The sequence below is a fragment of the Mustela nivalis genome, assembly GCF_964662115.1.
Source record: "Mustela nivalis genome assembly, chromosome: 17".
NCBI lineage: Eukaryota > Metazoa > Chordata > Mammalia > Carnivora > Mustelidae > Mustela > Mustela nivalis.
Window position 1 is genome coordinate 13239720 of NC_139036.1, and position 142127 is coordinate 13381846.

Sequence of the window (142127 nt, forward strand, 5' to 3'; positions counted from 1 at the left end):
GGGCAAGGCAGATACTGCAGCTCTGAAGGGAAGCTTCCATTTTGGGCAGACTCAACATGAAAAACCCTGATGAGATGTGGCTTCTTCTCTGTGTATGGGAGATGCTTCAGTGTCTACTGGCTCTCTGGACTCACATGGGTAAAGACGTCAAGGGGAAAAATCAGGAAGGCTTTCAGAAAAAGCAGAAAATGGGGACTAGCTTTAGGGATGGAGAGACCCTCATAGCAGGACTTCACACACTCAGAACAATGTTTGTCTTTCCTACAAAGAAGAAATGCTGTTGGCTTCAAATTCCTCTCTTTGCAGCATGTCTGCTTTGGAAACCAAGGGACAGGAGAGTGTTGTACCCAGTACAAAAACAGACATCTGCCAGTCGTGGCCACACACCATCAATTCAGCCAAATAACTTCATTCTCCAAATGCATAACACCCCTTGCATTTGGATAGATGTCATCAAACAGACATGGACTCAGGGGCCCTTCCCAGACAAATCCTTCTTCAGCAGGGCCTTCAGAGCCATGCAGGGGGAGGTGGGCCCGTGTAGAGGGCTGAGGCTTTCAGCTAGCGGGGAGTTCACTTAAACTTTCAGAAAGCACAGACTGCATGTGCTCCCCTCTGCCTTTCCTTGTTTATGTGGTTCCCCGGACATAGAAGAGACAGGAAATGATTGTGCTGAAAAAGAGGCAGCTGTGATATTGTAGAAAAAAGTTCTAAGTGCCAGAGATAAAATGATGAGTGTAAACAGACCTGAAACCAACAGCATAGTATAAGTCTCTTCTTGTAGAGCCCCACAGACATTTGAAATGGAATCTCCAAATTGAAATGGATACGCTCCCTTGGTTCTCACTGTCCAAGTTCCCTTATAAAACACCTGAAGTCAAAATCTCTGAGAAGATATAAGATCAAGCCCCTACTCAATGAAATTATAGGTAAGAGCCAAAAAGAGAGTCTAATGCAATGATGCTCATGGTTCCAATTCCCATGGATGTCATGCTGCTGCGAACCAGCCCTGCACTCAGAAATGATGGGATGTGGCACAAATCACAACATCCTTGATGTGCAATTTCCTGAGGTCTTAACTGGGGATGATAAAGCCTAAGAGATACACCACAGATGAACCAATATTTCCAAATGTAAGTCAAAGGGGTTATTAAAAAAACGGTTGTGTTTATTCTACTCAATCCTGAGAGAAACTGAGGAATGATATATTCTAGTCTTTACAGCTTGTTCCATTGCAAGAGTTTAGTACCGCAGAGTTCATGAGGATTCTCCTTTCCCCGGGGCAGGATATGGATAAGATAATTAAAAATAAAAATAAAGAATTGAGTAATAAGAAGCCACTTCCCCCAGAAACTCCATGCAGGCTTGTCAATTGCCTGACCATTTGCCCAAGCCCAAGGCCACTCTAGGGAGAAGAGTGGTGGGTGGCAAGTCAGAGGATGGAGTACAGACTGGTCTGTTGTCTAGGGACCAGTCTCCCCAGCAAGAGGAATCCTCCCTTCCAGCCATGGGAAAGGGAAAAGTGTATCATGAGAAAATACTGGACTCCTCTGTGCCACTGACTTCTGTTCCCCCCTCCTCTGACCTGCATATGGAGCCTGCTATTCCAACTCTGCAAACTTAAATCTATTTCCTGCCTTTTGTGAAGTCAGGTATGTGAAAGTCAGATTTTTCAATGAGTGCTCTTCCAGTCCAGGGACCAAGAATTACCAGTCCCAGTTTGCAGATGAAGAAATGGAGACTCAGAGGAAGCATTACTCATTGATGCCACATAGTCAGTCGGGGGGAAAGCCAGGTGTTTGGGGGGCAGCCTGGTAGAGGCTTTGAGGGGGTTTGTGGGTCCTTCTTTCATCCCCACTTAAATAGTGATTGTGGTTGGTGAGTTTATCTGCCCCCATGCTGCTCCCATGCTGAACCTGAGCATGGGAGTGCAGGTTTAATATAGTTTCTTAAGTTGGCTCCATTGCTCCTAATGAAGAGTAGCAGGAGGGATTCAGAAGCACAATTATGAAGGTCCACTTACAGATGAAAATCAGTGAAGTTTAGAGAACTAGGCTTCCTTGCCTCTTCCATTTTCTGGTGGTTCCAGGTATTGCTTGAACTGTGAATGCATAACAACACCCTTAGCTTTTGTTTTCCCATGGTCTTTGCTTCTGCATGGTCTGCATCTTCTCCTCTTCTGCCTTTATTGATTTATTTTTTAACAATTCAATTTGTTGGTGTACCTGGGTGGTTCAGTCATTAAGTGTCTGCCTTCAGTTGAGGTCATGATCCCAGGGTCCTGGGATTGATCCCCACATCAGGCTCCCTGCTCCACGGGAAGTCTGTTCTCCCTCTCCCACTCCCCCTGCCTGTGTCCCCTCTCTCACTGTGTCTCTGTCAAAAAAAGTAAACAAAATCTTTAAAAAAAAAAAGCAATTCTATTTATTTATTTACTTGAGAGAGAAAGAGATTGGGTGCATGAGTGTAGGCAGGGAGTGAGGGAGAAAATCTCAAGCAGACTCCATACCAAGCATGGAGCCCAATATGGGGCTCAATGTCACAACCCTAAGATCACAACCTGAACTGAGGTCAAGAGTTGGACACTTAACCAACTGAGCCACTTAGGCACCCTCCTCTTTAACAGAGACACTTGTCATTGGATTTAGTTCCCACACGGGTAATGCAGAATGATCTCATTTTGAAGTCTTTAACTTAATGATACCTGCCATTTGGAGTAAGAGAAAACCCTTTTCCTAAATAAAGTAATAGTCACAGGGCCTCGCTATTAGGACTTGGACATATCTTTCGGGGGACATATCTTTCACTATATGTGCCAAACATAGTTTTGCACAGCATGAGGCTTAATACAGCTTTTCAAGTCAGCTCCAGAGCCCAATGCAGAACTTGAACTCAAGACCCTGAGATCAAGGCCTGAGCTGAGATCAAGAGTCAGACACTTCACCAAATGAGCCACCTGGGCATGCCCCTGTGAGGTTAAATTTTTAAGAGACCTATAAATCATGCTATTTCACATGAAATGTTCACAATCTAACGTGGAAATAAAACATTTATATAAATAATCATATAAATTTTTACAAATATAAAAACTTTAGAGGAAAAGCAAGATAGCATAGGAGTAGGAGACTTAGGTCTCAAGTCCCAGGAATTCAGCTAGATAGTTATCAAACCATTCTGAATACCTACAAACTCAACAGGAGATTGAAGAAAAGAATAGCAACAATTCTACGAACAGAAAAGTGACCACTTTCTGGAAGGTAGGACATGAAGTGAGTCTGAGGTATACAGGAAGATAGACTGTGATGGGGAGGGGCCAGCTCCCAGCATGTGGTAGAGCACCAGAGCACAAAATTGTAACTTTTAGAAGTTGGCTCCACTGAAGGACATCGCTCCAGAGGCAAGCGGGGAGGTGGAGCCCTCACTGAGACAGTGTGGTCTCCGGACCCTTGGGGTCACAAAAAGACCCCTGGTGCGTGAGTGTGACAGAGCCCCCAGGTATCAGTGTAGGGAAGCTGGCTGCAAAGACGGAACTGAGGAGGGGTTAACTGTGGATGGAACTGAGGATGGAACTCTCAACTCAGGGTTACCAGAAACCATGATCCTGGGCCACTGCTCTTTGAGCAGGGACTCCATAAGTGGCAGATCCAGAGAGACTCACCTTCCTCCCTGGGGGGAGTGGTGTGGGAGTGTGCTGCAAGAATCAGCTGGGTTTGGAGACTCCAAACATGGCTGTGCGCCAGAGATACAAATGCTCCATCACATGAGTGAGCATGGAGTGTTACCAGAGACCAGAGAGATGGGAGTGACTGCTTTTCTCTCAGGGTGCACTGAGGATTGGGGCTGCATGCTCTCTGCTCCTATGGGGCTGGAGATTGGGAGGCAACCATTTTCATACCTGTCCTCCAAAGCTGTACAGAAAGCATTCGGGGAACAAAAGCTCTCGAGAGCAAACCCAAGCAAATTGCTTAGCCTGGTCCTTGGCAAGGGTGTAATTCTGCCTCAGGCAAAGACATTTGAGAATTGCTGCAACAGGTCCCTCCCCCAGAAGATCAGCAAGAACATCCAGCCAAGACCAATTTTACCAATCAATGAGAACTGCAAAATACCTGTGCTAGGGGAATACACCCTGTAGAATTCATGGCTTCTCCCCTCATGATTCTTTAGTCTTTCAAATTTAAATTTTTCTAATTTTATGTTTTTCTTACTCTATTTTTAAAATTTTTCATCTTTCTTATTTTAACCTTTTAAAAGTATTTTATATTTATCAATACCTTTTTAAAAATCTTTTAAAATTTTCATTGTTGTAGTCATATTCTATCCCTTCATTGTATTTTACCTTATTTTCTGTACACACATAAGTTTTCCTTTCTTTAAAATTCTGGGATATGGTTTCTTCTAACAGACCAAAATATACCCTAAATCTAGCATATGGCTTTGTTCTAGTCTCCAGCCTGATCACATTCTCTCACTTTTATTTTTCTATTTTTTTCAACCAACTTCTTATCAATTCCTTTTTTAGAATCTCTTTACATTTTCATCTTTACACTCATATTCCATCCCTTCATTGTGTTTACCTTTATTTTTGTATATATATATATATAAGTTTTTATTTCTTTAAAATGTGGGGAGGCAGATTTCTTCTAACAGACCAAAATACATCCAAAATCAAGTGTGTGGCTCTGTTCTAATCATATATATACATAATCAAACATATATATATAATTTTTTTCTTTCTTTCTCCTACCTTCTCCACCCCCCCCCACTTTTGGGTCTCTTCTGATTTGGTTAGTGTATATTTTTATAGGGTCATTGTTACCCTTTTAGTATTTTGTTCTCTCATTCACCTATTCTTATCTGGACACAATAACAAGGTGGAAAAACTCACCTAAAAAAAAAAAAAGAACAAGAACCAGTATGGATGGCTAGGGACCTAATCAATAAAGACATTAGTAAGATATCAGAACTAGAGTTCATAATGATGATTATCAAGATGCTAGTGGGGCTTGAAAGAAGCATAGAAGATACTAGAGAATCCCTTTCTGGAGAAATAAAAATCCTTTTTGGAGAAATAAAAGAACTAAAATCTAACCAAGTTGAAATAAAAAAAGTTATTAATGTGCAAAAAAAAAATGGAGGCTCTTACTTCTAGGATAAATGAGGCAGAGAAAAGAATTAGTAATATAGAAAACCAAATGATGGAGAATAAGAATGCTGAAAAAAAAGAGATAAACAACTATTGGACCATGAAGGGAGAATTTGAGAGATAAGTGATACCATAAAATGAAACAATATTAGAATAATTGGGATCCCAGAAGAAGAAAAATGAGAGACAGGGGCAGAAGCTGTATTGGACAAATTATAGCAGAGAATTTCCCTAATTTGGGGAAGGGAACAAGCATCAAAATCCAGGAGGCACAGAGAATCCCCTTCAAAATCAATAAAAATAGCTCAATACCCCATCATCTAATAGTAAAACTTACAGGTCTCAATGACAAAGCGAAAATCCTGAAAGCAGCTCAGGACAAAAGGTCTATAGCATAAAATAGTAGAAATATTGGCAGTAGACCTATCCACAGAGACCTCTCAGACCAGAAAAGGCTAGTATGACATATTCAGGGCACTAAACATGAAATATATGCAACCAAGAAACCTATATCCAGCTAGGCTGTCACTGAAAATAAGAGAGATAAAAAGTTTCCAGGACAAACAAAAACGAAAAAAATTTGCAAACACCAAACCAGCCCTACAGAAAATATATAAAGTGGTCCACTTAGCAAAGAGAGAGCCTAAAAGTAATAGACCAAAAAGGAACAGAAATGATATACAGTAACAGTAACATTACAGACAATACAATGGCACTAAATTAATATCTTTCAATAGCTACTCTGAATATAAATGGGTTAGATGCCCCAAACAAAAGACACAGGGTATCATAATGGATAAGAAAACAAGACTCATTGATATACTATCTGCAAGAAACTCATTTTACATCCAAAGACACCTCCAGATTTATTTATTTTTTAAATTTTTTTTTAAAAAATATTTATTTATTTGACAGAGAGAGAGAGAGCGAGCATGCACAAATAGGCAGAGTAGCAGGCAGATAAGGGGAAGCAGGCTCCCTACTGAGAAGAGAGCCCGATTCAGGGCTCAATCCCAGGATCCTAAGATCATGACCTGAGCCAAAGGCAGAGGTGTAACCCACTGAGCCACCCAGGCACCCCAACACCTCCAGATTTAAAGTCAGTGGGTGGAAAACCATTTAAAGGGTCTATCCAACAAGAACATCTAACAATTTTTAATATCTATGCCCCTAACAAGGGATGAGCTAATTATATAAACCAATTAATAACAAAATCAAAGAAACATATAGATAATAATACAGTAAGAGTAGGGGACTTTAACACCCACCTCACTGAAATGGACAGATCATCTAAGCAAAAGATCAACAAAGAAGTAAAAGTTTTAAATGACACACTGGACCAGATGGACATCACCAATATATTCAGAATATTCCAGCCCAAAGCAACAGAATACAGATTCTTCTCTAGTGCACATGGAACATTCTCCAGAATAGATTACATCATGGGTCACAAATCTGGTCTCAACCAGTACCATAAGACTGGGATCATTCCCTGCATATTTTCAGAAAACAGTGCTTTGAAACTAGAAATCAACCACAGGAGGAAAAAAAATTCATGGAAACAGGTGAAAATGAAAACACAATCTTTGGGACATAGCAAAGGCAGTCCTGAGAGGAAAGTATATAACAATACAAGCCTTTCTTAAGAAACCAGAAAAGTCTCAAATATAAAACCTAACCCTACACCTAAAGAAACTGGAGAAAGAATAACAAATAAAACCTAAACCCAGCAGTAGAAGAGAAATAATAAAGATCAGAGAAGAAATCAATGAAATAAAACCCAAGTAACAGTGGAAACAAGGAGCTGGTTCTTTGAATGAATTAATAAGATTGATAAACGCTTGGCCAGACTTATTAAAAAGAAGAAAGAAATGACCCAAATAAATAAATCATGAATGAAAGAGGAGAGATCACAGCAAACACCAAAGAAATACTAACAATTATAAAAACATATTATGAGAAATTATACAGCAGCAAATTTGACAATATGGAAGAAATGGATGCATTCCTAGAGACATATCAACTACCAAAACTGAACCAGGAAGAAATAGAAAACCTGAACAGATTCATAACCAGTAAGGAGATTGAAGCACTCATCAAAAATCTCCTGCCAAACAAGAGCCCATGGCCAGATACATTCCTAGGGGAATTCTACCAAACATTTAAAGAAGAATTAATTACTCTTCCAAACTCTTCCAAAAAATAGAAATGGAAGGAAAACTTCCAAACTCATTTTATGAGGCCAGCATTACCTTGATCCCCAAATCAGACAAAGACCCCCATCAAAAAAGAGAATCACAGACCAGTATCACTGATGAACATGGATGTAAAAATTCTCACCAAAATACTAGCCAATAGGATCCAGAAGTACATTAAAAGTATTATTCACCATGACCAAGTGGGATAAATTCCTGTTCTGCAAGATTGGTTCAACATCTTCAAATCAATCAATGTGATACAATTCATTAGAACATCTGTTGTTTTAATTACCAAAGGAATTCTAATGAGCCTCCTGGAGGAAACTACTGCTGGAGCAGTAGCTGTTAAGACTTCCGACACCAGAGGCCCTGCCAGGGTCCTTGGCACAGAGACAGCCGCAGAGCCTGACCCATCACAGAGAGCACTTCATCTTCACCGGTAACTAAGTCTCAGGGCTGCAGCAGTCGCCCCGAGATCCCAGCAAGTAGAGCAGCCCGGAACCCGCTGGCAAGAACCACTGCCGAGGCAGCTCTGGGTTCTGTGCGCAGAGACAAGCAGAGCCAGCCCGCCCTGTAGCTGGTGCAGCTGGAGGCCACCGTCCGGCCACCCGCCCACCAATGCAGCCCAGATGCTGCCTCGGAGTCACTGCTACAGGCAGAAGGGGACGACTTCCTCTTCCCAGACATGAGCCTGGACCCCCTCAGTGGGGTGCCTCGTGGTCCCAGAAGCAGGCTCTCCACTGCGTCAAGTGAGTGCGGCTGACCTGGTCAAGCAGGCGTGCTGGGGTGGGGGGGGGGTCGGGGTGTGACCCTAGTCCGACTGCTGTCAGAGAGCCCCATGCTCCTTGAATCAAGTTGAACTCACAAAATGCGTCCTTAGGGTATCAGGTGGAGGCAGAGAGATGGTGGGGATGCCCCATCGTGAGCCCACTCCTGGCCGTGATGGTTCCTTGTATGCAGGGATGCCTTACAGCCTAGCAAGGAGGCATCACCCAGCCATTCTCAGCATCCGGGAGGTGAGGCTGAACCCGGGGCTGTCCCTGGCATGGCAGATGCAGTCACTGGGAGCTTCTCAGGCAGGGCCGACTCCCCCAGCCCCGACCCAGGCAAGAACCACAGAATCAAGGCCCGCAACTCCCTCCCAGTCCTTGCCCCGCTTCCTCTCACACATTGTGGCTCCTGGTGAGGGGTCTGCAAGCCCCAAGCCATGGGACCCGAGCCACGAGCCCCAGGAATGAGCCCTCATGATCCCTGGAACCGTTAGAAAACACCCAAGAGGTGCTGGCTGGAGTAGCTCCCGGCTAGAAGACAGCAACGCACATCAAGAGCTGCCTTCTGCAAGAGAATCTGGCTGCAAGGACCCAGAGTGCTCTCTGGTCATGCGGACACTCACACTTGGGCACACACCCCACACACTCACGTACACACCTCACACTCACACACTTGTCGCGTGCTCACACTCGTGTGTACTTGCACACTCACACCCATGCTCACACCCACACTCGTGCACACTCAGTCCCACTGGGGCACCTCCTGCTCTCATGGACTTGTAGGAACGCAGCTGGGAACTGGCTTCCTCCCAGAACTGAAATGTCACAGAGCCGCCACCACCTTCCCCGTTCAGTAAACTGCCTCATTCCCCAGGTCAGGTAGTGTGGTGCTCAGCCGTGCAGGCTGTGAGGATAGAGACAAAGGGAGCAGTTCCCAAATCTCCAGACCAGGGAACCAGGGAGGATGATGGGCTGTGCTCAGCATGCCGTCCTCCCAGCCTGGGTGGCCCCTCCTCTGGGGCTGTGGCCTCAGTGTGCCATCTGCTGGGAGGCCCTGACAGAGCCCAGGGAGACCCCTTCCGGGACAGTAAATCATCACCGAGGGAACCAGGACAGACAGTGGCTGGAGTGGCCGTGTCGTGACGCCAGCACCCATAGGAGCTGGGAGCTCCTGGCCTGATTTAGCCCTCCCAAAGCCCGGAGCCTCAGGTCTCCCTCAGTTCCACGAGGTACCCCGTGCCCTTCCCACGGAATCCCTAAGTCAGTTCGTGGCTGCTGCCGGTGTGGCTGCTCCCAGACACACGTGGCTGCTATGTGGCCTGTGCCACACCTCTGCACCTGTGTGCTCAGCCAGAGGAAAACCTTAGAGCAGACGGTACCTCCGCCCATCTGAGCACAGCTGCCGTGTCCGACTGCTGGGCAAGGACTCTGCGGGCGGGTCCCGCAAGCGAAGCCAGCCCCCCATCTCTGTGCCTTGGTGTCACAGGGAGCTCACTGCTGCGTAGGCAGTGATGGTGCGGTGGGGGGCAAGCGTGCCTTGGCCGCTGCCTCCTGCCTCGCTGTCTCAATGGCTCAACGAACGAGCCGAAGAACTTTCTGGGCAGGAGAACCCACGGTCAGATCATCATGCTGCCAGTTTTCTCATCGCAGAACAAAGTTTTCCTGGATGTCATCTACTTCTGAGAGCTGGTGGGTGGTGGGGATTCACCCTAACTGCTGTGAGGGGCTCACAGTACCCAAGCATTCTGGGTGGACCGAGGGACCCATAGGGACACGGCCTGGGAGACTTGCACCTGTCTCCCTGGGGTGTTCGGTGTGTCTTTGTCCTTCGCTGACCTAGCCAAGCCTCTGTCCACTGTACATGTGTTGCCCGGGGTGACTACACACTGCCCCACGACTGTCCCTAGCAAATCACCAGACATGGGGGTGATTTACCGGCATCCTTCCTGGACGAGCCTGCACTTCCCTTGACCGGTGCCCGCCTCACCTTCCATGGCTTCCAGGGCCCCTGCCTGCTGGTTCTGCTCCCACATCAAATGTGAGCCCTGTGGGAGCCTTCCCTTCATTTGCATAATGCAGGTCTCCCTTCCAGGAAGCCCTCTGTGTTCTGTCCCATGCGGCTGGTCCTCTGATTCGCCTGCATCCCACACGGTGAATTCCCGGAATTCGGGAACTGGCCCATCTGTGTTTGTACCTTGGGGCACCCACAGATACCCTGCCTCTGAACTCCTAGGAAACCGGCACCCCAGCCCCTGAGATACGTGACTTTGTATGCCTGCGACCTCTTCACACACATGCCCAACCCTGGTTAGGTGTAGACTCGAGTTCTGATCTGACACTTGGACCCGACAGCCTGGAGTGGGGACCAACCTGGGAGGTGCCGTATCCCCGCTTTGCAGACCAGACTCCCAAAGAAGTGACGGGACCAGGGCTGCACAGCTGGCCAGCGGCAGGGTGAACGGACCCCCCTGCATATCCTGGAACACTCCCTCCCTGGGTGCTGGGCGCCATCACCTGAGCTGGGGGGCAGCTGGGTCACTGTCATCTGGGACATCCTCCCAGCCCTCACCCCTTGCACAAGGCAGCAGAGACAGCACCCGGAGCCACATGGGTGATGCCCTGTGACTGCCCAGGCTCGCAGGTCCCCTGGTCACACAACATATCTGAAATCTCTCTCCTCCAGGGGATGCCTGACTCCCTCCCACTTTAGGGAATTGGCTCAGAGACCAGTTTTGGCTTCTTCCCTCATCGCACCCAAGAGCCAGCTTCGGGGGTCTGGCACCCCAGAGATCTCGGGTGTCCTTCTGCTGAATCCTCTGGACATTTTCAACAGCAAAACAGGTTTGATTTGCAGAAGCCATGAAGGAACAGGGACAACACGATTTGTAAAACACAGTGTTAATGGAAACAGTGGAAAACTGAATGTGTCCGTGAAGATACCGGGTAAGTGACGGCACGAAAAAATAAGCCAGTGCCCACACGGTCTGGCGGCAGTGGAGGATGTGGTGGAATAGAGGGGGGAGGAGGGGGTTTCATGCCTAACCTGCACACAGATGCCCAGCATGGTCCCCAGCTCCCCCCAGATGCACACAGACCCACGGATCTAAGCCTCCCCTCCTGGGCACAGGAGCAGGGGCAGAGAGGAGACCACAGGCCTGCAACAGGTGCCACGAGCCCCACACCTGCTCCCGGGCAGGACAACCGACTGACTGCGGCTCCCAGCCCCCAGGAACCCGACCTCAAACACGCCCTGTGGCGGCTCCGGGGTACCCTGGGAGTTTGCAGACGACCCCTTCCGTTCCCCTTAGGACGGCAGCCTTGCCTGAAACTGCATACTTTGCTGATAATTCCCTTTTTCTCCATTCCCTCTGCCCCTAAAACCCTTTCCTCTCCAGTGGTTCCTCGGTATTTGCTGGACGGGACGCTGCCCGAACCGTGAACCACTCCACGAAGTCACTGCGACCTTCAAGTCTGCTCCGACAAATTCTGTGGCTCAGCAGCTGCACAGAGGCTCACAGACATGTCTGACAGGTGTGCACGAGGAGCCAGGCCCACACGCCTGCAGCTGGTGACAACAGGCGTGGTCTCTAACACGCCAACACAGGCAGGGCCTTCGCAGGAGCTCCTGCAAATCTTCCTCCGATCATGGCCCCCGTAGTCTGCAGTACTCCTGGAGGCAACCAGGGTGCTAACACCACCTAACAGACAGAGAAACCCAGGCACAGAGAGCTGAGGCCACTGGGGAGGGGGAAGCCAGAGCTGAAGCCCTGGCTGGCCAGGACTCTCCTCCTTTCCCAAAGGGCCACGTCTGGATTTGCTTGCATCTTCATGGGGCTGTGATGCCTACACTAACCCTCGCGCTCCGTGACTTGTGATGCACAGACGTCCCCACCCAAGCGTCATCACGTGTTGCTGCAGCTGGGACACACATGTATCACCCTCTCCTCTGCGTCCCTTGGCCAGGGTGTGGGCAGGCCCAGGCAGTGTCCGCCATGGGAAGTGGCCCAGGAGAGACGCAGCAGCAGCTGGAGACAGGGTGTCAGGGGCCCCAGATGAGGGAGGTAAGAGCCAGAAACCAACCCAAACGGGGATGGAATCTGGTGAAGCTGGGAGGGCTAGGGAAGTGCCGGTTGGGGGAGGAAACTGCAGGTCTGATTGGGTCCCACCACCGGGTCCCCAGGCGTGGGAAAGGCTGGTCCCAAGTCCGCCTGAATCCACAAGTTCTAAACCACACTGACCTGTAGGATGGGTGGTCCTGACGACACCACCCACTGATACTTCAGTGGCCCCTAAGGAAGCACCTGGCACCCAGATTGGCTGGATGCCCCTCCCAAAGGTGACTGCTAGTCCTACAGAAATAGCATGTTGGAACTGAGGTGTGGGGACCAGAAGGTGACCCAGGGACACTGGGTGTGCAGACAGCCGATGTGGAGAGGCAGGGATGTTCCCTTTTCTACAGGCCTCAGGCCACCTGTCACATGGGACTGACCACAGGTCCACGTCCAGCCCTGGACCCTGAGCTACCTGAGGGCAGGGAATCTCCCTGGTCTCTGAGGAGAGAGCCAGTCATGCATGGGACCGGCACCAGGGCCGAGAGCAGGACAAGCCGGTGGCAGAGGTCCCACAAGGAGGCCCGGCAACTCCAGGATAAGGAGTTGGACAGCACACAGTGGTGCTGGAAGCTGCGGGGGGGGGGGGGGGATCTGGGGCATAGTGGGAGGTGGCAGTAGGCAGTGATCTCTGATCACTGAGTGCATCCTCTCGCAGGGACCTGGCAGGACAGCATGTGCTCGGGGCCATCCCACCCAAGTGTCCCCAGGCCTCCAAGGGTGGAGCCTGTGGGGAGAGCCAGCCAAAATAAATTGGAGCTAACCCGTGCTGATCACCAGTTCCCTAAATCAAGGACCTGCAGATCTTCTCGGCGAGAATCAATCTTCTGTCCCCATAGTAAATACCATAACCCTTTTCCCAGTGTGGTTTAAAGAATATAACTGTCATGCCCATGATTTATTCGAAAATACTCTGCCAGGTTAGTGAATGAATGCGGGCGACAGCCTGCTTTTGAGCAGGAGGTCAGAGTGCTTTTCCAGGTGCTGGCCTCCCCCTCGCAGCCACTCTCCCAAGCCGGCTTCTACGCCTGCCCCAGATGGAGCTCCTGGGCCAGTCTCCCAGGCATGGAGCCAAGAGGACAGGACGAGATGGCCACGGCCTCCCTTCTGGGCAAGAGACTCTGGATTTCTCTTCTTCTGTACGGTAGTTTGTTTTACCCACAGTTAATGAAGAGCGCGTTCTCGTGATTCAGACTACCAAGGGGTTTCTAGAGAGAACACCGGCCCCACATGACACTGGGGCCACCAGCGCCCACACAAACTGGTGCATCCTCTGTCCAGCACGTCTATGAGATGACATTACTCCCACGGCCTTTCTAACCATATTTGCCCAATCACTGCCTAAATATCCTCTGGTTCAGGGCATCGTGACATGGACGTGTGAGCTTTCTTTCACCATAGGTTCCGCGGCTGGTGAATTTCGACGCATTCTGCCAAACTGCCTCCAAACACACGTTGTCCACAGGATCCAAGTGTCCCTTTTTCTCTGTTGTGTTCATAAATCTGGTATTTAATTTTGCTAGACGGACAGGCAGAGAGCCCTCCTCGCCAGCTTCCCAGGAGTGTGACTCACACTGGCTGTGTGTGCTCTGCCCGTGTCTGGTTTCCCATTATGGTGTCTTTTTCCTTACTATGGAATTTGGGGATCTTCACCTTTGTCTTTTGCAACGTGCATGGGCAGGACACCTCCCCCCCCCAAAGGACCACAGTTCCATTTTTCCTGACTTTTCCTCTGACGCGTATGTGTCTCTCTTTTGCGCTCATCCCTGCCCTGCAGCAGCCGTGCTCTGGGGCTATGTCCTCTGACTCCACACTCTCTCCCCAGGCAGTGAGGATCATGTGGGACATTGGGCCCCACCCATTAGGGTTATCAATCCCTCAGGAGCCTCTCTGGTCTTCTGGGTCCTGCCCGTGTGTATCCCCCTGTCTGGGTGATGTCACAAAGTGCCACCAACTCAGCAAACCCAAAATCACACTCAGGATCTGGCTTCCCAAACCTCGCCTTCCTTTCTGTCTTGTCGAACGTGCTGCGCTGAGCGCTGGGGTCCCTCTCCTGCAGCGGGCGTAGGGGGTGGTCTTCATCAGCTGCTCCCCTGACTGTAGCTGCCGCTCTGCCCTCCCCACCCCCTGCCAGCTACACTCTTATCAGCTCCAGTCCTTCCTCACGCCGCAACCAGACCCATCCCGACAATGCACAAATGGGGTCCCGTCACCCACTTCTCAAACCATCAGGATAAACAAGGAAGCCTTCCTGTGGCCAGCAAGACACATACGGTTGGCCTGCCTGTTGTCTGCTCCCAGACTCGCTCCCCGTGCACCATCCGCGGCCAGCTCTGTACCATGGGACCAGTCAGAACGCTGGGTCTCCACACCTGTCTCCATGTCTCTGGCAGGTGTGGCCCTCAGTGGGGCTCCAAGCTAGCCCAGGCCTGGGCACATGCAGCAGAGCCTACGGCGGGAAAGCGGGGAAGACAGGGCAGGAGGACACTGGAATGCCAGAGACATGCACTTTCCGCAGGGTAACCATGTGGCCAGACACAGTCTGAGAGGGAATTCAGTTTCTACAAGCAATAAAGGAGGACAGAGAATGGGGGTGAGGTGGGGAGAAAAGAGGCCTCTCCCCCATTGGAGACACTGCCCTGGCAGACCCAAGATGAGCAAACGGACACCACAAAGCCCTTCAGTGAAGCTGTCATCAGAACCACGGCCCACAGAGGCAACAGTGGTTCCCTGCTAAATAGAGAAATGAAACCAGGCCCCCATGCCCCACTATGAAGGACAGCACATCCAGCACACGATCAGGATTCCCTTCTAATGCCGAAAACCAGCAAAACTGAGATTTCAGGGGCGCCTGGGTGGCTCAGTGGGTTGGGCCGCTGCCTTCGGCTCAGGTCATGATCTCAGGGTCCTGGGGTCGAGTCCCGCATTGGGCTCTCTGCTCAGCAGGGAGCCTGCTTCCTCCTCTCTCTCTCTCTGCCTGCCTCTCTGCCTACTTGTGATCTCTCTCTGTCAAATAAATAAATAAAATCTTAAAAAAAAAAACTGAGATTTCAAAGCAGTGCCGAGAGGGAATGTTACAGCATGAAATGCACCAGACATGAGGACCATCTCCAACCAGTTAGCTAAGTCTGTCCTGCAAGAAACTGGGGAAGAAGAGCAAAATAAACCCAGAGCGGGGAGCAAGAAGGAAATTATAAAAATCAGAGTAGGAGTCAATGAAAGTGAATGTAAGAAAACAGTGAAAAACAATCGTTGAAACAAAAATCTAGTTCTTTGTGCATAAAAGTCAGAAAAACTTACAAACCTCTGGCAAAACTGACGAAAGTTAAAAAAGAAGGAGCCACCATTCTCCAGAAACAGGAATTAAATAGGGATTATCTCTACAGAGCTTAAAGCCATTAAAAGGATTAGGAGAGAAGAGAGGACAAACAATTTCTAATACAACAAAGAAGAAATAAACCAATTTCTAGAAAACTTAACCAAAACTTAACCAAAATAAGAACACAGTCTAAACATCCCCATAACTATGAAAGAAATTGAATTCATAATTAAAAGTACACTTGACAGAAAATCCCAGACCTGGATGGTTGTGTGGGAGAATTCTACCAAACGTTAAAAAAATAATAATAGCAAACTTTTTCAGAAAAAGACGTCCAGATGGCCAACAGACACATGAAAAGATGCTAGCAACACTCAGCTTCAGGGAGATAAAGGTCAAACCCACAATGAGGTGTCCCCTCACCCCCATCAGAATGGTGAGAGTCAGTAGCACTGGAGAGCAGGGGTCGGCGAGGGAGCAGAGAATGTGGACCCTTGTGCACCGCTTGTGGGAGTGCAGGCTGGTGCAGCCGCTCTGGAGAACAGCACGGAGATTCCTCAGAAAGTTAAATATATAGCTGCCCTGCGACCCATCAAACCCACTTCCGGGTATTTGCCCAAAGGAGTGGTATCTCGAGGGCACCTGCACTCCCATGTTTATGGCAACGTGACTCCCAATAGCCAAGATGTGGGATCACCCGCCGATACCCACCAACCCATGAACGGGTAAAGAAAATGCAGGCTGTCCACACAACGGAATCTTAGCCTTAAAAAAGATGGACATCAAAAAAATAAATAAATAAAGTAAAACATAAAAAATAAAAAATAAAAAAAGATGGACATCCTGCCATTTGGGACAACAGGAGAGACCCTGCAGGACACTATGCCCAATGACATCAGCCAGATATAATCTCACTTACGTGTGGAACCTAAGAGTCAACTCCAGAAGCAGAGAGCAGAAGGGTGGCCGCCAGGGACTAGGGGTAAGTGGGCAGGTATTGGGTAAAGGGACAAAGCTTCAGTTATGCAGGACGGAGTTCTGTGAGTCAGACGTGCGGCACGGTGACTGTGGTCAACACCGATACAGTGCACCCTCGGAATGCCCTGGGAGAGAATTCTAGAATGTTCTGGCACACAGAAACAACCTCATCAGGGATGGACGTGTTAACGGCCTGAACTGGTGAGCATTTCACAGTGTATACGTACAGCAGAACGCCACGCTGTTCCCAGCCAGTATAGACATTTTTCATCAATTATACATCAGTACAGCTGGGGACAAGATTAACTCCAACTTTCCACGATCTTTTTTTGGAAAACAGAAAAGGAAGCACTTGCCAGCTCATCTCATGAGACCGGGATTTCCCTGAAAGAAAAGCCAGACGGTGTACAAAGAAAAAAAAACACAGAGGCTATACATCACTCATGAATTGAGAAGCAAAAACTCTCAATGGAACATTATCAAGGAGAATTCAATAGAATTTAATAGGTATTCCATGTCATGACCTAGTGGGAATTATTCCAGATGTGCAAGGCTGGTTGAATATTCAGAACCATAGATGTAATCCACTGCCTCAATAAACGAAAGAAAAACCCTAGCAATTAATGCAGACAAAGCTCTTGACAAAATCCAACAGTCATTCGTGGTTTTTTAAAAACCAGGAAGTTTGCAACAGAAAGAAATCACCTCGTTGATAAAACACAGCTACAAAAACAAGCAACACTTCACATTACATTTAATGGTTAAAAATGGAATCCTTCCTCCCTACGAATAGGAACAAAGCTCATCTGACACAGTCTTGTACGTTCCAGCTACCATGCTAGGCAGGAAATATGTAAACGTATTAAAGGCCTGTTGGTTGGAAAGGAGGAAATAAACTGTCTCTATTTACAGAAGACAAGATTATCTACGTGTAACATCCAAGAAATCAACAAAAACACTCCGACAACTAGTACATGAGCTCGGCGCATTCTAGGATATAGGACCGACTCAAAAAAATCCACTTTGTATGCTAATGACAAATACGCCAGAACCGAAATTAAAAACACAAGGCCACATACAACCAGGATGAAATCCTCAGGTGTGCCCAGGATTGGCAAGCTGTACATTCCAAAATGCTGATGGAAGACAGCAGAAAGACCCAAACTAATGGAGAGACAAGCTGTGTTCACGGGTTGGAAGATCCAACCTGGTGAAATGAGCCCCAGACTGATGTACGGGTTTAATGGAATTTCTGTCAAAACACCAGCAGGTTTTTTTTATGGGCGTAGACAAGCTTATTCTAAAATTTGTTCAGAGAGTCACAGATACCCCACCCCCAGCATAATTAAAGCAATCTTGGTGAAGAGGAACCGAGAGGGTGAGATCACTGTTCGAAACCACTGCCACAGTGATAAAGACCATGACTGTGGTATCTGCAGGGGGAGAGACACAGATCGACAGAGCAGAACCGAGAACCCAGAAACAAGCCCACAGCAGTGTGGGTCAGTGACGTTTGACAGAGGGGCACAGACAGTCTGGTAGAGGAAGAACGCTTATGGGTAGAAACTGAAGCTCGCCCGTCACTTCATGCCTCATCCAAAAATTAAATCAAAATGCATCAGGGAATTCAATTAAAATGCGAAATCATAACATTTTTAGAACAAATAAAGGAAGACAAAAATCTGATACCTGAGACGATGCAAGCAGCTCTCAGAGTGACACCAGAAAGCATGGGAAATGGGTGAGCTGGGGCATATCAGAGTGGGAAGGACCTTGGAAAAGGGATGGACAGACGAGCCTGAGACCCGGAGGAGGTGTTCGCAAACCGTCGTTCCTACAGAGGACGTGGCCACAATATACCGAGAAACTTCAAAACCCAGCAGCCGAAACCGAATGAGCAATCCAATCAGAAAATGAGAAAAACACGTAACCAGACATTTCATTTTTGAGAAAAAAGCACACGAAACATGCTTGGCATCAGCAGTCGTCAGGCCAGCACAAAGGAAAAACCACGGTGAGACACCACAGCACATCTATCAGCTTGGTGGAAATGGACATGCTGTAATTATCTCAACAAAAATTTCAATTAAAAAGAAAGCTAAACACATACCTGCTGTAAGATATGACCGTCCTGTCCCTCGGTGTGCATGCACATAAGGAAAGCATGGAACCGTCTTTACGATGACTTGCAAATCGATATTCGCTGCAGGTTCATTTGTTTTCATCCCGAGTTGGAAACACCTCCTGTGTTCCTCCACAGAGGATGGGGAAACCAGCTGTGAGCATCGTGGCGTAGAGTACGAGTCGGCCATACGACAGGAGGGAAATCCTATCAGGGGAAAACATGGAGAGTGTTCATGACAGAGGAAGACGGAGGCAACAAGGAATAGGATTCTACTTAAAAAACTCTAGGAACTACTAAGTGGTCTACAACGAAAGAAAGCAGGTTAGTGGGCAGCTCGGTGTGAGGAGGGGGCAGCAGGAAGCTTCTGTCCCAAGTGTGCTGATGGCTTTGTGGGCGTGTGCACCTCAGGCTGACCTAACTGTGCCCTTCTGATGTCCAGAGTCTTGTGCCTCAATACAGCTGTGGGTAAGAGGAACATGGGATGTGCACATGAATGACTGGGAAGGTCAGGAACGAGGGTGTGTTTAAATGGACAGGCAGGTCGAAAAGCAGATCTGAGGTGGGGTGAAAGGAGGGAGGAGCCTGTGGAGAGTCTCCAGGCAGAGGCCAGACCCAGACATCCACTCTGGCCCAAGCCTGGAGTTCAGACAGTCGCTGTCCAGGGTCCTGACCAGGAAGCCGGTCTCAAGCCCGGGACCTTCAATTCCACTCCTCTGGCCCCCAGGTTCCCTGGCACTTCTAGGGCAATGCTGCCAGGATGCTGGGACATGTACTCAGAGCACGAGGGGGCAGGAGCCACCCACCGCTCCCACCATAGGACGCAGGTCCAGGGAGTGGTGGTCACTGAACGTGGCTCACATCCTCCCCAGGACGGCGGTCCTGCTTCCCACCACCTGTGCCAGATGAAGGGGACCCCAGCCAGTGGGCTGCTCAGGATCAGGGCTGCGACACGCAGGAGGGTTCCAGAACAAGAGAACTGGGATGGGGAGGACCTGACCGGGAGGTGATGTGGGTGATGCCTGGGGGCAGGAGCTGCTGGGAGGGACCAACTGCAGAGCTTGGGGTGAATTCCCAGATGGGGTGAGGACAGAGGAAGCCCCTTCCTAGAGCCATGCAGGCCACCTAGAAGAACCTGCCAGGCAGGAGAACGTGTGGTGCCTGCCTTGAGGGCAGGGGAGAGGGTCCGGGCCCATCCGAAAGACTCCAAATTCCCTACCAGATACTGCAGACCGTCAGAAGGCCCTGGAATGTGCACACTTAGCTGTGCCTGAACCTGAGTCATCACGTCCCCTTCCCCATCCAGCATTGGGGAAATGCAGCTGCCTGGAGCCAGGACAGGAGAGACAGCTAGCAAATGCCTGTGGCATGAGGGGGAGAAGGAGAAGACAACCCCAAGTACACGCAAAGACAACCCCAAGTACACGCAGGCACACACCCGTACATCCGTGCACACACTTCAACAGCTATTGGAATGGTAGAAGCATGGGGGTCCCAGACCCAGCAGCCCCTGGGGCGGAAGGCCTGGTAATCCTCTCAGTTAGGACCCCACCCCCGGCTCTCCGGGGTGGTCCTAACCTACAGGACAGCTGCAGGGGGTTGGCTCCTGATTCTCTGCCTGGGGTTTGGGAGGGGCGGCAGGGAAGCTGAGTTTGGCCCTGCATTGGTCCTAAAGGCTCCTTGCTGGCTCTGGGGCTGAGGGTTCTGGCCCTGTGGCTGAACTGGTCACTTTGGAAGTGGCAGCAGTAACTCTCCAGGTTGGGGGATGGATAGTCCGGTCCTGTAGCAGTGGCAGACCCACAGGGCTCGTGGCCGCTGGGACCACAGGGGCCTCTGGGGCTCCCAGGAAACTGCTGGCCCGGCTGTGCCCATCCAGGGGGTGCAGACACATAGTCATGTTAGAGAAGGCAAGCAGGGCCAACACATGCAAACTGGGTGCCCAGACTGACCCAGGGAAGGGGCTGTGGGTGGGAAGGAGCCTGGGATGCAGCCCCACCAGCCTAGGGGGGCACCCCCTGGTGCTTAAAATGAAAACAGCAGTAACAATCAGGCAACCAAGCCCCAGCCTCACAGAGCTGCTCCCACTTGTCTCACCCTCCTTCCAGCCCTCCTTCTGTCCTTGTCACTCTGCAAGTATAATATGTACGTCATTTTGCATCCGGAATTGGGAGTGCAGTCCACTTAACAATATGTAATAAACATTCGTCAAGTTTCCACACAGGTTTCATAATCAAATTTAACAGCTGCACTAACAACACCGCATAAATGGCCCTAACTTACTTGATAACCCCATCACCGGGTGCACTGGTTTTTGCTGAACTGTCTGCGTTGCACATCTCCAGGGGAACATTTTTTCTTTCCAGAAGTAAACACTGGGCCAAAGGACGGCTGTTTCTGACTATACCGCACACCATCTGTGTAGAGCAGCAATGTCTCCTTCACCACTGAGAGGAACCCATTCAAGGGCAACGCCCACATCACGCCCCAACCCTGACCGTGCCAGGGCACCTGGTGGGGGGGCACTTTCTGCCAGCTTAGCAGGTAGCATGCAGCACCTCAAGATGGCTTCGACTGCCCTTGCTCTGACTACCAGCGAGGCTCCCGGTTTTCCCAGAGCGGCTGGCACTCTGGAGCACCCCATGTGAGCAGCCGGGCTGGAACACAGAGCCTGCTGGCTACCGGGTCATCATTTGCCTCTCGTGAACCGTGACGAGCCCTTCATGGGCACAGCTATTCCCGCTTTGCACACCCCAGCTGGCGCAACCACATCCCTCCCCCTGGCCTTTCCCCATGTACATGGGTCTTGGTTTTGTTCTTGCTGTCATCTACCCATGTTTCCCTGTGCGGCTTCTTGTCAGGCTTCAAAGCTGAGAGTGGTCTTTCTTCATTAGTATAATAAATATTTCAGTATGCACTAACTGTTCTGTTTTTTTCTTTTGTTTTGTTTTGTTTTTTTTAAAGAGGTTTGGCTCTTTGAGGCATCTGCTGTCTATTCCACCATGACAGGTGGGGGGGCAGATCTAAATTAAAATTCTTCTATGTTATCTGGTTTCTCAACATCACTCATTTTTAATTATTATTTTATAAAGTGTTCTAACGTCAGAAAGGTGAGGCCTTCTGACTTGCTCTTTTTATTTTTCAAGCGTCCTATGAAACCCTTATCTGTTTGCTTCTGCAGAACCCACAGAAATATACGGTTGAGACTGATTCCAGGGAGGCTGTGTCTACAAATGAAGCTGGTGACGTGTTCTCCCCCTACAACGTGTGCTCATCGTGAGATAGATCATGTCTCTCACCTTGTCCCTACCCCACGGGGGCTGCAATTTTCTTTACAAAGGTCAGGCGTTTATTATGTTTATTCCTAAGTCAGTCAGATCACCTGTTTCTGCTACAAATGGATTTTTTCATTATATTTTCCGGCTACTGCTCGTGCTCAGGAAGACAACCAGCTTTCGCGTGTGTGGCTTGCAATCGTCTTCCTTCTTAAACTCTCAACTGTTGCCGATTCCTTTGTAAGCACTGACCAAGGCTCTCATATTGTGTTTCCCTCCAGCTTATCTTGTCCTGCCTTCTGAGTTGACTAGATCGTCCAAACGAGACCAGGGTAAACTACCTTAACGGTGTTTAGGAGGCTGGGAGGGTGTTCCTTAATTATTATTCATTAATCATCAGTGCAATGGTAGCAGGAACTCATTTTTTTCCTAAATTTTAAGCCACTTTACCGGAGCTGGTTGTTTCCTTGTGCTTCACCCTAGCGAGGAGTCCTTTCATTCTTTAGCTTTCATTTGTTTGAAATGGTTGAATCTTATCACTTTATTTTTCAGGTAGCTGTGAGTTCGATTTTAGGCCTTTTATGTTATCCTTTGTGTTGAATGAATCATGAACATTTCTCTCCAGGGACAGAGCTGGGCTCCCCACCCCGGTCTTCCATTTCCCACCCCCACATGGTTTGACGGAGTCCCTCCTCTAAAAAGGTCTGTTCTGGTTCACAAAGGTGGAGTGTGGCTCAGAGTTGTGAGAGGACCAGTGCAGGGGAGCAAACTCTGACAACCAAGAGGAAGCCTCTCTGGCATATTATTTTAAGCCGGTGGTTTTTAAGAAAATGCAGACCCAACAGGATTGTAGAAATCAAGTAAACATTGCCCTTTGTAAGAGACATTTCCACACACAAGGGAATCTCCATTTGGAAGGGTGTCCCCATTGTTTTGCTGATGATTCTAGATCTCTAGAAACTCTTACCTGTGGAGGAGTCATGGACTTAAGTCTGCAAGATGGCCTCACCCTTGTTCACTGTGCTTTCCCAGCAACCTTCCATAGCAGACTCCCCACCCCCAACCCTTTTGTCTTGAGCTGAAGATGGTATTTAAGGTGATGGCTTCAGCCATTTTTTTGGGTCTCTCCCATGAGTAGGGAGAGAGTGAGTAGGAGGTATACTCCTGAGGTATCCTCTCCTGAGTAGGAGGTATACATGTAAACCTGTGTCTGACATTCTCTTGCAAGTCTGTCTCACATTGACCTGAGGCTCAGGCCAACCGGAAGAATCCCGTAGGGCAGAGGAAAATTCTTCCTCCACAATACCAGCGAAGAGGCAGATGAAAGGTGCTTCTGGACAGAATTCTTTCTGCCTCAAAGCAGCACCTGGATTCAACGGCAGTGGTGAAACAGGCAGTACCAGGCATCTGTGTGAGACTGACTTTTAAATTAAAAAAACAAAACAAAACAAAAAATTTGCAAAGACCAGAGGATTGATGGCAAACACTCTCACTCTGAATGGAGAATTAGGCTCTTTTGACGAAACTTTAACCGAGGCCCAGGTGCAAGTGGCAGAGGAAGATCCCGCACTCGGCACCCAGATCCCCTTCTCTGTCTCCCCTCCGAGGCCATCAGACTTCCCGTCAGCTCCCCCAGCCCCCAGTCCTCCTCTGCAATCTGTAGCTCCTGCCCCCACCCTCTCTGGCTGCCTTCTCTTTGCTGCACCGGGGGAGACTTTGCTCTGCTCCCATTAGCCAGAACAGTACTGCTCCCTGGGATCCAGCAGGGCACAGGACAGCCCGGGGAGCGCTGTTTCCTGCTGCTATGTGGGCACCTGGTGGTGAGCTGAGTCCCCTTCCTGCCGACCCTCTCTAGGACACGGGTTTCCAAAACATCCCTGCAGACATCTCATTTCACTTGATCCAAGGCCTAGCCCGTGGGGCAGGCTGACGGGGTTACCACTAAGGCTCTCACTGGATGGATGGACACGAAACACACACAGCTAAGAAATGGCAGGGAGAAATTCCTAAGCGAGCTCCAATATGACTCCAGACCCCCAGTTCTTTTAACCATATCACACTGTCTTCCTGCAAGAAATCTCATCTCCTTTCAAGCTCGAACTAAAGTACTCAAACACCCACGACTGCAGGAGGTAAGTGTATACTTGCTTTAAGTAACTTGAGACTTCCCAGAGTGTGAAACCTAGGGGTTGCCAGGCTGGGGAGGGCACTGCCTTCACCCCCATTTTGTTTGAATTCTCACAAGGAAAATCAAACCTCATCCTCTCGGTCACCCAAATGTTGAGCAGAGTGGAGGGTGGGTGGGCACAGGAGGAAAGGGGATGGCCTGGGTATTCCACTATAAAGGGCTCTGCCCACAGGTGCTCAGGGCTGGCCAGGAGGGCCTGCATGCCCCCAGGGGCTCAAGGACAGAGTGCACTTGGTGGGAGGGGCTCAGTCTGGCCTGCCAGGTGAGGAGCGGCTACAGGTGGGAGACAAGCCCAACAGACTCCATTCTGAGTGGGAGGAGGTCCCAGGGGACTAGGAGGGAGGAACAGATGGAAAACCCCATGGGGAATGAAGGAGAAGAGCAGGAACACCAGCCCCGAAGGTGGGGCTGTGGACGGAGTTGAGAGGCTAGTTCACAAAACTCCACTGAGGGGAAGCAGACAATCCTCCAGAATTAGAGAAGTGAGGAGTCCAGGGTCACACAGCCGCAGGTGCAGAGCAGGTGAACCCAGGGCTCCTATTCCCCAGCCAGGGCTCTGTGGATGGGCCACGGACGCTGGAGCAGCTACACCTGAAGCACCCCAGCAGGCAGGGCAGGTCCAGGGCTCCAAGCTGCCCACCTGGTGAGTCCCACAAGCGACCCCATCCCAGTGTGGGTGCTGATCAGAGCAGTGAGAGGCCCCAGGGCTCTGAGAGCAGAAGATATAAAGCAGGGAGTGGCTGCAATCTGTATAAAGGCCAGCATGTGCACCTGCCGACCAAGATTTCACTTACTGCAGAATCTGCCGACAGCATCAACAGGCTCTGGGACTCCTGTTCCAAAACATCCTGCTGTCGGGGCGCCTGGGAGGGATCAGTGGGTTAAGCCTCTGCCTTCTGCTGGGGTCATGATCTCAGGGTTCTGGGACCAAGCCCCTCATTGGGCTCTCTGCTCAGTGGGGAGCCTGCTTCCCCCTCTCTGCCTGCCTCTCTGCCTACTTGTGATCTCTGTCTCTCAAATAAATAAATAAATAAATAAATAAATAAATCTTAAAAAAAATAAAAACGAAACATCTTGTCATTCCCTGGCGCCACCTCCCTCCAGCCAGCACCCCGTCTCTGCCCCCAGACTCCCCAACAAAGGCTGTGAGTGCTGTCTGCTGCTCCAAGCCCTCACCTCCTGCCCTGGTTAACCCATCCTGGCCTGGCTCCTCTCCCAGCACCCCTGGAGCCGCCTCTGTCCGGTCCCAGGGTCCCCTGCCCTCTGCTCTGTCTGGATCACTGCTGGGATTCAAAATGAACTGCCCCAAGATAGGCCAAAGGCCCAAAAAACTCAGGAAGAAACTGTGACCTCCTCAAACTGCCTGAAAGTTTAGAAAAACTCAGAAGGAGCGCTCTCTTGGTAGATAGCTATGTCATACTGTGAGCGAGGTATGGGGAGCGGGAGGAGCCCAAGAAGGCCTGTCTGATCAGAGCTCCTGCGTCCCATCATTTTGTGATGGCCCAGCAGACACCTGCTACCAAACATTGGTCCTGTTTGTCTTCCTGTAGGCTGTATTTCTTCCCTTCGAAGTTCCCAAGCCCTGCATGGTCTCAGTCCCAATGCCAATGCCCCTCATTTCCTTGCCTTTGGAATCTCATATTTTTGCAAGGGCTGGGGGGGCAGGATATCCCTATTCCTTGCACTGTCCTGCCCTGCCTGGGCTTCCTGAAGGCTCCATCTGCCTGCACCGATTTGCAAATGAGGACACAGAGCAGGGACGCTCCCAGAAAGAGCCTCTTCTGAGGGGTGCGCTCCAGTTCCCTGTCCCCCACCCCCCTGCACCCCCATCCCTGCCTCCTTCTGTGTTTAGCCATTCTAATTAATGAGCAAACATTCTTTACAAAAGAATGTTTAAAAACCTTGGGATTAAGTTGATCAGATATTTAATTGCCTCGTAATTAATCATCTAAGCTTAACGAATTGAACCCAGATCTCTGGGAGTTGGGTGTATCCCACTGACTTCTGAAAATAACTATGTGTCAGAACCTCAGGCTTCCTGCTCCCACTTGGGGCCTGTGGCCCCTGCTACCCTTGCCCCCAGCAAGCAGCCTGGGTTTGGCTCTTTGAGGCTGGAGGGCGCAACCTTTGCTGGGAGAGGCTGCCGGGCTACAGGTCACCATAGGCCGGGGAGGCTGATTCCGCCACGCCGTGTGCTCTGTGCCCACCGCGTACCCTCTGCAAGCTGCCACAGTTTCTTCATTGGTGGCAAGGGGAAGGCCCTGGCCAGCCAATCTCCCTGGGCCCTGGACAGGCTCAGAGGGTCTCTAAGAGGGGCAACAGGGTTTGTAGACTATGAAGTCGAAGCCACTAGTGAGAAAGACCCTGCAACCCCACACTTGGGCCCTCTCTCCACTGTCCCCCAAGTCCCTCTGGTCCCCTGCCCGAAGCAATGAAGGAGGGCAGTGGCCCACCATCTGACAGCATCTGAGGGGCTGACCCCTACTTGGGCTGGGATCTGGAGAACCCCAGCTGAGATGGCCATCCCAAGGGCCCTAAAGCCTGCTCCTAGGAGACTGGTGGAAGGCCAGGGCACAAGGGCAGACGAAGTCCTCACAGATGGGAGCACTCCCAGTGGGCCAGGCCCTGGGCTAAGGCTCATTTGCACTCATTTGTGGTGTCTTCTCAAGCCCTAGGCTGGGCCGGGCATAGTCGTCCTCCTGTAAGTGAGGAAACCAAGAACTAGAGCCAGCAGAGGTTGGGGTCAAGCCCTGGCTGCACAGGTGAGAGATGAAGCAGGGGCCAGTGACTGATGGGCAGGACCCCTGCACCTGCCTATCCTGGTACAGTGCTGGGGCCCCAGAGGGAGGGCTATGGCTGCCCAGCTCAATCTGGCAGCCGGCTGGACTTCTGTCTCTGGGCCACCAGGGACAGAAGGCCAGACTCCAAAGCCCCCAGGGCAGCCTTCCTCTGGCCAAAGGACACCAGGTTCTGTGTAGCAGCCTCTACCCAGAGGGAATTAGCCCCTGACGGGCCAACCCCTGACCAACCCCGGACCGTCTGGCGATGCATAGGCCAAGGATTGATGAACTTGTCTGACTTGGGGGCTGCCAGGACAGGGTCCTCCCCCGGAGTGATTTATGCCACCCCATTAGCTCATGAAAGGCAGGATTCATAGAGCGTCATGGCCTGAGGACCCAGTGCAATTAATATTCCTGTGCCCAGGCCTCCGCCAGTGGATCGGGAAGGAAGCGCAAAACCTCGGGTTTAGAAGCAGATGGAAAGAAGAGTCTGGCCATGTGTTCAGCGAGCGACATGGTCACCTGGAGAGAACGCGGCCCTGTGGCTCTGTGCTGGGCATGGCCCCCAGCCATGGTGTCGTGCACCCCGGGAAAATGCAGCCCTTCTCAGCGTCACGGTCTGGACGGCCTGGTCAGCGGCAGAACCCAGGACCCGCGGTGTATGAGGGGCACATGTCCAGGCGTCCGATTGTTTGTCTTTAAGTTACCGTGGATCTCTGCAGCTATGCTACTGAGCTTGCCCACACCTCCCGGCCCCACAAAGAGAAAACAGGAGCGGAGAGAAGGCGAGACACTCTATGGGTCCAGGCCTGAGCAATGGCCCCACTGAGGCGGGCTCCGTGGCGGGTGTGGGACACCGGCAGCGATCCAGGGACTTGCTGGAGTTCCACATCACAGACTGGGAGGCCAGACAGCACGAGGGCATGGGTTCATGGCTGGAGAGGAAGGGTCTGCTCCTGGCCCTTCCCTAGGCTTGCATGCAGCCGTCTCTGTCCCCACCATGGTCTTCCCTCTGTGCCCGTCTCTTTGTCCTAATTCCTCTTCATTTCCTTACTTCAGGAAACTACCACACTGGACTGGACCCCCCAGCCTGGTGGCCTCATTTTGACTGGATTCGTCTGCCAAGCCCCTCTTTCCAAACTGGGTCGCAAGCTGGGCAGTGGGGGCAGGAGACTCATCAAAACCATATAGACCACAGCTGGAGATATGCAGCCCCCAGCACAATAGGAAACACGGCCTCGGGGTCGGGGCTCAGACACACCAGCCAGACATGCTGACAAGACGTCCATGTCCAGTGACAGTGAAGATGGCCCTGTGGAGGCCCACGCAGCTGGATGCCGGGTACAGGAAACCGCACAGGGCCCCCCAGTGCCCCACAGAGAAGCCACTGACCCCCTGGGGAGAGAACACTTGATCGCACACTGAGCTCTCTCTCTGACCAGCTTATGACCTCAAGAAGTCATTCCTTCTCCTTGAGCCCCCATTTTCTCATGTGGAAGAGTGAAATAAAATTATTTAGGCTGTCTCATACCATGCGACTTTCTCTGCAGATCGGAAGGGCCAGTGGCTGCAAGAGCATCTCGTACCAGTTAGTTCTCGCTGCCTAACAGGCAGCCACAAAAACCTCTGCGATTTCGTCCACATGCCCACAGGGAAGGTGGGGCTGCCTGGGCTGGGGCAGCCACTCAGCATCAGCCTGCAGGTTTGTCCCAACTGTGGTCTGTGCCACCAAGCTGGCTGGTGCATTCCATCTGTGTTTACTTCTGCTGTGGGCTGGAGGAGCAGTGAGGGCACAGGTGCCACATGCACGGCCACGTGCAAGCCCATGCTTGTGTGGGGTCTGTCCACACCCCAAGTAACCGATGGGGAGAGGGAAATGGGGGGTCAGCTGGGGTTTCACATCCCCCACGTGTGGACAGGTGTCCTCAGGAGGCACACGGACTCTATGTGACGCCACGGCATGGCTCTGTGCAAGGTTGGCCGGTGACAGTCACTCTACCACAGGCACAAAGGTTTAATCTCTGCCGTTTATATGAACAGAAAGAACTCACTAAAATTTAATTTGGTAAATTCCAGTCTTTGTAGGCAGTGAATTCAACAGAGACACGATCAGCCAGTCGGCAGCCAGCCAACCAGAGAACAGTGATAGCTCCACATTGCAGACTGCTTTAAATCCCCATTCCGTCGTTACCGTGTCAAGGACAGTCATTACGTGAATCATGGCAACGTTCCCCATCTAGAAAAATAAAACATAACCTTGTGTGGGGGATTAGTATTCTCTGTCGGTTGTCAAATGGGGAGACTTTAGAAGCATGATTTCTGAATTCCATGGTTGGACGAGGTGTTAGCCAAATTGATGGAGACAACAATCGACCAAGCCCAGGGCAGGACTGCCCAGCACAGCCACCCCACGTCTCCCAGGTCCCCTTGGAGGCTTCTGCCAACACCAAGGGAACTGGGTCCCACATGCTCTGGGGACAAGCAGGGGCAGGGCTGACACACCAAGACCTGGGTCATACACACCTCCCCACATGGACCAGAGCACTGGGGACTTCCGACGAGTTAATGATGACAGAGTCCGTGCACACCAGCACGGCCAGGGAAGGTGACCTCAAATGTCCATGAAAGCCTGTGCCTCGTCATCCACATTGGACTGATTTGCTTCTGCTGGGTCCAGGGAAGCAGAGCTGAGTCCCTTGGGTCAAGAAGAGAGGATGAGGTAGACCTTGGAGACCCCAAGAACTGAGGTCACTACAGACAAGGCAGGTGAGAAGGGACCACCTCACACACACAGTACTTGGTACAGCAGTGTGTTCGCACGCACAGGGTGGTTCAGGGAGGCCCCCCTGGAGGTGAGTGGCTGGAGAGGCAGAGCGCTTGGGGCGCACCCAGTAGGTGAGGGCCCAGAGCCATGCGTGTGGCAGGCAGAACCAGAGTTTGGGCTCTGACCAGCGGAGGAGGAGCTGAGGGCACCGGGAGAGCAGGACAGGTGAAGAAGCCAGCTGGTCAGCAAGAGCACGGCATCCACGATAGAGGGGCTGGGGCTGGGGGTAGTGGACATGGCCAGGGGCGAGGCATGCGAGTCTGACGGTTAGAGGTATGCAGTTCCGGAAGCTCGGGCCCCCCTCCAACCCATGCCATTAATCGAGCCTGGGACTGCATTTCCTTGGCTGTAGATCTCTCCAGGCCTCTGAGGGCTCGTGTGAGGACCGGACAGGTCAGGACACCAGTACAACCCCTATCCCCGACATGCCCCACACTTGTCGGGCAGCAGATGTGGTGCTGTGGAGTCCCCGCGTTGGAGGGCGACAGGCGGGTTCTGAGGTCCAGGTCTGAGTTGGGCCTTGAACCTGCCATCCACCTGGTATGAATTTGACTCCTCAACACCAGACCCTTGTGCCCACTCCAGCATCTCTGCTCATGTGACACGTCATGGCTAACACCAGTGACATCGAATGTGCACCCTCCCCCCGACCCCAGCCCTAAGCTGCAAACTGCTGTGCTCACTGATCTGCTGGACATCGCTCCATGGGTGAGGGCCTGCTGCCAAACATACCCACACAGGCGGCTGGAAGCCCCCTTGCCCACTCCTGTTCTCTGCTCATGTCCCACACCAGCAGCCCTGGCCATGCTGCAGGCAGCTCGCGGCCCCTCAGTGCCCAGATGGCAGCCTCCTACCAGAACTGCTGTGGGCCTTACTGGCTAAGACAGGTTCACACGGGAGCGGGACAGGCCCTAAGCTGGTCTGACCAACATCCTTACCAGGAGACATTTAAACAGAGAAATCCACATATGGAGAGCATGAAGGCAGAGACTGAGTGAGTGTCTACAAGCCAAGGAGCTCCGGAAACTGCCAGTGACCACAGTCATGGGGGTGAGGCCTGGGCCACTCTCTCCTCCCAGCCTCAGCCAGAACCAGGCCTGCCACCCTGACCCTCCAAAACCGTGGGATGCAAGCTAGTTCTGCTGCTCCCACCCCTGTGTTAGGATGCACAGAGTCGGTCCTCATAGGGAGGGAGTTACAAAAACCGTCAGGGAGAAAACCTGAATCTGAACCAAGTGTACCGATGTGAACTCAGGGCTTCCCATGTCTGGAAACTGATGCAGAAGTGTAGCGTGTGTGCGTAACAGGGACTGACAGTATATCCGGAGATGCACCATACGGCCGTACATAACGATATGGAAACTACACGCAGATAACAACAACTGGTAATGTGGTGTGACGTGGTATCTCATAGACATCTCTCAGCTCTGTTCTCAGAAAGCCAGAAAGTAGGGCGCCCCGACACCACTGAGCATGCCTAGCATCTGCGTCTGGGCTTCTACATACCACCATACTACATATCACTTTCCACTGAAAGAAGAAAGGGTTCCTCAGAGAAGGGACTAATCCCAGACCTGGAGAGGTCAAGGTCAAGCAAGGAGGCATTCTTAGAATGATGGGGACAGAGGCAAGACGGGTCAAGGGACACAGAGGGCTCCCACTGGTCAAATACTAGGTAATGTGAGTATGAAATCGAATGGCGGTAGTAATGGGTTAGAACATGCTGAGTAAAACAGGAAACCGTGAGTCCACATAGACGTGCATGTACAAATGAACTGAAAATATGACGACGAGTAAAATACTGATGCAACTTGAAGCATGACAGATGCATGACAGATGTTTTCCTGATGAGGGGACTGGAGCCATCGCCTCCAGCAACAGGACACACGGGACCAGGTGCCCCATCCTGTGGAGGATGCATCGACACACCTTCCTCTTGAGGAACCCCACACGGACCCAGGCTCCTGTCCCTCAGCCTTCTGCAACCTAGGGGAAAGTCGAGGGCCTCTCCAGCCCAAGGGAGCCACAGAAAGGGAGAACTCAGGGAGGCACATGGTGCTTGGGTAACACACGTCATCGGCACAGCGGGAGGGCGAGGGCTCTGGAATCAGGCACACCTTGGCTACCCCCTGGGTTGGGGCTGTGTCCTGGTTGTGTGGGAAAACATCCTTGTTTACAGAAACATACGCTGAAGCCCCAGTTTGCAAATAACTTTGGGGCACCAAGGAGCCCCAGAAGCCGACCCGTGGGCCACAGCCCAGAAACCACGTCTCTCCATGCAGTCTTCCCAGTCCAGGCTGACCTTGCCTTCCCAGAGGCCACGGTGCTGGTGACTCATGACACCTAGATGCTGCTGAGGGCTGGCCCACCCTGCACCCAGCCTGTGGGTGCTCAAAGGTGCAAGCTAAGGAGACCGACGCTAACCTGGGAGCCTCTGACACTCGCGGGAACAGAAGGGGTTGGAGCCGGCAGTTTTCAACCTCGTGTGAGAAGGAACGCCTCATGTGAGATGGATGGAAACCTTCACGAGTAAGGGATCTTTGGTCGTATGTGCTAACATCTGGACGGTAATGAGCGGCCACGGTGCTGGCTGTGTCCAGCGTGGCAATTAAAGCATACCGTGGGGGAAGACATCCTCACCCTGCGGGCCGACGGGGGCTCGAGGCTCGGCTCCCTGCGCATCTGAAATTATGAGGCCTCTGCGTCCAGGAGGGAAATGCTCCCAAGTTCCGCCCACTGGCGTCACGGAGCCAGCATCTCAGGACACCTTCTGTGCTGATCCGCAATCTACCGCACGTGCACATCTCCGTCTAACAGGCTTCCGACGCCAGCTGTCAGCCTCCCCCTTCCTGCCCCTCTGTGCCCCAGGATCTCAGGATGGCCCGAAGACAGAAGGGAGCCTCACATGAGGCCTATACTTCAGGGTCCGGGTGGGTCCCACCTGCTTGCTCAGTGAGGAGCACAGGAGGGCGTCAGCTCTCCCAGCCCCAATATTCCTGTAGGTGGAGGTTTCCCTAAATGTTCCCTGACTCCTGCCCGACATGCTCCTCTGGTGCTTCAGCACCCCCTCAGCCCGCCCTCCAGCAAGCATGTCGGGTTCCAGCTGCAGCACAATGTGCGAGTCCTCCACACACCATGCTGCACCACACGGGACGGGGACTTCATGCCAGTGGCCTCTGTCAGTACTGTGCACGACCCACTCTTCCCTTTGCACAACTGCCACTGATGAAGAAGTCCTTGAGACTGTGCTAGGGTCACCTCCACCAGGAAGCCTTCCCTGATTACTCAGGAGTCGCCCTGAAGATTCTCACCCTCTCTATGTCAAATGACAGTCCTCAGCTCCGTTGCCTGTGCCCACAGGGGCCTGCACTCCCCTCTGTCATAACGTGAACCACTCTTGGAGCTCACCTTCTCCACCAGACTCTGATCTTCCCCACACTGTGGACTCTGTCAGCAGGGACTTGACCAACTGAGAAAAGGGTGAGGTAGTCTCAAGGTCAGGTATGGACCAAAGCTGGGGACTCACAAGGCCTTGTGACTCTGCTAAGTCGGGAGCTCCTGACCGGGCCACTGGCAGCAATGTCCAAGGCTCCCCATCCCCCCCACCCCTCTGGCCCCCTTCTGATCCTGAGCTTGGCTGGGAGAGGGCAGCTCCTCACAGACGTGCTCTCAAACCCTCCAGCAGGTGCCCAAACCTAGCCATTCTTCCCAGGGATACCATGAGCGTTCCTGTGCCAGGACGTAGCATGCGAGAATCTGACGAGACACACTCCCCATCCTCAGGGAAGGGTCTGACCAGTGAGGAGTGGGCCGCAAGGCAAACCACTGGAACGCGACATGTTTGCACTTGGGTCGAGCAAAGCGCTGTGCGACGCAGTGCTGAGACGGGCTGGCCCTACCTGGAGGAGAAGGGGTTGGCTCTGGCCAAGAACAGGTAGGCTGTTCCAAGCAGCGCACACGAGGTTGGTTCCAAACTGCACAGCACTAGAGCGCCTGACCAGCCCTTCATGCGGCACCCAGGACGCAGGGATGAGGGCTATCCAGAAGAGCCCAGCCCTGGAAGAAAGGCATCTTCACTGCCAAGAAAAGGGACTTAGAATTTGCCCTGCATGTGACAGGGGTCAGGGCAGTCCTGCGCTTCATAGAGACACCACCTTCTTGGGACCTGAGCGGGTACCCCATCAGCTGATGACTTGCTGGCTCTGAGCTACTCCTGCAGCAGAAAGGGCAGACAACCAGGAAGGCCCAGGAGGCGAGGGACCAGGGGCAGCTGTCCTTCTGACGGGGATGTCCTCAGACAGAGTGACGGGACCATGGACACCTCCTGGATCCTGAGAGCATGCTCAGGTCCGGGCGAGATGGCGCAGAGGTCAGAGAGAACATGGCCTCACTGGGTCGAGGATGCGGCCCTTCCTTCCAAGGAAGCCAAGGTCTCCACACCCAAACCATCTGAACGGTGTCCCAGGCTTGTGGTTGGGATGCAGCCCTCGAGCACGGAGGGAGGGAGGAAGGAATCAGATGCTGCCAGGCCTCTCCCCCAGCACCATGCACGCCATCCCCAGGACCGACCTGGGAGCCCCAGGCCAGGGCAAGCTCCTTCCCTGGACATGAGGACCTGGGCCCAGCTCTGGGGAAGCAGGACGGAGAGGAAGACTACGTTCTTGGTGCTGGTCCTGCCGGCCTGCTGGTCATCCCCTCAGGACCAAGGGGCAAGAAGGAGCAAAAGACAAAGTTCTCGTCCCCAGGGATTCTCAGTCCACACAGCAAGAAAGGCCCAAAGGAGTGCCCCAGCTCATGGCCCCAAAGCCACTGGAATGTCACAGTGTCCAGCCTCTCCCTGGTTCTCCTGCACAAGTGGGAGACACAGCTCCTCTGAGAGACCCCCGCGTCCATGGCGATGCTCCCTTCTCGCATCCATGGTGACGCCCCCTTGCCTGTGATCCTCCACACCCATCTGAGCTGAGCCCGCAGCCCCAACCGTGCAAGGATCAGCTTTTTTCTCAAAACAAGGAGTTCCCTGAGGCCGGTGGCTTTGTCAAGCCCCAGGCATGGCCTGCAGCAGGTGCATGGTCCCGAGTCCTGAACTGCAGAAACACGTGCCATTAGGCCCCAGAAGGAGCTCACACTGTGGGTGCGCCACCCGCCCTAGATCCTTCCATGCTGCTCTCTGAGATGTAGGACCTCAGCACCTGCATGAGCAGAGTAGATCACCAACAGTCTTTGCCCCAATGGAGGACCCTCCTTTCACAGGGAAGTAGGTCCTTGGTGGCCAGTCACACCCCCGGCCAAACCATGGGGCAACCCCTCCCTGAGCACGGCTGATGCACCCCCACCCCCACCAGGCACCCTGGAGATCAGGACATGTACGGGCTGGGGCGAGCCTCCCGGAGCCGGCCTCTAGCGCTGGAGGCCAGTGGGTGACCAGCACAGAAGGGCTTTGGAGGGGTCTAGGAGCGGGCAGCCCCCAAGTACCATTCCCCTGGGCTCATGGAAACTGTCCACGCGGCGGTGGAGAACCCCATCAGGCCAGCCCGTGACAGTCCACCAGCGAAGGAAGGCAGGCATCAGTTTAAGTCTGTTGTCTGCTCTTCATTCCAGGAGACTGAAACAGGGACCTCATGGTGGAAAGATATTTCTGGACACTCAGAGTGGATGGTGGTGTCTGAATGAAAACTTTTGCTTGGAGACTTTACAAGTTCCATCTTGGGCCAAAACATACACTTGAATTTTTTTTTTCTTCAGCTGTTTTTGCTCTTTAACCTATTGATTAATTCGATTATCTAAAACTGTATAATCCTGTCTTCTGGGTGTCAAGAAAGGCACTGTGCACGTGCAGCCTGAAGCTTCCAGGCCACTGCCAACCCCGTCACCCCAAGGTGACGGTCAGCACTGAGACTCACCACTCACAGCCCCTCTCCCTCTTGAACTAGACGCAGGCTGTCAAGCCTCTAATGGGTTTCCCACGGCCACCGGGAAAAGTCACCACACGCTCTCTTGCAGCTCTGGAGTCACGAGGTCTAAATTCGGGGCCGTGCTCCCCAGGCAAGTGTGTTCTCCTGTCTCCCAGGAGTCCAGACGCACCTCTGCCCTGGCCCCCAGGGCTCTCCTCCACCTCCAGCAGCAGCAGCGATCCTCCACCTGCTTCCCTCGCTCCCGCTCTGTCTCTTCCACACACAAGCCCACACACAGCAACATACAACGTGTGCACACACATGCCTCTGCCTCCCTTGTCTCACCTCATCTGATGCAGACCCACCTGCCCCCACCTAGGAGGCTCCTCGCACGGAGCTGGTGTGTGTCCCAACAATCCGGGATCACCCCACCCCCAGTGTGAACTTTAAATCAGTCACATTGGCAAAGCCCCTCCTGCAAGGGGATGTCACACATTCCCAGGTTGGGGGCAGCAGAATGTGGCATCTTCCGGAGCCCGGGACCCCATCTGACCCAAGCCCCAGCCAGGTCTTCAGGTGCAGCTTCAAGAGCCCCTCGGGCCTTGGGGTTGATCCCTGCCCCCCCACCAGACAGAAGCCTATCTGTGTGGCTCCGAGCAGTGTGCCACCCCCGCCGCCCGGCCCTCAGTTTCCCGTGTGTGCAGGGCCATGGGCTTCCAGTTCTGCCATCCTGCCGCAAGACCGCTCGGCACACAGGCTGAGCAGGGAGGGCCCGGCTGTTCGCTCGCAGCCCGGCAGTGAGGACAGCTGTGTCCAGAGAGAAGCCGCTCAACCAGGACCCCGTCATGGAACGATGAAGAAGTCCCTCAGCTTGCGTGTTCTAATTGAATCAGCACAGATTTAACGGGTGTGACGTTCAGAACATGACCCATAAAAACATCCACCAGTGCTGCTCTACGGGGCCTCCCGGAGGAAAGATGCCCTCGGGGGTCCAGGAAAGGGCCACCTGGCTGGGGCTGTAGCCGGAGGCCAGGAAGGGCTGGCGGGAAGCGTGTGAGGAAGGGTCTACGGCAGGCCAGAGGATGTCACCCTCCCACCTGGATGTCCTGAAGCAGAGGACGGGGTGTAGGGAGGGTGACCAAGCCGGCCACGGGTCCGAGGCTCAGTGTTCTTGGCTCCAAGATGCCTGTGCCCCTCAGCATGGCTATGAGATGGGTTAAAGGCAAACCCCTCTGCTGCTCGGCCAGCAACAACCTCCAACGACAAGTGTCCAGTAGATCTCCTGACCTCCGTCTGACCAGCCTTCGCCCAACCCCAGAAACACTCTTACTGGTTCCCACTCTGCTAGTGAGGAAAAAGCCCTCCTAATAAAAGCTCCTCACTAATAACAAGAATCCCCTGTTGTGGAAATTTGGCACACATTTTTCAACAACAAAAATGAAAACAGGATGTCTGCTTTGCAACACTTACCAGCCCTGGGAAGGAGACGTGGTGGACTCTGACTCTGTTTTCCAACCACTCTAGGGAACGGAGATGCTGTCAATGTGAGCGTGAAGGAGCTGTGGGGACAGAAGTTAGAGACGGAGTCCGTGAGAGTCTAACAGATGTTATTTTTGGAACTGGATTTGGGGCAGCAGATAGAACCATCACTGCTGGGGCTGTCAAGGTCACACCTGCGCTAGGACACCAGGGGCCCCAGTGTTGGAAGCAGCAGCTTCCAAGGGCCAGGACCTCCCCATCCCTCACATGGAGGATTTCCTCTGAGAACACCTCCATCCTCACATGAGGGTCCATGTCCACACAGGACGGATGAGAAAGGTTGACACAGAGAGGAGCATGTGGGAGTGGGGACAGAGGTTCAAGCCGCCGGCCAAGCGTGGCAGCAGCCACCAGGTAAGCCGGCGAGTGGTGCCAGGAAGGTGCCGGCAGACGTCCTGGCAGAGAGGATTGGAGAGACCACCTCCCCTGCGGACGCAGGGTATGGGCAGGAGGCCAGGGTCACCTGTTTACTGGACTTCCAACTCCTGAGGGCTGGCTACATTCTGTCTTGTCCATGCCTCTATGCCGCATGCAGAGGAACATGCCCAGCAGACAGCAGGTCCTCACAACATGGTAGCTGGCTGAAGGAACGATGAATGAGTGAGTTCCTAAGCACACGGTGCTGAACCAGCTCAGAGCTGAGCCCTCGGGACTCCAGTGCACTCTGCTGGGGGATCGCCCAAGCCAGGCCGCCTCGAGGACCCCCCCCCCCAACCAGCTGCCCTCTACGCAGACTCCTCTGGCTTCTCTGGGACTCCTTTCCTCAGCCCTGCCTGATGGCCGGCTGGCCATGAGGTGGGACCCAACCCAATGCAGGGGCTCCCGGGGTTCCCCGGATGGCTCCCTCCCAGCCCCGCAGCCTTTTGGCCACCAAGCCCTCCTCATTCCACCTTCCATCCTCCTTCTACCTTACAGCTAGCTCCCTCCGTCTCGGCCGGCCCTGCGTACTGCCCCACGTCCTGGCCCTCTGGCCAGTGGGCCCCACCTGCCACTGCTGCACTAACAAACGAGCCCCATTCCAGAGCCTGTGGTACCATCACTGTCACCCGAGGCAACCACAGCACGGCCACTCTCCCACCACAGGGCCCAGAGTCCAGGGAGGGGAAATCCTGTCTGGGACACAGTGTTTTCAAGGCAGAAACAGAAGCCAAGCTAGTGGTGGAAAACCTCAGTGCCTCCGGGATGGTTCCATAGCTGGTCCCTAAACGTGTGATGCCCTCCCTCCACGAGAGGGGGTTAACGGCCCAGCTGAAAGTGAGCAGGACTGCTGGCCCGCTGCAGCCAGCAAATGTCCGCCTGGGTTTCCTGGAACCCCTAAGATGTGGCTGTAGGGTCTCCAGGCAGCGTGCTGGCCTCCACCTGTGCCCATAGGGCTCTGCCTCCACCGTCTGGGAGACCTGGACTTCCACCATGGGAGAATGGGGTACAGGGCATTGCCTGAACCCTACACCAGCAACGGGCACAGAAATGTGTGCAGAGAGGTGGGACAGCAGGCCTGTGTCGAGGCTGGGAAATACCGCTCACCCCCCCCCCCCAGTAGACTGCAGCCTGGGAGTGGAAGACCGGGATCTAGGTGATGCCTGTGTGCCCAGCAGAGGGGGGTCCCCAACGACCCCTTCAGTCTCCCCTCACAGCACCCCTTCCCCTGCCTCTCACCTCAGGACACACAGTCAACCTGCCAGGTCACGTACAGAGACTTATCACAAACTCATGTCGATGGCAGCACACATTCCCTGTAAAATGTGCTGTGGATCCCAGTTCCAGTCGCCCAATGCGGCTCCAGCAAATGGGGGCTAGGAACCACAGGCTCAGGTCATCTCCCGTGAGTGTGGGTTGATGGGGCGGGGACACATGCACAGCGGCCTTCCTCTGGCCGGCGGGGGTCGGGAGCTCTCCTACACGCTGGGCAGACATCCAGCAGGCACAGTCCGCTGTCTGTCCTCCCCAGGGAACTCTCTTTGGAGGTGGCCCCTCCCCCAGCAGCATGGCAGCAGGATTGCAGGGAAGTGGGAGCATGGGATGGACTCTCAGGGGTCAGCCCTGAACAACACAGTGTCACTTCTGGCACATTCTGCACATCGAAAAAGACCGCAGGGCAGTCAAGTGCTATAGGAGGGGATGGGATCTGTCCTCGGTCGGGCAGGAGGAACAGCGTGTGCCTTTGTGGAGGGGGACTCCCTGGGATCCACGCTAGGATGCTGCATCCCATCACAGGCTGAGAACAGGGCTCTCAGTATCCACACGCTACAGAGATGCCTTGGGTCATCTCAGGAGGCTCTGCACAGGTTTGACCCAAGCCAACACTCCGGAGGTCTGCCCAGGGAGACATGGGATGGTAAGACGAGGTCCCATGGGGCTGTCCGGAGCTCTGTGGTGCCTTCCCTCTCCTCCCCCCAGGGAAAGAGGTTTCCTCCCTGGTCATAAGCCCAAGGCAGCCTTCCAGACCGACATGGACTGAGCGGGCCTTGACCACAGGGGCTGCGGCACGTGCACCCCACTGACAGAACACAAGCCTCCCAGGACCACCAAAGGGTGAGCAGGAACGTCTGCTGAATAGAGGCCAGCTCTGGGGTGGGTGGGGGTGGATCCCATCAGAGTCTGCAGAGTGCACAGCAAGAAGCCAGGGCTGAGGGGCACCTGGGAAGGAAGGACCACCCACCCATGCCAGGGTGCTGCCACCAGAGTCCCCGAGAATCCCCGAAGCGTCCCAGAGAGAAAGGACCAGCTTGGACGCAGCCCACCCCGAGCCCCAGCCTCCGGGGACTGCCCTCCCTCAGCTCCCCCAGTGGTGGAGAGGGGGCGTCCTTGGCCCCTGTTGCCCACGTGGCTGTCGCACCCCACGGGATACCTGGCTGATGGGGGCTGGAGAGGAGGTCGTTTGGAGCAGTGCACGAGATTAAGACTGGATGACCCAGACCACTAACTCTTAAGGACGGGGGATGGGACAGCTCGCTACCAGCGAGAGCAGTGGAAGGTCCGCGGACACCCACCTTGGACGACAGTTCCTCAGGATCAGGGAGCACCGCGCAGAGCCGTCAGCATACCAGGCGCACGCATTTCCCGTCTCTCGCGGCCTCGGGGGCGTGGGCTCTGGAGACTCTGGAGCACGTCCGTCCCGCAGGCCGCAGGATCTAAGCCCAGCTCTGCCGCCTAAGCCACGCCAATGGAGGCGAAGTGTGCAGCCGCCCGTGGCACCCACCAACGCGGGGCTCGAAAAAGAGTCACGGGATGACTCAATGGGCTGAGCTGTAAGGCGCGGGTGTTCATAGCCGAGCTCTCTCAGCGCCTTGGCAGCCGGCCTGGGGGAGCAGGCGGCTGGGCGCAGGCCGGCCAGGCACCTCAGGGACATCCTGCTCCGCAGCTTGCCCGGCTCCCTGTGAACGCCTGCGGACGTTGCCGGGGTAATTCCGGCACTTCCGGCGTACTTCCGGAACTTCCGGCGTACGGCCCGCACTTCCGGCTGCGCCCATCCCATGCTGCCGGCTGGCCTGGGATACTTACGGCACTGCCGGCCGGCCGTGGCCCTCTGACGCTCACAGAGGGTGCAAACGCTCCGCACTTCCAGCCGCGTCTGGAGAACGGGCTGCTGCTGTGGTCCCGCCGTCTTCCTTGGAGGAAGGAAGGACGACAGAAGCCGCGTGGCCCTGGCGGTCAGGCCCTGGAAGGGTGCGGGCAGGGTGGGCATGGCGGCACCTTCGAGCATCCCCAGGCTCCTTGCCCGGCCCCCGCTCCCCCCGTGTCAGCTGCAGGACCCGCCCTTCCGCACACTCAGGGACAAAGGACACGTGGCTGGACAGTCCGGACGTGGGCAGCGGTTCTGAGCTGCATCGCGGCTCCCGGAGGTCCCTGGGCTCAGCGACTTCTCAGGAGAGCGTCCCTCGCTTCCACCCCCCCACCCCAGCTGGCTACTGAACAGATCCGGGGCCGCTGCAGTGGGGTCTGCCTTAATGGGGCAGCCGCATCTCCAGGCGACACCAGCATGGTCAATCGCACGCTGCACAGCGCATTGGGATTCTGGAGTCAGGGGTGCTCACTGGGTGCGGGCAGGCGGGCTCCACTCCAGCGCTTGGCTGCTTCTGACGCGTCTCACCCGAGCGCTGCTCCTCTGCTGCGTCTGTGTCTACTGTGGAGCCTGCCCGCACGCAGACTCTGGAGGCAGGGCTTGTCCGCAGGTGGCGACTGGGGTTACTTTCAGACGACCCCCTGCTGGGTTGAACGGCCCAGGGCAGCAGACCGAGGAGGATGCCCAGGACCCTCAAGCCCTGCGTCCTTCTGTGTGGAGGAGGGGCAGGAGGCAGGTCTCTGTGCAGGGCGCATGTGGGCGCGGCCTCCAGCCAGTGACTAGCAGTGGGCAGCCCACCCTGCAAGCATCTCTGCAAGGGGATCCGGCTGCTTGACTAACCCCTGGCAAAGCAGAGATGGCCAGGCCTCACCACCCAGACTTCACAGCTCTCGCGACATGCAGAATGCTCCTCCCTGGGAACCTCCACTGGAGCCACGTCTGGTTTCTCAGCGTCTAGGAGGGTCTGGCACCTAGGAGCAGCTCCATATTGCATGGTGCCTTCGGGTGCGAGAGCGCGGCCCTGGCCTCCCCAGCTATGCTGCCGGCCTCCCACCTCCTGGAGAGCCCAGAAACCAGGGCCAGAATTGCAGGACGAGTGGCCTCTAAAACCACACATGGCCATGGACACTCTGAGCTGTGTCGGCGGGGCTCTGTAACCAGAAAGGAATCAGGGTAGCACCAGTTGGCTGCCCCAGGGCAGGAGGGGCCCTGGCACAGAGAGACTCGGCCACACTGTCATCCCTGCCAGCAGATGGCTGGGAAGGGGATTCAAAATCAATCCTTCCCATTACGTATACACACTTGCTGGTCTTTTAATAACAGAAACAGCATATGCCGAAATCAAGGCACCACAGAGCACAGAGAGAAGGGCAGCACCTGCCTGCCGGCAGCACCCCACAGCCCAGTCACAGTCCGAAGGTGTCGGCCAGCAGCGTGCCATGTCCCTTCCACCTCCTGTGTGCCTGTAAGCACGCACACTCTTTGCCCCTGTGCGCCTGTCTGATGAAGATGTGTGCTTGAGAAGCTCAACTGTCTTCTGACCAATGTCTTTTTAGGTCAGAAGAAACAGGTGTGACCTGTTCTCTTCAATGACTGCCTGATACACCTTCCTGGTATACCTCACGCTGTTGAACTGTGGTTCTCCTTGTCGGTGTTTTAGTCAGGATCGGCCAGAGAAATAGAACCAATAGGATGTGTACAGAGATGGAAAGTTATTTCCAGTGATGGGCTCATGGACGGTGAAGGCTGGCAAGTGTGCATTGTGGCAAGTGAGGCTGCAGGTGGTAGGCCCAAGGGAGCATCTCAGCTTCAGCCTGAGCGATTCTTGGAGCAGAATTCCTCCTTCCTAGGAGAGCCTTCAACTGATGGGACAAGGCCCACCCACACCATGGAAAATAATCCCTCTTTCATAGACTGCTGATTTAAGTCTTAGTCTCATCACACACACACACACACACACACATCTCCACAGAAACATCAAGAATCACGTCTGGCTGAGTACCTGGGTACCGGGCCCTAGCCAGGTTGACGTAGAAGATTAACCATCACAGCAGATATTGTTAACTGTCAAATTCTAGACTGGAAGATTTCCATCCATGGAATTTTCCTGAATCTTCCCAGTAACCCCTGAGATACACAGAACCGCCTATTGCACCATGGCAAAGCGATGCTCAAATTCAGGTTTGCCTCGGGACGTGTTCTGAGCACTTCCATGAGTTCAACATCAGCTGTGCTCTCAGGATGAATGCGGACAACATGCCTGGCAGAGAATAAACATCCAACAGAGACAAAGACCCCTCCTGTTTCCAGTGGGCGGGGATGCCTGGGCAGCCCCTGCTCTAAGCAAGGGAGCACTCTGACCGCACATGCGTGGGTACAGCCAGTGCACAAACTACTTATAAACCACAACTGGTGCCCACAAGCTGGGAGGCTCCTTAATTAAGCAGCGGCCTGGCCTACCACCTGGCAGCATGTTTCCATTTCCTGGCCTGAAAGATGGTGTTGTTGCCACAGCTGGCACCTTGCAGAGGAGATCTGAAAAACGTAGCGCTCTCCGAAGCCCACGCTTGAGACCCACTGGGGAGCCCACCTGGCCATCTGCCACAGGCCCCGAACTGAGCACACACCGACAGCCCCAGTGTAGGAGGAGCCTTGGACTGCATGTGTGCCATGCTTCCGAGGGCAGAGGCAGAGGCTGAGGAGCCCTGTGCTGGGCGTGTTCTCCTCCCACACCTGAGCCAGGGCCCCAGGCCAGCTCTGGACAGCAGGACAGGGGCCTAATGGCATGTTCCCCTGGTGCCACTCTGACCCTGCACTCCCTGCACTGGACTCCCTTCAGGGGCACAGGGTGTGGAAAACCTGCTGCCATCTGCTCATGCTTATTCCACTCCATATACCTGGGGCTGGAGGGTGACTCCGGAGACTTCCGAAACGGCACACTGCTCTGCTGTCCGCCACCCCCACTGGACAGACACAGACACACACCCGCCCCATTTACGTGTGAGAATTGGGGTCATTGCAGGGACTGCTAAGGTGTAGTTTCTCTCTGGACTTCTAAGGTGGAGACATTAGGTCTGAGCATAGAAAAGCGAGAAATGCAGGCAGGACTGACCCTCAAGCCAGCCATCCTACCCTGATCCATGTGGGAAGGCCCCCATTGCTGGCAGAGGGCATTGGAAGGAGCAGGTGACTCTGACCAGTGCAGCTAAACACCCGCCTGCCCCAGGGCATGGAGAGAGAGTGATGAAGAGGAGGAAGGTCCGGGTCGGGACCGGCAGGTATGGGGAGGCCAGGTTCTCAGGGGTGTAGAGACAGGCATGCACACACCTCAGGGTCCCCAAGTCAGGGACTCGGGCCAAGAGTGGGCCAGCGGTCCCAGTAAGTGGACAGGTGAAAGGATGAAATCACTCACTGGGCACTTGGAGTCAGAAAATAAATCCAGCTGCAGACATCAGGAGCATCACACTCCCACCCCAGTCAGCTCTGTGACCACTGAGATCCCATGCCCTCTACACAAATGCCAAGTGCAGGGCTCTTCGGGACATTGGTCTCTGGAGCACGGCACACAGCCCTTGACTGCTGGCTGGGAAAGACAGCTGCCCACTTTAGCACTGTGGTAAGTGTGGGGCTGTCATGGCTGGGATTTCTGGGCGGGAGGTGTTAGGGCCACCTATAGGGTAACCTTAGCACATATCCTTTCTTGTCATGGGAGGGATTACTTCCCCCCAGGTCCCTTATGGTATCAAAGTCTGGGTTCCCCCAGAAGTAGATTTCAAGATCTTGGTTTGAGCATGGGTGGTTCCCTGGTTGGTTACTACCGGGAGACCTGTAGGGAGGTGGGAAGGGAAGGGGGCCGGTGCCAGGGCCCTTCATAAGCAGGATGCCCCTGTGGGCAGCGGGTCTGGAGCGCTCCCATTGCCACCACCCGAGTGGGGAAGCTGAGCTCCTTATTTGCCTGCTGCTCTCTGTCACAGGCCAAGAGTGGCTACTGGAGGCCCAGACTCCCCCCCCTCCCCAGTGCTGCTGAGCCTGGTTGGAGCATGCGGTGGGTGCCGGCCACACAGGAGAAGATAAGCTTGCAAAGACCACATACTGCAAATGACAGACTCTGTATATTTTCAAAAGAAATATTGACATTAAGATGAAAGATTACCAAAAATATCCAGACATTTGAAAGGAACCCAGGCGAAACTTCTAGAATTGACAAATGAAATAACTAAAATTATAAACTCAGCTAGAGGGCTAAGCAGATACAGAGGAATTAATTAACTAGAAGCCAGATTTGAAGGTACTCTCAAGGATGCCACAAGGATTAGAACATGGAAAATGTGGATAAAACTCTCCATGAAATTTTAAAGCACTTAAAAGGTCTTCAAATGTATTGGCACAGCCTCCTACATGGGAATCTCTCTTTTCTTCCTCCGTGACCTCATTTGGTATCATTTCCCCATGACCCAGAAGCTTCATTCACTCTTGTGGAATATGCTGCGATGGTTCATTTTTTGTGTTGGCTTCGCTGGACCACAAGGTGCCCAATCAGGTGAAACTTTGCTCCGGGCCTATGAGATTGTTTCTGGATGAGACTAACATTGGAATCGGTTACTAAGTAAAACAGATTGCCACCCCCATGCTGCCAGGCCTCATCCAACTGGCTGAGCCAGAACAAAAAGGCTGAGTAAGGGAGAAGCCCCTCTTTCTAACCCTCTGTCTTTGAGCTGGGACATTGGTCTTCTCCTGCCTGGGTCATAACCGTGTGAGCCAGTTTCTAATAAATCCCTCTCTAGAGAGAGAGGACATGGAGATGTAGGTGTAAACAGTCAGTTGTATCTCTGGAGAATGCCGACTAATACGCATTCAATTCCTCCTCCTGACTTAGTTCCATTGATTTAACTCCTTCCTTTCTTTGGGAAATGAGGATCCCGGTTAGTTGCCCTTTCTGACCTAAACACTTTAGACCACACAGATCCGCAGTTCCCGCCACAGTGAATGGAAACACCACTCTGTGGTCCAGATCGTGGATCTGCATTGTCACAGCTCCGTCCTAGGGGGGCTTTGGGTAGTTTGCCATGTTCCCCCAGGGCCACAAGAAGCCCTTATTATTTGCCAAGTGGACTGATAAGAGGCCACATCCTGTGTCAGCTACAGGAGAAACAGAGCAGAACAACAAGTGGATGAACCCAAAGAGCAGACCGCTTGCGAATGAAAAATGAAATGAAATGAAAAATTGAATGAAAAATGAAATGAAAAAATGCTTGTTCAACCAAATCTCATTGAAATCAGGAAATCTGGGTTGCAATTCAGATAAAAATCAGCAACTTAATAAGGCAGATGGGTATTTTAAAATTTTTCTTATGAAGACAAAAAACCTGCACTGGGGAGAGTTAAAATCCCTTTCAACTGATGATTAAACAAAAAATCCAAATGATTTATTTGACCAAGAAACAGTGGATCTCAATCTAAAGACATCTCAAGGGAAAAAAAAATAGGACTGATAGAATGAGTGCACAGATTTAGACATTAACTAAATTGAGAAGAGAATATATGAAAATGATGGATATAGAAATATCATGGAAACCCACAGACTTGCCACATTCCTTATATCTAAATGTCACAGTCAAGTACTTCTACTTATGCTCATGTCCCAGGCCATGCTGTGCTATGTGATATATCCCAGACCCATATTAGTAGTCATGATGGTGGTAATTTAACTGTGGATATTAAACACCTTCAAGATACTATTCAGGGCATTCCCTGTGATCCTTACAATCAGTTCCAAGTGTGAGTTTCATTCAAAGGATTAATGATATTTTATCTGATGTAAACCCCTTTGCTTGGATCAAAACACTGGTGCTGGTATTATAGGTGGAATGATGACACTTTTTATTGCTATAATCATTTTATGCTTAGTCCTCAGATGCTCATGGAAATCTTTCTGACGACTAATGGTTCAAGAACTTGCAAAACGGATTTTGCTGCTTCTGCATTAACAAAAAGGGGGAAATGTAACCGTCCCTCAGAATGACAGGCTGCTTGAAATATCACTAATGAGAAATTGTACTGGTCATGCAAGCATGCTTGACGATGACCTTGAGAAAACCTGAACTAGCAGCAGGCCTCCAGTGGAGAGGGGATACACGTCCTTGAAGCCCAGCAGCTCAGGCTGGAACATCGCCTGTTTCCCTTTTCCATTGTCTCCTCTGCCTCATGAAAGCCTGCTGTTAGAATAATCCCTTTCTGTGCGCTTGCTCCACCAAAAATTCCATGCTTCTGGGCCAGGCACAGCCTACTGTTTACCTGCAAGACTATGGTCGATGTAGGACTCCCATTCCTTCTGGTTGACCTACAAGACCCAAGACTAATGTATAACCTCGTTTGTTGGTTGGTGATCTTGTATCTAATAAATATGGGACTGAGGAGTTTTGGGGGGTGACAGTCCTTTCAGCGTCGTCCTTGCTCCCTCCCTCTCCCAGGTGACTTGTTTCTTCCTCATTCTCCTGAGTGCCATCAGGAAGGGGCCCCCAAATGCCTGGCAGAGGGGAGAGATGCATGGAGGGAGGCCTGGGGCTTGTGTGAAGTGGGAGTCACTCAGCGCTCAGGGAGCTGTCATACCCTCAAGGCAAAGCTGTCCTCCTTTGCCCTGAGCCACAATCTTTGATGCCAGACCCATACTCTAGGCCAGGAGTGTCTTTACATCGCCCTAGGGCTGTGAAGCGAAAAGATTCCGTGGGGTCCCCAGTGGGAGAGGAGCAGCGCTTCCAATAGACAAGGGTGAGTCTCACCACTTTGCCCTCCCCAGGCCAGTGTTCTCCCAGGCCCATGCCCGAAACGGAAAACCTACTCTCACTCTTCAAGGGTCCGTCCTCCTAGCTCTACCCACTCTGCTGGGCCACAGGAGCCTGGAAATGATGGCATCGGGCTTCCCATGCCAGCACCCATTCGGCTCCCAACTTTTGCCCACTTGACCCACAGAAGAGACTCAGGAGAGCTATGCAGAGAAACTAGAACAGGATTTAATTAATGTAATGAACATTACCTAAAGGTTCTGCGAAGAACATGGGGAGAAGGGAGGGGAAATCTGTGGGCAGCGGCAGGAGTCCCAGGAGCTGTGGGACTGGAGGCCAAAGGGACACGGATCTCCATGTACTGTCCCAGGGCCCATGGATGCTGGGATCACAGACGAGGCCTCAAGCCCCCACCTTCCTTCAAAATGGTGGGTCAGGGATTGGGAAGTTTCCGAACATTGGGCGGCCTCCTGTGTTCGGGCCCAGGCTTGCCCTGGAGCCCTGCGGGCCACTTGGGGCCCTGCTCGTTGAGGCTGCGATGCAGAGTGCCCCAAATCTGCAGCACAGATCTGCAAGATCATCTTCTCTCCCCCAATCTGCGGGTGCTGCCGAAAGGCCCATGTTGATGGGGGCCGGCATTGTGCTGCCACTTGGGGGGCTGGGGTGCTGGCTGTTGGGCCCAGCATGGGACACAGCGCCGGGCAGCTGGGGGGCCGCTGTCAAGCCAGGGGCAGCGGCCGTGGGCTCCGATGTGCAGGAGGATGGCTTCTTGCACGGTGTTTTGCACCTAATCAATCTGTGGTCAGGGGATGAGGGGGTCTTGGTGGCAAGGCTGGTGTGGGCCGTGCTCACCACAAAGGCAGTGCTGCTAGCAGGAGAGGCCAGGACGCCCCCATCCCCGCGGGCAGCCTTGCTGGAAGTGCAGCCATCTGCTCTGGACGTCTGCTTGGTCAGGTTCCTGGGGATGTGACGGAAGGGAGGGGCACTCGGGGCTCCCGACACAGGCTGGTTTGTTGTGCTGGCTCCAGCGGTCCCCGACAGGGTGTTCTGGCATGGGCGGCCCCCTGTGTTCGGGCCCAGGCTTGCCCTGGAGCCTTGTGGGCTGCTGGGGGCCCTGCTTGTTCCTGCTGTGATGTTGAGAGTCCCAAATCTGGAGCATAGATCTGCAAGATCATCTCCTCTCCCCCAATCTGCGGGTGCTGCCGAAAGCCCCATGTTGATGGGGGCCAGCATTGTGCTGCCACTTGGGGGGCTGGGGTGCTGGCTGTTGGGCCCAGCATGGGACACAGCGCCGGGCAGCTGGGGGGCCGCTGTCAAGCCAGGGGCAGCGGTCATGGGCTGCGATGTGCAGGAGGATGGCTTCTTGCAGGGTGTTTTGCACCTAATCAATCTGTGGTCAGGGGATGAGGGGGTCTTGGTGGCAAGGCTGGTGTGGGCCGTGCTCACCACAAAGGCAGTGCTGCTAGCAGGAGAGGCCAGGACGCCCCCATCCCCGTGGGCAGCCTTGCTGGAAGTGCAGCCATCTGCTCTGGACGTCTGCTTGGTCAGGTTCCTGGGGATGTGACGGAAGGGAGGGGCACTCGGGGCTCCCGACACAGGCTGGTTCGTTGTGCTGGCTCCAGCGGTCCCCGACAGGGTGTTCTGGCATGGGCGGCCTCCTGTGTTCGGGCCCAGGCTTGCCCTGGAGCCTTGTGGGCTGCTTGGGGCCCTGCTTGTTCCTGCTGTGATGTTGAGAGTCCCAAATCTGGAGCATAGATCTGCAAGATCATCTCCTCTCCCCCAGTCTGCGGGTGCTGCCGAAAGCCCCATGTTGATGGGGGCCGGCATTGTGCTGCCACTTGGGGGGCTGGGGTGCTGGCTGTTGGGCCCAGCATGGGACACAGCGCCAGGCAGCTGGGGGGCCGCTGTCAAGCCAGGGACAGCGGTCGTGGGCTGCGATGTGCAGGAAGATGGCTTCTTACACCGTGTTTTGCACCTAATCAATCTCTGGTCAGGGGATGAGGGGGTCTTGGTGGCAAGGCTGGTGTGGGCCGTGCTCACCACAAAGGCGGTGATGCTAGGAGGAGAGGCCAGGACGCCCCCATCCCCGCGGGCAGCCTTGCTGGAAGTGCAGCCATCTGCTCTGGACGTCTGCTTGGTCAGGTTCCTGGGGATGTGACGGAAGGGAGGGGCACTCGGGGCTCCCGACACAGGCTGGTTCGTTGTGCTGGCTCCAGCGGTCCCCGACAGGGTGTTCTGGCATGGGCAGCTCCCTGTGTTCGGGCCCAGGCTTGCCCTGGAGCCTTGTGGGCTGCTGGGGGCCCTGCTTGTTCCTGCTGTGATGTTGAGAGTCCCAAATCTGGAGCATAGATCTGCAAGATCATCTCCTCTCCCCCAATCTGCGGGTGCTGCCGAAAGCCCCATGTTGATGGGGGCCGGCATTGTGCTGCCACTTGGGGGGCTGGGGTGCTGGCTGTTGGGCCCAGCATGGGACACAGCGCCGGGCAGCTGGGGGGCCGCTGTCAAGCCAGGGGCAGCGGTCATGGGCTGCGATGTGCAGGAGGATGGCTTATTGCACGGTGTTTTGCACCTAATCAATCTGTGGTCAGGGGATGAGGGGGTCTTGGTGGCAAGGCTGGTGTGGGCCATGCTTACCACAAAGGCAGTGCTGCTAGCAGGAGAGGCCAGGACGCCCCCATCCCCGCGGGCAGCCTTGCTGGAAGTGCAGCCATCTGTTCTGGACTTCTGCTTGGTCAGGTTCCTGGGGATGTGATGGAAGGGAGGGGCACTCGGGGCTCCCAACACAAGCTGGCTTGTTGTGCTGGCTCCAGCGGTCCCCGACAGGGTGTTCTGGCATGGGCGGCCTCCTGTGTTCGGGCCCAGGCTTGCCCTGGAGCCTTGTGGGCTGCTTGGGGCCCTGCTTGTTCCTGCTGTGATGTTGAGAGTCCCAAATCTGGAGCATAGATCTGCAAGATCATCTCCTCTCCCCCAATCTGCGGGTGCTGCCGAAAGCCCCATGCTGATGGGTGCCGGCATTGTGCTGCCACTTGGGGGGCTGGGGTGCTGGCTGTTGGGCCCAGCATGGGACACAGCGCCGGGCAACTGGGTGGCCGCTGTCAAGCCAGGGGCAGCGGCCGTGGGCTCCGATGTGCAGGAGGATGGCTTCTTGCAGGGTGTTTTGCACCTAATCAATCTGTGGTCAGGGGATGAGGGGGTCTTGGTGGCAAGGCTGGTGTGGGCCATGCTCAGCACAAAGGCAGTGCTGCTAGCAGGAGAGGCCAGGACGCCCCCATCCCCGCGGGCAGCCTTGCTGGAAGTGCAGCCATCTGCTCTGGACGTCTGCTTGGTCAGGTTCCTGGGGATGTGCCGGAAGGGAGGGGCACTCGGGGCTCCCAACACAGGCTGGTTCGTTGTGCTGGCTCCAGGGGTCCCCGACAGGGTGTTCTGGCATGGGCGGCCTCCTGTGTTCGGGCCCAGGCTTGCCCTGGAGCCTTGTGGGCAGCTGGGGGCCCTGCTTGTTCCTGCTGTGATGTTGAGAGTCCCAAATCTGGAGCATAGATCTGCAAGATCATCTCCTCTCCCCCAGTCTGCGGGTGCTGCCGAAAGCCCCATGTTGATGGTGGCCGGCATTGTGCTGCCACTTGGGGGGCTGGGGTGCTGGCTGTTGGGCCCAGCATGGGACACAGCGCCGGGCAGCTGTGGGGCCGATGTGAAGCCAGTGGCAGCAGCTGCGCCAGGGGCGAGTACAGTAGAGGAGGTAACCGAACCTGGCTGGGCACTGGCACAGGTCCCCCGGGAGGCAGATGTGGGTAAGGGAACCACATTACCCGCCTGGGTGCCACTGCCCAAGGACAGATGGACTACTGCTCTGCTCAGGGCCTGGAGTGGGTCTGGAGCTTGAGCTGCTGGCTGTCCATGTGGGGGAGAGCTTTGAAGGGTGGTGGCCTCGGGCCACTGCCCACCAAAAGCCCCTAGTGGGGCCTGGGCAGTGGATCCTGGGTTGCCACTACCTCTAGGCAGCGCAGGCAGGCCTGGGGGGACTGTGACTGAGGCTGTGATGTCCCCGGATGGCATTGAGAGGGCCTGGGTAGATGCAAAGTTGCTCCCACTGCAGCCAGGGTGAGACCCCAAGAGGAGAGGCTGGGAAGAATGGGAGCAGTCCACAGAGGTGACCTGGGAGTCAGAGGCTGGCAGGGGAGCAGCCACTGCAGCAGGCAGGGCCAAGGCACTGTGTGGGCTAGTTGGGCCACAGCTGCAGGTGGCCTCTGTGTCCCCTCGAAGAGCATCTTGGATGCGCTGGAGAGCAGCTCTTTTTTCCCTTTCCAGGTCCTCAGCAGTCACTCGAAACCCCGGCTCAGGGGGTGATGGCAGCCTCAGAGGCTCCCCTCGGCTGTGTGGCAGCAGAGGAATCTTGCGTTTTTGGGGCCTGGAACAGTCATCTGGGGATGAATAGTTCCTCTGCGCTGCCTTCTGCCCCGTGGTGGTATCGGCAGCCTTTTCCGGCTGGTTCTTTTGGCAAAGTGCAGGCACTCCGGCAGGACACAAGGGGCTCTCTTGGCTGACTTTTTGGGGGGACCTCGGGGGCCGCGAGGCCTGACTTGTGGCCAGATGCCTCTTCCTCTGCACCAGATGGCAGCCCCTGGTGGAACTGTAAGAACTGGTGATGGCATTTCGAGTGGGGCAGGAGCTCCTGTGGGAGCTGGGGGACTTCTTACTGTATGGGTCTTCTGAGCTCTCTTGCCGGGGGACGGCTCTCAGCAGAGGCCCAGGCCTGGGCCCAAAGGAAGAGAGGCCTCCGTGGACCCCCACGGGCCTAAATGCCCCCTGTGGGGCCTCAGTCCCTTTAGGGTTCTTTCTGTGAGTCTCTATCTGGGCTGTCCCTTTGCCGCTCTCTTTTGAGTCTCTGCACACCTGCTCCTCTGTGGAGACACCATGGTCATTTCTAGGTGTTGAGGGCCGTAGCCCAGTGATGACCCGCTTCTGCAGCAGACAGGGGGTGACCGTGTCCACAATGGACTCGGAGCGGTAGCGGCAGGACGTCTGTGATCTGGCATCTGACAGCACTGACTTCAGCCGGCAGCCCCACCTGCAGGAGGAGGTAACAAGCCCCAGAAGAAAGCGCGGGGTCGCCAGGGTCCCGGAGTACCTTCTCCAAGCTGCTAGGACTGAGCCGGGTTGCCAAGTTGCGGGATACTTGGAGGACCGCCTGTGAGTGGACCCTGGGGCGTGGACCGCCATGCGAGCCCTGTGCTCCAGGAGTTGTCTGCGGCCACGGCGAGCCCGGTGGGGGCAGATGAGCCCTCCTGGCAGGTGCGGATCCCGCAGAGCCCGGGGATGGGGGGAGGGGCACGGCCTGCTCAAGGAGGCGCCCATAGAGCAGTAGGGTAAGGCCAGACGCCAAGGATAGCGAACTAGGCTCGCAGCGCTCACCTTCAGCTGCCAAGTCACGGCTGAAGGTCTAGAGCACAATGCGGGGCCCGTTGCCAGGACACAGCTCTAGAACCTGGAACCTGAGGAGTGAGCGCGCGTGCAGGAACCCCTGTGCACTCACACAGCTTCTGTTGCATCATCACCCAGGTCATGAATCAGGCCTGCAGAGGTGCTGTGGAGTGGTCAACTCCCTCGTTCCCACCCTTGGGGGATTCACAGATCTCTCGGGCTTGTAGGCTGAACTGAGGAAGGGGAATGGGGTGCAGTGGGTGCCAGCCATCTCCCCTGGCTACCTCTGGGTGGGAACAAGGGAGACTTTACTTTTCATTGTACATCCTCTAGACCATATTTTGTTTTTAAGATTTAATTTTAAAATTAAATTTTAATTTTAAATTAAAATTTAAATGTTAGTCTCCATTGTCCCATCAAAGCATTTCTCAAGGCATTGAGCCCAACGTGGGACTCAGACTTACAACTCTGAGACCCAGTCACAGGTTCCTCTGCCGAGCCAACCAGGCGCCCCTAGACTATAAACTTTCATGAGGGAAACATTTTTTGAAAAGACTCTTTCTTCCTATCTTGTCCCCCGGCTACCCTGATGGCAGGGGGCCCCATGGAGCCCAGCAGCACAATAAATATTGTATCAGGTGTGGACCTCAAAGCTAACTATGCAGTCATTCCTTCCATCATTTCCCAAAAGTTCCATTCATTTCTGTGCAATTTTGGAATTCTCCTGAAGATAGGCAAGTATTCTCCTAGAGCAGTAGATGTACGGCTCTTGCGTTTCAGAAATCCCCCAGGGCTTCAGGGTTGCCATGAGCCCACCCACCCAAGGCAGGGGGTGTCCTTGCATGGACTCCCCAGCTGAGGCCGGTCACAGCAGGACGGAGCCCACCCAGCTGCTGAGGTCCACCTGTGGCAGCTGTGCGCTTGGCCTGAGGCCCCTCTGAGGGCCACATGCTGTCCACGCCTAGAGCGGTCCTGAGGGAGGACTGGAAACTCGTCCACCATCTGCGGATACTTTGTAGGGTTCTTGCAAAGTGATAGCTCAGATCCCTTGTGCTAGCAGGGGAATCTACAGTTCCCGGTACTGAAATCTAGGATTTTACTTACCAATATTTCAGTACTTCTGAAACCTCACCGAAGTGGAAAAGGCAGGATCTAAAGTTTAAACATACACAGCATGCCTCCTATGATACAGACCAACAGAGATTACTGCTCATGTCCGCTGAGAGTTGTGCAAGTAGTTAAAAGCTAGCAAACGTGGACACAAAGCAATTTTATATTAGTACTAGAGGACATGTGTATCATTTGATATATTAGCACAATGCAGAGTAATGAGGGAATGAGCTATTGCTACATTTCACAAACATGACCTTGAGTGAACAAGCCAGAAATAAAAAAGGACCTAACGTGTTTTTGCATCATTGTTGTAGCTTTGATTCCTCCTGTTTGTTTCCTTAACTTTGCATTCATCTACATTCCGGCACAATAGCAAATAACATTGGTGGGGCGAATTAGCTGTCCCTTAGCTAATTTTAAAGGAAACACTTCTTTGTAATTTCTCCATTTAAAAGAGATACGGGCTCCTGGGTGGCTCAGTCTTTTAAACCCCTGACTTGTATTTTTGTGAATGCAGAATTTAGTAAATAATGCAATATACATGGAGAAAATAAGCTTAAAATTGGTAATTTCAGTAAGATATTCTTTCTGTATTCTTATTTATAGGATTCAATTAATTATATGATTCAATCTTATTTATATGATTCAATTCACTGGATCTTTAGTAAAATTAATGTTGAGTGGGTTTTTGGTTATTTTTTCCACCCTGGTTTGAATAACTTAGCCATGTTCTGATATCTCATTGCTGAGAAATATCGTGGTAAAAACAAAAGGCTTGGTGTGTTCCTTAAAGATGTGTGGACCTGCTGCAGGTCCTGGAGTTACGTTAATCCAGCAAATGCACAAGAACCAAAGAGGCAAGAAAGCCTGCAGCTGCTTTCCAGTCCCACATCAAGGGACACAGTCTAGTGCCTAGTGTTTTGCTGCCCTCTTCTGGTTCACGTTGGAAGCCCTTGTTTAGACATATTCCAAGAACGCAGCTTTAGGATACAACTTTTTTTTTTTTTTAATATTTTATTTATTGACAGAGAGAGAGAGATCACAAGTAGGCAGAGAGGCAAGCAGAGAGAGAGGAGGAAGCAGTCTCTCTGCTGAGAAGAGAGCCTGATGCGGGGCTTGATCCCAGGACCCTGAGATCATGACCTGAGCCGAAGGCAGAGGCTTAACCCACTGAGCCACCCAGGCGCCCCTAGGATACAACTTTTGTCAAAATCTCCCAACCCACAAAATGAGCAAAAATAAAATAAATAAAAATATGAAACGTTTGATGTATATGCACTTCGTCAAATATTCAGAAAGTATTCTGGTCCCATAGAAGATTTCAGATCTACACTGTTCTGCTCTTCATGCCATTTGAACTTGATCAAAACTCTGCAACAGTTCATGCAGGATGTAAGATTCTCAATTAATAGCGGAGTTCAGTAGTGACTCCTCTTGGGGGAGCAGCTTCCCCTGGCCATTTGCTGAACAGATTGCCTCAGTGGCAAGCCCTCCTGGTCGCAAAGGCAGAGAGCATGCAACATGGGGTGCGTCCAAACACAATTCAAGCTGACAAAGCCTTCATACTCCAAATGCTTGTTACATGATCTTGTCTGTGTAGGTGCAGAGATTTTCAGCACCGGAACCAGAGAATGTCCACCTAGTTCAAGCAAAAGCACACACACAGAGGGGACACACACAAGAACACACAAATAGAAACACAGCCAGGATGACACAGAAGCTGCTAGACCAGGCAGGCCACACTGTCCCAGAACACACGCATGGCCCGAATAGTTACTTGTTTCCACCTGAATGATCAAAGTGGCATTGACTCTGTGTTGCCTTCTCTATCTCTCTCTATCTCTCTCTCAATCTCAGCAGGATATTCTCCTGCACTGGGCATTTCCCCATTGGTTGAGGGTGACTCTATGTAGATGTGAGGACCCAGAGCGCGCCCTCATTGTCCAGGCACCACCCAAGCAGAGAGTGGAGAGAACAGAGTGGATACAGAGCTGCTGAGAAACGCCCAGGCCTATGACCCATGATCTGTTATTTAAACGCACATCCTCCCATGCCCTCTCCTCCCCCCACAGAAAAAATAAAAAATAAAAAAATAAACACACATTCTTACTTCCCATCTGTAAGAGTGCGCCCAACTCTTTTCTGGTCCATCTCCCCAAAGCCCACGAGTACAGACATAGAGATGATCACCCTTGAGCCATTTCAGCCAAGAGCCAATCAACAGCTTCTAGAACTTGTTGAGAGGACCAGGAGGGGAGTCATTACTATGACAAGGTCACTTTCTCTAACTCAAGGTTAAAGTTTAAGAAGCAGAAATCAAAATGTCCTTTAAGTCAGAAGTCCTGCCAGTTAACTTTTTCAATAAGTGTGCACTTTAATGGAAATACAGTCAATAGAAACCTTAATTCCTAATCCATGCACATTTTCTTCCTTCTATGAGGCTTGAAGTGTGTGCTTTTCCTGTCATCACCCGCTCTGCTGACTTGCAGCCCCCCCCGCCCCCCGCACTCCAGATGGTGATGCCAGATGGGATTTCCAGAGTCCCTCCCGGTTTGTCTTGTCTGTATCCACAGCCACCTGGAAGGCCCCTTCTGCAGCTCAGGGAAAGGGGCTCAAGGTTCTTTGCCCTTGGGTGGTAGGGCCCGGCCCGGGGCACGAGGCCCACCGGCCTACCCTGCCGCCCGGACCCAGTCCAGGAGAGAGTTCAACAGAAAGGCCATCAGAAGCTGCGGGAGCCAGTCCGGGTGAGTTCGGAGCAGGCCGTGAATGGGAGGGATACTCTGCGGCGTCCCCTGGGCCTCTCTAGAGCAGACAAGCCCATCCCAGGAGGGGCCGGGACAGATCCGGGATCCTGAGGAGGCTGGAGAGCAAGTCCCGAGGTGCTTCTGTGCATCCTGCCTGCCGCCATGTCGGCCTGATGACCTGTCTGTCTTGCTCTCTGTTTGTCTGCCTTTCGATCTTTAGGTCTTTCTGTCCATCTGCCATTGCTCAGTTAGTTTCTGTTTGTCTCTCTGTCTGCCTCTGTCAATAGGTCATTCTCTCTCTCTCAGAATTTCTCTGTCTGCCTGCCTTTCTGTCCTTCTGATCATTTCTTTGCCGATCTTTCTGTATTGCTGGTTGTCTCTTTGCCAATCCTTCTGTCAGCTTGTCGATTTGTCCATCTTTCTGCCTCTCTGTCTGCCTGTACAATATCCACTTGTCTGTCTTTCCATTGATCTATCTCTGTTGTATATCCATTTGTCTCTCTACCAGCCTTTCCGTCTTTCTGTCTGTGGTTTTCTGTATCTATATGTACATCTGCCTATCTGTCCTTCTACCTCTCTGTGTGTCCGTCTGTGGAACTACTTATCTTTATAGATATTTTTATGTCTATTTGCATGTCTGTCTTCCTTCCTATCTCTTCATCAGTACATCCATTTATCTGTATGTCTGTGGATCTGTCTGTTCCTCTGTCTGTATGCCTGCCTACTTATTTCTGTATAGAGGACTGTCCATTTTCTGTCAGTCTATTTCTTTATGTCTGTCTACCCACCCTTCTGTAGATGTGTCTTTCTGTCTGTCTCACTCTATGCCTATCTGCTGATCTTTCTATATGGATTTGTCCGTATGTCCACCATTCAATCTCTCTCTCTCTATTTGTCTACATGTTGTCCATCTGTCCCCCTCTCAGCCCATTTCTCTACCTGTCCATTTGTCTATCTGTCCATCTTTCTATCTGTCTCTGTCCACCCATCCATCCATCCATCTGCCTGCTTCTCTATTTTTCACGCTGTCTGTCTTTCCGTCTGTATTCTGACTTCATCCTCATCTGCCCACCTACCAATCTGTCCTTCTTTGCATCTGTCTCTTCCCATAACTCTATCCACCACTGCCTACCTGCCTCGCTGTCTGACTCCCAGACTGTCTTTCCATCTGTCCATCTGTCTCTTTGTCTGCATGTGTACTTGTCTTTCCATCTGTATATGGATATGTCTGGCTGTCTTCCTCCCTCAGTCCGTAGAGAGATGACAGACAGAGGGTGGATAGACAAACATCTATCTCCTCGAATGGCTGGGCCTCTCTTTTCTTTGTCTGTCTGATGCTACGTACATGTCTGTATTGGCATGTCTACCTACCTATTTTGTGTGTCTGTCTCTACAGTTGTCTGTCTACATACACCTCCCTACTCACGTTCCTGTTTATGTACTGTCCATCTGTCTGTCTGTTAACATGTCTGTCTTTCTGATTCTATCTACCTGTCCACCTACCAGGCTATGTCTTAGGTCCATCTGTCACTTTATCTTATCTCTTTGTCTGTTTTTCTGTCTGTCTGTCTATATTTTTTGCTCCATATATCTCTGTGTATACATACGCATAAAATCTGTGTGTCTTTCTGTCTCTGACTGAGTATCTCTCCATCTGTCTTACGTATATGTATGTATCTATCTCTCTGCTGGTTTCCCTGTGTACCACTTTAATGCCGTGTCCGTGCTGAGCTGTGTTTTGTGATGTGTTTGCCCGAGACATGATGTTTGCTGGAGTCAGTGTGTGTGTGAGGCACAGCGAGGCGGAGCTGAGGTGCTGCTGTGAGTGTGGTGAGCTGTGCTCAGGAACACGCATGGGGCACCGTGTTTGGCGGTGCAGTGGGGAGACGGTTCACAGAGAGAGTTTCTGAGATGCCGTGTGTGAGCACCTCACCCGGATGTGTGGCCTGGGGGGGGCGGCACCGGGAGAAAGCCTTCCTGTACAAACCTCAAGCCTGTGGAGGTCTCTGAGCTCTCTGATCCAGTTATTTGTAATCATAGCTCCTTCCCTTTGTAAAAGGGTCTGGACTTGGGCAATAAATTATGGGTCACCCTTGACTTTCAGTCGCTTTCTAAATGTCCTGGGGGACCTTAGGCTGGAGTGGAGCCCCTGATCCTTGGCCTCTCTTCCCAGAAGCCCAGGCATCCTCGAGGGTGCTGGTGCTGGCAGAGGTGACTGGGACACATTTTGCTCTTGAAACCTTACCTCGGAGACCCCGCTGTGCACTGGAGGCCCCGGTCATGCTCAGCGCCTCCCTCCCTTCCAGCCCATCCTGTGCATCGTCCGTGTCTCTGCCATCTCATGGTCACTCGGTCCCGTCCACACGCCAGCAAGTCCCCAGGCTTGACCTCCTGACCTGATCTCTTATCCAAAATCTGACATGTTGGTGTCTCTGTGCACAAGTGGGGTTGGCAACTGCTTTTCCTTCCCCTTTATTTATTTTTTTTAATAAGGTATAACTGACCTATATTTACTCCTCATTGTGTGGAGTCCCGCGGGTCTTGAGTAATTGCGCACATCTGTGGCCATCGTGACAATCGCGACATACAGCATTTCATCACCCCTCAAAATTGTCTCCCATCCCACTGGAGCCCTGCCTCCTGGACTTGGTCCCCCACCCCCATGGCCCTGGAAGCCACTGATGTTTCTTCCGTGCCTATAGTTGGGGCTTTTCCAGAACGCCAGACACACAGGATCCTTCTGAGTCTGACTTCCGTCTCTCAGCAGCACGCACTTGGGAAGCCTCAGGTCACACCAGGGAACAACAGCTGTTCCTTCTCGCTGTTCGGGATGGTTCCACCACGGGGACAGGCCACGGTGTGGACACTCATGTGCAGGTGAGAGAGGCATCCAGGTGTCTTCCTGGTTTGGGCAATCACGAATAAAGCTCTTATAATCGTCCCCTTAAAGGCTTTTGTGTGAAAACGAGTCTTCATGTCTCTCGGGCTGCGTGTATAAGAGGAATGGCTCAATCTTATACTAAATAGAGGTTTAGCTCTATAAGAAAGTGCCAAACTGCCTTCCAAAGCCCCTGTGCCCTTTGTTGGCATCTCAAAATGTCCAGAGATGCCATCCCTCCCACCAAGCCTGCCCCTCCCCACCCAGCTGGAGGCTCACACCAAACCCACAGGGTCATCCAATGCCTCAGTGTCCCCACGGGTCCCCTCAGCCCAACTGCTGTGCAGCCTCCTAAGCCTGGCCCAAGTCCCCTCCTTGCTCCTCCCAGAGGCCACCACCCTGGCCTCTCTGTGCCACTTCCTCCTCAGCAGGTGGAGTGACCTTCTGGAGAAGAAGCCATTTCACGGGCCTTCTTGCTCCCCCCATACCTGGACCCCGTCAGCGGACCCCACCCTAGCCCATCCCTCCTCCTGGTCAAACTCTGTCCCTGGGGCTAACGGTTGCAGCCACCCTTGCCTCCCTTCTTCTCCTCTAGCCCAGGAGCACCAGCCCCAGGCCGCTCCCACCGTGGCTGCTCGACACCAGATAAAGGCGATGAGAGAGAGAGAGCACCTAGACTTATGTGGCCCCTCTGCGTGCTGCTGGTTCTTACTTATTTCATCCTCATACAACTTTGTGATTATCGGCCCCATTTTACAGAGGAGAAAAACTGAGGCACAGAAAAATGAGCTCCTGGGCTGGGGACACCGAGTGAGAGAGGGGTAAAGCCAGGTTCACACCCCAGGAGTTGGACTCCAGAGCTGGTTCACACTCCCTAGCAGCTTTCAGGGCTGGTGTGAGGGTCACCTCTCCTAGGACCACGGGTGCTGTCAGCTGCACTTCACTTCTGCCACCCACTTGGTTTCTAGCCTCCTTTTGGCATTTATCACCGCGTAGGCCAGGCGCAGAAGGAGCCCCATCCGCTGAATGAACAAAATCCACACTGACAGTCCCCGCCTCTGAACGGGTCCTGGTTCAAGCCACCTGAACTTTCTCATGTTCCATGGGGCCTCCTGGCTGGGCAGACACGGGGACGGGGTAACAGGAGGTTCAAGAAATGACCCCAGCCCAGTTCAACCTCTATGGTTGGCACTGCATGGGCTAGGGCCTCGTGGCCATTTGGGGCACTTGTCTCAGAACTGGGACCCGGGTCCTCTCCCTGGGAGGAATCGGGCTCACTGACCACCCCCCCCACCCCAAACAAGACTCTTTAGTAAAGTTCACTGATGCACCTTTCATCACCTGTCCATTAGGCCCCAGCAGCTGAGCCCAGCTATTCTTCCATGGGGACAGGGCAAGTGGGCCTGGTTTTGAGGGGTTGGGGTGGGGACGGGGGCACCTGTCTGTGTTAAGTCATTCCTGGGAGGGCCAGAGCCCATGGCAAGCAGTCTGTCCGTGTCTCTGAACAGTGAGGGTCTTGAGTGTCACGTGTCCCTTCTCTCACACCTGCCTCAGTGAGGGGCTCACCACACCAGGTCACTCCAGACTCACCCTTCTGACCACCGGCTCCCCGTCCTCCACCAGCAGCCAGCACAGCCCCAGCCCAGCCACCAGCCTCCCGGCCTCTCTCTGCCTGCCCCTTGCAGCCTCGGCCCGCAGGATGACAGCTGCCAGCAGTGGCCAGCAACAAGTGCAGACAATGTGACCTTTGGCAAATCATTCACCCCAAATTTTAACTGTGAAACAACTTATGGGAAGTTGAACAGGACACATGGACACGGAACCTCCCCTAGTCAGACCCTTTCTCCTGATGCAGGAACTGCCTGTCCTCCAAGTCCAGCTCCAGCCACCTGCTTCAACTGGAAAGTCAGTTGGTGGTCCACCTGCTGCCGCAGGTGACCAAGATCCTAATGTCTAGCACCACAGATTAATGCCTAGTCTAGAATTTCATATGGATGGACTTCAACAACATGTGTCCTTTTGCGTCTGGATCCTTTCATTTGACATTGTAACTGAGCTTGCCTGTGCTGTTCCAAGCATCAGGAGGCCATTCTTGTTCGTGGCTGTGTAATATTCCATTCAGAGTTATATGCGTGTGTGTGTGTGTGCCTAGTGTGTGCACACATCTGTGTGCCTGTGTTGGTAGGAGGTTGTACCACCTTTCAAACATGTTCTAGCTCATGAATGAGTTCACAAGTTGTTGGCACCTGCAGAATCAGCCCCCATTGGGTCCCCCATTCCCCCCCATCCTATACTGCTTGGTCTACTTGTACTGCGGATCTCACCCCATAGAGTCCGTGGGCAGCTCCCTCCGGTGCCCCAAGGCAGCGAGGAGAGGCCACAGGCCTCAGAGACTGCACGGGTGTCTCGGTTGTGAGCGGCAGCGCTGGGTTTGTGTTGTGTACCACTTGTGCAACTGCATTGTTGCAGAAGCTGGCCTGGGGGCTGGCCCCAGCCCAGAGCTGCCCTCTGGGAGTTCAAGCTCAACCTCAGTATCAAGCCTCAGCTGGGAGTGAGAATGGCCCCATGCCTTAGCAATGATCTCAGCATTGGTCCAGGAAGGCAAAGAAAGAGCTCTCCAGCCCCTTGGCTGGCCCGAATCTCTGCGGCATAAGAAAGCATCACTGCTTGAAGTCAGATTGCAGACAGGGCCCAAGGAGGGGCTGCAGCTCGCAGCGTCTGGGAGGATGGAACCAGGCGCCAGGTCACCGTCTCTCCTTTTTGTCCAGCCAAACTCTCCGCCTGCCGGAACCTCCTACGGACATGCCTAAGGGGACGCATGGGGGTCAGGGACTCCGGTGCCCCTGACCCAGAGCCGGGGGACTCGAAAACCTTACCCAGGCGAAGAAGAGCAGGAGGGGCCTGGGAGCCAGAGAGGAGACCAGCAGTCATCCAAGAAGCACCGATGGAGGCCTGGAGCAGGCAGCAGCAGTGGGATGGAGAAACAGATTCGGGCTAAACAAGTTGTAGAGATTAAAAATGTCAGTATGTGATGCTAGAGCAGGGAGTGAGGCGAGAGAAAGGGGCATCAAAAATCTGGCTTGCCCACAAGGCAGGCTGCTGGCTCACTCCCCTGCTCCTTGAACTCATTTCCTCATCTGTACCACATTTCCGGGGGGCTGTCTCAGTATCCTTTTGAGCACCTCATCCCTGACTTCCCCATGTGTGTCTGACACACAGGTTAATAAACTCCTGTCTGCTTTGCTCTCTGTACTCGTCTCTTGTCCGTCTCATCTGCAGAGCAGCAGGTAGAGAGCATCGGAGGACAGAAGCAAGAAGACGTCTCCTCTCCTGCATCACCGACGGGCATCTCCATAGGGAACCCCAGGCCTGCAAATCCCCACCTGGAAGGGGGATGACAGCCCAGGGTAGGGGTTTCACTCCCAGATCTCTGGGGCTCCATCTCCCTGGCACTACAGGTATCTCCCTGGATAAGGAAGAACCATTCTCAGAGTGGGGTCCCCACAGCAACAGAGCCCCATCTGGGAACTTGTTGGAGATGTTTCCAGCCTGTTGCAGGCCTGCCACGGCAGAAGGTGAGGCTTCTGACGCACCCGCCGCTCGCAGCCCATTGCCTGCCTTTGGCGGGCCCTCCAGCTGAGACTCGTTGCTGCATTTCTTAACGACAGGGGAAGGAATCGAAAGAGGAGTTGTATTTCATGTCATGGGAAAATACTATGAAATTCAAATGTCAGTGTCCATAAATGAGGTTTTATTGGAACACACTCCCTAATAGCTAATGGATTTTATTGGAAGCCATTAGTGTATATGCTGTCTCCAGCGGCTTTTGTCCCACAGCCACAGGGCCAGCAGCTTCGACAGAGACCTCACAGTCTGCACATTTCTGAAATATTTACTCGCACATCCTTTGCAGGCAGAGTTTGCCTTCCCTGCCTCCCAGCAGCAATCAGGTCCCCAAACGGAAACTGCAGGGCCCTGAGCCGGGGCCTCCATGCCCTCAAGGCCCGTGAATTAAATGAAGGCTGCTTGCACTTGGATGTGAAGACTTGACATTTCCACAGCACTTGACCTCCAGGAGAAAGTTAGCTTTCCCTTCCTTTTATGATGGAGGCAACCAAGGGCGGTCCTTGCGCCACCCGCGGAATGAGGGGCATCGCCCCGCCCCTCAGTGCTGCTGGGAGCTCAGCCCCCAGGGAAGATGGCAGCAGGGAAACCCCCTGGGCATGGATGGGCATGCTCTCGCTCAGGGGCGGTTGGGGAGGAAACAGCTGCTAGCAGACCATGTATGTATTCAACCCTACGGTGATGATTGTGTGTCAACAAAACAGGTTTCCCATGTAACCTTATGTGTTTTATCTTGTGCATTTCAAAATTTTACTTGAATTTGTTTTTATAGCACAGAAGACTATAAAAGCCTGTGTGCGGCAGGTCCCTACACCCCAAGGCTGGAGATCTGCTGGTGCAGGGATATGGTTGAGAGCAGCCCTGCTGACCGCTGACCTTTCACAGCTGCGGGAGACTCGACTGACTGAGCACCTACTGGGTGCCGGGTCTCAACGTTCTGGGCACTAGGCACAGCCGTGAACCAGGGAGAACAACGGTGCTTACTCTCCAGAGGCTGACATTCCAGGAGGCAGATGCAGTGAGGCTGCGACACAGCCTGAGAGCCGCTGAGTGCCAGGAAAGGGGGCTGGGCCCCGCTCTAGTCTTCCCTGCCCCTCCCCACACCCCACCCCCAGCAAGCTGTTTCCTTTTCCTTCTTGTGCTCTCTCCCAGCCCAGGGCCTTGGCTTGTGTCAGCCCCTTTCCCTGGGAACTCCTCACATACTTGGAAAAGTCTGACTCATCCCTTAGATCTCAGAAGAAATGTCACTTCCTTGGGGGACCCACCTTGGTTCCCCTAATCAGGCCTCCCCTGCTTTTCCTCCCGTGGCACCCTGCATGTGTCCCTTTACCACTCAGGGATCACTCCATACTGCCATTGCTTGTCACAGTCAGCTCTTCCCAAGCTGGGTCAGTGGGACGAAGTGAGGGCTGCAGGTTGGTGAGACCCGCAGACCCCTCTGCGGAGGAGGCCCACTGGACCTGTACTCCATCCTCCCAAGCATCCATGAGGCAAATACACATGAAGCACATAACACAGCCTGCCCTGGAGATCCAGCAGCGAGTGAAAGAGATGACAATCCCTGCCTTCACGGATTACCTTATCCTGGGACAGGGAAGGCTTAGGCTGGAACAAGGAGGAGGTAGATCTGAAGGGGATGTGCTCTGGGCAGAGGAATAACATATGCAAAAGCCCTGGGGTGAAGAGGAAAATGTAGTGTTCTCAAAGCACTATAAGGAGGTGAGGTGCCTAGAGCAGAGCGGCAGGGGGAAAGGGAGAAGAGGATTAGCTGGGTGAGGTCAGGCCAAGATGGAAGAGGACTTCAGAGGCTGAAAAAGCAGTTGAGTTTATTTTCAGTGGAGCAGAAAGCCAGGGAGGGCTGCAGGCAGTGGGGTTACAGGGCCTGATTCTGACTTTAAGACCACCCTCATGCTGGGTGGATGGTGGGCTGTAGTATGATGGGGTATACCCTTTGAAGCCCCCCACTATTCCTGGGTTGCAGACAGCTCTGATCTTGGCGCCTCCACACTGAGGGGAAACCCAGATTCTCTTCCGAGTCATCAAAGCCCTCCACTGCAGGAGATGAACTTTTGAAAGGATAAACTGAGTCCGGGGCAGGCCGTCTGGCAGGGTTATCATTCCTCCGCTGGCTGAGAAGCTAAGCCCAACACTGGCCGCTGGGGGGCAGAAGAGGGCCCAGAGCAGTTCAGTGCCTGTGAGAGTAGTGGCATCTGGGTCAAATGAAGGAGCTCTTGGGGACCCCGGCCTGGATCGGATCCCAGCTCCGATAACTCACCTCTCTGGAAAGTCCCTTAGTGTCCCTGGACTGATTTCCTCTAAAACAGGTGCACCCGGTCCTTCGGGGACCTCCCACGTGAACTCAGGGAGTGCTCAACAAACGCTCATCCCTGAATTCTCCACCCCTACCCCCTTTCCACCTTTTTAAATGTAGTTTCCTAGTTGGACTCATCTCATCCTCAGGGAGGCAGGAAGTGCAGGGTAAGCTATGGGCTCACTGCACCCACACTGGTGTTGCAACCAGGAGCCGCCTTCATGGTCACCCACCCCACCTCTAGGGATCCGGCCCCGTATGTGCTAGGTGGCTGCTGAGTCCCTTCTTGCTCCTTCTCGTTCTTTCCACAAGGGTGCGAGCTAGCATATCTTATGAATACCCCACCCTTTTTTTATAGACAGGGAGACTGAGAGCACAGGGGAAAAGGAACCCAGTACAGGTCACCAAGCAAGAGAGTGACCTGGGGTCTAACTGAGGGTCACAGGCAGGACAACAGGTACCTCAAGACTGCTGAACTCCAGTGCCGCCTGATTGGAGTCATAGACATTTATCCTGTGCTGACTGGGGCCCCACACCTGTCTACAGGAACTAGTGCTCTGGGGACTGGGGAGGCCATAGCTCATTGGCCCCAGCTGGCTTAGACTCCAGTATTGGGGTATCTAGGAGGGCTCTGGGACTAGGAGCCAGGATCCCCACCCCCACCCCTAGATCAAGCCAACTACCTTCAGGGCCTTCCTGTCTCCAGGTTCAGCCCAGACAAACAACCTCCAAGAAGCCTTTGTGACCTGCCCCCGGCCCCTCCTGACCTCCTCTCCTTCATCCCTGCATGGCACCTCTGCCTGAGCTTCTTATCCTGAATCATCCCCTGAATCCTACAGAATGAAGCGTCCCTGGGGTCCTTCACTGATGCAGAGAAGTTCTCCAGTGAGGGAATGAGCTGGGGCAAAGGAAAGAATTTTCTCCCTGTGGGCCTCTGCCAGAAGGCCACTGACACCCCAGAGACTGAGCGCTTGGTACAGATAAAATTCTCCTTTCCCCTAGATGGGCCTCGCATGTCTTCCTCCCTGCGTGTCCTCTTGTCCCTATCGGCGGCCCCTGTCTGCCCTGTGGCCCTCCTCATCCCAGCCTCGCCAGGGAGAACACCACTCCAATTCCTCCCTGTCACTGTGCAAGGCTGGAGTAGGGGTCCGCAGGCCCTCTGGCTGCCCACCGCAGCTTTCTGTCCTGTCACCGTGGTGAGAACCAGGGCTGCTGGCGGGGGTCTCCCACAATGGCGTCCTCGGAAAGAGCGGCCGCCCTCCCACACACAGCACACAGCCGCATGCGGACGCATGCCCTGAATCTCAGCAGAAGGAAGTAAAAGGGGGACGTGTGGGCCCAGGGAGGACACGGAAGTGGCCAAGGTCACACAGCTGGGAAAGTATCACATCCAGCATGAAGAGGTGGGAGGGCGCACTTCAGGGCCCGTGCGGGAGAGGGTGTGCGGTCACAGGGGCCCGCGGGGGCGTGTCCCAGCTGGAAGAACTTGCTAGGGTCTGCAAGCGGGTGGGGCTCTGTCCTCTGTCCCAGGGCTCCCACCGGACCCACCCCCACCATGGCCCCCCAGGCTCTGGGTCACAGTGGGCTGACCGAGCCCAAGAACGCCAGGCAGGGATTTTCAAACACACATCTCCACACGGTGGCACTCAAAGAGATCAAAATGCATTTAATGTGGTCTAGTCTCATGGCCTATGTCTTTAGATACTGCTATGTATTGAAAATAACATGAAAATTCTCCAGTTTCACCATTTAAAATAGATTTGACATTCTATGACCTCACGCAGGGCAGACACCCCTGTGCAGGGGCCTCCTTCCCATCAGGCCCCCGCTCCCGGCCCCCAGACCCCACCAGGACCCTCAGGCAGGCAGGGACCGGGGGGCACAGCACCAGCAGGTCACGGGGGGCGGCCACCATGTCCCAAGCAGCAAGCGCAGGCGTGCACGCGGACACACCACTTCCACAGACGTTCGTGTGCACACACTCCTGGGACCCGCACGTGCTCCCACGCGCCCATGCATACAGCCCCCAGTAGGCAGGCACCAGCCCTGTGCACCAAATGCACCATGTGCACCTGCGTGTTCACGGGGACACACACACATGCAGACGCCGTCCGTACGCAGAACTCAACCACACACGCAGATAGGACCTTGTGTCCACGTGCACAAAAGCCTCATGGCGGCACACACATTCCACACATTCCCGTGTGGACATAATCAGGGCACAGGGCCAGCGGGACTGCTGGGTTCAGCCATGCCCATGGTCGCAGCCGGTGTCCGTCCTGCGCCCTGTGTGCCTGGCCCCATAGCCTGGAGAACAGTACACCAAACCCGCATATAAAACACACAATCACACACACGCGCCTTTGGACAAATACACAGAGAGCTATGCCTGTGTGTACCTATACATACATACATACTGCATATATGTCATCAGCCCAGACTCACACACACAGGGAGATCCTCATGGGCACACACCTGCACAGCACTCCCACAAACTGTGGGTCCACACGCTCGTGCACTCAGGAAAAGCTGTAATTGCACACATACACTTGTACAGAGATGAGATGATGGCACATGTGATGCCACACGCTTGGTGCTCACACACACACACACACACACACATACACACACACACACACACCGCCAGCACAGCCCCTTTCCCACGTAAGCAGCTCAGGGTGTCAGGGAGGAGGGCACCAGCGGCCACGTTCTTGGCCCACTCCAACCTCCACACCTCCTGGAGCTGGCTGTCGAGAAACTTCTTGGAAATCCCAGTGCCTGGGTGGGCGAGGGTGGGAGTATATGGCTAGACACACCTGCACAGCACACAGAACAGACATCATGTACACTCACACGCACACCCAACACACACACCCAGGTGCACAAATGCTCCCCACTCACCTGTGCTCGGCACACGCACCACACATAGCATGTGGAATACTCAGAGGGTTGGTGCTCTACACACACACACATGCATGCACACACACACACACACACACACACTCACACATACAAAGACACACACACCCCCTCCAGCACACACTCCTCAGGAACAACGGAATCCTTGCTCTGCACACATACGGCTCCTCCCATCCACCCTCCCGTTTCAAGTGCACTAAAGAGGGAGACTATTTTGGTCTTTAGCACAAGCAATAAATAAATAAATAAATACAGGGAAGGGGAAAAAAAAAGAGGGCAGAAGAGTTTGAAAACGCAGCATCTGCCTTTGGCGAGAGATGAAAGGCAGCTCAGGGCTGCTCTCCCGCAGGGTCTGGGGCTGAACCATCCAGCGTGGGCCTGGGAGGGGGACAGGCCTGAGAGGAGGTGCACCAAGCCACTGAGGTGGCAGGGGCCTCGGGGGACCCAGAGGCTCTGGGCTCTGCTCCAGATGGTAGCAGTGGAAGCCTGCCCCACCCTGCCCTGTAAGGCTCTCCTGCGGCCAGGCAGAGCAGAACACAGGTCCCTGTGCCGGCCCCAAGTGACTGGGGCCATCTCATCCCTCCCCAGTTCAGCCTGACAGTCTGGGAGGGGGAGGGCAGGTGAGCCTTCTCATATCAACTCTACCCTTGCCCCCCAGAGCTGAAATGGAGAAAGCCAGCCAGGCTCAGGGCTGGAAGCCAGGCCCTGGGCTGGGAAGGAGCTGAGGCCCCTCCAGCAGATCCTGAGAGGAAAGAGCTACCTCCGCGGCCTGAAGCACCCCAGTGGGAAATGAGGCTGGGGCCTGAGGCTAGGGCAGGACGCTGGGAGTCAGGCATCCCTCAGGGCACGGACCCGGGGTGTCTATGGGTGGGAACCGATAGCTCATGCCCAGACCCTCCAAGGCCTCCGACCTCAGGCCAGGTCTCCAGCTGCCCTGGGGATGGGTAGAAGAGGAGAGGAGAGGCAAGAGCCCTCACCCCAGGCCCCTGGCCTCCCCCGGACTCCCAAGACCCACCCACCGACTGCGTGACCTTGCGGTCTGCCTCAGTTTCCCCACTTGGGCCAGGGTCCTGGGTGCCTCGCTGTCTTGGAGGGCACGGCTTGGGGTGGCCGAGGCTGGCAGGCCGGGGAGACACAAACGGGCTTTCTAATTAAGGACTTCCTTACAGGCCTGGTCATTCGAGAGGACAAAATTCTTAGCTGTCCTGGGAAGGGCCTGGCCCGCTTCATCCCCGCCAGCTGTGTCCTCTACCAAGAACAACCCACGCTGGGCAGCCCGTGGCCCAGGGGCCTGCTTCCGGGCCAGCAGAGCCAATAGCTGCAAACTTCTTCCTGATGAGGCTGCCAGGATGCAAGCGCCACTCCCGGTCATCTTGGCTGACAACTGCACACCTCTTCTAAGATCATTCCTCCGCCCTTCAGCGGACAGCTTGGCTGGGACGCCCCCGCACTCACCTAGGCTGCCCCAGGTGCAGAGAGCGGGCCAAGACGGCCCGCCTCTGTAGACACACAGGCTGGTGCGGACTTCGTGGTGGAATCGGAGGCCGCTGGGAGGACCCGCAAGTCTGAGAAAAACAGAAACAACTGGGGCTGGCCCACCTGGGGTCTCTAAGGCACGACTCACACTGGGGTCCCGTGGGAATAGGGCCAATCTGCTTCCTGGGCGTCTGGGAACACGCCCTCCCTTCCCACGGAGCATCTACTCCAACATTTTCCAAGCGTCCCTCACTGCGGAAAGGGTGGAAGCTATCGGGCAGAAAAGGAGAGAAGTAAAACAGGAAAATCCGGTGGGGGTGGGGAGAGTGGACCCTCCGTGGCAGGCAGGTCCCATACCCAGCCCTGAGACGCACCTCTAAGGTACAAAAGTCAAACTCAAAAAGCTCAAACTAGTTTTTTTCCCAGCCCCTACCCCCATCTCTGTGACTCTGGAAAGCTTTTATTATGATCATTAACATGGTCTTGATTTTTCCATCACAAACATCATCTAATCCGCCCATGAGCAGAAGGAACCACAGATGAGCCCCACGCTTGCGCGAGCGGACAGCACCGCCCGGCACACACTCGGCCTTCATGGAGGAGAGGCCTGTCCAGCCTTGGGGAACCTCGTGGAGCCCCCATCGAATGCCTGCATCTCGGCAGACCAATGGAATTCTCACTGTCCATTTTTATAATCCCCAGAAATTAATTTTTTTTTTGTCAATCACGTGTTAATTTTTTTTTTTTTTTTTTTGTAAACAGTCTTACTCAAGCTACGGTTGAGAAAGCCAAAACCAGTGTTTCTCCCCAAGTTAAAAACCAGCGAAGTGCCCTGCAGCCTGCCAGCCTTCACCCACAGAGGCTGGATGGCCACTGAGCCACCACCAGGCAGGCTGCAGTTCTAGCCTCAGACAGAAGCCCCTGGATCCTGGCCTGGACCCCAAGAGGCTACCTCCCTGCACCTGCTCCGGCCTCTGAGGCCTGCGGCGGCCCACTTCGGTCGCCCATTCTCCCGCCAACCTTCCCAGGCCACTGCGAAGAAACATAAAACATCTAAAACGCTACTGAGTCTGCAACCAGGGCACCTGGCCCGTTCTGCTCAAACCCAGGGCCCTGGAGGGACACCGGGCCTTTCCCTGGCGGGGCGGATGCTGCACCTTGGCCCATGGTGGCTCAGATCTCTGACTCCCGTCTGTAAGGCCGCTGCTCGAGGCCGCCACCACCGGCCTGAGGTCTGTCAAAGTCATGCCGGGCCTGGGGGCTGCGGCCATCCTGGTCTCCATCTGCTTCGTCTTCCTCATCGCGGCTCAGGAAAGCCAGCTCGTTCTCGTAACAGAAGGAGTTGGCACTGGGCAGCAGGAATTTGTTCTCCACCAGGTCCTTGGCGCTGCAGCGGGGTGTGGAGGGCACCTCGTAGGTCTTATGGAAGTGGGAGTAGTCGATCTTGTACTGGTTCTTCTCCTCGAAGAGGACAGGCTCGAAACGGTGGCCCCACAGGATCTCGTTGGCCAGGTAGGAGCTGCGGGCCTGCGTGGTCATGGCCGTGGCCTCCACCATGCCCTCCAGGATGACCACGATTTCGAAGTCATCCGTCTCCAAGTCCTGCCGGCTGATGCCAAACAGCGGGCTGGCCTCGTCAATCTCATGCAGGATGGTGATGGGAGACACGAGGAAGATGCGATCGAGGCCCTTGTCGAAGCCAACGTCGATGTCGATCTGGTCCAGCGGGATGTACTCACCCTCCTCGGTGACTCGCGGCTTGATGAGCTGGGCCCGCACATGCGCCTCCACGATGTGGCTCTTGCGCAGGTTGCCCACGCGCCACATGAGGCAGAGCTTGCCGTCGCGCAGGGCCACCACCGCATTGTGGCTGAACAGCAGCGTCTGCGCCCGCTTCTTGGGCCGAGCCATCTTGGCCATGATGGCGCCGATCATGAAGGAGTCGATGATGCAGCCCACGATGGACTGCGCCACCACCATGAACACGGCCACTGGGCACTCCTCCGTCACACAGCGCAGCCCATAGCCAATGGTGGTCTGCGTCTCGATGGAGAAGAGGAAGGCCGCCATGAAGCCGTGCACCTGCATCACGCAGGGCGTGCGGCCACGGCCCTCGGCCGGCTCCAGGTCGCCGTGCGCCACGGCGATGACCCAAAAGATGACGCCGAACAGGAGCCAGGAGGCGAGGAAGGCCAGCGAGAAGATGAGCAGCATGTAGCGCCAGCGGATGTCCACGCAGGTGGTGAACATGTCAGCGAGGTAGCGCTGCGACTTCTCATCCATGTTGGCGAACTCGATGTTGCACTGGCCGTTCTTCTTGACGAAGCGGTTCCGGCACCGGCGCCGCGTGTGCACCTTGCCGTTGCCGAAGCCGTTGGCCCCTGACATGGTGACCAGGTGCAGCCCGTCCTCCTCTGATGACACGATACTGTAGGGGTTGGCCCTGCCAGCCGAGGTCATCCCGGGGATGGGGGGGCCCTGGCTCGCCCCCAGGCTGGCTCCACGGGGGGCGGCTCCTGCAACAGAGAAGATAGAGGGGCTGGCGGAACAGGCCAGCCCGTGCCAGGCTTATGCCCCTACCCGGGGCCCTTGGCCTTGGTGGGCGGCTGTCTGCGCCCTAACTCACCCCCCACCGAGCTCTCCATCTTCCCTCCTCAGCCAGCCCCTCACCCTCCTTCTCGGCTTGGAAAACAGACCTGGAGCCTCCCAGGAGCTCTGGGCAAAAGCCTTGGCTTCATCCTCAGCCCATGTGAGCGCCCCCCTACCAAAGGCTCTACTTCCAAAGTGTATTTATGATCCTACCTCTTCTCCCACCGCCGTGGCCTGAGTCCCCGTCATCACCCACCCGGACCAGCAGGGCAGCCGCCTCGCCAGCCTTTGTGCTCCGGCCCCCACCCCAGTTCAGAGGCAGCGGGGGAGCCTGGCTGTCCTGTGCTCAAAGCCGGTCTCTGCTGGCACCTGCGAGGCCCGCATGAATGGAGCCCGGGGCCCCTCAGCCCTCAGGCCCAGGCTCCTCGCTCACCGGCTGCAGCGCCCAGCCTGTGCGCTGCTCCTCAGGACGGTCCCTCACACTCTCGGCCCGGACACCCTCCCGCTGCCTCAGCTCCCTCAGTCCCTGGCCTCCGTGCCCAGGAGCAGCTTCCTGAACCCATGGGAGACTGTAACCCCTCACCCAGGTCCTCACGGTAACCCCAAAGCACTGACCTCTGACCCCGTAACCGTAGTAACAGTAACGGGAAGGACAGGCCTGGGGTCTCACCCACCGATCCCACCGTGAGACCACTGGCCTCCTGAGCGTCGTGAGTTTGCTGTGGTTCACTGCTGTCTCACCCCCGGGCCTCGAGCAGAGCCTGGCCCCGAGGATGCCCTCCTGATGCTCGAGCCCTGTGCCCCACGGCACCCACTCTCAGCGCCCATATACCACAGCCTCCATCCATAACTAGGAGGGGGTCCACGGGTCAGTGCCCAGAGGGGTCACTGACTGACCCCATCCCAGTGGCCTTTCCCATCACTGCCTTTCTCAGCTCTAAATGACAGCATGTAGGGAACACTCAGAGTGCCACTGTCCTTGGCCCATTCAGGGGAGCACTTGGTGGGCTTGTCGCACACATACGCACACCAAGCTGTCTCAGGCATGTCCCACGGCATGACCCCTGCAGCCGGACACACTGCTCTCAGGCCCATAGACCGTGTTCAGCTCCCAGATGGGCCGGCAGTGGCCCCTCCCCCAGGGCCTCGCTGGCTCCGGGGTAGCCTATTGGTGCCAGGCCGAGGCACCTGCAGGCCAGAGACCATGGTGCTGCCTGGCCCTGTGGGCACTGAGGCCATCTAGCCCTTAGTGTCAGGGCTGCAGGTGCTCAGGCCCTCAGCCTGGCTCAGCAGGGCTGAGCTGGAAGGAGGGGGAGAACTCTGGCCGACTGGCCTGGCCAGGATGCTGAATCAGGCATACTCCCCTCCACCACTGGGGACCCCATCCACCCCAAATCCCCACCTGATCACACCAGGAGGCCACTGTTAGACAAGGCTGGGAGCCCTCAAGTGCCCAGAAGACAATGAGGCCCCAGATAAGAAGGTCCCAGGGAAGCCATTCCAGAAGCAGAGGCAGGTGGCTGAGCACCCACCAGAAACCCAGAAACTGGAAGCGACTCAGCCAGGGGGAGGCAACACTGGGATTTAGCCCCTGTCTGTGCGGCCAGGTGCAGCCAGGGCCTCGGAGGGAGCGCAACATCTGACCTCTGCTTCAAACACCTGGGAGACAGGTGAGGGAGAAGTGCACATGAGCAGCCAGGCTGCACATCCCTCCTAGGGTCTGTCTCCGTTGCCAGATGCTTCTGAATCCCCAGAGTGGGCTCGTATGTAACACTCATGGTCCTTACGGCCCACTCCTCAAACTGCAGAGAAAGCAGGCCAGACACATTAGCAAATGGTCTTAGATTATCCTTGCAAAACCCCAAGAAGGTGGCTGCCATCATTGCTTCTGCCATGAATGGAGATTCAGAGAGGTTAACTGACTTCCCCAAAGCCACACAGCCAATAAGCAAGAGAGCCGAAATTCGAACCAATCTAGCTTATGTGAGGTCTCCTGCCGGCACGTCAGGCTCTGCGGGGGCCTCTTCTCACACTGCCACCGCCAACCCACGGCTACTCCGATGACCACCTCACCATAGGTCTGAGGAGCTGAGGCCTGGGACTGTGATGGTGGATGCTGCTTCTGCCTGGGCCAGGAGGCAGGGAGCCGGGGGTGGTGGGGACCCCGGGTACTGCGCCGAGAAGATGGCTCGACCCCAGATTCCTGGGCCCTCCAGGCTGAGGAGGCCAGGGCCCGGGCACTTAGATGCTGGCGGCAGGCCACTGGACCGCAGGGGGCAGGTTTATGTGGCCTGGATGCCGGGAGGGACGTCCAGCGGGTCATGGCTGCTCCAACAGGGGCTCTGAGCAGCTCGAGTCCTGCAAGGGACAGAATCAGAAGAATCAAAGGCCAGAGAGCCCAGCCCGATGCTCTGCTACCATCAGCTGGGGAGCCCCACACCTGGCCAGCTCCCAGGCCGGGATGCGAACTGCGGTGACTCCAGGTGTTTCTCCCTGGGCTGGGCACCTGGGACCCACCCAGACTGTGTCACGCAGGCTTGGGAAACCCCTCTTCTGTTGATGTTCCTTCTCAAACCACACAGAAAATCAACAGGTTCACGTTCACACTTGCTCCCTTGTTTCTCAGCTAACAACTGAGACTATGAGCAGAGTCACTGTCCAAAGTCACCAGAAACTAAGGTTTAGAGATAGAGTTGGAGCTCCAGGTATTGGTCCAGTCCTCAGCTTCCCATGGCCCCATCCTGCCATGTGTGTATATGTATGTGTGTGCGTGTGCGTGTGCGTGTGTGTGTGCATGTGACGCTAGGGGTGTGGAGAGCCCCTCCCAGGCTCTTGGTGAATGCAGCTCCACAAAGAAAGATCCGGAAGAGGACCCATGAGTAAAAACCCCAGCACCACAAACTTGACAATCATCCCAAGGACACTCCACATAGACAAACACAGGTGTGGCAAGAAGGTCATGCAGCCTTGACATCTTTAAAGACTCTATTTAAGAAATGTGGGACAACATCCCCAACCAGGAATATGTAGGCTGGTTGCCTACACTCTTGCTCAGTGATGCATACAGTTAGATCAGAAAAGAAATGTTATTAGATTTGTTTTGCTACCAGAGGCCTCAGCAAGTAAGGAGACTGGCTTCCCATTTCATAGGTTGAGAACTGAGGCTGAGACCTGTCCCAGTCACAGAGCAGTTTGTGGGCTTGGATGAGACAGTAAAAGCAAGGGTTAGGATCACTGTTGGTAGATGCCCAGGTCGCCCAGTGGGGACCCGAGGCGTTCTCTGGAGGGAAGCGGGAGAGAGGCCCCGGGGTGAGCTACCTGAGCTAGACGAGATGACTTCGACACTGAAGGTGGGTAGCGAGGCAAGTCCAGCAGGCAGAGAAGGGGACGGTGCAGTGCGCAGACCCAGACACCTCTGGGAGACGGAGAAGCTGTCCCCAGCCCTGCTGTCTCTTGAGCCCACTTCTCTGCCGGCCACAGATCTGTGGACACAGACAGACTCCCAGCCACCGGGGCGTTTGGAGCACAACAGGGCCAGGGCTGGGAGCTTTTAGAGAGGCACATGACCCAAAGGTGGGGCCCCGAAGTCACTGGGAGGTGCCTCCGGATGGAGTAGGACACCCCATGGCCTGTCCCCTGAGGCTCTGGGCACCTCAGGTTTCGGCAACATCCGGCAGAGAAAGAGGGCAAGGCGGGGGCCCAGTCTCAGATGTCAAGAAAGCACTAGCTACAAGAGCAGGAGGAGCTGAAGCCCCCCCGCCCAAGCCTTTCATCTGGCCGGAGTGCTTCAGAGGCAGGAGTGCACTGACCAGTGCGCACTGACCATCTCCTTGGCCCCTTCCAGGCTCTCTGCGTGCCTGGCTTGGTTTGAGGAGCCCCAGTGACCTCACTTAATCCCTGCAACAACCTTATGACTATTATCCCCATTTTCCAGATGAAGAAACTGAAGCTCAGACTGAGTCACTTGCCCAGGGTCACATGGCCCCTAAGAAGCAAGTTCCCAGTCTAGAAGGTGGAAGAGAAACCGACCCCCGTCGCCCCCAGGCCCCAAGTTCAGACCGCCAAGCCTGACACTGAGTTCCCGTCTCAGTCCTTCAGGCCCCGAACCGTGTGCCGGTAAGACAGACAGACAGTCCCGAATCTCGGCACTGAAAGCAGAGGTGAGCCCCTGACAGGTGCCCCTGACCCAGGGCGCATGCTTGGAACATCATGGGATGGGGCACTCACTACCTTGTGATCAAAGCCTACAAAGAGACTGAGGCTCGACCAGGGCTCTGGGACTCTGTCACACAGGAAGTGAGAGCTGGGGCCAGGCGGGCGCAGGTAATGCACAGCCAGGGCCTAGTGCCTGCTGGTTCGGGCGGGGGGGCGGCACCAGGGAACGAGGGGGCTACCCAGGGGCCCTTGAGGAGGCTGAGGTTGGCGTGGAGCGGAGCCAGAGGGCTGGGAGCTCCGTTTCATTCTCACACTGGGGAAGAAGACGACCATCTCCTTGGCCCCTTCCAGGCCAATTTCCCTTCCCCTCTCCAGAGCACAGACCGCCTTTGCCTGCAGTGCACACCATGGCCTACACACATTCAGAGTCTACTCAGTGCAGGTTTTCTGGGCCAAGCCCCACGCTGGGTGCAAGGAGAGAAATAGCCAGACTAGTAGGACAGTGGAGATGGTCACTGGTCCCCCTGCACGCCGGGCCCTCACCACCTCAGGGCCTGCCTGCTCCATTTCCAACCACTGACACTAGGCTTTTAGCCCGAAAGCTCTCTCCGGCCACTGGCCTGCTCTCGGCTCCCACATCAGAAGGGCTAGGGAACGAGCGCTCCCAGAGCAGGCTTCCTGGAGGGGGCAGCTCCCTGCCCCCGACAAGCGTACTCTGGGTGCCTGGTCTACACTGCCTCCCCAGACCCAAGCCTCCTCTCCCAGAAGTCCCCAGCACCACTGGCCAGTGGGGCTCCTCCTCTTCTCCCAAACCTCTGCCCTCCTCCTGTTCCCCTCCTCCTCCCCCTCATTGTCCCCGTCCTCCCCCTCCCTGTCCTCTCCCTTCACCCTCCCCTGCCCCTCCTTTCTTCCTTCGCCCTCCTCCCCTCCCCTTCCTCCTGCCCCTTCTCATCCTCACTCTCCCCCTTTCTCCGGGTCCTCCCACCTCCTTCTCCCCCTTCTCCTGTCCCTCCTCCTAGGGTCATTTGGCAACCTGACCACTTCCCCGGTTGTCTGAGCCGAAAGCCTGGTCACCCCTCTCCTCCAGCCTCCGTCCCCACTCCCTCAGCAGGTCCTGTGTGGTTTGACTCCTGATTGCTCAAAGCTGTCCGCCATCTAATCACCTACATCCTCCCTCCAGTCCAGGCCACGGCTGTCTGGACACACCAGCAGGCCTCTAATGGGTTATGCTGTGGTGCCCCTCTGCCCCACGTTCTCCGACCCCCAGATCATCGCTAAAGGGAATCTTCAGACTCCTCCCTTCTGTCAGGGGTCAGAGGAACTGCAGAACCTTTTCAGATCCTCCGGCCCCAGGCTCTTGCTGTTACGGCCGGAAGCCACCTTCTACCTGGGGTGAGAGTTGCCCTGGCCCAGGCCGCATCGCTGGCCAACCTCGGAGGCCTGGAGAGGCTGGAGCAGGCCTGGCTCAGAGGAAACACTCTCGGACCAGACGAAGGGAGGAGGGAACGCGCGGCGGAGAAGCAGATGGATGAGGAACGCGATGGACCGTTGTATGAGGTGAAAGACAGGTGCACAGGTGGGCGGTCAGGGAGATGATGAAGACACGGGACTGATGGGTGGACGGGCGGATGGGTGGTAGCCAGGAAGATGGACGGGTTCGGCGGACAGAAAATAATTCAGTGACTTGGGTGGATGGCTTAGTGGCTGGATGAAGAGATGGACGGGTGGGCGGGCAGGCAGATGAGCAGACAGATGGACGGCCAGATGGATGGGTGGTGGATGGAAGGACACAGTGGTATTTGGGTGCACGGATGAGTGGCTGGGATGGTGGGTGACTGGCCGGGAAATGGGTGAATACGTGGAAGGAAAGACGGCTGGATGCGCTGGGTAGGTGAGTGTGCAGGTGGGCGGACGGCAGATGGATGGGGGTGTGCGGAGCTAGGCCGACAGCGGGTTAAGGAGAGGCTGGAGGGGAGAGGGACAGGTAAGTAGATAGATGAGTGTCTGCTTGCCGGATGGCTAGATGGATCGATGCCCATCGGTGACCTCCATTTACCTCTTGATTCCTATCTTCTAAGTCACGGTGCTGAGCAGGCAAGCGGCTGTCTTCAAGGCTGTGTCAGCAGCAGCTGCCATTTCCCAGGCCCCAGCTGGAGAGGAATCAGTCGCTGCAGGACCCTAAAGTTAACAGAGCAAAGCCGAATTACTATAGATGGTGCTGCTCTCCTCACAATGGCTCCAAAGTCTGAGATTTCCACCTAAACCCACATTTCTGCTGCTTCCCTCGGGGTCCCGTGGGAGGTGGGACCCACACCTCTGACACCCACACCTTCGCAGCTTGCGAGTCTGTCTATGAAACCGTTCCGAACCAGTGGAGGGCAGAACTGGATGGGTCCCCGGGGAAAATTGCAGCTGCTAATTACGGAGTGCCCACTGATTGCCAGACACTGTGGTAGGTGTCGCAGGGACTTTAGCTCGCGTTATCCTCACAACAACGCCACAGGGCTGGAACCATCCCTGTTCTCATTCCAGAGAGGTGGGCCGTGCAGTAATTTCCCCAAGGTCACCGAGGAACTCCGGTCCCTAACCTATGATCCTGGGCACCACCTGCAGAGCCTTCCCAGTGCCAACCACAGGGTTCAAGCACGGATGGACAGAAGGACAGACGGATGGATGGATCATGGATAGATGAATGGATGATGGGTAGGTAGGTGGGTGTGTCTATGGCTGGATTATGGACAGATGGGTGGGTGGGTGGATTATGGGTGTGTGTGTGGGTGTGTGGTGGATTACAGATGGACAGATGGGTGGGCAGGCGTGTGGATGGCGGATGCTAGACAGACGGATGAGTAGGTGGGGAGAGGAGCAGGTGAATGCATGCATGGGTGGATGGATGCAGTGGCCTGGTGAGCGGGACAGATGAATTTACAGATGAGTGCATGGGTGCATAAATGTCTCTACGGATCGGTGCATGTTGGTAACCTGTCAGACACTTGCCTTGGGCATACACACACCCTATGTCGTCCCAGCAACCCAGAAGCCTCACTTTTCCCACTGTCAAAGGGGCCCCTGCTTTTCTCCCCACCGTGCTGTGTGGATGGGAGGACAGTGTGGCGGGAGGGCCCTCCGTGAGCTTCCAGAGGCAGGCCCACTCACCTTCCCCCACCTCCCAGCCACCGAGGCCACAGAGCCCCACCCCTTCACAGCTGAGCTGGCTGCCGTCCACTGTCGCACTGGCTTTTCTGGCTGGGATCAAGGGCACTGTGGGTGAGTCACCCCCACATCATAAGCCTCCTGGGGCAGGTGACAGCGATGGGTTTAGAGGCGCACAGACCTGGGTTCAAGTCCTCTGCCCGTCACAAGCTGTGTGACCTTGGGTGGCTTACTTCTCCCTTCTGGGCCTCTGCTCACTTCATAAGGGAATGTCCTTCTGGTTCCTTTTCACCTTCCAGGCTCTCATCTCAAGACTCCCTGTCCTCAGCCCCTGCTGCCCCATCCCTCACCATTCTCTGAGCAGCAGCTGTGGGTCTGTAGGGTTCCTCTCTTAGCCCCGACACCCTGGAAGTGATGGGGAAACGGAGGCCCAGGAAGGCTCTATCATAGACCCACATCACACTGGGAATCTCCATGGCAAAGACTTGTGCCCAAATCCCTGATCTTTGCCCTTCCCCTAGAATGGGCTGACACTGTGCCTGGCCTGAGGGCCCACTCCTGTCTTCAGTTACTCCAACATTCAGTGTCACCTTGAGAGAGGGCTTCTTGTCCCGGCTGCACAGACAGGGAAATTGGGGCTCACAGAGGTTAAATCACTTGCCCTGGGTCCCCTGGAGCTGGAACTCCGAAAGAGGAACTGTCACAGGGCAATCTTTTAGGGGGAAAGATGCGAGACGGTCCGTCCTGCCCCACTTTCTGTGGGCCTGTTTGGTCCTCTGGCCAGCCCCAGGCTCTCTCAGTCTTGTTTCTGATGCCCTAGTTCCCAAAAGGGCTTTCCCCAGACCCACAAACCCAATCACATGTTCTCACCTGTGAGGAGGGCAAATTAGTCCCATCCTCCAGGGAAACAGAGGCTCCGAGCAGAGAAGTGACTGGCCCAAGATCACAAAGCCACTGAGTGAGTGGCAGTTTGGAGATAGGAGCTCAGGTCTCTGGACACCCTCTCCAGTGCTCCACCTGCTGCCCTGAGAGGACCACAGCAGCCCATGATGTGAAATCAAATCTCCAAAGTTCACCAAATGCTTTCCTGGGTCATGGGCACGGTCCCAGATTGGATCGGTTGGGGGGTGGGGTGCTTGCCCATAACATGGGAGCAGCCCGAGCCCAGACTGGCCAGACTGGCCCTCAAACTGCCAGGCAGCGAGGGCAGGGCCTGGATGGACCCTGAAGCTTCCCCACTTCCCCCTGCCAGTGCCAGTCTGTCAGCCAAGGCCAGGGCTGAAACTGCCTGGGGACAGGTCAAGGCATTTCCCCTCCCTAAAGCCCAGCTTCCTCCTCCACAAAATGGGCTGATGACACCGGCCCAGCGGATGTGCCCATGCAATTCTGTGTGGTGAGGGAGGTGAGCTCTGGGCACAGGGCCTGGAACAGCAGGGCCCTGCAGGAGGCAGCTGTCACCACCCCTGATCTCAGTCCTCCCTGGGAGGGGGGGAGGCGGAGGGTGTCAGTGAGCCCTGATTCCCTAAGCCAAGGCCTGGATGACCCCAGCTCAAGAAGGGCCCTTCTTGAACCTCAGCCTCCTCCGTTTGCAAAAGAGGTACAGCGCACCTACCTCTGGACAGTCAGGGGAGCAAAGGGAGGCCCTGTCCCGGTGCAGACCTGGGGTAAGGGCCAGCCCCTCCAGGGTTCTCTGGAAGGTTCTCTTGCAGGCTCTGAGAGCAGACATGGAGATTCCCGAGAGGATAGAAAGGTGGCATATGTATCCCTCGCCCTCCCATGCAGTCCCATGTGACCCTCTCGAGATGCACCGCAAGAGTCCGGGAAGCAGGAGAACCAGGAGCTGGCAGAGCCTGGAGCCTGGCCACCTCCCTCCTCTGTGCCCAGCAAACGCTGCTGCCACCACTGCAGGCAACCCTCAGGCCACTCCTGCTCCACGGCCTGGTGACAGGGCTACACACTCTGATCCAGGGACAAGCTGGGCCAAATGGCCAGCAGAAGTGGACATCTGCCTTCTGAGCCCCAAGGTGAAGCCAGGGCAGGAGCTTCTGGCCCCCAGGATGGACGACAGGTCATGCCAGACACTGGGGAATGTTTTGGAGGGTATTTTTATCTTGAGAACATCCTTCTACAGCAGGTGGGGATGGGAGGGAGACAGGGTGTCCTTGGCCCCAGGCCTCTGGGTGTAGCCGAGGACAGAGGCCCCTGGGAGCTCTCTGCTAAAGTGGCCATTAGAGACCTGTCCAGAATCTCCCATCCCAGGAGCATGTGGGACCTAAAGGGTCTCGGGGCCAGTGTCTGTCCCTCTCTGGGCCTCCCTCTTACAGTCAGCCCTTCCTGAGGGCCTGCTCAGGCTGGGCTCAGCTGGGCACCAGTGACTTGGATGGACTAGCAAATGCCTGTCCTCGTGGGGTGTCCTGCCAAGCAAGGGAGATAGTGAGTAAACCGGCAGTCACAACAAGGCTGGCTCAGAGCCACAGTCAGAGCCCTCGGCGCCCAGGACAGACGGCTAACCCAGTCGGGGTGCAGGGGGCTTCCTGGAGGGAGCAACAAGAGAAAGCCCAGCCTGAGACGGACCGCAGTGCTGTCAGTAGCACCTAGAATCCCATGGGCCATGGTGCACATGGGGCTCTGCTCCTCACACACTGGGCCTTGGGCAAGGCTCTCCCCACCTCTGAGCCTCCCTGTTCCTATCTACAACCCCAGGGGCTGGCCCTTCCAAGCCCAACATTCCAGCATCCTAAAGGATTTGGGGCTGAAGAAGGTGTAGAGAGACAGACAGGGACGTCATCATCCTACTAACAGAGAAGTCCTGTGTGGGTAGGCACTGGGGCCAAAGAGTGACACTGACAGATGAAGAAACTGAGGACCTGAGAGGCGCCAGATACCATACTAATGACCTTGGACTTGATCCCAAGGGCAATGAAGTGTCAGAAGGAAACAAAAGTATGAGTTGGTGCAATAGCCTAGGTTCAAATCCTATCTCTGTCCCTTCCTGTGTGACCTTGGGCAAGTCATATACCCTCTCTGAGCCCATCTTCTGACTTGTAAAATGGGATTAATAGTGATATCATCTCATGGGGTTTCATCAAGTTAATGCACGGAGGTTGCCCAACTGGAAATTTCCTGGTTCCCCACTGCCTCCCATCACCACATACCTGAACCCCAACTCACTCTAGAGAGGGGGCATGGGCCGCTTGAGGGCCTGGGCTGGACCTCACTCCAGGCAGGAAGGAAGGAAGGAACAGATAGAAAGAATGGGAAGGAACCCCAGGGGGAGGTACACAGTGAGCAAAGGCACCGTGGCCTCTATTTTTCTTAAAGCTGTAATTTTTCAAGCTTCAACTTAATTGGAGTCTCAGGCATTTCCCAAGCACCCAGCATGTTCACAGGAGAGCAAAGACCTGAGATAAAGTGAAAAGAACAGCCTGGCACAAGGAAGACCATGAAAGATAAGGCAGGAAAACTTACCAACATAAAAATATTGACGATGTTGTTTACCATCATCACCCATCATAAGCAAAAAAGGCAAATGAAAACGTTTACTATAAAGAAGACTGGTGCACTGAATATACAAAGAGTTCTTATAAACCAACAACAGAAAAGGACATGATAGGAATGAACACAGTGCAAGAGGTAGGCTCTCCACTGAATATCGTGTGACCCCCAGCAACTGATGACTCAAGAATGTCCATACCTCAGAGCCTCAGCATGAGGGGGTCCCCCCCCCCAGTGGAATGCCTTGAGCTGCCTTCCAGAACTCAGTGTAGCCTTTAAGCATGAAGGATATATCCTCTATAAAGCCTTCCAAGATTTCTCCGGGTCCCCTGTTGCTCTTTGCCAAGACCTCCCATGTCTTGGGCCCTGGAACACAGTGCCCAGCTTTGGCTGAGTACCTGCCATTGCATCAGAGAATGTTCCACAGGCATTTCTGACAGAGGAGTAAATAGGGCACAGAGAGGAGCATGGTCATGTCCAGGGTTACCCATCTGTGAGCTGAGTCTCAGAGCCAGGTGTCTGTCTGCTCCAGCCACCACTTCCCCAATGAACCCTCCAGACCTGCCTTGCCCCATGAGGGAAAAGGCCCCACCTTGGGAGCTGCATTTCTTCATAACAGGCTGGGCACGACGCAGGACCTGTCTAGATAAGGCTGGGCAGGATCAGAGCCTGAGCACTGGCCCCAGTCCCCCCGTGACTCTGACGCTCTGCTGAGGGTCACAGAGACAGCTGTTCCTCTTCCCCTTTATTGCCTCCCCCTTTGGTAAATTCGTCTTATTTGGGGAACAGAAAATGCCCTGGGACGGCCTGACAGACCTCTGAGGGGCCTGGCATAGATGGGAGGCTGAGCTCTATGATCAGGAGTCCAGGAAAGCAGAGGGGGCTTTCTAGAAGGACCATCCCTTCACCCTAGCTCAGGCCTGGGAGCACTGCCAAGGCCCTGGGACTTCACCTCCTCACAAGAATCACACCTAATACTTACTCACTCAGCAGGCATCTAGTGAGCCTCCACCGTGTGTGGACAGGGTCCATGGGGCTGAAACTCACGTGGAGCAAGACAGGCAAAAAACATGTTGCGGGGAGCAAGTGATTCCAGAGGCAAAGTGGGCACTATTCTACAGGTCTTCCAGGAAATTGTGACATTTGACTTGTGAGCGGCACGAGGAGAGATTGTGGGAACAGTGTTCCTGGAAGTGGGAACAGCAAGAAAGAAGGCCCTGAGGCTGGACTGTTGCTCCATGTGTTCAAGGAACTGGAGGGAGGATGGGAGGGCTGGAGCTGAGTGTGTCAGAGAGAAGAGAGGAAGCGAGAGGGGACAGGACCAGCTCAGAAAGAGAGAGGACTTGGCTGGGGACACACAGATGGGGACACCCGGGCCTCTTCTTGCTCATCAGCCAGTGGCAGTAATAGCCCATGTCCCAGTAGTGGTGCTCAAAGGAAATGCTTCCCACCTCCTTGCCTTGCCACACGCCAGACCCCCTGCCCAGTGCCCTCTCTTCCTCATTCTCCCACAAACTCCTATGCATCCTTCAACACCCACTTCCAAGCCCCCACCCTTGTGCTTCCCTCTGTCCTTGATCAGACCATCCTGAGTGGCAGCTACCTGTCCCTCCCAGTCTTCCCCACCAGGCCAGGGGCCCCCTGAGGCCAGAGCCTGGGTCTGAATGCCCTGAACATGGGGGCCGGGTTCTGGAAGAGACTAAGGAGGGCAATAGGGACTAAGACTCAAAAGGCCCCTCCCGAATAGGCCACTGTGACCCAGGAGGACCCTTAAGGCCCGCACCACAAGACTGCAGGCATGACGGCGGTCCACCCCAAGACCCCTTCAGTCTCAGTTCATCATGGGACCTTGCCCTGTCTGGGCCTCAGTTTCCCCATCGGCCCAATGAGAAGTTCTTCTGGGTCTTGTTCATCCTGTCTCAGGGAGAAGGCTGTGGCCTGAATGGGAGTCTCCCACCTCCTTCCCCTACTGACTGCTCACAGCAGCGCAGCCCCACAGGGAGAAGGGGGCCCGCAGGGAGCAGGGACCAGGCTGCCATCATCACAGCCCACTCTGAACTATGGCAAGCCCATGGACCCGGAAACATCAGCTTTCTGCCCTGGCAGCAGGGAGGCCCCGGGACAAGCCTCAGGGTGTCGGGGGATCCTCCCACCTGCTGGGACACATCCCCACCCCGCCTCCCCAGAGCAGCCATGCAAGTGGCACCGAGAGTGCAGCAAAGCCTGCTCCCCCACACCGTGGCCACGAAACAGAAGCAGAGACCACTGCGCAGGACACCCGGCTGGTCCCTAAGCCCTCAGGAGGGCTGCTCAGGGACACCTGAAGCCAAACAAAGGAGCCTGGCAGGGGGTAGCGGGGAGCCGAGGAGTCTGGTGGACACCGCGGTGTGGGAAGGGGGGTGCAGGGTTGTGTGGCTCCTGCCACACCGTAGCACGTTCCAGCAGGTCCTACCCTGGGACCCAAAAATGAAATCCAGGGTTCTCTGAACTTGATGGGGAAAACCCATAAACTTCCCCTTTTCTCTCTGCAAAATGTACTGCTCCCTCGGTGACACGCGGAGGCAGTGAAGGCCGGCAGCATGGCGCCCAGTGGGGTCAGTCCTGGGGCCCCTGCCAGCTCTCGCTAACGAAGGCGTCCCGAAGCCACGGCATGGGGATGACAGGAACACACGTGCTGATAAACAAGTCCCACGTCTGCTTCCCTTTGTGGTCCTCTGTGGGTTCCCTCATGAGTTCAGGAATATTATCCCAAGCAAGCGGACCTCAAAGCCGTCCCCAGTCAGTCGGCTCGGGCCTGGGGCCTCCTGTGTGACATAGTGACGTCACCTAGGCCATCACGCTCCTTCAATCATGCGTCTGTTCCCCAGGCCTGTCTACAGCAAGCACCACCTCCAGAGATGCCCTATACGGGGTGTCCTGTGAACGGGGTGAAAAGCCCCTGCCCCCTCCCGGGGTTCATAACAGACATTTCAGAAAAAAAGGAACAAATGACGATTCAGGCCGCACCAAGGCTGTCCAGCCGCTGGGGAATGTGCGGTCTGGCTGTAGGGAGAAAGCCAGGCCTCCACGGGGAACAGCAAACGCACAGGCCTGAGGCAAGAAGGAGCTACAGTCCGAGGGAGAAGGGTCAGCAAGGGGGAGCCAAGGTGAGACCTGAGACGGCCTGGGCGGGGCCTCAGCCTATGACCCAACTATGATGTCCCCGGTCAAACCCAGAGTTACCGGGGACTCCTTCTGGGGCCAAGCCCAGGAACACGTACCTGAGGAATTCTCTGAAACACAGAAAAGAATACTGACAGCATCTTCTTCCATGCATTCCCTCGTCTAGTCCTGGGTGAGGTGCAGGCTCTTCTTGGGCCAGTGTCACAATGAGACTGAAGCTAGGGCTAGGAAGGGACCCAGAGCCACCCCCACAGCTGCCTTACCCCAGCTTCATCCTCACACACGCTTTTCCAGCCCCAGCACATAGGAAAGGCACCCCCACCGTGCATCAGGCAAGCCCAACACTGTGACCTAGGCTGCTTCAGTTCATGGTATCATGCCTCTTGATAGAGGCTGGAGATGAACTCAGAGAAGGTGAGCACCCTGCCCAGGGTCACATGGCTGGGGTCCACAGCAGAGGGCAGGAGAACCCAGGCCTTTCAGGGCTACAGGAACACAGACCCTGGACTTGACCACACGAGCCTGGCCCTAACGTCTCTAGGACAAACCTCAGTCTCTCCAGGTGCCTGGGGACCACCTCCTACAGTGAGCCTTCCCTGGATGTGAGCCGCTGTCTGCCCCTCCCTCAGAGCTGACTGGTGTCTGAACCCTGTTTGCCTCCTGCTGTGTGACCCTGAGCCACTGGCCCTCTCTGAGCCTGCATCCAAGAGAATAAGGTAGGTTTGGGGGCATCTATCCTGCCCAGCCGGTCTCTGGCCTGAGAGAGAACCCCAGGAAAAGCTTTCCCATGCCTGAAGCCTTTAGGTAATACCCCATGTGTGTGCCTGTCTACACTGCCAGGAGCCACTGCCCACATGTCCTACCCTAGAAGAAGAACCAGGGTCCGAGAGAGACCCCAGCACGGCAAAGCCACTGGCCAGTCAGCGCCAGAGGGCCGCCTCCTCCTTGGGTGATGTATTCTGGAGAGGTCACGTGGGCCCAGGGGCCAGGCTGCGTGGCCCACAGCTGGGAGGAGGAACAAGGCTGTTTCCTACTCCCGTTCTCAGATCAGCATCTGCCAGCCAGAGGGAGATGCTGGGGGGGGGGGGGCTGGAGATCCCCCCACACTGGTCACGGCCCTGTCTGCTCCCGCTTGCCCTGCCTCCGTCTGGAAGACATATGGTTGTGGGATTAATCCTTGCCTCCATTTCCACACCAATCAGACAGGCCTAATCCTACAGCCTGCCTGGCGCAGCTGCTGGGGACTTAACCAAGGTAGTGTGTGCCGAGTGCTCCGACCCGAGTCAGAAGGTGCTTGTGTGTGGGCACAGCCTTGCGTGGATATCAGGTCCGGGGTTTGGGTGCATACTTTTCTAGAAGTGTCAGTGATCTGTAGGCACCTGACCCCCAGAAACTGATCTTGAGGGAAGGATTGAGGAACAGGAAGTTTATTTAGGAGATGTTCCTGGGCGCTCGGGAAAAGCAGGAGAAGATGGCAGCAAGTCACAGGGGTGCTGCTGAGCGAGGCCCTCCTGGGACACTTAGGCTCCAGCCTGTTGGTGCCTAGAGCTTGAATCTTGGTTATCCCCCCAAAGGGCAAGCAAGTCCCCAAAGTGGTCTGTGGTGCTCCCTGGAGGCAGGGGCTGCAGTGGCCCGAGGCTCTCCACCCCGCCAAGGGGTACAGGGCCGGGGAGGTGCAGTTTAGGAGGTGTTCGTCCCCAGGAGTGCCCCTGCAGACAGCTCTGGGGACCGGAAGAGAGTGAGGCTGTGGGCAAAAGTGCGAGGGATGAAGTGGACAGCCCCGCCTGCTGGGGTCTCCTGCAGGGTTGGGCACCCCTGCTCCTTCGCAGGAAGACAGGGGTGCGTGTGAGGTCTACTGCATGTGCAGTGTGCGCACAGACATGGGCCTGTGCCTTCCCAAAGACGATGAGTGCTGATGTTTGTGCAGGGGTTGGACACCATGGCTGTAGGTCTCTGCGTGTCTGCTCTTGCACATGTGTCATATACATGTTCAAGCTTTACAAGGCGTGGCACACACGTGCATGTGTGCTCGGGGCAGGTGCACGTCCATGTACTACAGTCCCTCGCCCAGCACTGGATGGCAGCGATGGTCTGGTCACCTTGGCAACAGGGCAGGAGCTGGCTAAGCTGGGACAGCCTTCGTTCAAAGGGAGAAAAAAAACCCGCAAACCACTGAACACAAAGAGTGGGAAAAGAAAAGGAGCTGGGGGCTGGGAGGGGGCAAAGCGCAACCCCTCGAGCCCCCAGGTTCTGCTCACAGCTACCCTACCCAGCCCCTGAGGTAGCTAAGCGCTGCCAGGAGCCGAGACGCTGGTCCAAGGTCCCATATGTGGCCCAGCTTGCTGAGTATCCCCAGTATAAGACCCCTTCAGAAGCCTGGGACCCCCCCCCCAGAGGACAGCAAGTAGGGATGAGGTAGGCGCCCCGGGCCCTGACAGCCCAGTATGGGGAGAGCCCACAGTCAGAACCACTGAGCTCCAGCAGAGGGCGACCCAGACACCAGGCACTCTGCAAACCAGGGGACCCTGGGCCCTGCCCATGCAGAAGTCACCCTCTCCGGACAATTAGCGCACTAATTGCACACGCTGCCCCACGGCCAGGCCATTAGCCCGGATCCTGCGATGATTTATTCACGAGCTCCTATCTCCTTCTCATCCCCACGGCCTGCTCATCAGCCGCACGGGCTATGCTGGGAGGGAGGACCCACTGACGCTTCCCTAGCCTTGCTTAAAAACATGGCCTGCTATAAATATTTCATCAGGCCGAGCACAAGGGATGAAACCGCTGGTGATCTGCTCTCCGCAGGCCGCTGGGAGCTGGACCCCCCACGGGGGTGGCCTCCAGGAAGTGACCTCCGGCCCTGTGGCTGGCGACATCTGACGTTCCCTTCCCTCTTCCAGGGTGGCCCAGGACTGAGAGCCTGCGGCAGGACCTCTGCTCACATCACAGGGCTTTACCCTGACTGCCTTACTGTGTCCTGACTGGGCCCTACGGGACAGAGTCTGCTATTAGCCTCATTTGACAGAGGAGGAAACTGAGAGATAAAGGAACTTACCTAAGGCCACACGGCCTGTCAGAGACAGGGTGGGACCTACCCATGCTGGGCAGCCCCAGAGCCCCCGAATCTCACCTCCCAGAGTCCCAGTGCAGCCCTGTGAAGTAGGCACTCTCGTGATCCCTGCTATACAGATACGGACACCAGGGCTCAGAGAAATAAAGTGACTTGCTCAGGGCCACATAGCTGGGGATGGAAGCCAGGCAGGTGACCTTGACCAATAATGTGCTCAAGTCCATGCCCTGGTTGACTGCACCAATGGGAAGGGCCCTCAGATCACAGTGCTATCCTCTTGTCATGCCCCTCACAGAGAAGGGGCCCCTTGTACAGCCAGACGGGCCAGGCCTCAACAAAATCAGGCTGGGGAATTTTGGAAAACCCGTGCCCACTCCCTGAGACCCCTGGGAACAGAACTGTCTAGAACCCTAAATCCTGACAAAAAGACTGGCCACCTCTTTGGGCCTCGGTGTCCTCATTTGTAAGATGGGCCCTGACAGTACCTCCAGGGCCTGGGGTGAGCATGTGAAGACTTGGTTGATAGCACGAGGCCCGTGAGGCGCCTCTGTGCATTGGTGTTACTTGCAAAGCCCGAGGTAGAGAACCTGCTTGAATCCAGACTGCACGAGCTTTGAAGTGGACCTGCTCTGGGTTCAGATTCCAGCTCTGTGACTCCCTGGCTGTGTGTCTTGGGCACCTGGCTGCCCGTCTCTGAGCCCTGGTTTCCCTACCTGTCTGCGGAGGATGTCACTCCTGCCCCATGGGACTGGGGGAATGAGGGCTGTCCAGGTGTTCCACGACCCATCTCTGACCTCAGCAAGCACTTGAGAGCTAACCAGCCCCTCACTTCCATTTCAACTCCAATATCAGGGCACCTCTGAGCAACCCCGGCCAGTATCTCCCTGCTGGGGACCCTGAGAGGCCACCACACCAGACCTGCTAGGGACCTAAGGACAGCAAGACTGTGGCCCAACTGGGGAGCAGCAGTCCCAGGCTGGCCGCAGAGGTCCAGGACCCAGAGAAGGCAGGCTTCGAGGGAGCCACACACAGGACAGTATGGGGTGCTGGACCAGCCCCAAGAGCCCGGCCCACACACCCTGCCTCACCCGAAGCCAGACTGCCCTGCCCCCCTCTCCCTGGACCTGTCCACAGTCCCTGACTGAGCACCAGCCACGTTCAAACTGTAGTTCCAGCCCGAAGACATTTTGAGACTTGGGCAGCTAACTTTTTAGCACTCAGGACCTCAGTTTCTCCATCAGGGGTACTAAGAGGTGTTTGCCATGATGATAAATGAGTTTGTGAACACTCAGAACCATGCCTGGCATAAAGAAATATTCTCATCACTACCACTATGATTCACAGCAGCAGCATTTCTGTGCTGGGCACTGGGGTACAGAGGGAAGAGACTCACAGAGTCCAGCACCGACCACACTGTGTGTTCATGGGTTCTCTCCAGACCTGCCAGCTCCAGGGGTCCTCAAGCACTTTAAGGTACCCTTTTTCTGTGGCCCCAACAGGGCCAGGAAAGAGTTTCTGCAAAGAAAATGATGGGACATTTCCTGACAGTTTATCTCTGGCCACACTGAACTCCCAGCTGGTCCCATCTCCATATACCTTTGTCCCGGCTATACCCCTAACCCCCAGGTTGCCTACCACCTGGCTGACCTCTGGCTTCCCCTTCAGGCTCCCAGGCTGGGTTTCTCTCTGAGACAGCTCTGACCATCCTCAGCCTCAAGCTGACCTTCTCGTCCCTGATCCATCTCCGGAACCACCCAGCATGGGGCCAGGAACAGAGGAATGGCTCAGGGTCCTCGTCCAGAACAACAAGGATCTATAATGCGAGTTTGTGTTTATTGAGCATATACTATACACCAGACTTTGGCCCCAAGGACAACATTCTTTCATTTAAGCCACCTGAGTATCTTATGACACAGGTACTATTATTTTACAGAGGAGAAACTGAGGCTTGGGGCGATGGCCTGAGAACCCTGGAGACTCTGTGAGCCACAGCCCAGATCCAGACTTCTGTGGCCTTCTGAGGGCTGCTCTGTCAGCCAGAGCCCGACTCCGGGACTGGGGCTCACCAGAGCACCTAGGGGCCCAGAAATTCCCTTCAACCTCCCTGAGCCTCATGTCCTCATCTGTAAATAGGGATGACCAAGGGAAGGCATCTTCCAGGATTATTGTGTGAGAGCGATGTGTCAGTACCCACAAAGCTCTGAGGCAGCAGAAGCTTCCAGTAAACCCCCTTTCTGGAGACCCAGGAGCCTGCACTTTCCCTCCACCTGGGGCGACAGGTGAGCCCAGAGAGCCTGGGTGTTGGGGCGATGCAGGCACCACAGTACGGGGAGCAGTGGCAGAGGGATGGTGGAGGTAATAAAAGACAAGTGACTTAAAACCCCATCCCTGGCCTGGGAGTGGTCTCAGCCCCTCACCAGAGAGTAGGGGCTGGGCCAGAGGGGCAGCAGATACTGAGGGTCAGAGCCTGGGCAAGTGGAGGCCCAGCCCAGGTATGCTACCCACACCTGCCCACACTGCCCCCGATGCTGTCAGGTTATGCCCTCCTCACTGGTCACAGTGCACATCTCTTCTACCTGCATACAAAACTTGGCCGTGAGCCCCCCTCTCCAATGCCCACACGCACGCACCTTCAGGCTTTCCATCCATCCCTACAGTCTTTGTCTGTCTATTCTGCCCCCAAACTGGCCCCATCACCATGCGCCACAACCCATCGATACCGTCTGCCATTTGGACAGTCTGACCCTGTCTCCACGCCTGGTCCCAGGCCCCAGAGTCCGAACTCACTGGCCTGGGCTCCGCCTCCTGAAGTCCCTGGATTGTAGGGAGGGAAAGCAGAGAGGAGGGGAGGGGTCCACAAAACCCCCACTCCCAGCAGTACCAGCATCCCAGGCCAAGGGGAGCCAGGTGGCTGGGACCCCCTCCAAATCCAGCCTCCAGGCACAGCCCTAGTAGGGGGTCCCTGCCGGATCCTCAGTGCTGACAGGCTGATTAGGGGGTGGGCGATCAGCTGGGCCTCTGCCTCCTGCCTCAGCAGCTGCAGCCCGGGGGGGGGGGGGGCTGACGGAGGGGGCTCGTGTTGGGAGGTGGCCTCTCTCTCCCGCCAGCCTTCCCATTCCCACTCCCCTTCCCTGGGGAGCCCTGTCTGCCGGACAGGGCCGTGCTAAGCACACATGTCCATGACCCCCACGCGGACACAAGCGGAGTCTCAGGCGGGTGCCAGGCCCATGGGAGCTCTTGGACACTAGACCCTGCTAGGACCTCTAGTGGGTAGCTTTTTATCCCCATTTTACACACAGGGAAACTGAGGTTCAGAAAAGCTCTGCAGCATGCCTGAAGTGCTTCCTGCAGAAGTTGCTGCAGCTCAGGAAAAGGGGATGGGAAGCGGCTTCGAGATGCCCCAGCACCCGCCACACGCCTGGCACTCCCCACAGATTGCCCTGGTTCACCTTAAGGACAGTCCGAGGAGGTGGAGACTGGGATGCAGGCACCTGCTGCTCAGTGAGGAGCCCAGAGAGTGCAGACTGAGCCCTGAAGCAGTCCTGCCAGAAGGCAGAGTCGTGGCTGGCTCTCCCACCTGCCAGCCACCACCAACCCCCCTAGGAGGCATGGGGGGCATCCGCAGCCTGGGGAGAGGCCAGGGAGGGGGCAGAGGGTCAGCAGAAGGCAGGAGTGCAGTTCTGGCCATGGAAGGTTGAAGGGGCCCACGGACACGCAGGGGAGATGTGCCCGGGCAGGCAGGAGGCTGAGACGGGAAGGGGAAAACAGGCCTGGACTAGAGACAAAACCGGGAGCTGGCTGAGGGGATGGCTGAGGCCATGTGTGGGAGGAGAGGGCACCCCAGCAAGCACACTTCGAGGCACTGGGGCGGCTGTGGAGCCACACAGGCCTTCCTGTGGAGAGCGAGGTCCGTGGATCCAGACGGTGCTAATGGTGAGCAGGACAAACGCTGGAGGTGACTGTGGGGGACACAGGTGACCTGGACCTGAGCTGTTTTCACTGCCATCATATAAGATCAGGGATGAAGCCCAAGAGGCGAAATTGGGGAAAGCAACTGGGGGGACATATCCCATGAGGACTTCTGTGCTTGCAGAGAACAAGGAAATGAGCAGGAGCTTGGGGAAGGGGGCAGGGATGATGTTTCCAGTGTGGGAAGATAATATAACCTCAGAAGCTTAAACACAGGGTCGTCATCTGACCCAGCCCTTCCTCCCCTAGGTGTACACACAAGGGGACTGAAATCAGCGCTCACACAAAACACCTGTTCACAGCAGCGCGACTCACGACAGCCAAGGCAGAAACAGCCCGAACGCTCATCAGCGGCTAAAGGACACAAGGACTGTGGACGTTCATCAGTGGAACATCACTCAGCCATTAAATAATCAGGTACCGACCCCACAACGACGCGGCTGAACCTCAGATACACTTCGCTAAGTGGAAGAAGCCTGACATGAAGACTTGTGCAATCCCATGTTTACAAACATCCAGAGTCAATAAACAGAAAGGCAGAAAGTAGATGCAAGGCCTCCAGGCCCGTGGGGTGGAGAGTGGGGCTCGCAGAGTGCAGAATGACTCCTCAACGGGCATGGGGATTCCTCTCACGATGGAAAAATTTGGGAACAAGATGAGGGACTAGTTGCACAACACTGAGAACGTTCTAGATGCCACTGAACGGTTTGCTTTAAACAGTTCATTTTCTGGGGCACCTGGGTGGCTCATTGGGTTAAAGCCTCTGCCTTCAGCTCAGGTCATGATCCCAGGGTCCTGGGATCAAGCCCCACATCGGGCTCTCTGCTCAGCAGGGGGCCTGCTTCCTCCTCTCTCTCTGCCTGCCTCTCTGCCTGCTTGTGATCCGTGTCTGTTAAATAAATAAATAAAATCTTAAAAAAAAAAAAGTTCATTTTCCGTCGTGTGAATTTTCCCTCAAATAAAAAAAAGTGTTTTTTGAGAAGTCACATGAAAGAGATTTGAACCCAACTCTAGCCCGACAGATATACATCCAGGTGCCTGCATACACCCCACGGGGCCACGGCCACAGACAGGGAACGGGATGGAAAGAAACACACCACAACCCTGCACGGCCCCCAGGCCCCTCCTCACTCTCCATCCAGGTCCTTGAACCCAGTAAGCACCTGCTGCCTTTGGCCTCTCTCGGCGCCCCCTTCCCTCAGATCTCCTCCTGGCTCCTCCTGCCTCCAGGAAGCTCTCTGATCATAGGTCCCCTTCCCTCTCGTATGTTCCACGGTCCATGCTCAGCTGCCCATTGACATTGGAGGGCAGGGATTCGGCATCCCAGACTGTTTTCCAAGACTATTTTTTAGAGGTTTAGGTTTGGGACAGAATTGAAGGGAAGGAACAGAGATTTCCCGTCTACCCCCTGTACCCACCCATGCACGGCCTCCCTGTTATCAACATCACTCTCCAGGCTGGGTCATTTGTTACAACAGACAGACTTAAACTGACAGCACAATCCTCCAAAGCACATGGCCTCCCTTTGGGCTGACTCTTGCTGCTGTGCTGTCTACGGGTTGGAACAGATGTGTCATGACTGTGTCCAGCATTGTGGTAGCACACAGAACAGCTTCGCTGGCCTAGAAATCCCCTCTGCCCTGCCTATTCCTCTCCCCTTCCCTACCCCGGAGAAGGCAACCACTTGCCTCTTCCAGAATGTTCTATGATTGGGACCATACAGCATGTGGCTTTTTCCAACTGGCTTCTTCCACTCAGTCACTGGCACTTAAAGATTCTCTATGTCTTTCCATGGCTTAAGAGCTTGTTTCTTTTTATTGCTGAATAATATCCCATTGTCCGGATGGGCCAGAGTTTAATTATCTATTCACCTACTGAAGCACAATCTCAGTTGCTTCCAAGTTTTGGCAATCACAAATACAGCCGCCACAGATATCCGCACATAGGTTGCTGTGTGGATGTAAGCCTTCCACTTTGGTGGGTAAAGACCAAGAAATATGGTAATAGCATGTCTTGTTTTTAAGAAACCAGCAATCTCTTCCAAAGAGGCTGTGCAGTTTTGTATTTGCCCCAGAAATGAACAATCCTGTTTCTCCTCTTCCTCACCTGCCTCTGCTGCGGTCAGTGCCCTGGATCAGGGGCCAGTCTCACCGGCATGTGGTAGCATCTCATTGCTGTAGTTTGCATTTCCCTGATGACATAAGACATGCAGTGTCTTCTCCTATGTTCATTTACCCTCCATATGGCTTCTTGACTGAAGTGTCTGTTCAGGTGTTTGGCCCATTTTTTAGTTAGGTTATTTGTTTACTATTGTTGAGTTCTAAAACTTCTTTGTCTATTTTGGATAAGAGCCCTTTATCAAATGTGTCTTTTGCAAATATATTTTCCCAATCCATGGCTTGTCTTCTAATTCTCTTGACCATCTTTCCCAGAGCACAAGTTTTACTTGGAATCAACTCCAGCTTGTCAATCATTTCTTTCATGGATCGCGTCATGGACAGTGCATCCTAAAAGGTATCACCAGACCCAGGGTTATGTAGGTTTTCTCTTCTGTTACCTGCCAGGATTTTAATAGTTTTGCATTTGCATTTAGATCTTTGGTCCAATTTGAGTGAATTTTTGTGAAGGCTGTAAGGTCTGTGTCTAGATTCATATTTTTTTGTTGTTTCTGGATGCCCAGTTGTCTCACCACCACTTACTAAAAAGATCATCTTTGCTCCATTGTATTGCTTTTGCTCCTTAGTCAGAGATAGGCTGACAATACTGATGGTGTGGGGTGGGGGTCTGTGTCTGGGTTCCCTATTCTGTTCCACTGACCCATTTGTCTACTCCTGAGTCAATACCACAGTCTTGATACTGTAGCTTTACAGCAAGTCCTAAAGCCACGCAGTGTCAGTCCTCCAACTGTTCTTCCACATTATGTTGCCCCATCCGGGTCTTTCACCTCTCCCGATAACTTTAGTGCATTTGTTGATATCTGTAAATTAACTGGGTATTCTGATCGGGATGTCACTGATTCTATAGATCAGATGGGAGAGAACCAGGATCCTGACAATATTGAGACATGGACTATCTCCCCATTTATTTTGTTCTTCTTTGGTTTCCTTCACCAGAGTGTGGTAGTGTCCCTCTTAAAATCCTGTATATCTCTTGTTAGGCTTACACCTATGCACTCCATTCTGGGGAGGACTAAAATAAATGGTATGGGGTGCAGTTGTTGTAGCTTTTTGTTTTTTTCTTCTTAGGTAGGCTCCACACCCAGCATGGAGTCCAGTGTGGGGCTTGAACTCACAGCCCTGAGATCAAGACCTGAACTGAGATCAACTCAGTTAAGTGACTGAGCCACCCAGGCACCCCAATGGTGTTGTTTCTAATCTCAAATTTCAGTTGGTTATTGCTGGTATAGAAGAAAGCAATTGACTTTTGTATATTTACCTTGTATCCTACAACATTGTTAAAACTGCTTATTTCTTCTAGTTTTTTTTTCTATTCTTTCAGATTTTCCAATAGACAATCATGTCATCTATGAACAAACACAGTTTTATCTTTCTTTCCAATTTGTATATCTTTTATTTCCTTTTCTCACTGAATTGCATTTGCAAGGACTTCCAGTATGATGGTAACAAGGAGTGGTAACAGGGGACATCCCTGCTTTGTACCCAATCTTAGTGGGAAAACACAGTTTCTCATCGTTAAGTATGATGTTAGCTATAGTAGTAGCTAGTCTTTATCAAGTCAAGAAAGTTCCCCACTATTCCTAGTTTGCTGAGGGTTTTTCCCATGAATGGGTGTTGTCAGGGCTTTGTTTCATCCCCTGGAGTGTCCTGGTCCTTGGAGAAAGTGCCAGCCTATGGTGGGCGATTAATGACAGCCTTTGGAAGAAGCAGGTGCAGCTTGTAGGAAAGTGTCTAGCGGAGAGAGGGAGACTCACGACGGTAATGATCCTTTGTAGATGAGAGGGGTGGGGGGCCCAGTGGATGAGGCAGGCTCATGTTCCATCCACAGGAGAGAGAAGAGGGCTCGCTGAGAGTCACAGGGGCCAGGACATGAGTAGCCATGGCTGGGGACCGGGGAGCGGGTAGAAGTTCTCTTTTTTGATTTTCTCAGTGAAAGAGGAGGCCATGCTGTCAGCTAAGGCTCTGAGACCTCGGACTGGAAGGCAGGGACCCAGAACTGAGGAGAAGGGTTCTGGAACAAAGAGGGCGGGGATGGGTCTGGGCCCAGCAGCCCAAGCTCAGAAGCAGGATCTGGAGGGAGAGGGGCCCGTGAGGCTCATCGGCCGCCCAAGCAACAGTGGGCTGCGTTGGACTCAGGGCTTCCTGTCCTTGCAGTCTTTCTCCCTGTGTGTCTAGGTGGATTCGCGTGTACCCAGGAGGCAGGTGGCACAAGACCTCTCTGTACTCGCCCCTGCCTAGGGCCCCAGGGATGGCTCCGAAGGCCTCTCTAAAGTCTCCACTGGCTGGAAACATTCTGTGGACGACGCTGGTGCCACCGCAGTTCCCTGTGGGGACGGGGGCTAGAGACCCTTCCCGGAGGGTGCCTGCTCCACGCTGCCACCCCCAGCATGCCCACCCTCTGCGGAAACATCTACTCAGGCCACATGGATGAATTTCACTTTAAATTCACAGCTAAATGAGCGAATGAGCGACCCACAACCGCCTTCACCCGCACCAGGGGCAGAGCCACTGCCTTCACAGCCTGGGGCAGCAGACAACGTTCATGGAGGTCTGCAGACGGCCTGATGCATCCACTGTCCACATGTACGGATGCACACAATGCAGCAATGGGCGGGGGGCAGGGGTTCCAGGGCTATGGGGCTGGTAAACAGATGTAAGTCCCTTCTCTACCTAGGAAACGGATAAAGGGGAAGAAGCCCCATCCTGAGAGCTTTAGGCAAAACCTTGACCTAAATCTTTCCTCTGCATTAACCTCCCAACACACAGTAGGTGCTCAAGCAATGGTCTTTCTATTCTACTCTTGTGGGGGCAAACAACAAGGGACCAGCCCCATGTCCTGTGGCTAAGGTCACAGGGGATGGAGAACAGCAGGTCATTCAGTGTGGGTGTGAGTTCTGCCAGTCCCTCTTCCTCCTGAGGCCTCGATTTCACCACTTGCAAAATGGGCAGAACTCTGGGAACCCTCCATCATCTAGAACTCTATAGTAGTTCTAATACTTGGCACACACAATCACAGTTTAAACGGGGTAGACTTAGCCCCATTTCTCAGAATAAGGGACTGAGGCTCAGAGAGGTGAAGCTTGCTTGCCAGGAGACACACAGCTAGCAGCGGGGGCCAGCCCCATTTGAATCCAGGCCAACCTGGCTCATGGCCAACAGAGCATTTCCCAGATCCTTGGCCCAGGGCATCTCGGCCCCTCAGGGGAGAACCCAGGAGGGCCTGCGGGATCCCTAGAAGACTTCATGGCCTTGAAGAGAAACTGAGGCCCACTCATAGGACTACTTAGTCTGGGTTCAAATGCTGTTTGACCATTTATGTCCCTCAGTGGCTCATCTCTCAAGCCCTGCTCCCCCGGCCTGGCCAGAACATTTTGAGAATTAAATGAGATAATGTTCGGGAAAGCACTGAGCACAGCACCTGGCACCAGAAGACACTGGGTAAACAGTCATTTCCATTATGATTTTTGGGTGCCAGGTCTCACCGAAAGGTTACACCACTTCCAGAGAAATAAAGGCTCTGGGTGACTCCACGGGCTGCTGCTTTCACCAGCAGGCCTGGCGCTTACCTGAAGCCCCTCAAATTCCTGACACGAGAAGCCAAGGGAGGGGGCAGAGGACACCCAGGCTCTGGAGGCCATGTGGCATCAGGCCAGGCACTGCAGCGGTTCTTCAGGGCCCGGGCTATCTCCACAGGGACGCCACTTGGTGGCCTGGGGTGGGGATGGGGGGGGGGCCAGGGTGGTACAAAGGAAATGCAACCCCCTCCCTCCGGCCATCTCCAGCTCTCAGGGGGTGGGGACGCAGACTGGGTTGTCAGAGCCAGGCCTCTCTGAGCCTCAATTCTGGCCTCTGTGAAATGAGGCAACCATCTCCTGTCCCTGGGGTTTGCCCCAAAGAGCCGCAGGGATGAGAACAGGCTCCTGGCGCAGCGGGGGCACGCCACCTGACTCCCAGGGACTCAACCTGGGGGAATGAGGAAGGGCACGAATGTAACCTCTTTGCAGGAGACGACGGCACCCAGAAAAACTACAGGAAGGTGTGTTGACGTGAAAAGCTGCTCACCTGGCTCTAGAACAAGCCAAAGACAAATGAAGCCACTGAGGGAGAAGCACCACTCTTCACGGCCAGGACCGGCAGGGTCTAGGTGGCAGGTGACATTGGTGGCCGTGGGCGCTGTGGGGGGGGGGGGCTGCACGCTTAACTCTGCTGACACCTGGGGGCCCTGGGATGACCAGCTGGAGGGCCCAGCAGTGACAGCTCTCTAAGTCACAAAGGCACAGGCCCTCAGACCCCACAGGGCCATTTCTGGAACTTTTGGACAACCCCAGGCATGAGGATCCAAGTACCTGGGTTTCGCTCTGGCAGTGACAGCGCCAGCGTTGGGCAGAGACCGATAGGCATCAGAAAGAGGCAGGAGAACTAAATGGAAGTTCACCTCACGTGGGAAATGCCAGTTGGATTCATAACCATTTCACTGATCGATGTAGTAACAAAAGGTGTCATCTATGCACCCGCCCCGTCCCAGTGCTGCGTGTTTCCTCTCACTGCTCCTGATGGCCTCAGGAGAGGAAGGACCATTAATATCCCCACTTTGCAGGTGAGCAAACTGAGATACAGAACAATCAAATAAAATCTGCCCAAGGACACACAGCTGGTGAGTGGCAGAGGCCAAGCATGTAACTCCAGTGCTCTAGGACTCCAAAATACACGACTAAAATAGAGTATTTTTCTGAAAAAGGAAAAAATCAAGATACAGGACAGTGTATCTTGGTTGACGAAATAGACGATGTGTAGCAGGTTGAATGACAGCCCGCCACAAAGATATGTCCACCCAGAACCTGTGAACGTGACCTTCTTTAGACAATTTTTGCAAATAAAATTAAATTAAGGATCTGGGAATGAGACCATTCTAGATTAGGATGGGTTCTAAATCCAATGACAAGTGTCTTTAGAAGAGAAGACATGACAAGACCAGACCCAGATGTGGATTGGAGGGATGTGTATGTATAAGGCAAAGAACACCGAGGCTTGCTGGCAGCTACAGAAGCCAGGAGAGGCCTGGAAGAATTCTCCCTCAGAGCCTCGGGTAGGAAGCAACTCGGCCAACATCCTGATTTCAGACTTCCTGCCTCCAGAGTTGGGATATAATAAATCTGTGTCATTTTAAGCCACTCTGCTTGGAGTAATTTGCTACAGCAGCCACAGGATACCAACCCAGGGTGCAATTTGCTCCCGCTGTCCCAGTGTCTGTCTTCTTCTCTGGACCTGGCCGATTGTCCCCCACCAGACCGCTGCCTTTGCACTCGTTCCACAACCCAGACACTACCTCAAGTGCATGGATTAATTCAACCCAGTTCCCCTAGTGTTCCCATTTCACAGATGAGGAAACTAAGACCATTGGCTTGGGTCACAGTTCCAGAGGACTCCAGCCACAGCCTGTCCTGCGACCACCAGGAAGGTTGCTGGGTCAGGATGGGGCCCAAAGCCTGGTCACCTGGCCCTGGAGCTTCAGGCCTAAAGCATCTGCTGCAGGATAAGGGCCAGGCCCCATGGGTGCCCCTGAGGCGGGGGCTGGCAGGGTCAGCAGGGGAAAGGAAGAGGGTGGCCAGGGTCTCCTCACTACACAGCCCCCAGGGAGAGGCAGGACCACACTGCAGCTTCCCCGCAGACTGCTGGGGGCACCCCCTCCAGTGTCCTGAAGGTTCCCGGGGCCCAGTAGGTGGCCTGGCCGCCCCAGCCAGGCAGGTGCTGCCGACAGCTTGAAGCTCAGCAGGCCAAGAAAATGGGCATGGCTGCGCCTCCGGCCCGAATGGCAGAAGGTGGGGGAGCAGAGAGAGGGAGGATGCTGCCCTGCCTGCCTTGACCGCAGAGCCAAAGTCAAGAGGGGATGAGAAAGTGGATGCCCAGATGTGGGCACGGTATTCATGCCCATTCTGTAAATGGGGAAACTGAGGCTTGGGGTAGGAGAGCAGCAGGAGGGACTCACACCTCTCTCGGACTTAGGCTAGCAGGTCCTCCCCACCAGGGGCCCTCAGTGGAAGAAGGCTGGCGCTGTCTTTCAGATGCGGTTCAAACCAGGTTAGGGGAATGACGGGGCTGGCCAAGCAGGTGGTGGACACCTGAGACAGAGCAGCGCAAGAATGAATCAGGGGATCCCAATTCCCCGAACAGAGGCCCTTCACCCCCCACACCCCCCCTACTATGCAGACTGCAGCCAGCACCTTCCTTCCCCACACTGTTCAGACTGTGTCAAGTGACAGCTGGGTCAGCACAGTGGTCCCTAGGACCCCCAGCGGGGGGGACCTAGCCTGAATCCGGGAGCTTCCCTGCAGCCCAGTGACTTCCCGGCAGGGGAAGTGCCGGTGGGGAGGTCGGAAAGCTCAGATTCCCAGACTCCACCCCAGACCCTCCGCATCAGAAATTCTGGCTGGAGCCGAGGAGATCTGGATTCCCTCAATGCTCCTAGAGAGTTCTGAGGAAGGAGGTACCCCATTGAGGATTCGGCACCTCTCCCAGGGCTAAGATGCACCAATTCTGCAATTCTAGGCTCTGTGTCTCAAAGAGGCTACAACTTCACAACTCAAAGAAGCTGTGACCCGTGCACTTGGGGAGGCTCTGCGCATTCAAAGACTCCGCAGCTAAGACTCTATGATCTGGAGACTCTGTGACTCAGCCCTCAACCCAAGGCCCATCAAAGGAGAGAGGACGAAATCCCTGGGTCTGGAGCGCTGGGGCAGCAGCAGGGACAGCAGGTATGGAGTGATCCCATGGGGAAAAAAACCAGAAAGCAAGAAAGGAAGAAAGGAGAAAGGGAACTATAGATGTCGGCATGTTTATATAACTACCTTCACATGTTTGCGTAAGCACTCAGACAGTCCAGAAAGTTCTCTAATGATGGTCACTTCAAGAACATAAAGCGTTGGGGTGGGGTGAGGTGGAGACAGGGTCCGAGAAGGAGAAATGTGCCTGCCACCCTTCCACTGGCTTCATACTTTACCGTGAGCATCGAACACTTGGGTAATGAAAAAGTATCATGATTAAGGAGAAAAGAGGACAAAGTCTGCGCTGCCGTCTGTGTTCCTTCCCTTGTTTCTTTTATCCGCTTCCACCCACCCGCACCTCAGCCGCCATCTGGGGCACGGGGCCCAGAGCCCCAGACTCACGCCCCAGCAGGGGACTCAGAGCAGGAAGGACCCCCGAGACCCCCGCCCGGAGCCTGTGCACTCAGCCCCGACCAGAGGGAACCCTCGGAGAAAGGGAGGGAACCGAAGCCAGGGGTGGGTCCTGAGGGTGGACTGGGTGGGGGGTTCCCAGGCCCTGCCCACACCCCCCCTCCACAAGGCCATCGCCAAGGCCTCTGGGAAGTCCCACTCTGGAGCTCCCCACCTGCCCCCAGAGCCCTGCACCCTCAGGAGCCCCACGAGCACTTCCACCTCGGCCTTCCAGGGGACCCCGACAGCTCTTGGAGCCTTGCCAAACTCTAGGCCCATGCAGGGATGGGACCGGCTGCCCTCGGCCCTCTCCAGCGCTCGCCAGGCCCCCACAGGCCTGAGTGGAAGCCTGGCCTGGCCTTGGCCTGGAACCAGGAGCCCAGAGGCACAGGGTCGGGGGCAGGAGGGAGGCGGCTGCTACCACCCGGAACGCCAGCTGCTGGCAGTGATTTATTTTTGCTTTAAGTGCTGGAGAATTGCAGGGCTGGAGCCGCCAGCTCAGGGGGCTCAGGCTGCAGCTGGAAGGAGAGGGAGGTGGGCAGGAGGTGGGGGTTGCACAGCCCCTCCCAGACCCCCCTTGCCCTCAGCCTCTCAGCCTGTTTCTCCATCAGATGCGAGCACGCGTGCACACGCGTGCACATACACACACACACACACACACACACACACACACGGCTCAGTACCTCCCCATCTCAGACGCTCTCCTAAGTAAGTCTCCAAACAGCTGCAAGGAGGCTTTGGGGGACAGAGGGTCTGGACCACCACCCCCAACCTTGCTCCTAATGAGCTGTAGCACCTCTGGCTGGGGACTGTCCCTCTCTGGGCCTCAGCCTGCCTGCCCCCAAGGGACATCCCTATTGTACCCTTTCCCTAGGTCACCCACTTGCAGGGCGGGGGCAGGTCAGAGGCTGGTGACAGTCACTCTGCTGCTCACTGGGACCTGATCCCTTTTCTGCCCCAGAGGGTGGGCGTCCGGGGACAGTGCCCCGCCCTGGGCACATCTGGCCCAACAGCCCAGTGGGTGCCTGGTGGAGCTAAACAGCGCTAGCAGAGGCCCAGCCCCTCGGAATCTGTCTGCTCACCCACAGAAGGGGTGTAAACCCGAGCTTGGCAGAGGCCTGGGACGATCCAGGGAAACGGGAGGGGTTGTGCTTTGCCAACTAGAACGCTTGTAGGTTCTTCTTACAACTGGGAAGCTGCTAAAGTTGATCGTGGCAAATCTTGAAACACACACACACACACACACACACATTTTAAACCTAGATATCGTGCTCAAAAACAGAGCCGGGGCAAAGGAGGTAGGGCACACTGACACAAGAAACGAATGGCCAACGGGCATGTGAAAATGCTTAATTGGGCAAGAAATGGAGACACCGTCCCCTCGGCTGCCCCCAGCCCCCGCAGGAGGCTGCCACATATCCTATGGAAGGAAGGCACAGAGAGGCACAAACGAGAAGAGAAGGCCCTGACTCTCTGCACCTCAGTTTGCTGAACTCTGCAATGGGAATGGCTTCTGGCCCCCACGGAGTTGGGGTGGGAGCCCTCCTAAGCTGGAAGTGAGCCAGGGGCCTGGGACACGGCAAGGGTCAGAGCTCAAAGCAGGTAAGGTCAGACATAAAGAGCTCAATGCAGAGTCGGGGCCTGAAATACATGCCAACTGCCTCCCCCTCACATAGACAGATGGCAGGCCAAGGGCTCAGAGAGAAGGTCTGAAAGCTGACTCTGCTCGCCACGAGCCCCACAATTCTGGGCCAGTGATGTCACCTCCCCGAGGCTCGGTCTTCTTATCTGTAGAGTGGAACAATAACTGCAGCTACCGCTGCTGTGAGCACCCGCAGTGTATCAGGCACTGGGCATGGCTGAACGGACGCATTCACTCCACACATGTTTGCTGAGCTTCTCTTGCTCACTGAATGCTGCTGGAGGCACTGGGGACACGGTTGTCACAAACTGAACCCAAAACTTTGCACTTCAAGGGCTTGCCTCCCAGTAGGGGAGACAGGCAATAGGCAAGAGAAGCAAGTGAAACATAATGTGGCAGGTCGCATTAAATCCTACAGAGGACAAAAGCAGGAGAGGGAAGGTGGGTAAAAGGAGGCCATGGTGTTATCCAGGAGAGGCCTCATGGAGGAGGTGGCATTTGGACAAGGTCCGAAGGTGGTGAGGGGGGAGGCTGTGTGGAGATGTGGGGAAGAGTGTTTCCAACAGAGGGAGTGGCAAGTGCAAAGGCCCTGAGGCAGGAGCAGGCTTTGTGTGTTGGAGGTGCAGCAAGGAGAAAGACAGGGTAGCCTGAGGAGAGGAAGGCAGTGGTGGGAAGAGAGGGGAGTACAGAGAATCAGACGGTGCAGGGCCCTGGAGCCACAGCGAGGAGTGTGGCTTTCATTCTGAGCTGGGGTGGGGTGGGAAAGGACCATAGGAGGCTCCTGAGCCTGAGGCAAAAACCAAAGCCCCCAGAAGGTGTCAAGTTCACAACAGGTGTTCAGGCAGCCATAGCCACTCTGAAATCTTGATTTTGTCGTTCTCCAGCTCCTCTCAAAGCCTGAGTCCTCGAAAGAGCTCCAGACCATGGGTGAGGGAAGGAGAGGGAGCTGGTTGAGGGTGATGGGTCCCTGGCAGGAGCCAGGGGGCTGCACCCACGAACTCTAGGGCAGCATCCATGCCGGGCCAGGGTGGACTGGCTCCCCGGGATCTCGGAGGAAGGGGCTCCTGCTCCTATTTGGCTGGGCAAATGGTACTCTGTCTGGTGTTCCAGGGCTGAAGGCCAATGAGGGGGGCTGGCCTAGGGGTCCCCCAGGTCCCCTTGACCTCACACTGCCTCCACAGCTGCCACTTCAGCAGCTGGGCAGGAAGATCTGAGCTGTGGCCCATCAGTGGGGGAGGGAGGGGGGTACCCTGTAGGAGCAGGAGTCCTGTGTCTGAGGCCCTCTCTTGCTGCAGCCCTCCCTGGGCCTCAGTGTCCCCACATGTCCAAGCAAAGGCTGCCCTGGAATGACAGATGCTGAAGGCTCTGGCACCACCATGTCCACATTCTCCCCCTTCGTGGAGTTCCCTTTCCACACCCGATTTCCGCTCAGATCCCCCTTCGTGGAGTTCCCTTTCCACACCCGATTTCCGCTCAGATCCCCCTCCACCGTGAAGCTCCGTTTCTACTCTCCCCTCCCAGGTGTTCTTAGGAGCCTCCCCAGCTGAGGCTTTGATCCCACTTCACAGATGAGCAACCGCACGCTAAGAGAAGTGACTCAGCCACAGTCACACCACGGGCTTCACTCACCTTGGCTGTCTGCCCTGAAGCCTCCTCCCCAACAGTGAGTTTCTTGAGGGAAGGGGCCGGGTCTCTCTCTCTTTGGTTGGATTATAGATGATCTCCACCAATTTATTAAGCACCTTCTGTATGCCACACTCTGCAGTGGGGTCCCAGCTGAGGCTGCCCGGGGCTCTAGCCCTAGAATCCACAGCATACCACAGGCCCCGGCACCACAGCCACAGCAAGGAGACAGTTCCCATGAAGGCCTCTACATCCAGAGAAAGCAGCCCAGACGCAGGCCCCGTGAGCACTGCCTGAGCACCTACTGCAAGCCCAGGCCTTCACTAGGCCCCAGGGAGGTGGCGGGAGACATCCCAGGGCACCAGGCGGGTGTCTGTGGAGAGAGGAAGGCACAGCTCTGTCTTGGGGGTTGGGGCAGGGGGAACGCCGGGGCTCAGGATCTGAGGGACACAGGTTCCAGTCCCTCCCGGTGCCTCCCTGGGCCTCACATCTCCCGTCTGTACAATGGAGCCAAGGACACCTCTGCACTGGCAGGCCATTAGGAAATTACATCAGGTGGCAGAGTGCTGGGCCCTGAGCCAGCGCCCATTGAGGGCTCCAGACCTGCCTGCGGCCCCAGCTCCTCTGGAAAATCCGCCTGCCTCGGCCCAGCCCCCCCACCCCACCCCCAAGGCTCCTCTGAAGCCTCCAACCTCCCTGCCCTGCCCGCGGCCCAGTTTCCAGCCGGCTATCTTGCTTTCATCTTCGGCCTTTGCTGTCTTCCTCTCACGCAGCCAATTCCCCTGGCACAGCTGGCCTCGGGGACGGAGCCCACACCCACCACACCTTCGAGTGGCTGGCCCGGCCTCCACCTCTCCTGCCACCCCTGAGCTGCCTCCCTCCCGGCCTCATCCAGCCTATGGTGGGGCTCTGGCTGCAGGCCCTAGGGGAGGGGCAGGTGTGCCCGTGTGTCACTCCCAGCGAAGCCCTGGCGGGCGCCCAGCCACACACACCAGGTGCACCTGTCAGCAGGCCGCTCCGGCCCTGAGCCAGGCCTGGGAGCAGTGAGACGAACAGTGGGCATCAGGTGGGCTCTGAGGGGGCCCCGGCAGCCTGCAGCCTGGGGCCGGGCAAGGGCCACAGAGGCTGCCAGGAGTGACGACGCAGTTGCTTCTGCCCCAGACGTGCGCCAAGGCCTCCGGGTGCCATGCCTGGTGCTGCCAACTGTGGCCCAGGGCACCAGAGGGCTGGCCGGGCCTGAGGAGAGCACCCGCAGGCGGAGTCCGGCCCAGCACTGCAGAACTGCAGGGCACTGCTGTCGCTGCTACTGTTACTCCTCTCCTCACTGCTGTCCCCACTATTTCCCTGCCACAGGGCCACCAACCCTACCCTTTTCGGCCTCGGGCAGACACCATGGCCCTGGGACAATAGGCCTGACAGGGGCAGCTGCCTGGCTTGGGAAGAGTAAGATGGAGGGTTCTGCTCAAACTCCTGACTAGCTGTGTGGCTTTGGGCAAGACCCTGTGCCTCTCTGGGCATATCTTTCTCCCAGCACAGCACAGCTCATGGAACAACCTTCCACCACGTGCCGACCCACACCACATCTCCCTCCTGAGCAATCTGGAAGCCCTAGGGCAGTCTGCTGTGGCAGGTGGGCTTGATGGCGAGGGGCTCCAGGGACAGGCCAATCAAGTCAGAGTAGTGCCAACCCCTAGAATTTACAGAGTACCCCCTCTTTAGCCATGCACCCGCAGAGAACAGGGGTCTTTCCTCTTGTCTGGGCCACCGGAGCACCTGTGCTGGCCTCCGGCAGTGCTCATGCAAGTACCTCCCCTTAGCACCCCATTCTCTCTAATGAGTCTTGACCCCACTGAAGGGAGCCCTTCCAAGGTCCCCTTCTCAGAGCTGCCAACATCCAGTCCCCTGGCTGGATGAAAGGGACCACCAGACAGCTGAGGGCAGACTTCTCTGAGGATTCTCCTTGGGGTCCCAGTGCAAGGAGGGAGGTGATTTTCTCTAAACAGAGGACAGTGCATTCCACATAAGAAAGACCATAAGCCTCCAGTGGGCCTAGGGCTGGGACCTCCTCCCTGGCCATCTCCGGCCCTCTGGCAGCTGCCCAGGGAGGAGGCCCCATGAGGGACCACAAAGGAACAACCTAGCACAAAGTGAGCCTGGGCTCCCGGGGAGGTAGCAGGATGGACTTTTCTTTGGCATCTAAGGGAGGAGTAAGGGGTAGGCTGGAGGCTAACGCCTTCTGGGTTCTACCTTCGAGGAGGCGGCTGCTGATTTCAGCGGCGGCGTGTGGGTGCCTCCACGATCCTGGGAGACAGAGCCTGTGAACCCGGGTTCCGGGAGGTGGATATGGGGGGCAGGAGGTCCCCAGCACTTTATCCCAGGGCTCCAGTCTGAGCACTGGGAGCAAAGGATAAAGTAGAAACGGTCACAGGCAGTGCAGCACTCCTAGATGGGTACAACCCCTAGGAAATGAGTAACATGGTGGCCCCGAGTCCCAGCAACTCCAGACTGTGAGGAGGCAAGAACCTCCCAGAACAGAAGACCACCTCCAAAGAAACACTTTTCTGTGACCTCCCATTCCAAACACAGGTTTTAAAATATTCATATGACCAGGGCACACTTGCTCAGAACAGGCAGCACAGACATGCACTGGGGCCTCAACTCCCATGTGAAGCTTCACCACCCCCTCCCAGCAGCTCCCTGCCCCAGGGGTCGCTCCACTGAGTCCCCACTTTCCCTATCCCGCTTCCCCATTGGGCATCCACAGCAGAGGTGAGCATGTAGGGGGGACTCCTGCCCTGAAACCCTGGGGGCTTCTCAGCTAAAGGGTCATCCCCTCTGCAATGGAGGCTGACTTCTAAAAGCAAAAAGGTGCGGCTTGAGTTGCCGTCTGGCTGGCTAGCGGAAAACACCATTTCCAGAATATTTTTACTCCATTAGAGCACAGGAGGTGGGAAAGAGAAATGACTCCAAGGACCCGGAGATCTGGGGCCTGGGGGCATTTTCGGGGCCACTGGTGGACTGAGTCCCCCTCTATGCCCCCCCCTCCAATCCCGGGGTCTCGGGGAAGGTCACGCATAGGACTGAAGCCGCGCGCGAAAGTGCCTCCCCACGCTCTCTCCCGAGCCCCCATGTGCTAGACAGCCAGAGGGGTACCGAGGGTGCCTCAAAGTTTCCCGGAGCGCCCCCAGGACGAAGGTTAGCAAGGAGCAAAGTTCCCTGGTGGCAGTAGCCGGAGACATGGCAGGGGAAGAAAAGCTCGCAGTCAGCATTTCCTCCGATGGCTCACCAAGGGAGGAGGAAAAAAAAAAAAAAAAAAAAACAGAAAACGAGAGGAAGAAAAAATCCCTCCCGCCCCACCTTCCCTGTTGCAGCACCACCTCGTGCTCGCTCCGGGGCCTGGGAGAGGCCTTCGGGGAGCTGGAGTCGGGCCCCCGGGGGTCGGGCGCAGGGCGGCCGCGCACTTACCTCGGTCAGTGCCCCGGGCGCGGCGCGCTCAGCGTCCTCCGAGCTCCGGGCGGCCGTTCCTGGCCCCGGCCGCCACCGCGCTGGCTGCATCGCCGCCGCCGCCTCAGGGCAGTCCCCGGGGGCGCTCCATCCCGAGGGGCGCGTGGGTCTGGGGCGCCGATCTGCCCAGTTCAGCCACGGGTCGGGGGCGCGCGCCTGGACGGCGCCCCCGGCCGCGGGGCGCTCGCTCTGGCCGGCGCGGCTGGCGTCGGTCCCTCCGTCCGGCTGTGAGCGCGGCCGGCCCACCCCCTCCCCCGCCGGCTGTTATCTGATCCCGGGCAGGGCCGGGCGCGCTCCCCTCTACGCCCCGGCGCCCCGCGCCTCCCCGCCCGCTCCGGCCGCGCCAGCCCCTCGCCCCCGGCTACCGTTCCCAGGGAGGCGGCGGCAGCGGCAAGGCCCGGGGAAGGCGGGGAGAGAGGAATGGAGGGCGAGGAGGCGGCTGGAGGCAGAGGCTCGGCGCGCACCCAGCTCCGCGCCCCGCTGCCACCAGAACCCAGCTCGGCAACTCCTCTAACTCTCCGCCGAGAGCACGCCCGCCCCGCGCCGCGCCGCCGCTGCCCCCGCCCACCCCGGCCCGAGCCTGGCCCAGAGCGCCCCCAGCCCCGGGCCGCCCCCCGCACACACACCGCCAGCCACTTGCGCAATGGGGCGCGCGCGCGCACACACAGACACACACACACAGAGGCATGTCCTCCAGGGACACGCGCACACACAGGTGCATGGCCAGCGCACACACAGGCAAGGGAATCTTGCACACACGCGTGCACACAGCCGGGTACACACGCTCAGGCGTCGGCATACAAGCAGGCAAGATGCACGCCCGGACAGGTATGACGGCTGCAGGTGCACAGGTGCACACACACTCATACGTGTGCGCACAGGGTGGTATTTGCACGTGTGCCTATGTGCACACAGATCCTGGCTTGTACATCATTCCCATGGCATCCTTTCTCTCTGCACACCAGGCATGCACACTCGTATACATACATCCTTTCCCCCTCTTTAATAGCATCTCTCTCCTCCCCATCTTGTGCTCTGTTTGGCTTCTCCCATCTCCTGCTTTCTCCTCGGTGCTCCTCCCCCCTACTCTCTCTCCCTCTCTCTCTCTTTCTCTCTGCTGACTTGACCCCCGTGTGACCCTCTTCTCTTGCCACCCCTGCAAGACTCAGGCTTTCTTCCTAGCCTGTCCCCACTCGCCCTACCCTCCCAGCCTCCTGGGGCCTATTGTCTGGGCCTCAGATCTCTCAACCTCCCGCCAGGCCCGGGCCTTTCATCCTGGCAGACAGACCTGCCCTGTTGGGCCTTGGCCCAGGAAGACCCCATTTTATCACCAGTCTGACCCTTTGCTCAGCCTTGGGGCCACAGAATTGGGCCAAGGAGGCAGGTCTGTGCCCGGAGCACAGGCCTCAAAGGGCTCCCTGGCCCCCTTGGCTTCCAGCTTCCCCTTTAATGTGAAATATAATTATGTGTCTGCACAGCAGGGAGACTGGCTGCAGGGTTCTAACCGAGGAGGATGGCTCTCTGGCCACCGCCCAGATTGCTGGCTGCTCAGACAGGGCGGTCCACAGGCCCTACCAGCCCCAGGCGCATAGCCCCAAGGGCACAGCCCCAAGCTCCCAGTACCTGGCAGCTCGTAGGTGCCACCTGGCCTAAGCCACCCAGAGAACCCACCGACCTTAGGCTGTCCAGGCTTGTACTGAGAAGCTGTGGAGGCAGATCACTGCCCCCCCCCCCCAGACCTTTCTCCCTGGGTCATGTTGCCAACTGCGGGTAGTGGCAATGCCTTACCTCACGGAACTACAGTGAGGGTTACACTCACTCAGTGCGGCTCCCGGCTGGGTTCGACAGCTGACATACCCTGCGAAGTCGAGCTGCATGAGGCTCCATGCTGAGGATCCAGCTTGAATGATTTCGCTGTCACTACAAGAGGGAGTGCAGACGCCCAATGGCCCTATTTTGCAGGTGAAGGAGCTGAGGCCCAGAGAGGTCCCTTGTCTGTCACAGAGCTGTTGAAGGTGGAGCCAGGACTCAGAGCCGCACTTGTCCCCAGAACGAGAGCCGTTGTCCCCTCGCCTAGACAGCTGCTCTGGGCTGCAGCGGAGAGAAGGGCCATCCAGGAGATCCCAGCCCAGCGCCCCACTCGGCCTTCCCTTGGACACAGTGTCCTGGTTCTCGCGTCCTCCTCAAAGACCAGCCTCCCAGAAGACCAAAAGCACTCAGGAAACTTCTCCTTCTCCCTTGAAATGACCCAGGAGGGAAGTGATTCAGCTCCTGCACTATCCCCTGTTGAGTTTCCTAGAGGAGAGAGGCCACAGTTCCACCCCAGAAAGAATAGGCCCGAAGGCACTTCTCCCATGAGACTCTGCCATGGGGCCCCCAGAGGAGCCGGGATGCCCCTCAGCTGGGAGAAAGTTCCAGTAAAAGGTCTTGGCTAGGGAATGGACAGGAACACCTTGGGGCTCCTCCGTGTATAGGATTCTGACAGTTCCTGAGACAAGGGTTACTACCAGAGCACCCCTAGGCAGAGTCACCACTGAGGGAGTCACCAAGTGGGGGCTTGCCCCTGGACCCCAAGCCTCCCCCAGAGCCATTATTAGACCCATTGCACAGAGACAGCAAGTGTCTTTTGCCCAGGCTCATCTAGGACAGAATGTCCGGCAAAGGCGAAAGCCTAACTCCCCAGGCCATTGCTTTTAGGGTCCATATCCTAACCCCCCTACCTGCCGGAATTCAAGTCAGTTCTAAATCATATTCTAGAAGCAGCTGGTACATACCCCAACACTCAGGCTTTTCCTGGGCCACGTGGGGCCCCAGCCTCCCTACCATGCACACGACCATGACCAGAAGGAGGGACTGAGCCACAGAGGAACAGGGGCACATGGGGGGTGTCTCTCAGGCCAGCTCACACACCTGCCCCAGAGCTTCCTTGGCTGTGAGCAGAGCAGTTCCTGGCCCCACTAGGGGACTGCCCGTAGCTAGGGCAGTGTGTTTGGGGCGGGGGGCGGTGCGGATCACACTGTGCCTCCCTCTGGCATTAAAGGGGGCCCAGCAGGGCTGTGCACAGGCACCATGGACACCTCCCTTGCTGAGGTCTCTGTAAAATAACCCCCTTTCATGTGACCGTGAGAGAAGCCAATGAGGTGAATGGGAGATGGGCAGCCTGCACACAGTAGGAGTTCCAGGAACATGGGTAACACCCTTTGACCACGCCCCGCTTTGCTCTGATCTGAAATTCTCTCTTCCTGGCGGGTGGAGCAGTCCCTCCCAGCCCTGGACGTGCCACATAGTAATCGTTCCAGAAATATTTGCTCATCTGGGCATCCTAGGAGCCACAGGCCAGTGGGTCCTGGGACCTCTCACTGCAGTCCCTGAAAAGGGAGAGACCAAAAGAGCCCCTTGGCCCACCTGGAGTCACTCCCTCATTTGAGAAAGCGAGGCCCACAGAGGCAAGGTTGAATCCAATGCCACAAAGCCACAGGAGGGGGGTGGTGGGAACAGGAAGCAGCCCACCAGCTGGGGTTTACTGGTCCGAGGGGGCAGCAGGCTCAGAGCTGCCAGCTCTTGTACTAGTCACGTCCCAATCTAACAATGCCAATGCATTTGTGTCAGGCATAAATTGGTCATTGACTGAGATGTGAAAACCAGACTGTCCCTCACCAGTGCAGCTGCACCAATACTCCCCAGAATCTTCCTAGCATCTCTGCCTCCTGAGGTTTGCCTCTCCCCAGAAGCCTGCTGGCTTCCTTCTGCCCCACCTAGACCTTGGCCCAGCCCCACCCTCCAAATCAGGAGACCCTTGAAACATAACAGAACTCACTACATGCCCAACTAAACCTCCCCCAGCAGAGCAGGTGTGAGGACCAAAGTCCCAGCGGCCCAGGACCTGCCACCACGCCTCACCCACACCCCTCAGCCTCCCTGTTCCCGACACACCTGCCAGCCATCCAAGCTCTGGGATGCCACCAGCTTGATTCTGGCGCTGGGCTCCCTCCTCAAACTGCTCTTCCTTTGGGAGCAGCTCAGGCAGCACCTCCTGGAGAGGTCCACCAGAGTTCCTCACCTCCTCTTTACCACCACCCTTCATTTTACCTTCTTCCTGTCTGGCCGCTCTCTGAGACATCTTATTTACTGCTGGTCTCCTCCGGGGTTTATCGGTTCATGAGGACAGGGACAATGTCTGCCTGGTTGTTCACAGCCCAGGGCCTGGCACAGAGTGGGTGTGCAGCAAATGTCGGCAAAATAAGAATGAATGGACACAGGATGGAGAGACCCAGATGAACACAGGATGGCTTTCAGCAGAAGGCTTGCCTCCTCCTCCAGGCAGGTGGCCAGGGTCCTGGGACCTCTCACTGCAACCCCTGAAAAGGGAGAGAGAATAGAGCCTAGCACATCCAGGATTTGCATTTCCTGTGGGATGCACAAGCCCCCCTCTCCTTCCCCCACTCGTCCCCCCTCCACCACCACTCAGGCAGTAACAGCAGAGCAGAGCCAGGACCTGGGAGTCCTGCCTTCAGCCTAGGCTCTTCCCCCAGTGCCATTTCCCCCTAAGACATCACCGTGATAATAACAGTAATGGTGACAGTGGCTGCCCCCGTTTATACTCTTGGCCTGAGCCATGCTGTGGGTTAAATGCCCACATGCATGGACTTACTATGAAGGACCATGTCGTTATTACCCCATCAGTGGGCAGTTAGATGCCCCCACTCCCAGCTGATAGATGTAGAGATGACGCCCAGACAGGCCCCAGGAAGGGACTGCGTGGGGTGATTGTGAGCTGCTAGGTGGAGGCCTGCTGGCCAAGGCTGGTGGCCCTTTGTCAGGGCCTGGGGAGGGGTGATGCTGCCTGCCAGAGAGGTCAAGGAAGTGACTCCCCTGCGCCCTCGCAGTCCCCAGGCATCCGCAGGCCTCAGGCTGACCCTGCAGCATTGATTGGAGGAAAGCAGAACTTCAGGAACGGATGGCGGCCCTGGAAACAGGACACTGAGTCCCTCCCGGCCGTCAGGAAGCAGGCATCGATCCACTCGGCCTGACTTATTCCCCTCCTGCCTGCACAGGCTCTGACACTCACCCTGGCCACCGGGTCCCTCCTCCAGGCCTCCCAGGGAGCTGCGGCTGTCAGGAGGAGGAGCTAATGAAGGCCAGGGGGGAGCGCCTGGGACTCTGGGCCACGCTCATCCCGCAACTTCCGGGCATCGGGCACTTTGCGTTCTGGAGACGAGACTCTAGAGGCATCAGCGGTCCACGTCCTCCCACGGCTTGGGCCCCTCTTCTGGGAACCGTTCCCTTCGGGGACCTACCCACCCACCCATGCACCCACCCACGCACCCACCCATGCACCCACTCATGGCCCATACTCTCTGCCACGTGCTTCTCGGAAGCTGAGACCATCCCCACAGCCCAAGGTGAGCCAGTGACCCAGCCCTGGCTGGGAGCTGTACTGTGATTGGTTGAGGACAGACATGTGATCGAAGTCAACCAATGAGAACTGGCCCTAGGACTTTGGCTGGATCGGCTGGAGAAGGAGCTCTAGTTCCCAGGAGAGGAGACCCACCGGAGGAAGGCAGAGCCAAGACATCAAGAGAAAAGATTCCAGACATGCTTCTTTGGGGCCTTTAGATCCAACCCTGGACTTCTGAGTTCTCTGTTGTTCCTGAAATAATCCCTTTCCAACTTGAGAGATTTGTGAGATGGAATCTGATACTCTGCTCCGTGGCCTCAAGGGGTTGCTGGTGGAGGTGGTGGCTTGAAAGACCAGCAAGGCCTCCAAAGTGTCTCTCAAACCTTCTGATCCTCTTTCCTTCTCTCTAACGTGGGGTGCTTGAGAGCCACCCGGCAGAACCACGTCGGGGACAAGCACGCAGGTGCAGGCAGAGTATTTTCTCCCTCCCTTCCCGGTCACTTTCTCACCTCCCGGAAAGGCACAGGAAGCCGGGCAAGGCCTGCAGGCCCCAGTATGACAAGAATAAAGAGCAATAAAAGGAGGGAGGAAAGTCACTTCAGCCTCTCAGAGTTAAAAATAGCTTCCCCCAAGGAGGCCTCCCTGCTGGGATAATCCGGCCAATTACCCAGCCCCATCCACCCTGATGGGCACCGCCTGCCTCTTCCCTGTGCCCCCCTCATTGCGGTCCCCATGTGGGGCCGTCACTCCCTGCCCCTATGACCAGCCCCTTTGCCCCCAGCAAGGGAGCAGAGCTTGAGCCCTGGGACTCAGTTTCATCTTCTCCGTCTTCTCCGATTTGGGCCTGCCTTGGAAACTGAAAGATATCTGTAGGCCTGGCAGGGGAGCGCTCACTGGCCATGACACCCTCTCCCCCTTGCCACCCTGCTGCAGAAGGAATCGAGAGGCAGAAGAGGGTTTGCTACGTGATCCTAGGTATGTCAAGAAAATCTACAGATACTTTTGGATTTGCAAAGCAAAAATCTGGTGAAACTGCTGGTGGGGTGCCCTCCGGGGAGGGGGGCCTTGTTCCTCATTCACTTCCGTGTAGAGGCAAATGTCCATACCTGCTTCCTGAGCACTCCAGACTCAGGCCCACCTGGCGGGGTCCCTGCTCCTCAGCAGGCCCTCAGCCTCCATTCTGAGGCGAGAGACTCACTGGCACGTGTGTGACACGTGGGACCCTTAGACAGCATCGGGTCTGTTTCATTCAGACTGTGCAGAAAGCATTTATTGCTTCAACAATTTTTTTTTTTTAGTTAAATTATCTCATCAATGTAATAAGTCTGTCAACCCAGCCACAGGGTGGACAACCTTCCTGGTGTCCTGAGGTCCTTTCCCGGGAATCAGGGGAGCTTGCATGCTCCAATTTAAAGAGCACCCACAGCCTGGGCCATTCTCAGGGATGGGCGATGGGGGAGGGGTGGTGAGACCGCATTCCTGGATCCTTAGCTCTTGCCTCCTCCCCCCACTCCGAGCCTCAGTTTCCTCAGCTGTAGAAAGGGCATGACACTCCCCTAGTTCCTTGCAGCACCTAGGAGGTCTCCCGGTTATTCATTGGATGAGTGATGGATATTGTAGATCTCTGGGGGGATGGCTCCTGGGGAGGGCCCAACACAGCAACGGACACACAGCAGGTGCTCAGTGAAAAGACCTCCTCCCCAGGTGCCCCATGCTCTACAGCCGGGTCCCACGCCTCCTCTAGGCACCCACAGCCTCCCTGGCTTCCCCATCTCACCTCTCCTGAACCCTTGTGCCTTACCAATCTGGCCTCTCCCTCAATCTGGGGGTCCTTGAGGGCACAGGGGGCTTCTCTCCTCTCCCTCCCCATGCACGTCCCACTTCTGGCTCCCAAGTCTACCTCTCTATCTGCATCAGCACCACTGCCTTGTCGGCAAGCAAGACCCTGATGTTTCATCCACAATCCAGTGACAGCTGGCCTAGTTAAGAAGATACATCCCTTTATCCCAGGAATTCCACATCATGGAATTTATCCCACTGATCTGCTTACACAGGGTACCAAGAAGGACATCCAGTTCGCCAATTGCAGTAGGGACAGGCTGCATGGCATCACCAGGGAAGGAAAACCCAACACAGCACGAGTGTAGCAGGGCAGTGCACATCTATGGGAGAGCAAGGACCCAGACCCTATGAGAACAGAGGTCTGGCCTGGTTGACCACAAAGCAGCAATTAGCTCCCGAAATATTTGTTGAATGAATCTAATGGGGGAAGTTCTGTAAGATGGAGTGGGAAAGCATGATGTGGAAGAGGGGATGGAGGTTATCACCAGGATTTTTTTTTTTTTTTTTTGGTTGATACACACACACACACACACACACACACACACACAGGTGTTTGGTAGAATGTTTTGGAAAGGGACATCAGAAACTGGCTATTAGGAGGAGACCTCAGGGTTGGGGGAGCAGGAAGGAGGCAAACTGTTCTCTGTAAGTCTGTTGTATCTTTATACCATGTTCAAGGATTCCAATGTGCCTCCCTAGAGTCATTAATTTTTAAAATAGCCCAAAGCTGAGGGTGAAGGGAGACTTCCTTCTCCTGGGGCTCCCCATGGCCCTGGGAGGCTGGTCCAGAAAGCTGTCCCAAATGACTCCCTTTCATTTTTCCATGCTGACCAGTTCCTTCTTGCTCCGGACTCCCCATGGAGCTGCCCGACCCCGTCCTGTCTGTAGTGATTAATGAGCAATCCGTGATGACCTGAATCTCACAGCAACTCCTCAGAGGCAGCCTCGCCTTGTGCCCATGCACCGGGAGGACTTGCTGGAATGAGAGGCCTGCCTGATTCCTCCCCAGGAGGCGTAGCAGGTCCTGCCACCGCGCTTTTGCCCACACCTTTTCCTTGGCCCTGAGCACCCTCCTTCCTCCCATTCTGGCCCATTTAAATCTTCACCATGGGTCTGGTGCTGTTCTGTGTCAAGGAATTTGGTTCTAGAGCTGGAGGAAACTCTCCCCCTGGGCAGGCATATCCACAGCACGGGGCAATTAGCATCGACTCCATTTAAAATCCATTAACCTGCCCAGCAGGCACGGGGATGATAAATATAGAGCCAATTGTAAATCCAAAGAGCCCAGCCTGGCCCCAGGGAACGTCCCTCCTGATCAGAGGATTCAACAATGACCCTTCAAATGAGCCAAACATCTATGAACCCCCAAGAGTATGCCAGGCCTCCTGCGGGGTTAGGAGGTGGGTAGCCCAAGCTCTGGGGTCAGACTGACTTGGGTTCAAATCCTGAGGCCAGCACTCACTCGCTGTATGACTTTGAGCAAACGACTTAACTTCCCTGTGCCTCAGTTTACTCCCTGCCGCATGGGGACCACATGAGTGGCTGCCTTACGGGGCTGTGGGAAGGATCAGTTGTGGGGCAAGTTCTCACCCAGTGTCGAGCACAGCACCGGGCCTCGTGAAGAGCCCTGATGGTCACGTGTTCCCCCATTCACTGAATGCAGCATTATTGGGTGGCCACTGTGACACTCCCCGAGCGCAGGAGCAGATGAGATGAGGAGGAACTCCCTGTCCATGTATGGGAACGGGGGAAATATCACTATTTTTACCAACCTCCAGGTGAAATGTGGTGTTTCCTTCAACTACAGTGAGGCAGCAAACCTTGGTATCTGCGGTGGTCGAGAATTTTGCCCCCCGAGGAAGGTCACAGATGTGGTCAAATCCCTCTCCTGGGTTTGTAGGACATCACTAATGTTCGCTTTCTGAACATCACTAATGTTCATCTCTGGCCTGAAAGTATGGTTGGGATTAAAGGAGCCATTCAACTTTACCATCAGTGCATTCCTGAAGAAGGACATATTAACCAAAGCGCAGAAGTGCATTTTAACTATTGTGACGACTTACTCCTTTGGGGTCCCGTGTGATATTGGATGCATGGAAGACCAGAATTCGGAGGAAGGGTGCAAGACACAGAAAAGGGCCAGAGGCCCCCAGAGGAATGACGCCATCGTGGTGCAAGGCCCCTTCCTACAGACACTGCAGGACCCCAGGCCTGGACCTCTCAGCCTGCTGTGGGTCCGCACCCTTGCCCCTCCTCATTTGGGCTTTGCACATCCGTCTGCACAAGGTCCGGTGTCTTACAACACTTTGGGGGTTCAGACCAAGAAGGGGACATGTCAGCTCTGGGCCAGGGGTCTGAAAAAGGGTGTTGTAGTTGAGGGGGGCTTCACCTCGCTGTGCCCTGAGAGGCCGCGAACATTCACCCCTGGAGCCTTGATTTCCTCATCTGTCCGGAGGGTCCTGTCCTTGCCATCTGCAGACCTCAGTCCCTGCCCAGAATCCTGGCTCAGCCTTCCACTGCCTCTGGTCCAGAGGCCCTTGCAGGCCCGCCACCTCTGATCTCTGAAACTGCCACTAAGAAGACAGGGAGGAGGTGACCAGAAAAGCTGGCCAGGAGGAGGCTGGAAGGGCAGGGCTGGGCAGGGCGAGGTTGTGCACAGCACAGGCTCTCACACTGGCAACGTAGGTCTTGTGGAGAAAGCGGCCATTCCTCACATCTCCGAAGCTGGTTGCTCGGCTGAACACGGTGGCAGGAATCCCCAGGATCTTGGGGAGGACCAAAGACATCAGTGTGTTTCAGCTCATCCCCAGGACCGACGCACTGACATCTCCAGGCATCTTCTCTACCTATGTCTCCATACCCATTAGATTCTGGTTGAAAAACAGAATCTTTCTAGCAAAGCTGCAAGGTAGAGCATTTTTGGCATTTTATGGATGAAGGAAACTGAGTCACAGAACTCAGTGTCATGCAGCCATGAACAGCCATGAAGTGGTTGACTCCGGGTTAAATGGTCATAACTGCCGTGCTGTGCTCCCTTCTGGGGGACAGTAGTTTATGGTTTCAAGTTCCTCCTAGATCTCTGGTGCCTGACAGCCCATAGTACAGTAAGCATGGGGGCAGGGAGGGTGTGTAGGGCAGGGGGAGCCATGAGGACAAAGGGCTGGTGGGAGGAAGCCAAACACAGCTGCCCTGAGAGGTAGTGAGCACCACATCACAAGAGGTGTCCAAGTACCAGAGGGCCTCTGTCTCTGGGTAACAGGCCTGGATGACAGGGCAGGGGCTCTGGTCAGCTTGTCCTGCGTGTGTGAGGTGGCTGGGGGGCAGGGGGTTGCCGGAGATCAGGCCCGTCCAGCCATTGCCCCGAGGTCAGAGCCCGGAGCTGGGGCACCATTGTCCCGGGATCCCTCCCGGGCCTTCGGCCTAGCCAGGGCTTAGGCGCAAAATGGGTGCAGTGAGGGAAGCAAGATGGGGAATTCAGGGCTTCGTGTCAGCACATAGCTCTTGCTGGGTGAGGCAGTCGCCGCCCCTCCTGCTCAGGCCCCCCAACCCAGGGCTGGCCCCTCTCAGCCTCTCCCATCTCAGAAGGTTAGACACACTGCTACCCCCCAGCATTAGTGGGGAGGGCAGTGGGAGGTTGAGAAAGGATTTTTATCATTTTGCTTATGAAACAATTCCAGTTGATCCCAGGGTATACAGTGCACATCCTTAGGGCTTTCTGCCTTGGGAACAACTTGGACCGCACCCCGCTTCCGAGTGGAAATGATGAAATTTCTATACATGACATTGGCCATGCAGTGGGCTCGGTGTGGCTGTGTAGCCGCTTCCGGGCACGTGCCTTTGTACGCATCCTCAGTGGCCCTCTGGCTTTGGAACTGGGAGCCCAGGCTTGGGGTGTCAGGTCCCAAGCTGGGTGCTGACGGGGGAGCTGTCTGCCAGCTTGCCCCCCACGTGCCCCTGGGCTCCTAAGGCCAGCTCTGGCCTGGGGCCTGGTGCAGGGAAGTCACCGGATCCCTGCAGTCTCCCCAGGGGCCACCAGGGCTGATATGGAGTGGGGGGGGGGCAGTAGGACTCAGCCACTAAAGGGCATAGGAGAGGGGCTGCTCCCCTGGGGAGAAACACAAATGTGCCCTTCTTCACACAGCAGTTTTGGAAGCAGTTAAAACCCTCTGCTCTAAACCTTCCTGGGCCTTCCCGCTGAGCCACAGCTTCAAGGCCCCCCATTACCCTTCATTTTACCTCCCATTCCTCTCCTCAGCCTCCTCGTTGTTCCCCACACACACCAGGGCCTGTCCACCCCAGGCTGCTTCCCCTTCCTTCCCTCTCCCTTTGCCGGAATGCTCTTCCCAGATCTCGGCAAGTCTCACTTTTTCACTAACCTCGGGTCTTTGTTCCAAGAGCTCTTCTCAGGGTTACACTTTTCTGTACACTTATTTTAAATTATACCCCCTCTCCAGTCTATCCTTCCCCCAATTTACTTTTCTAACACTTATTCTCTCTCAATAGGGTCTGTAATTTATTTATTTGTTATGTTAATTGTCTCTCCCTGAAGACAGGAATGTTTGTCTGTTTCATGCACTGCTGAAACAGCGCGCAGAACGCTGGCCTGGAAAATAAATCTTTGTTTGAGAAACAGAATCTTTCTAGCAAAGCTGCGAGGTAGGCATCTGCTTCCCTGTTTCAAAGAGAAGGGAACTGGCGCGCCTGGGTGGCTAAGCCCGTTAGGTGTCTGACTCTCAATCTCAGCTCAGATCTTGATCTCAGCATTGTGAGTTCGCGCCCCAGGTTGGGCTCTGCACGGGGCGTGAAGCCTACTTAAAGAGAAGGGAACTGAGGCTCAGAGCAGTGACCTGCCCAGGGTCCCCTGGAGGGACAGGGCAGCGCTGGTTGGAATCATTGTCAAAAGAAGCTCCCTACCGTCCCATGTGCCAAGGTCTTCACATTCATCATCTCACTGGGGATGAGGACACCCAATTTCCCTTATCAGGCACCAAGACCCAGAGCAGCAGGGCCTGAGTCCGCAGGGCTGGCTGGGCCTTAGGCCTGGGGTTCGTGCTGCTGGCTGGAATGGGCTCTCTTCGTCTACGATGAGTCATGCCAGCCCTCCTCCCACCCACACCCCCTGCCCCATAGCGGGGCTGCCGGGTGCCAGCAGCGTGTGGAAGACTGGGGGTGAGCTGCTCTTGTCCTCACTTCTCTGGGGACCAATATATCTCTCAACATCAGGTGGGACCCAACAGGTCTGCACAGACCTCCTCCAGAGGCCAACTGGTGGGATCTCAGAGAGCCCTAGGTGGGTTGCCCGCTCCCCAATGGTACCCACTTATGTGGTAGGAACCTTGTCCTGAACAGCAAGGGTGCCCTGAACGCCAAGCTGATCTGGGGACAAATCTGGTTTCAACCTCTCCTCAGCAGGGAAGCCATAGCGAGTCATTTCACATCCCTTAAACTCAGTTTTTCCATCTGTGAAATGGGGACATAAATTCTCCCTTCATATGGTGGTGATGGGAATGAAATGAGATGGATTATGGGATGTGTGGGAGGAGCACTCCAGAAACACACAGGACATGCTTCTTGTTCCTCGGCAGCAGCAGCAGCTCCATCATGCTAGCCGTCCGCCCCCCGCTGACTGAAGGGACCCATCTGTCCGTTCATCCACAGACACCCACCTCAAACTTACCTGGGTCTTTACCCTCAACACTGGACCCAGCAGAGTCCTTGGGGCTCGTGTGCTGGAAGAGGAGGACAGCTGCCCACGCTCACCCCTTCCCACTCCTCTCCAGCCAAACCTAGCCTGGCAACACTGGAGCAGCACCACGGGCACCGAGTCAATCACTCATTCATTCAGGTAGGATGCGTTGGGTCCCGCTGTGTGCCAGTCACTGCGCCAGCTGCCGGGACAGAGTAGTCAACAAAACAGACAGAATCTTTGCCCTTGGGCAGCTGGGACCCTAATGCAGGAGACAGAATAAACAAGCTAAGTGAGGGATTAGAATATTAGGTATTATGGAGAAAAATAAACCAGGGTCGGGGGGTGGACTGGTGGGGGTGCAACTTTTGGTTGGGCCACAAAAATTTTACTAAGAAAAGACCTGAGGCAGATAAAGAAGGAGCCATGAGGATATCTAGAGAAAAAGTGGTCCAAGCAGCAACAACAGCTTGTGCAAAGGCCCTGAGGTAGGATATATCTAGTGAGTTCCAGGAGAAGCCCATTTAGTTGAGTAGAGAGAGCAAAGGCAAGAGCCATGGAGGGTTGTGTCAGGGGATCATGGGGAGACTTGAGGCCTTTGGAAGACTTTGTCTTTTTCTCCTAGAGAGGGAGAACCATGGGAAGGTTTTGACCAGGGGGGTCCCTGACCTCTCAGGCACCCACTGCCCACCCATACAATTGGAGGTGCCATCAACCCGGGGCTGCAGGCCATGGGGTGTTTCACTGCCTCAAGCTGTAGCCCTTGGCTTTCATGGGCCTCTGAGGACAGTACACCCTTCCTCTGCCGAGTCCTGTTCCTGCTCCTTTCTTGCTGCAGCAGCAGCTGCCTCCAGAATCCTGATCCTAGACCACAGGGGGATGCTGGGAAGAACTCCAGGGAGCCCACCCCTGCCTCTGAGAAACTGTGCTGTACACACACACACACACACAACACACACACACACACACACACACACACACACACACACACATCTCCATTGGCCTGTCCAGCCACTCTCAGTATCCCTGAGCGTCTGTAATGGGAACTCAGCTCCCTGGGGGCCTCACCTTGGCTCCAGGACCATGGAGGCAATTAACATGTCCATTTCAGAGATGGGGACGTGGAGGCCCCTGGGGCCTGCTCTCGAGAGCTCTGAGCAATGATTTGGCCTCAGGTTTCCATTTCCCAGCCCCTGTTCTATCCCCAGACATACTTGTGAAGGAAAACTGTGTTTTTTAAAGTACTTGAAATTTTTACTGTAAAATGGAAGCAACAGTATCTGCTTTCTGTCACTCGCCCTGACCACCTGCCCCGGCCAGGCCTTGCTGGAGGTGGAGCCCCAGCAGGTTATCTAATCTCTGGCCAACCGCTTGGAAACCTTCTCTGGGCCTGTGGCTCGTCTCTGGCCTCGGCAGACCCTGGCCCGCAGAGCTTGAGCCTTTTAGAATCCCCACGCTTCAGTCCGACCCCCTCCCCCCGGCACTGGCCACATGAGTTACCTGAGGCCCTGGCTGGGGCTGATTTACCCAAGGATTCACTAGGCACTGCCTACCAGCCAGGCAGACAAAGCACACAGGATGGTCACCGAGGAGAAAACAGCTGAGGCACACCTCAAAAGAGGACAGAAGTTTCTCAGCTATAAACAAAAGGAGGGCGAGGATCCAGGCAGCAGAAATGGCAAAAGCCAAGGCCTCGAGGCAGAAACCTCCCAGGCCCAGTTAGGTGAGAGGCGCTGATGGGCGCACTGGGAGGGTCAACAGGGCAAGTCTCAGAGGACCACCGAGGCCCGCGGAGCTGGGACTTTCCCGGAGATAGTGATGGGGAGCCATGGAGGGAGGCCCAGACAGACACAGACGTGGCCCTGTGCTTCCCAGGGCGTCTGTCTTTCCCTGGCCTCAGCTCCCCAAATCCCTGGAGTCCGACCCCCTCTTCCCCCTATTAGGGCCATGGTGGGAGGGCCTGTCAGCTCCTGGAGGCTCACCGAAACGTCCCCTGGGGCCTGTATTCGTCTTCGGTGGCCCATCACAGGAGTGAGTGGGGGGCAGGGGGACCTGGCGCGCAGCCGGCTCCTCACAGCCAGGAGAGAGGACCTCGGTCCCTCCCGCCCCCCGCAGCAGCACCCCACACATCTTGCAGCTTTGCAAATGTTTGTGGCTCTCTCCTCACACTGGCGGGCTCATTATAAAATAATTGAGCACTTGTAACAGTTTTTCTCCTCGAGGATCCCAATTAAGACATCACTTTACGCTCTTCCTCCCTTGAAGACCGTCTTCGGCTCCCCTCCCCTCGCAGGCCGGGCAGGCAGCGGCTAAAAATACTGCGCCAGGCGCTGCTCTCTCCGCCTTCCCACCCCTCCTCTCCCGCCCTGCCTGCCCAGACTTGGACCCTGAGGGGATGCAGGTTGCCTCGCTAAGCCTCAGTTTCTTCATCCACAAAATGGGAAGAACAATGGCATGCATCTCCTCAGGTCCTCGTCAGAAGCAGAGTAATACCATGAAGTCCTTCCCACAGGACACTCTGGGTCACAGGGTCCCCCCCTGCTTCGAGGGACACTGGGTGATCCTGTCTTTTAGCAGCTGGCTGTTTGTATGGCCACCAAGACATCTGGGGCAGGGGACGGGTGGAAGGAGCAGGATCGCTTGGGGGACAGCTCAGCTCAGACTGTTGAAGCTGGAGCACAGGGAGACTGGGGTGAGGGGTGGGGTGGGGGGCTGCAGGGGGGGACTCTGGGGGGCTGAGGCTGCCCGAGAGGGATCAGGTCCCCGTGAGCTTCCTGCCAGCTTCGAATGCCAAGATTCTCTGAGGCTCCTAATTCTAGTTCTAATTAGGAGAGTCTAATTCTAAGATTCATGAGGCTTCTAATTCCTGGTGACTCAGACTGCAAGCAGATCCGCGTCCATCCCTCCGCTCAGTGTCCCCGCCCGCCCCATGCCTGTGCCGGCTGGAGCGCCGTCACAGCTCACCACAGCCACGGGACCCTCAGAAGCTGGGGCCGGATCACGTCCCTCCCTGCCCTGGATCCTCCAACAGCTGTCCTTTGCACAACAAGAGGAATCCAAACTGCTGGGCTCCCCTTACGGCCTCCCCTTGGGATCCTACCTCTTTCCTCCAGCACCTCTGGCTTCCTCTTCCTCCCCACAGGAACTTTGCATGTGCTGCTCCTGCTGCCCAGAACATTCTTCCCCTTCCTCTCCGCTTCCCAGGCTACTTCTCGTCAACCAGGCCCCAGCCCCAAAGCCCCTTCCTCAAGGAGGCCCCCCAAATCCTCCGGCTACAGCAGCTACTCCAACCTTGTTTCATGTGACATCATGTTCTGTCTCCCCCGAGGCCCTTTCCTTCTGGGAACTTGTCCCATTTGTTCCTTCGCGTGTTCCTTTTCCATCTCTTCCACTGGAATGTTGGTCTCTCTCGCTACTGTCTCAGGGCCTGGCGTACAGTGAATGCTCAATCAATATATGTTGGGGACTGAATGAATTCTGTAATTAGGAGAGGCTAAATCTTTGCCCTCTCGGCCAAGGTCTGATGTTTTGTAAGCTCAGTCGATGTTTGTTGACCGACTGACTGACCGGACACATCTCCTGGGTAAAAGTCGCTTCACATACGCCGGGAGGGAGAAAGCAGAACATGGCACACAGCTCCTATTGGGCAAGGGGCAGAGGGGACTTCCAGCCAAGGGTCGGGCCCGTGACCCACACCTCCCGCTGGCCATCACCACCTGCTCCATGTGTCCAGCCGCCAGCTCACCCCTGCCAGGGTCTCCCTTGCCGTTGACCCCCACAGCTCTGCAAGGGTCAGCCACAACCTTGCACAGGCTGACCAGGCCTTCACCTTGAATGGGACCTCTGAGACCCATTCAAGGTCTCTGAGGTCCCAGAAGCTCTGCCAGGAAGCACCAGGAAGGTACTGAGGCCGGCGGTGGAGGGGGTTGGGGTGGGGGGAGATGGAGCTAATAGGCTGCTAATGGGCCTTACAGCTGGGACCTGGTGACCCCTGGTCCCCTAAGGGCTATCATAGTGGTAATGGGGCTGAGGGACTCCCTCCCGCAGCAGACCTCCCCTCCTGGTCCAAGGTCATCATGGCTGTTAAGTGTCTAAGAGGCAGGGAGGAAAGGTCAAAGCAAGCCCCCCTCCTCCACCCTGGCACTGGGGAAGCTTAGGGAGCCTAGAAACTGGATGAGAATATGGGGGAAGGGCGTCACAGGTGGGTAGACTGAGGCTCAGAACTCGAATCTGTTCCCATTCACGCCCCCATGATCAGCCCCTGATCACGGCTTGCCTCTCTCCTCCAGGCTACAGAACCCCTGTCACAGACCGTTAGAAATAGCTCCCAACCCAAGGCAGAGAGAGAGACGGCTGGACACAAGGCACCCACTGGGCATGGTAGGCACATTCCTAGAGTCCAGGATCAATGGCGGAAGCCATGTGTGGAGAGACAAGATAGGTTGGCAGAGCCTTGAAGCCCCGCTGAGTTTGAAGTTTGGTTTGGATCTGTCGTTTGTGCTGGGAATTGGAGTCAGATGCTAGAAAAGTCTCTGGAGACGAGATGAACGCAGAGACTGATGCAGTAAGTGATGAGAAAGAAAACAGATCGGCATATGGGCGGATGGACAGAAGACTGGCGGTCAGTCGGGAGCAGGTGGATTGGGGGGCTGGCTGGCTGGCCGGCTGGGCGGATGGGGCGGCGTTCATGGGTGGGTGGGCGGACGGGTCAGCAGAGAGGTGGGTAGGTGAGAGAGATGGACAGAGGCACAAGTGGGGAGTGGATAATGAACAGACTAATACTCATCTTTATACCAATGCCGTCAGAATACAATTTTTATGATTTTTCATGGAGGCAAGGGTACCCTTGGTGCTTGACAGTCACCGCGTGTCCCTGGGGAAGGCCTGAGGACGTGCTAGGGGCCCTGTTTTCCCACTCTCCTCCTGCCAGCCTGGCTCAGCCTCTCGGAGGTCTCACGTCCCCCACCTCCAGGTCCAAGCTCAGGCTGTTTCTTCTGCCGGGGATACTCCAGAACCCACACTGTTCGCATCCTCCCCCCGGGGGGTCTTCAGGGCTGGCTTTGGGCCTCATCCGGGCTCCTGCAGGCCTTTGGTCTTGTATTTGAGACAATCTTCACCCAGATGTGTGCCCGGTGTGTACTCATCTCTCTACAGGGACTGGAGCCCGAGGGAACTGGGGAAACAGCTCCAGTCACCCAGATGTTTCTCAGACCCTGACCACCTGCAGGTCCTCATAATGGTCTCTTATCATCCTGGGGAGGAAGACCCTGACACTGTCCCCACTTTCCTGATGTGGAGACTGAGGCACAGCCAGGTGACCGGCTCCAGCTCAGTAAGTAGCTGGACCCTTACCCCATGTCTGGACCCCTGCTCAGAGGGAATGGGCCTGAGGCCCTGGGGAGCAGAGGAGCAGAGGGAAAAGGTTCTTGAAGACAGAGCCCAGGGCCAGTAATGAAAGAGTAACAGAAAGAAAAATGCTGCTTCTACAGTCACATCTGCTCTACCCTTCCTTCCTCTGTGACCTTGGAGAATTTGCTTAACCTCTCTGAGCCTCAGTATTTTCACCTGAAGAATAATGCCCAGAGGACCAGAGGGATCATGATTCATGGGTGTCTGGGGGCTCATGGGGAACACTCATGATTGTGACCACCATATCCCCCAGGTCGGCTTCTTGGCTCCTCCCAAACCCGGGCAGCAGTGTTGGTCGGACGATCCAAGGTTGAACCGACCCAGTGTCAGTCTCGGCTGAAGCAGCCAGCGGCTGTGTGGCCTAGGGCAGACGGAGGGACCTGACCGGGTAAGGGCCTGGAGGCAGGATCCGCTGCAGTGAGTGTGGGAAAAGGGGTGGGGAAGAGTTTCCCAGTGGGGACAGTGGAGGGATGGGCCAGCTGGGGCCATGGAAAGGCCTGGAATGTCATGCCCAATGGTATGGCCTCCATTCAGGGGGATGGGGAGTCACGGCGGGGGCAGGCAGGGCAGGACACCAGCACTCCTCCACCAAATGAGACCCAGTGGGGTTCAGCACGCAGCTCACTGGAGCTTGTCGGAGGAAGGGGAGGAAAGCAGGACAACCGGCATTCCTTCCTTCCGGCGTTGAGCACCTACTTTGTGCCAGGCCCTCTCCTGGGCCCTGGAGACAAAATGCCCTGGCCTCATGGACCTGACGCTCTAGTGCAGGAAACAGACAATAAAGATGGAAACGAGCAGACCTCAGGGCAATGCTTTCAGGCTGTGGTAGGGGCTGGGAAGAACCAGCCACTCATCTCCTTCCTACCTGGGACTCTGCCTGTCCTGTAAATTCCATATCAACGGAATCGTAGAACTCAAGAGCTTTTGTGTCTGGCTGGTTTTGCTTCGCATCAGGTCTCCTGGGGCTATCGTGCAGCAGTGTGTCCCAGGCCTTCATTCCTTTTCGTGGCTGAATAGTATTCCATCCTGTGGCTAGACCCAGCTTTTTTTATCCCTGTCTCCGCTGATGGACACTGCAGTGGTTTCCGCCTCCTGCTGACATTTAATGCTGCTGTGTGAACACGTGGGCATCTGCACACCGAGGGTGGGCTCGCTGGGTCTGAGAGGAACTCCGTGTTTACCCACCACACTCTTTCCCACAGGAGCTCTGCAGGGATGGTCTGCTTCATGCTTTAAACGATCTCCCAGTTGCTGTGAGAGGAGGAGCTGAGCCGGGCCAGCATGGCCTGGAGTGTGGGGGATGGGGGCGCCCAGTGGGCAGATACTGCTCAGGCCCAGGGAGGCAGGACAGCAGCCACGGAAGCAAAGACGTTCAGCAGCTAGACCTGGAGCATTCACTGAGGAGCTGGGTGTGGGGCTGAGGAAACTGAGGAACTGCCCTTCCTGAACTGAAAATGCCAGGAATGGGCCACCTCAGGGCCTTTGCTCTGGCTGTTCTCTCTGCCACGAATGCTTTTCTCCAGGCAGGTTCTTGTTTAGTCCTTCACTTGAGGCAAGTCTGCTCAGCCACCAACTCCTCCCGGAGGCCTTCCGGGACCACTGGATTTAACACTGCAGTCCCTGCTCCACCACACCCCAACCCTGGCAGATGGGCCCTTCTCCCCTGCTTAGTTTTCCAAGGCACCATTGCCAACTGATATGTATCAATGCACAGACTGGAACGTCAACTCCACAGGGCAGAGCCATCGTTTTGTCATCCCTGAGTCCCCTGTGTGGGGACTGGCACAGAGTAGGTGCCCTGTAGAAAAGACTGACAGGGGGTGAATTTGGGGGGGGGCCACAAGTCAGGGAGTGGGGAACTGACAATCATTCATTCACCTGACAACGTTTATTAAGCACCTCCTGCATGCTGGGCACTGTGCTGGCCGCAGGGGGTGAACAGGTCAGGCAACGTTCCTTCTTCCCAGAGGTGACATTCTAATAGGGAAGCCCAGACATAAAGCTGCCAGTGCACCTGTGAAAACCGGGATGGCCCAGGCAGCGCTCAGGGCCCAGAGGAAAAGAAGCAGGAACACAGTGCCTGACACCAGGCACTGGACGGGCCCGGCACCATCTGTGAGAGATGGTGTGAGAGCGAGCTCCTTTCACAGATGGGGAGACGGACACTTCGAGAGGGGAAGCCCCTTGTCTACAGCCTCTCAGCTTTCTGGGGCAGAGCCTCAGCATCGGTACTGATCTCCTGCCCCCCAGCCTGGCCCCCATGATCTCTCCTTCTTTCCTGGTCATGGGAATGGTGGGAGACCATGACCTCTTCCCTCAGCTGCTCCCAGGCAACGGGGCCGATCAGCCATGTGCTGGGCCTGTAGGCTCCTCTCTCCGGTGGACCCCCAGCTTTCTCAGCGGCCCCAGTGAGACCTCCAGTCCCTGCTGCCCTAAGCAGCCAGGCCTGCTTGCAGGAACACGGGGAGGATGATTCGGGCAGGAGGCATAGCACAGGTCCCAGGACTGCCAGGGAGGACCAGCAGCCCCTCCCCCAGCCTGGCCTCTTGTCGGTTTGGCCCTCTGGTCACCGCCTCGCTTTCCCAGTCGCGGCTTGCTCATCTATGAACGTGGTGATGCGGCTGAGTTGCAGAGGGTTGGGGTCACGGGACTGGACAGCCCCCGAAGGGCTCAGAGTAGACTCTGGAGTCTCCTGGTCCTGGGCCCAAGCACCCACTTGGAAGACTTTGGGCCAGGTGTCACCCTCCATGCTTACGTCTGGCAAATGAGGGTAATAACTTGCGCTGTGGGGTTGCTGTGAACAGGGTGATAGACCGAGACCACAGTAAGGGCGTCTCCTGCGGGAGCAGGGACTCGTGACAGGTCGTGGTTAGGGGAAGGAGCCGGCGGAGGAGGGACCAGCTGTACACAAGGATCTAGAGACACTCCTCAGCTTTGGAGACCTCCCTGGAACAAGGCTACTTGTGACCAAAAGGCTTAGAACAGAGCTTGGCCCCGAAACGTGTGGCTGGTCTTCTTCGTGGCAGTGGGCTCCCCACTGGCAGAGGTGTGCGAGCAGGAACATGACGAAAGCCCACTAGGGTCCCCAAAGGGATCCAAGCATCCCACGCGGCAGGATCTGGCTCTTCCACACCTAGTCTTGGAGGTGCGTCTAGGGGACCAGACGGTGCCTGCAAATCCAGGAGGATCCCCACAGAAGGCGGTGGGGTCCAGGCTGTTTTCAACCTGGGCCAGACACCAGGTCGCCAGCCAGGCCAGGTGGGCAGGAACCAGGAAGGGGAGGTGTGGTTCCAGCCAGGACAGGGCAAGAAATGCGAGCCTTGCCGAGCAGGGCAGGGCTCTGGCAGATGGAACCTGGCAGAGGGGCACGGGAGCCCTGCACGATCTTTCACGTTGCTCACTGCCCCAGCTTCACGTACAGAGGAAGACACAAGTTTGGAGGCTGCCCAGCAGCTACCAGGCAACAGAACCAAAACAGGGAGCCAGGCCTGACTCCAGCTCTTACCTCTGGTTGGCGGGCTGCTTCAGAACCTTCTGGAGCAGGAGGTGGGCGGGAGGAGACAGGACTGCTCCTTTCTGCCAGCTCCTGCCCTTCCCTGGCCCCGAGGGCCAAACCAGAGGCAGGGCAGCACCAGGACCCACGGTGGCACATGGAAATGAGCCAGGCCACAGGAAGCAGAGGCTGCTTTGGTGGGGGGCATGGAGGCAGGGACATCCCATAGGGTCCCCCCCTGAAGCCCTTTAGGAAGACTTTTCATGGCTGGAGCAGAGAGGAAGCTACACCCCCATCATCCCATGCACACCCTGGCTCTCCTCCAAGGTTCTAGGACTGGAGGTAGGAAGGAGCCCACTGGGTACTCGGCGTACCCCTCGGAATCTAGCATATTTGGTGCTACTCACCCAAATGAAACAGTGAGCTATCCTCATAGAACAACTTCAGAGGTCACAGAGTCCAGCCCCCAGTCAGCTCCCACCAGCTCTAGGCCAGCAGGACTGCGGGGACCAGTGTTGGGCAGACCCTGCCTGCCCTCTGCCTGGGATCACACAGATGTGCAAGTGAGGGCCTGGCGACGAGACCCTCCCGATGTAGCACCAAGCAACCTCCCTACTGGCCATCCGCTCGACTCTGGCCACGCAGAACCCCTGGGGCACCCCAACGAGACCCAGGTCCCGGATCAAAAGCCATGTCGGAGATGCTGCCATCTCTCTAAGACTCAGTGGTAGAGAGCTCGCTGTGGAGCCCCAGAGACATGGGGATGGCATGCGCCCAGGCCCGGCACACAGTCAGCACCCCAGCCACCCTGGGAGACTGGGGAACCCTGCTTTGAGAAACCAACAGGCCCCAGCAATGCGGCAGCTCCAAGGCCCCGTGCTGCTCTGCCGCTCATTTCCCCTCGCAGCATCAGGCATCCACGGTGGGCTCCATGTGGCCCCATGGTGGTCTCCTGCTTTCTCCCCTCCCCCACCCTGAGGCTGGGCAGCTGCGGTGCCCTGGACTGGGGGAAGGAGCCCTTGGGGGGTTGCCTACTGCTTCAGCTCATCGCTGAGTCCCCGTGCAGCTATGCTGAGGACTAAGTGAGGTGCACACGTCCAGCAGCCGACCACCATGGGCCCAGAGTGATACTAAGTACATGTTCCGTCCCTTTGCTCTCTCCTGTCCCAGCCGGTGCCATGCCGTGTGCCTCTGGGCAGCTTTCCCCTCTGAGCCGGGGCTTCCTACTGAGTCCTCTGAAGGAGCTCTGCCAGGATCCCCAAGGTTCTGGGATTGAGGGGCTCCTTTCCCTGCGGAGGGCCTGCATTGTGCTGGCTGTGGCGAGCGAGAGGGGCTGCTGTGCTTAGGCCCAGCATTGCCCTGGGGCTTCCCCCTGCCGTGGCCCTAGGGTCTGACACAGGCCTGGCACAGACAAGACCATCGGGGTGTTTATGGAGTGAATGGGGGGCAGCACTGGCATTGGGCTCGCTGGGGGACCAGAAGCCCCTTTCTCTGAAGCAGGTTGGTGGCTGCAAAGAACCTGGGACAAGTGATGACAGACGAAAACAGCTCCAGCTTCGGTTCCTCTCGACTCGACCCTACGTGGTGCCCACGGCCCTCCACTCCCCTTCTGTCAGATGGGAAGAATCATCTTCCCCGCATCCTCAGTGTAGGAGTCTGATAGCACCCTTGCCCTTCTCTGGACCTCAGTTTACCCAAATGCTCAGCAAAAATGGACCTGTGGCTTCTGGCCTTTCATTTGGAGCCTGGACAAGCGCCCCCCAGCCCAGGCGGAGAGAGGGGCCTGGATGATGGGGGAGGCGAGGCCAAGCCCAAGCCCAAAATAGCCCGGATTGGCAGGATGATGGAGGCAGTGCTGGGCTGGGTGGCAGGAACTGGTGATTGATGGTTCCGCGCCGGCCATGAATAAAACATCAGCCTCCGCTCCATTCCGGGTTCATTATTTGCTAAGGGGGACAGGCCTGGTTTGTTAGGGTCGCCCCTGCTCGTCTGCCCCCGGGGTCCTCCCTTCTCCCTCTCCTGACTTGGCTCCCTAGTGCCCAAGGGACAAACTAGGCTTGAGGAGAAGGCCTTTCGTTATCCCCACAACCAGCTGCCCCGCCCCCGGACCACGCCCTGGCGGCCACTCTCCCAGCCTGTGCTCCTTCACCGGCCTGGGCACCTTTCCCGGGCTTTCCCCCCGGAGGGAATCCTTCTCGCACTGTGAGGCCCTGCCACAGAAAATCTTTCAGGAAGTTTTGTCTGTCCCTGACACGTGCCCTGGACATGCAGGACCCTTACCCACCCTGACCGCAGACAGTGCTGTCCTACGTGTGGGAAATGCAAGCGACCCAGCAGTGCCCTTTCACCATCAGATTGGCAAAGACCCCCGCATGGCCTAGGGACGCGCGCACCAGATTCATTGCCGGCCAGATGGCTGCTGTGAAGGCCATGTAGGCAAATTTGCCGGAAACCACTGGCCCGGGGCCCACAGACACAGCTCACGGTGTCCTCCTACAAGTGGGAAGCAACACTCACGCAAGGCTGCTTACAACAGCCTGTTTACACGAGCGCTGGGCCAGACCCCGGGAGGCCCAGCACGAGCCACGGATGGGACCAGCATCAGCAACATCAGACCACAGAATGCTATAGAGCCGAGAAGAAGCACAAGGTGGCTTGATTGTTCCTGACATGAAACGCTGAAAGAAAAGAGAGGGACAGAGCAGCACTCACACATGCTACATTTCCTGTTAAAAATAAGAACTGCCAGAAAGATTTCATCTCAGTGCTGTGCATGTGTGGAAGCCTCCGGAAAGACACACAAGAAATCCAGTGGTTGCCTTGGGAGAGGGGAAGTGAGAGGCCAGGGGACAGAGAAGTGCAGGGGATGGTCACACTACACCCTCTGCTCCGTGCACCGTGTGTGTAGTACAAATTGCATATACATATGACACCTGTGCACCCCTTGACGGGGAAGCCTCAGCCATGCCCACAGCCTCAGGAAGTCATCAGGACATGGGGTAGTTCTCAGGGGCACAGCAGCAGCATCGCTGTGATGCTGAGCGGTGGAAAGGGCCCGAGCCCAGCAGGAAGGGCTACTGTCCAACACACGGGGGGCAGAACTGCAGCGGCCAGGATGGTGGCCCGCACGGAGGGCGCCCTGCACCTGGCAATCAGGAAGGCAAGCGGCAGGTGGCACAGAATAAGGACTTGTGGTTCATGCAAACAGAAGTATCCGGAGGGCAACATCCGGATATCAACAAGGCCTGTCCCAGGTTTTTGGGCTCTTCTTTTTGCTTTCTTCATGCTATTGAGACTGTATAATGCTGGCAGAATAAAGAGACCTGCTCTAGGCTCTCTGTCCTGCCCAGGCTGAGGCAGGGACCCCATGGCATCCCTAAGCAGTCCTATGTGTGCCCCCCTGTGTGTGTCCTCCCTCCTGGCTCCCGCAGGACAAGGTCACACCTGATCATCACCGTCCCCACCACAGGACTGGGCATCAGACAAGGACCCAGCTCAGGCCAACTCCCAGCCCATCCTTCTGGTGGCCATCCCTAGAATCTGCCAGTCAACTCCCATCAGCTGCCCCCTTCCTGGGCACAGAGACTGGGCCCCACTTCCAGCCCCCACACAACTGAACTGGCTCCCTGACCCAGGGAGACAAGGGCCCATCATGCTTCCTAGTCTCACCGAGACCCACACTGAGAAATCCAGGAGGGGGAGAAGCCACGCGCAGGAGCAGCTTTGAATGGCCAGTCTCCCCCCCACACTGCACTGTACCCCCTCCTTCCACAGGCAGGGCCCCACACGGCTCCCTCTGAGAATTCGGCTCCGTGGAGCCAGCAGACCCTTGCTGGCTTGAAACCCCACCTGCTGCTGACTTACTGCTGTGTGACCTGAGATATGGGCTGCTGTGACCACGGGCAGAACGGGCACTTCCCTTTTGAGCCCTCCGGCCTGCCTTGGCTCCAAATCCGAGTTTCTAGGGAAGGAAGAGACACAGGAAGGAGGAAGGGCCGCGGAAGCATCTGGAAACCGTTCACAGTGAAGGCAGCTTCTCTGTGACCACAGGCAAGTGGCTCAGTTTCGCCAGGGGGCCTTTCTCCAGGTGGAAGGCAGACCTCACAAGCTCATATGCCAGGCCTTTTCAAGATCTCTGGAGCCGGGTGTGTGAGAAGGCCCTGCCAGATTCCACCATGGGCCCTGGGATGCAGAGTGGAAGCCATAGGACCAGCCTCTAGAGCATCCCTGAACACCCGGCGCCAAGAACAGACTGTGTAAGGAAAAAGTCATGCCTGATAGGCATGAGGGTTCTGAGTCTGTAAGAACAAGAATGAGAAGGAGTCCTAGGTCTGAGGCCCGGAGCCCCCTATGGGGGGCGGGGAGGGGGGACAGGAGGTCAAGGAAGACCCTGGTGTGTCAACCAGTCCTCCCTGGTCCCAACTCTGGAGGGCCAGAGGTCTCCCACCCAGACTCCTGTGTTGCTAGGGGAGCACACTCTCCTGTCCCAGACACTGGGCCCCGAGGAGATGTCTGCTGGGCCTGTGAAAAAGGGAGCTCCATCTTCTTAGGCAGGATGCGTTCTGCACACAAGATGTGCTACTCATTCCCCAGCACTCACGAGCGCCTGCTGTATGACAGAGCCCCGGGGACAGGCACTGTGGTGAGCAAGGGGCCCTGTCCCTGCAGCTTGGCACTGGTCGGGGGCGGGGGGTGTTGCAGGTGTGTGATCAGAACACCAACCAGAAAGCTCCTGAATGTGAGCGCCTAAAGCACCCTGGAGGACTGGGAGGGCCTCCCTGAGGAGGTGACATCTATCCTGAAACCCGAAGCCTGAGTCGGAGTTGGCAGAGGGGTGTTCCAAGCTTGGGGGAGAGTAAGGACTGCTGGAACGAGCTTGGGCTGTTCAAGGAGGAGAGAAGGTCACGGTGCAGCAAGACTGGAGGAGGCAGGCGCCAGCAGTCTGGGGAGAAGGACCCTTTACCACTGGGACAGCGACAAGCCCGCTCTAGCAGGTGGATGGAAAAGCGGTGGCACCTCAGGTCCTTGTCCCGGCCCTGCCACAGTCATGCTACAGAACTTGCTTGTGTCCATGTCTTGTCCTCAGCTGCGGGGGTAGGGGCTGGAAGGAGGAGCTTGAGCCCATCTGGTCCCTGCTCGGTTGTGGCTGTCTCTGTTCCAAACCGAAGGCTCCGGCTGAATGTGGGCCACACAGGAGGCTCTGCCAGTGGACTGGGGGCCAGACGACAGTGGGCAAATCCCCAGCAGACGTGGGACGGAAACAGGCTCAGAGCCCTGCTTCTCTCCTTCATTCATTCGTTCACCCTCGAAGAAAGTCTGTGCCGGCACCTCCTCCAAACCCAGCTGCACCACCAGGCCATTGTCACCAAGTTGTAGCCGTGTGGCCCTGGCACATGGTTCGGCCTCCTTGTGCCTCAGTTTACCTACCTATTAAAACACGGCGAGCACTTCTAGAGTGCCCGACACATGAGATGATGGCGAGTTGGAAATGAATAGGGCACGTTAAGCATTGCTCCGTGTGATTTCTGGATGCTGCCAAGCCAGGAAGGAAGCGGGCCACCCCCGTCCTCGGGGGGCTTCCAGTGCTGAACAAGAGGAAAAAGACTCGGAGCCAGACCGTTGTGCAGTGGGGACTTGGGCCAGGGGGAGCAGGCAGGATGAATCCAGGATACAGAAAGCCCTCCAGGTCTCCCGGACAGAGAGACTGCTTCTCAGGAACTGAATCTGCAGGTGGCAAAGGCTCCAAGAAGCTGAACAGGGCCCGGGACGATCACCAGCTATGTGCGAAGCAGGAAGCTGTCCACTCCAAGGCTGGAGGCAAGAGAGGAGGAGCTGCCAGACATGCCTGCAGAGAGCCAGGGCGGGAAGCATCCCCTTCCCACCCTCGAAGCACCAGTGGGCAAGGGCAGGGGGGCCACAGCAAGGCAGCGACCCCTAGGCTCCTGACATGTGACAGGTGCTCAAAGATATGTGCTGAACCATGAAGGGGAGATAAAGGCCAGGTAGGAAAGGAAGAAGGAAAGGGAGCAGATGTAACATGCTGGATCCCAAATCCTGGGGCCCTGAATGCCACGTTGGGTTTGGCTTCAACCCAAAGGCTGGCGTGTCCCCAAATCTTCTTTTTTGATCCTAAATTGAAAATGAGTAAGATTTTTAGCCCTAAAGCATCAAGATCCCTGCCTCCTCCCCCTTTCCGTCCTGAGCTAGATAGGTCCGTGGTTGTTTACTCCCATTTTCCAAATAAGGAAACTGAGGCACAGACAAGGCAACCTGCCCAAGGTTTTAGGGTAGGGGCAGCACAGGCTCAGGAAAAGGCAAGTGGGGCCCCCTGCGACCTTTCCAGAGGCAGAAAAATTGCCCTGAACCGCTAGGAGCTGGAGACACCAACGGAAATGACATTGGGTAACCTTTCAGTCCTGCCTTGTTTGGTGACAACAGAGCTTCAACACTCCAGCTACCAATTTCCTGCCAGATGGATTATGGGGGCGCAAGCGAGACCTCTGAGGGTACCCAAGCATGTCCCCCAGAACACGCAAGGGACCCTTGCAGGGAGGTAGGGTTGGGGGCATAAATGCACATCCTGTGCACTCCAGTGGGCGGACAAAGCAGGGGAGGGTCCAAGAGTCCAAGCTGGATGCACTAGGACCCAGATTTCCAAAACAAGGGCTCGGGCTTGTCAGAGCTTTCATTTCTTCAGAGAGGCTGGGAATCTGGAGTTTTGATGGGGAAAAGGAATCTCGGGCTTTAAAATGTTGGCCATTAAATCAAAATTTTAAAGTCATCACAAGAGCTAACTCTCCGAAGGCCAAATGGAATGTGTCTGCCGGCTAGACCAAGTCTGTAATCTCGGCAGTTCTTAGGCAACTTCCTCGAACATGCCCAGCACCTGCCAGCCTCTGGGCCTTTGCACGTACTAACTTCCCACTTTCCTACCTGGAAAGTTCTTCCTTCAGAAGAAGGAAGTCTTCTGGTGTCTCTGTTCAGATGTTATCTTCTCCAAGTGGTTTCTCCCGAGTATTCCATCCATTTCTCTGCATTGTTTTTCTTCACAGCCCTTACCCTCACCTGGGCATTTTAGGGTTTTCTCTTCCCTGATGAGAACATCCGCTCCCTGCGGTCAGGACCCCTGTCTCAGGGGCACCATGGATGGAAGGGTTAGCTAGCCAGGGTTAACACTCAGTGAATGCTGGTCACATGGGTGGTTCATCTCCTTCCCAAAACCTGGAGGCACTCATGGGGGACTAACAGAGGAGCTGGTGCTCATGGCCGACAGGATCCCAGTGATCCAGGACTCAGGGACATAGCGGCACTGGGCCCACAGCCAACTCAAAGGAGCCCAACTAATGCCGGGGGCAGAAGCCACATGAGCTGGTTCCCACATGAGCCCGTCCCACCCCACAGTCTTGGTAGGTACCTTGGGAAAGGCTGGACACCACTTGTGTCCTCAGTTTCCCGACATGCAGTGAGCAAGTGGCAAATACCAGAACACTAAAGGGCACTCATGGAATTCCAAGATGGCCACCATTACCAGCTGCCTCGGCCAGGCCAGAGAGACAAATCCTTTCATCAGCTCAATATTTATGGAGTGTCCACAACTGCTCAGAAGGGACAGGAGGGGCAGGGAGGGCAGCCAGGGACCCTGGAGAAAGGAACATAAAGCCACTGTCCTACCTGGTGCCAAAGCCAGTGGTTGGAGGGCTGTGCTCGTGCACGGACGGGTCTCCTTCCTCGCCATCGAGCGAGCCTAAGGCAGCCAGACAGGGGCTGGAGCTTGCCCTCTGTCTTTGGGAGAGGAAGGGGACGGCAAGGATGCCACCGAAATGCACACCGTGAGGAGGCCGTCTGAGAGTTTTGTTCCAACTTGAGCCGATGTACGGCTGAAGTGAGCACCGTCTGGCAGTTTCGATCACATCCCCGACACTGAGCACCCGGGGGTTGCAGGGGTGGGTCCCCAGCACGTGTCAGCCCATTCAAGATGGACATTTCTCAGACCCAGGGTGAAAAATCCGGGGCAGGTAGGCATTGTGCTGCCGAATCCAGCTGGGGCTTGACTGTGCATGACAGCGTCCCATCCTGCCTCAGCTCTTCGAGCAAAGTGATGCCCCAAGAAGATGGCATGTGAGTGTCCTGTGGCTTCGTCGTCTCTAGGAGCCAAGTCCCCATTGCAGCGACACGCGGTAACAGGGAGAACCAGGACAGCGTGGGGGTGGGGGGGCAGGGGGCCTCCAGCTGGCCTGGGGTCAGATCCCAGCCCGTCTTGTTCTCCCTGGGCTAGACCCCTTTCCTCTGTGGGCCACGAATTTCCTGTCTGGGACCCGGTCCCTCAGAGCCCCCAGCGATCAGGGAGGGAAAGAGCAAAGCGCACTCTCGGTGGGAGACATAGCGACGACTCATGCCCGCAGGGGCAGATGCACCCCCCCCCCCCCCCCCCCCCCCCGGTCAGCTCAGCAGGGGACTGGAGGAGTGACGACTGTGGAAGCCTCAGCCAGCAAGTCCAAGACGACGAGCCAGTCACTCCCGTCGGAGGTCTCCGCTCTGGAAAACTGAAGGCCGTGTTCACATGAAACTGGTACATGAATGTTGCTAACGGCACAATCCCCAGGGGCCACACGGTGGCAGTGACCCAAATGCCCAGCAACAGATGGACAGAGAAACAAAATGTGAGCGGACTCTCCCTGCACTGGAACAGTACGTGGCCATAAGAAAGAATAAAGTTCTGACACCTGCCACAACGCAGCTGGGCCCTGAGGACATTATGCCGAGCGGAGCAAGCCAGACCCACAAGGTGATCCCGCTTGTACGAAATACCCAGATGAGGCAGAGTCACTGCGGCAGAAAGCAGGCTCAAGGTTGCCCTGCATGGGTGGAAGGGAGGGGGCTAGGGAGGACCTGCTAACGGGTACAAGGTGTTCTCTCAGGGTGAGGAAAATGTTCTGGAACTAAACAGTGGACATGGATGCACAACACTGGAAATGCATTCTGTGCCCCTGAGCAGCACGTTTTAAGCTGGGTAGTTTGACGGAAGATTACTTTTATGGCAATAAAAGGGTGCGGGTGTGTGGGACCACTAGGGACACAGCGGGACCCTGGCAGGACCAGCGGCTGACACTGGCTGCCCGCCAGCTGTGTGACCTTGGGTACATCTCTTGACCTCCCTGAACTCGTGTTTCTGGATCTGCAGGGCGGGCCTGAGAGCAGTGTCCATTCCGAGGCTGCTGGGAGGACTGAGAGGGTGACTGTGGGAGAGCAGCAGACGGGCCCTGCCCCAAGCTTCGTGCGTTATCCTTCTTGCCTTGAACACCCAGAGCTGCCACCAGTGGGGGCCACGACGTCAGCAAGGGGTCTAAGTGACAAGCCTGGCTGCCCAGGGTGGGTGAAGGCTCCGGGGTTGTGCCTGACTGTGTCAGGGGCCACACACCCACTCCCAGTGGGCAGGAGCAGAGCCAGAGCAGGCCCCTGTCTGTGTCCGTGGTCAGCTCACATCTCTTCCCTGGGCCTCGCCCACCAATCTGGGAGGGAGATAGGCTCCAGTGTTCTAGGAAGCTTCTAGCCCTAGAGTCTCCAGGAGAAAGCCATAACCGACTTGGAGAGAGACTGGAGGTTAAGGGGTGGCTGCTGGTCCCCCCTGCCCCGGGTTCAGGTTCCAGGCCCGTGGCTCTCCCCTGTGGGACTCTGCCTCCCCTCAGATGGAGAGGGAGGCAGGCTCATGCACTGGGTCCGAGGCAGTGATGAAGGGGCAGACGAGGGTTTGGATCCCCACTCCGCCACTTTGCAGCCCTCCACCCCTCAGGCCCTGGTTGTCTCGGCCAGCCAGCCTCTCTGTGCCTCAGTCTCCCCATCTATGAAATTCAAATAATCATCGCAACTCTTTTGTGGGGAGTTGTGACTGAATGAGTCCATTAGAGCAGTGCCTGGCCCTGCTGTGTCTGCTTCTTACAACAACCCATTCCTCAGGTGAGCAAACAGAAGGGCTGGCTGGAGTGTGGAAGGGGGCGGGGGTGGACAGCACAGACCAGACCACAGGCCAACTGTGCTCAGCCCGGGATCCCCCAGGAGTGGAAAGTCAGGCCAGCAAGGCCAGGAGGAACGGGGACTGAGGGAGTGAGCCGGGGAGGGAGCTGCCCTCCCACCACACAGGAAGACGGAAGAGGGGAGTGGGGAGGAGGGCAGGGGGGCCTGGGCCGAGCGCAGATTCAGCCTACCAGCCACACTTTATAAATTTTGCATCATCTGGGCTATGAATAGCTTCCTCCGCAGCAAGACAGACAGTTCAAAGGGAAAAGAAGGGCCTGAGGCAGGGTGGGGGAGGGGTAAGAAGCACCCCAAATCTGTAACTCCGGTTCCGGAGAACTGGTGGATAGGAAGGCCCAGACAAGGGTGTTAGCGGATGGGAAAAGTCTCCCACCACATCCCACAGGGGTCAGGTGAGTTTCCAAGTGCAGCAGCTGAGGCCACCCATAGGTACCCCCGAAGCCCTGGCAGCCCCTTGAAGGCTTCCAAGTCTGGGCCCAGGAGGATTCGGCAGGGGGCAGGGAGGACGCCCAGAGCCTGGAGGGGTACCTGAGTCCACCTCGAGATTTCCCCAGCCT

At 55.6% G+C, this 142127-nt stretch overlaps 1 protein-coding gene across 3 annotated transcripts; it reads right to left on the bottom strand.

The window, feature by feature from the left end:
• Window positions 1-67211: 67211 nt before the first annotated feature.
• KCNJ12 (potassium inwardly rectifying channel subfamily J member 12) lies at window positions 67212-110279 on the bottom strand. Of its 3 annotated transcripts, XM_082708326.1 has the most exons (4): window positions 109672-110279; window positions 78761-78882; window positions 74623-74907; window positions 67212-72476 (listed from the first exon to the last, which is right to left on the bottom strand). In XM_082708326.1, exons 3-4 carry the CDS (start codon window positions 74870-74872, stop codon window positions 71134-71136), a joined length of 1593 nt encoding a protein of 530 aa, XP_082564452.1. In that variant the 5' UTR covers window positions 74873-74907; window positions 78761-78882; window positions 109672-110279; the 3' UTR covers window positions 67212-71133. The 3 variants fall into 3 exon arrangements, with proteins under 3 accessions (XP_082564452.1, XP_082564454.1, XP_082564453.1); XM_082708328.1 differs by lacking the exon at window positions 74623-74907 and having other exon boundaries at window positions 109672-110278; XM_082708327.1 differs by lacking the exons at window positions 78761-78882; window positions 109672-110279 and adding an exon at window positions 75868-77542.
• Between the last annotated feature and the right edge of the window lie 31848 nt (window positions 110280-142127).

What these genes read in the sequence shown, in the direction of transcription:
- KCNJ12 (XM_082708326.1), bottom strand. Translation starts at nt 74,872, where the DNA reads ATGACCCGCTGGACGTCCCTCCCGGCATCCAGGCCACATAAACCTGCC. An exon ending in CTCAGCTCCTCAGACCTATG is followed by an intron (nt 72,477 to 74,622) that starts GTGAGGTGGTCA and finishes TCTCTGTTGCAG; the next exon opens with GAGCCGCCCCCCGTGGAGCC.